The sequence below is a fragment of the Patella vulgata genome, chromosome 6 (assembly GCF_932274485.2).
Source record: "Patella vulgata chromosome 6, xgPatVulg1.2, whole genome shotgun sequence".
In the NCBI taxonomy this organism is placed as follows: Eukaryota; Metazoa; Mollusca; class Gastropoda; family Patellidae; genus Patella; species Patella vulgata.
In genome coordinates, this window is record NC_065884.2 from 59254145 (window position 1) to 59381140 (window position 126996).

At 34.6% G+C, this 126996-nt stretch overlaps 4 protein-coding genes across 8 annotated transcripts; 2 read left to right on the plus strand and 2 right to left on the minus strand.

Annotated features, from left to right (window-relative positions):
* Positions 1 to 301: 301 nt before the first annotated feature.
* Positions 302 to 13153, minus strand: LOC126823756 (DNA damage-regulated autophagy modulator protein 1). Of its 3 annotated transcripts, none has more exons than XM_050552732.1 (8): positions 13046 to 13153; positions 8952 to 9130; positions 6907 to 6960; positions 5948 to 6015; positions 5450 to 5619; positions 4291 to 4471; positions 3156 to 3226; positions 302 to 551 (listed from the first exon to the last, which is right to left on the minus strand). In XM_050552732.1, exons 2-8 carry the CDS (start codon positions 9017 to 9019, stop codon positions 396 to 398), a joined length of 768 nt encoding a protein of 255 aa, XP_050408689.1. In that variant the 5' UTR covers positions 9020 to 9130; positions 13046 to 13153; the 3' UTR covers positions 302 to 395. The 3 variants fall into 3 exon arrangements, with proteins under 3 accessions (XP_050408689.1, XP_050408688.1, XP_055958027.1); XM_050552731.1 differs by having other exon boundaries at positions 12997 to 13134; XM_056102052.1 differs by lacking the exon at positions 13046 to 13153 and having other exon boundaries at positions 8952 to 10543.
* Positions 13154 to 14240: 1087 nt separating this feature from the next.
* Positions 14241 to 38845, minus strand: LOC126823745 (ecdysone-induced protein 78C). Its single transcript, XM_050552714.2, has 9 exons — positions 38710 to 38845; positions 38261 to 38539; positions 29009 to 29133; positions 28256 to 28397; positions 27744 to 27961; positions 26029 to 26173; positions 25557 to 25720; positions 24081 to 24186; positions 14241 to 23696 (listed from the first exon to the last, which is right to left on the minus strand). The coding sequence occupies exons 2-9, from the start codon at positions 38520 to 38522 to the stop codon at positions 23419 to 23421; spliced, it is 1440 nt and encodes a 479-aa protein (XP_050408671.1). The 5' UTR covers positions 38523 to 38539; positions 38710 to 38845; the 3' UTR covers positions 14241 to 23418.
* A 517-nt stretch (positions 38846 to 39362) lies between these two features.
* Positions 39363 to 61817, plus strand: LOC126823746 (vacuole membrane protein 1). 3 transcript variants are annotated; one of them, XM_050552717.2, is made up of 12 exons: positions 39363 to 39451; positions 47676 to 47905; positions 48729 to 48819; positions 50345 to 50455; positions 50930 to 51009; positions 52694 to 52775; positions 53027 to 53167; positions 54702 to 54782; positions 55158 to 55274; positions 56051 to 56112; positions 57360 to 57462; positions 57950 to 61817. In XM_050552717.2, exons 2-12 carry the CDS (start codon positions 47703 to 47705, stop codon positions 58121 to 58123), a joined length of 1245 nt encoding a protein of 414 aa, XP_050408674.1. In that variant the 5' UTR covers positions 39363 to 39451; positions 47676 to 47702; the 3' UTR covers positions 58124 to 61817. The 3 variants fall into 3 exon arrangements, with proteins under 3 accessions (XP_050408674.1, XP_050408672.1, XP_050408673.1); XM_050552715.2 differs by lacking the exon at positions 39363 to 39451 and adding an exon at positions 39466 to 39621; XM_050552716.2 differs by lacking the exon at positions 39363 to 39451 and adding an exon at positions 46238 to 46308.
* Positions 61818 to 71770: 9953 nt separating this feature from the next.
* On the plus strand, positions 71771 to 77094 carry LOC126823754 (uncharacterized). Its single transcript, XM_050552728.2, has 2 exons — positions 71771 to 71907; positions 73436 to 77094. The coding sequence occupies exons 1-2, from the start codon at positions 71822 to 71824 to the stop codon at positions 74280 to 74282; spliced, it is 933 nt and encodes a 310-aa protein (XP_050408685.1). The 5' UTR covers positions 71771 to 71821; the 3' UTR covers positions 74283 to 77094.
* The last annotated feature ends 49902 nt before the right edge of the window (positions 77095 to 126996 follow it).

Below are 126996 nucleotides of genomic sequence, written 5' to 3' on the forward strand. Positions count from 1 at the left end.
TATCAGACATACACATCGACACAAACTATAACCATACACATGGATACAAACTATAACGATTACCACCAATTATAAACTGCTGCTTACCATGTGCATGTAAAATTTAAAGAATGTGGTTACTGGAGGTTAATATTATGTCAGTATCAACCCCTGATGAGTTTACAAAAGGTTGATCCGTGAAATAGCCACCTTAAAACATCAATAGTTGCCATTGGCGATATAGTCTGGATCTTACACACCTCCAGAGTCTGGAGGTGTGTAAGATGAGTTACCTCATAACAATATGACTTGCACTGTATTTTCAAAAATAGAATAAACAGTATGTTAGCCCGATAGCTAATCCATCTTAGTAGAATTATAAAAATATATTTTTAGCAACCTTCAATATGTTAAAATTACACAGATTCATTCATACCAACTTGGTTTTTCTGAATTACTTTTGCTTTTACTCCAATCTGTTTAAATTCTTTGTAAAATGTAGCGAAAAATAGAGACAACGCTACAACCATCAACCATTCTGTTATAGTAGCAACTAAATGTTCATCATAACCCTATAAAACATAGTATGCAACTTAATATTCATCTTAACCCTACAAAATATATTATGCAACTTAATGTTGATGATAACCCTATCAAATATAGTATGCAACTTAATGTTGATGATAATCCTATAAAATATAGTATGCAACTTAATGTTGATGATAATCCTATAAAATATAGTATGCAACTTAATGTTGATGATAACCCTATAAAATATAGCATGCAACTTAATGTTGATGATAATCCTATAAAATATAGTATGCAACTTAATGTTGATGATAACCCTATCAAATATAGTATGCAACTTAATGTTGATGATAACCCTATCAAATATATTATGCAACTTAATGTTGATGATAACCCTATCAAATATAGTATGCAACTTAATGTTGATGATAATCCTATAAAATATAGTATGCAACTTAATGTTGATGAAAATCCTATAAAATATAGTATACAACTTAATGTTGATGATAACCCTATCAAATATAGTATGCAACTAAATGTTGATAACGCTATCAAATAACCCTATCAAATATAGTATGCAACTTAATGTTGATGATTACCCTATCAAATATAGTATGCAACTTAATGTTGACGATAACCCTATCAAATATAGTATACAACTTCATGTTGATGATAACCCTATCAAATATAGTATGCAACTTAATGTTGATGATAAGCCTATCAAACATAGTATGCAACTTAATGTTGATAACACTATCAAATATAGTATACAACTTGTCTTTAATCGCTGCCCATTAATCATAAATATCAAAGCCTAAGTAAATTCTCGGATCTCCCCTGCCTATGTCTTTTCTCTGTTTTTTATCTCAGAAACTGTTGTAAGTTTAAGTCTCTCACTTTTTCATCACCATCAAGTTTATTAAAATATACATCAAGCGCTTTCTAATGCCAGGAGGTTAGACAATCTACACATGCAACCATTAGCCCTTAATCATCAGACTAACAATTAGTGACACCCTCTCATTTTTATCCATGGGTATTTTCAAGGAATCCAGTATTTTTCTAGTAAGATGGAGTGTCTCTACTTTCCATATATACTTAAAGATACATTATGGGAGATAAGATAAAGAGATGGCAGTTCTCGCTATAATAGTTAAAAACTAGATAGTGTAAAGGTAATTTGCTGAAAATTTCAGTCAAATTGATCCACTATGAGCCGAGAAGAAAAAAGGGTGAAATTTTTGCATAGTCTCGGTCATCATTACTAAAATCATTAATATAAACAGCATAGTCTCGATTATCCACTTTATTTGATTTAATTATCAATGGCCGTTAGCGGCATATAGGAATCTAATCCAGCCAACATCGAAGGCTAGCCTTGACATCGAGAGTTTATTATGGTCTGGATAAGTTAATTAATGTCTAATTGATAATTTAGATAACATTTCAGGCCTAAAGAAAGACTTGTAATAAGCAGATTTTGCTCTTGCATAATGCATGTTTAAATTGACATACTTTTATTGGAAATAACCACCCGCTAAATATTTCTGTGGGAAAGTATCTTTAAACACCTGAGAATAAGAGTCTTGTCCTTACATCAGCTATATAATGCTATTCAAACCAATTATACTGGGATATATTGAGATTACATATTTTCATTTTACATAGAAATATTTTACAGGATCCAATAAATGAATTAGTAATTTCTGAAAAGGGGAGCCATGGTAGCTCAGTGAATACGATGCTGGCTTGTTAACCAGGAGGGGGATCACGTGGCTAAGTGGGTAAGACGCTGGCTCGCTAGCCTGGAGGTCGGGTGTTCGATCCCTGCATTGGCCGAGAATGTTCATCCAAATTCAGCTATTTCTATATTCTGGTGTCTCTGTTTGCAGAGAAAATTCATTAGGATTTTCTGGTTTGGTTCCCTCTTGTCAGTGGTGCAGTTTAAAGGACCTGGCAAGGGACAACGTATATTGTTTGGATAGAACGAAAGACCGAGGTCCCGTGTGCACACTGACGTGCAAGTAAAAGAACCATTGACAGTTGGAATTGGAAATAAGAGTAGACTGTAGTGCCATGTACCACACCATGGCATATACCTGTCTTTATTAGCCCAGTCGGTGCAGAACAGGGGATCACGTGGCTAAGTGGGTAAGAAGCTGGCTCGCTAGCCTGGAGGTCGGGTGTTCGATCCCTGCATTGGCCGAGAAAGTTCATCACGATTTTCCGGCGTGGTTTCCCCTTGTCTGTGATGCAGGACGGAGGGCCTGACAAAGACAGCTGTCTAGTCGTTCGGATGGGACGGAAAACCGAGGTCCCGTGTACACATTGGCGTACACGTAAAAGATCCCTTGGCAGTTGGAATTTGATATAAGAGTAGACGGTAGCGCCGCTGCCCGGGCAAAATTTCCCTCATAGCACACTGTATGGCGTATGTCCGTCTTCATTAGCCCAGTTTAGGAGCAGAACAGTAGGACGTTAAACCTCATTTCATTTCGTTAACCAGGAGGTCTAGGGTTAACTTTCAGTTTTACCAGAGAAAGTTCCTCATTAGCCCATTTTATTTAGTCCTTGAAGGAAAACATCCTTAATGTGCTCCATAAAAATCTGGTGGATTACAAGTATAATCATGTATAAATCAAACTTACCGGATCATCAGGTTTCCATTTTTTAGGGTTTTTATGAAATAAACGCATGGATATAGTGGTGAATGTTATCACTGGTGGAAAGATAAGGATTATGACAGTTAAAGGGTGTATAGCTCTGCTAAGTCCATTCTGCATATTTTTCTTTGTTCATTACAAATGTCGGTCGAAACCATTATGCTAATAGAGTAGATCTGTGTAGCTGCTGGATCAATTGATGATGCCAGCAGAGAGAGTAGTTATAAATAGAAATATAAAAATCCCTGCACACCCCTATTTAGAAATACCTATTTAGAAGAAGAAATAAGAGATATCGAAGTCAGCACAGAAAAAAGAAACAGAAACCATGAAATTCATCAATCCACAATTCTTTTATTGAAAGATTTGATTAAAAAATCCAAAAAGATTTCTATGGCCGACGAAATGAATCCGCCTGTTCTAATCTCCAGATTTATGTACGTTTATAAATTTATAATATGAACTCTCAAGACCCGATAAAAGAAATAGATATCCGATAGAAATTTCTTACAAGATCTACAATCTTGGCTATACTGCAAAATGAAGAACATGCAGCTGCAATGAACTTTTACCACACTTAAACTATTCAATTCTAGAATTTTGTAATTCGACTAAATTTAAGAAAATCTTTAATTTTAATATCAACATTTATTTGTTATCATTTTTCATATAATTAATTCAATTTTAAAAAATTTTATTCAGTTATTCATAATCTAATCTAGAAATCGCAAACACCCTGATTACTCTAATTTTTTATTCGGTTAATTTTAATAATCTTCTGTTTTAAAAAATCATGATTATTGTCCATCTTATAAATCTAAAAATCCTATTACGTCACTACTCTTGTATATGTAAAGGTGGAATCGGATTAATTACTATTATTATTTGAAAAAGAGTTGTAAAATAAATATTATGAAAAATAAACCATTTCTACTTAAAATATGTTTGTACTACTCTTGAGCAGAGATTTTTATATTTCTAAATATTAAATTTTTAACATCTACGTTATATGTTAAGTATAAAGAGATCAGAATCTGTGTTAAAAAATATACAAATAGTTCATTATGACAAAAGCAAAATCACAAGATGTGGAAGGAAATATTAAACAGTAAAAGGATACTTAGAATAAAGAGAATTGTATATGCTGTACACAGTACAATACGGATATGGCGACAACACTTAGTTGTTCCGTTTAAAGAAGAAATACCATATGATAGAACTGATTGCATCCAAGCGTAAATTCCACCCAAACCAAAAGCCATAAAAGCACCAACAACATGTGCTTCTATCACCGCATCCTCCTGAAAATATTCCAACATGACATATTCTTTGAATGACATTTAGTAATTGGGACATAAAATGAAACGAAATGAGGTTTAACGTCCTACTGTTCTGCACCGACTGGGTTAATAAAGACAAGCATATACCATACAGTGTGCTATGAGGGCAAATTTGCCCGGACATTGGCACTACGGTCTACTCTTATATCGAATTCCAACTGTCGATGGTTCTTTACGTGCAAGCCAGTGTGTACATATTGTCTCATCCGAAGAACTATACTTTGTCCCTTGCCTAGCCCTCTGTCCTGCACCAATGACAAGGGGGAACCACACTGGAAAATCTCAAGGAACTTTCTCGGCCAATACCAGGAAGCCAACACATCGACTAACGCTGCTCCAACTAACAGACTGACTAATACAGGACAGTAGCAAGCTAAATCAAAGTGTTAAATGTATTTTGTTTGATATTATAATACATTTTACCTCCAACTGTCAATAAAAGATGTGAAACAATTTCCACTTTTGATGAAGCGGCAGCAACTAGTCATAAATAAATGTGTGACTCGATAGGATATTTCAGGCTAAATTTCCAAAGAGAGAGAGAAATGAGGTTTAATGTCCACACATCACAAGATAGGTCTTTTCAGGACTAACACATGGTTCAATTTTATTTCAATAATTGACTTGCGTGTAGGGGTCTTTAGCAGTGGGAGGAAACCGGAGAAAACCCAAGAGGTTGGACAGGCGACCCTACTCATTGTCACATACACCCGAGGAATCAAAACCATGCCATTTGACTCAATGACAGACCTTATGAGACAGCGCGCACACGCTAACCCTTCCTTCCCCCCCCCCCCACCAAATTTCAAGAAATGTTAGTGTTTTGGATGGGAACTCGGGAAGTAAGTACAATATTATTGATCAGTGTAACCTGATTTGTAGATACGGACAAAAATATTTTTTTTATTATACTCCATGTTATGACTTTATGGTACATACCTGAAAGTTACCGACCATACTCGCACCTAAATCACCCAGTAAGCCAATCACTAACGCCACTTTATTGGCTAGCAATTTTCTTTTACGAGATGGAGTTGCTCCCCCTAGTTCTTCTACAGGGCGATAATGTTCTCGTATTTGTGAATATCTTACAAACATAAAAAGTGCACCTGAAATCAAAAAATCAATTGGTTAGATGGTTAAAGGGAGATAAATCTTATAATTGTAATAACTTATTCTTAAACATGCCTTGTCATAATCATAGATCTATAAATAAACTTGGCCATGAAATATTTTCACCATGATGTGATATCCAACTACAATAAAATTAGCCATTTCATTACTGTTCTCGCCTTTAAATTTGACAAATATGGTTGTCCTTTTGCTGTGTTTTATTCATTATAATTCATCCTTGCAAATTTATCTGCCCCCCCCCCACCCCACCTCCCCCTACTATCATAAATTGATTAATTTTAACAATTTTAACATTTTACTTACCAATAACTGCATAAATATTTACAAACTGACCAAATATACAACTCTCTGGTGGGAATGAACCTGTATCACTGAAACATAAGTTATAAAAGTTTAATGGTACAGAAAATGGGTTTCAACAATGGGATTAACCTTGTGTTGAATAGATGACTGACAACCCAACATTTCAGATAAAATTATAGCATAGATTGTTGAGGTAGGGAGACGGATAGGGTTATGCTGGTGATCCTACTCCTGGTCATATAAAAGAATGGGATTGAAACCACACACTTGCATCTATGACGGATCTTGTGGTTTAAAGTGTACATAATAGACCAATCAGAGACTCACCTCACCCCACCATGACATCAAAGAAAACTAATAATAAAAGGAAAGGAGTCTTGAGAACATCTTGTAGAGTGTTCACAAGGTTCTACAAAGTGAAACAAGGACCATAACTCCAGCAGTTATTAAAGGAAATTCTTGAAATTCAATATGCTTCTTTGGTGTTCTAATTTAAATAATGCACATAAATATTATAAAGACTGAATGATCACTTTTGTCATTAGGGCATTCACAGCATTATACAACTTAAAACAAGGGCCATTACTCTACACAAAATTAACAGAAATTGTTTGAAATTACACAGACTAATGTTAACAACATATATAAATTTTGTAAACGATCAGATGATGAATGTATTCTGTAGAGTGTTTACATGAAATAGTGGGCAATGGTTAGAACTTAGATACTTGCTCATTAAATTTAAATTGCCAAAATTTGAATTGCCAAGTGATCCTTTGCTTTTGTCTGTGATATCACTTCGGTGGAAGCGGATGTTAATTAAAGCTATTTCACACACACAATGATGCTTGGCGTTGATTGGTGCTTTCCAGAGTACACTTTCCTTTTTTGCCTTGTAGTTATTACCCTGATGAGAACAAGACATAGAAAATCTTTATAAAAATATTACTTTCTCTAACCTTATATAAGGAAATGCAGCATAAACATGTCCATATTTAACTGCCACAGCATACCTGAAAGTACATAAGTAATAATCATAAATATAAAAATGGAATGATTTTTGGCAGTGATTTTCCATTGCCAATTGTTCATGTGCACCAGGTAGGGTTGGGCGATATACCAGGTTTTTCGTATATAGTGATAAAATCATCAGCGATTTTATCATATCGGACTTATTTAAAAATTAATGATAATACATATGCTATATCATCACCTTAATAGAATCAAATTCTTCAGTAAAATTAGCATTATTAGATACCAGCTTGTCTAGGGTAAATCTCCATCATGGCATCTATCGACGACGTTAGCAACAATAATTTGACATCAAGTGATGCTTTTCGACCCAAGTATTCAAAATTTGACTACTTAAAACATATCGTTTCAGGTGATATTTAATAAATTATTATCACACTAATTTTTTTTTTTTTATTATCCCCCAACCCTAATGGCAGGGGCCTCATAATTGGAATAGCCTAGGGCATCTGTTCATCTAAATACAGCACTGCCTACAATTGATACAGGTAGAATGTCTGTGGTTAATTCCACGTCATAATGTATTAATAAAAAACAAATCAGACACAAAATCAATATTTCTCATGGTTGATAAAATTACTACTCCTAATCACTGATCAAAAGTAAGACTGAAATTATGAAATTTTTTTACTATTCTAAAATGGTAAAGTACCAGAATTTCTGCCAATATTCAATCATTTATTACAGAAATGAGTGATGACTAGAGCTGGGAAAATTCATGTGGGAGTAAGCAATGATTTCAGAACCCATTACCATATCCCCGAAGAACCACACTCCTGTGACCCTGTCCCAATTAATAATCATGTGATAACATTTTTAACATACAAATCAATCAATTTCGTAAGCCCGGCCCATACAGCTACAACTACACACAAGCCGACAGGACTCAGCGTCTTGGGTAGTTGTAAAAAAAAATCGGGTCGCACCTTTATTTCACTTGCCTACGACGGTACCAGTCCACACAGGCCCGACTCTCACAGATTATGCGTCGTGAGTTACGCCACTTCCCTCTAGCGAGTGATTCCAAAAGTAAACCGGAAGCATAAAAGTGACATTATATTTTGCCATCCTCTCTCTCTTCTGTCCAAAAATCTGCCATCTTGAATTTTCCCTCAGTTAAACAAGGAGCACATTACCTGCACAGTCACATGACTAAATGCTACTTTCTGATTGGCTAAACATCAGTAAGACAATTGATCGCGTCATGTGAGTGTCCACACAAACACGATAAGTTACGACTGCAACCAACTGCATCCGACTACGATTGAACATGTTCAATCGGGCCGATGGGCCACGAAGGACGGAAATCGATTGAATCGTGGTCGTGGGACTGTCCACACTGCACTGATTATCTGAGACAAGACGTTGCGTTGGGTAGAGTCTGGGCAAGTCGTGGCGGTATGGGCCGGGCTTTAGAGAAATAGTAGCATATTGTGTCTTGTCAATAAATTTATCTTGTGTAATTGTTTGTGAGTAGTGCAGTCCCCCTGCACTTACTATTAAGGTGCACACATATCATATATTGAGCTCATTGTCAAAACACTTATTTTTGCTATATCCTTTATAAATAATTAACCATAATTGCCAAAGTGATTCCCTGGTTTTTCAGTAAAGATGTTTATTACAAATTCTTCCATTGAATATCATTTACAAGAATTCATTATCCAAGATAGGTCAGTTCAAAATGTTGATTATCGCTTGGTGCGTAGGGGGCTGGGTGGGAGGGCAGGGGTAAAGGGTGGAGACGACTTCAGGTTTGGCATTACCATACAATTTTATAAATCAGAAGTTCTGAGACAATTTTTCTCCTCATTTAGTTTGATTGTTCGATGTTATTTCAATGAATGTTGTAGAGAAAATATATCCACTGACCCTGCTCCCCCCTCTTGACACGCCTGATATCATATAATTACCAAGATAAAGTTTTTGTAATCAGTGAGTGTCATATAAATTTATTCTTCAATTTACTTACGTAATGAGAAATGTAACTGGAAGAAAAAAAGCTAACAGAAATGGTAGAATACACACTTTGTTAACCATTTTGTGTACATGGAAGGCTTGTGACCTGTCCTATAATTATACTATAATTCAAAATATTTCTCTCCTAGATTTGTAAATGTACCACGTCCATTGTCCAAGATTCAATTCAACCTTAAAAAAAAGAATTAGAATGGCATTTTAATAGTAATAAAAATTATGACAATTAGTCTATAATCAATCATTACATGATGAGTGGTCTCGATCAGCTAAAATTTGGTGTGAGGTCATCTCTAGTCGGCCTTAACATTCCCTGATAATTTCAAGTTTCTGCGATCACAGGAACTAGTAGAGGTACTGTAAATAAGGTAGCAAGATTTACTCAAATCCACCATTTTTTCAACTCATATCACAATAATTTATATCAATTATTGATAATTTACCTTTTTTTATGTCAAATTGCGATTTTCTTTTTAAACATCGTAGCATTTTTGTGTCCAAATGTGATGTTGAAATGATAGTGGCCTATATGTAGATGGACTCAGACTAGCAATTATTCGCCCATTGAGTTAAATGTTAAATGGCTATAACATCACAGACTGTAGCTTTTTGCTCAACATTACGTTTTTTCCAATCTTTATAGGCACATAGAGGACCACATTTGGCAATCCCCTCATCATAATTTTGTAGGGGGTTGCAAATCTTATCCCTTTTCTCCAGTTCTAGACCAAAAAGGCAACTAAAAAATGCAGGAAGAGGGGAGAAAAAAATTAAGGGAAAAATTGTCTATTAATAACTCGCACTACATTCATCCATCATGAAATAAGGCGAAATAATTACTAGTCTTAATCCAGATTTGTGTTACATATGTAATGACCCTTGGTTACGATATCCAAACTTCCTGGAAATCGCATATGGAGGGGCATTTTCACACAAAATTTTAAATCAAAGGAGAAAAGTTTCTAATTCAATATCATCCTCAGTCCTCGACAATGCAAACAACATGACTTATTGGTCAGTGTAAATCAACATTGATGTTGTTATCTTACAGTGAAAAGATGGGCTTCTGATCTAACATTTAAGACAAAATGAAAATTTTAAAATTGGCACACGATTCGAGTGCTAGAATGCTTTCGAGCGCTACTTGTAATGAAGCGACTTGATGAACGAGGCTAAACATACCTCACCGGAAATACTACCAGCGTCAAAGACTGCCATTCAATTTGGACTCGCATATTTCACAGAACATAACTGATGAAAATTTACAGTAAAAACAGAAATGACTGAATGTAAATCACTAAATCAGTTTATTTATAAATTATATACCGGTACATTCATATTACTTTATTTATATATGCATTGTGACCCATTTGTGTCCATTTTTAGGTGCCGAAGATTAAAGAATAGAGATTTAGCTCCTTTAAACATGACAATTTGACATAAAGAATGGCATATGATATTATCAAATATTCATATATGATATTGTAACATTAGTTGAAATAATGGTAGATTTGGGTAAATTGTGTAAAAAAAAGTGCTGGTGCTATATCGCTTAGCTCTTTACTATCAACCAGAAACTGTCAGATAATCAGATTAATAAAATGGATAATGTACAAAAAAAAGGGGTATATTAAATTAGCGATGCTAAACGCCGCTAAGAGCGCTGGCTGTACTATTTACAGACATCACAAAAAGTTGACCGAGAAAAGTATACGTCGTGTTACGCCTTGTCATGAATATTCAAAGTGTCAAACATTGACCACGTGATGTTTACCATCGAGAAAAATAGATGAACTTGCTGTCGAGTAGGATTTTGAGAAGCTGAGGTAAGATTTTCTGATATTTTTCATGAATTGAAAATTTGAAGTTGAGAGAAATTTTCGAAAAAGGCCCTCGACGCTCAAGATTTTGGTATATTTGGAAAGCCCAATTCATTAACTACTTAGTTTGACCATTTGTTAAGTCCGTATCCCCCGTAGGAATTCGTAAAATGGCTGAAATTGAACCATGTGGAATTAAAGGGAGGTAACTCGTGGTTGATCAGGGTTCAGACCATAATTACCCCCCCCCCCCCCCACACAGACTTCAGTGTAAAAAAAATGATGTTAGATTTGGACAGTTTTTTTTTATTATATTGAATGTTACTAAAGCTACCAACCAAACTTTAGCCAGACATTTCACTAACAAAGGATAAAAATTGTGAATGTTGTTGACCACCTTGGATTTTTTTTTTCAGGAACTGTAGCTGAAGAAGTAAGCTACATAATATATACTCATCCAAATCCAAACATAGCCAAAGGCGATCCCTGATATTACTTGGTACAACATAAAATAGACAAATGATGATGATATATAGGCCTACTCATACAATTTGCATGAGGACTATAAAAAGGGGGGCTTGAAACTGACTGTTTCTCAGCATTCTCAAGAAAGTCCATAATTATTATAAATTTGGTATGAATCATAGAAGTTAGTTTAATTTATTGTTTGAAATCAGTGTTAGTAATCTTATTTTTGTTATTTCAATATTTGTGATAATATTTATTTTATTTTTAACATTTTCTACCTGAAAGAAGTGGCCTGATGCGTCAAATGTTTTTGTTTATTTTGAAAAATATCGCATATGAATAATGTGATTATTTTATATTGTTATTATTGTTTGTTTTTGTAAGATACATGTATTAGAAATCTTATATTTGTTGATAAATGTGATAATGGTTTCTTTTTTTTTATCATTTATTTTAAACCGGTGGGTGAACATTTTTAATTTCATATTAAATAGTAACAGATATGAATTTTGATCTTATTGTGATTTTGTTTTTAATATTTTTATATTTTTATGACATAGATAATGTCTCGGCAAGATGTATCACCATCTGAATGTTTATATTGTTTTTATTTTCATGGGATAATGTCTCAACAAGAAAGCTAGACTTCTACCACTGATATTATAATATAGTATATCGTAATGCACATGTATCACAAATTAATTTTTTTAATACTCTTTCATGTAGATCATATCTTACTTTTTATAAGCTTACCTTTTAATTTGGACTCTTTTAAGATATTCAAATGTTTTAATTATGTCTATTAATTATGTCTGTTTTTATTTGAAATTGTAGTGATGTTGATCACAAAAATATAGCTGTTATATAAATCATAGTTTAATTGTTAATTTTCATTCCTGAAACAAACAATTTCAAATTGATGTACATGGCAGCTTCTAAACAACTAAAGCAGTTGGCGTGGCAAAGGCGGCAAATCTGCCAAAAGCTTACAGGTTTATTTCTCATTTTGCCACACACTTTCATGATTTTTAAAAATATCCACAGTATACGTTAGTATAAACGGTTTATAATTGTTGTATGACTGTGAATGGCCAGTGGTCAATGGCCTCGGAACCAGTAGGTGCCCAATTACATACATAAACTTGTTTCTCTTCGACATTGACATCATACAGTCAAAAATTGTGATTTAAGGTGTTGTCATGCAAAAAATAAATAACAGAACAGACTGAAAACACTTTTATGTGTGCTTATTCATTAAAAAATAAGCCTCTGTATTAATGTCAAAGCGCTACAATTTAAGTACACACAAATTTGAAAAAAATTTTGCTGTGATTTGTGCGAAATCGGCACGGATCCCAACTTTGAACCTCTGTAACATAAAAAGTATATACTAGAATATTATAGCGACAATTTGGCTTTATTAAGTACATCTAGATCTTTAATTAGTGCAATTTTCATAGACCTATCTTGTATAGTTACTGAGATATTGGCTTCGGTCACTTTTTTGCGGTTTTTTTAAAAAAGCCGTTTTTTAGCGCCTCTGGTTTGCCTTCTTTAAAACGCTATAACTTTTTTAATTTTCAATATTTTTTCGAAATTTTTTCAGATTATTCATTCTAGATAGTTCACAATTGCAGTATCGTTGTCATTTTTGAGTCAATGGTTGTATCTGAAAACCCGTTGGCAATGCTAATTAAATCACATAAATTCAATGAAATTGTCAAAATAAAAACAAAAGTAGAGCTAACTGACAGTTTATAAGCAGTAGATTTGTTGACAGTAAATATACTTCTGCCTTTACATGTGATTTTCACTGTATATACAAAGTCCTAGATTTTAGTCTTAGATTTTCAGTCTGTCAATGTTTATCACTTCTTTTATTTCACTTTACGAAACCAGTGTAAATAGGTCAATATACTAACTTTGTTTTTCTTCACAAGAGAGTGTCGAAACGGGATTAACTCCCATTGCTCTGTATTCATTTTTCCATCCATTTGGTAGGGTCACATTAGAGCTTCGAGTTGGCTATGTGGGACACACTATTTGGTAACCTGGAAATTACAGGCTGTGTTAATATTAATATACATTTTGGGAATAAGCCTTTACCATACATTTATTAATGTTTCAGGAAAACCTATTTCTTTTTGGGCCACACTTCAAATTAAAATTATAAGCTTCAGTCACTTCAGAAATGCCCCAACCAAACATCTGAGGTGACTAGGAGTCAGTTTAAATTGTTCAGTTTTAATCTTTCACGGTTGTAAGTAAATACAAACAGGAATATACCAAACAATTATTCTCTCGTTCCAATTGAAATGCTTGACAAACCACCCCCACCCCCTGGATTCCCCTTCTATAATTCGCTTGTGTGCAGGGGGTATTGTCTCTGAGCAATGAAAAGAGCCCATGAGGTAAGTTTTCCATATGTGCATATCTACGTGTATTTTCGCCGGATACATGGAAACGGTCCATGCATTTGACCGACCATTTCGCCCGCGGAAACCCGCACGGAAATGTAGGCTATACATGGAAAACGTGCCATACTCTTTGTTGCATATTAAGCCCATTTAAGAAACAAAGCCCAAGTGAATCGATGACAGATTGTAGCTCAGTTTGTTGGATGCACACAGCAAGTTAGGTCCTATCAGCACCGAGAGTTGCGGTGTCTTAGAAATTCGGATGGTACGAAAAACCAAGTTCCTGTGTACACGTTCACAATCAAGTAAAGGAACACTTGACATGTTTGGGCAATATTCCCTCATAGCACACTGTATGACATATGTCTGTCTCCATTAGCCTTGTCAATGCAGAAAAGTAGAATGTTAAACCCCATTTTATTTCATCACCTATTCAACCTTTATGGAAGAAACATAGGGGCCACTACTACCCCACCCACCAATCCAATGAACAATACACAACTGTATAATGTGTATTAACCCCACTTGCATCTTATTCACAGAGCCACCGCAGCTCCCCCAAAAACAATAACAACTGTATAATGTGTACAGAACTTCTACGTTTATTACACTGTTTAATATACCACATATACAGCACATACCCCAGGGTCAGAAAATACAAATACATTCTGACCCTAGGCCATATACAGAACAGAACCCAGGGTCAGAAAATACAAATAATAGCACATTATATAAAAAACCTAAAATACCCTGACCCTAGGCCAATATCATGCCCACTGTTGAAATTACATGTACTCATTTTCAAGACAAGGTTGAAAGTGCCCTCAAGTATTTGATTTTTCACTTTTTTTCAATTCCAAGTTAAAATATTTTTAAAATGAGAAAAGTGCTTTAGTAAAATTGGAATAATTCTTGGAAACTGTGCAACCTTGCCTTATCTTTCTGTATAATTTGATCAATTTGTTTTACATTTCTCGACAACTTTACAGTTAAATAAACTTAACTCAGATAAAAGTCAAATATAATCTTCACATTCACTGATTATTTTCCCTGAATAAGATTTTTATTTCCTGAAATTTTGAATGATTACCTGAATTGATTTGAAGATCTTTAATTACATGATAAATCCCATGAGAAAATTCAAATTTTCATGACATAAAAAGGGATAAAATATAACGATAAATTTTTCAATCACCAATCTGATTGAAATACAGATCTATATTTTTTTTTTTTTTTTTTTTTATACTTTCGCTGGCCTACACTATATTAAGTGTAGTGAAGACGAATAAACAAAATTTTGAACTATAAAAAATGAAACGAAATAGGATCTGTGTTTTAATCAGATTGTTCAATGACATGAAACTACATAAATTTCGTAAACTTTTAAAAACATTAAAATGACAGTTATGATAAATTTAAGAATTTAAAATGAAAATTTATAGTAAATTATTCAAAACCCTTTAGCACCTGGTATATTTAAATATTGACCAGCTGAGATCTCAAACAAACTGGAGACAAAAGATCTATTTTTTTTACATAGTTTTGTAGTTCATATTTAAAACCGCTTGAAACTGTTCCCAAAATCACCTCAAACAGCCCTTAAATAGTTCACAGCTATCCACTTGACAGTTTGAGATGTTAGAGTTAGCAGTAGTTAGAATCAAAAGGAAATACACAAAAACCTAAAAAAAAACATTTAAAATTAAACTGACTAGTGCTACTGTTTGAATTAATCCATAGTACCACTACGACATAAATTTAAATCAGATATTGGAATTGGAATTCACAGTCTGAATGGCTATATATCACGATCTTTATAAATTACAAACAGCAGCTTCACAATAATGCTGTTTGTGTGCAACTAACCTATCTCATGTGCACATGAGATGTCACAGTGTATGAACAGTGTATAACTATAATTAATACAGCTGATTTCAGTTCAATTTCAATCAGCAGCAAAATTTTTATGCAAAGCTATAGTCTATAAGCACCACCTTTCTTTAACGGAAATGGTTCTTATTGACAATAACTTAAATTTCATGTGTAGCAAGGATGAAATGACATTAATAATATAATCAAGTTTGAGGTAGTCATTTTGTTCAAACTTTGAAATAATTGTAAATCACTTAAAGGGCGTATGGCTCTATTCTTTGTAACCTTAAAATAGATGAAAATGGATCTAAAAACACATATTAATGTAATATGTTATATGAATGAAGGTATATAAAGTGATTTATTTCAATTTTTAAATTTTTTATTGTAAATTCCAATCAATATTGTTTGGTGAAATATGTGAATAGTCCAAATTGAACAGCAATCTTTTACGCCTAATTAGTCCGTTATACACGTTAATTTTTATTACGATCGAATCGTTTGTGAATCAGCCATTACTAATTACTTCGGAGTTGTCTTGTAAGCTATGCTTTTCTTTGTTCATTACAAATCGTACCCGAAACTGTAGAATACACGACTTGTGAACTGATTTTAACATGTTCTTATATCTTAAATATTGGATATTAGGATCCCACATTTTCACGGCAATATAAAAACATAAATATTGCTTGAAATGGGACTAATATTGAACTTTAATTCAGGTTTTTAATTACAAATTTTATGGAAAACATTGAGTTACAGGTTTAGCTCCTTTACGTAAAACAAATTATCAGATAGTTTTTTTAAAAGTTACATTTTATTGTAAATGACATAAATTTTAAAATACCATGCTATATGACTTATTTACAGCCAAATCCTAAAGGGGAATAACTTTTAGAAAAGAAAATTAAATTAGGCTGGCATACTGGTACATTTGCGAGAGGTGTGTCATTATTATGGATCCATCCATGCCCAACTGCATGTAATGAGCCACTGATGTGCAAAGAAAAGAGCAGATAGGACAAAAATAGTAAATATGATCAAGTTATTTTTATCAGTGAATTACTGTATGTCAAGCAATGAATTGAAAATAAAGCACAAAATGAGGTAAAAGTATAAATGGAAAAGATGAAATGTACCATATTCAACACAATAAACACTCAGTCCTTAAAAACTGTTCAAAATAAGGGGGTGTTAACTGGGGAAGAATCAAACCAAAAATAAAGCTTGAAACCCCATGGTGGTTTACTGTTCTGGGACACTTACGACTGGTCTTACAAGAAAATTAGGTAAGTAAATGTGTACGCCATGATGAGAGCTTGGCCGGTGGGTGTTTACTGATGCTGGGCAATTATCATGTTGAATATGGTAAGACACAGGTATCCTTTAATCTTGCATTTTTCTTTCACATTCAAAATCAAATCTTACTTTTAAATTTGTAAAAATCGTTTAATATCACCCCAAATCATCCAATTTGTACTTGTGTCCAATTTAAAGCTGACCATTTAATTTGTTTGATTTGGTAACAAGTGTCTAATTTACAAGGATATAATTTCCAGATCACTTTAAAAATAAACCCAAATGATTTTTGATGTATAATGATTAATTGGGATGTTATTTTTCAACAGTGGTCGGGGAAATTAAATGCTTGTAATTTGGACACTCATTATAAAAATTAAACGGTAAGCTTTAAACTGGAAGTACAAATTAGACGAATTTAGACAATTTTTCTGAAAAAGATTTGATATTGAATGAACATGAAAGAAATTAGTGCTAAATACCCAAGATTAAATGATACCCGGATTACAGTGAGAGATTTCATTTCCATAAGATATCACAAGGGATATTGACATGATGGCACATGTTTGAAAATAGATGGAAATTTCATATGTGCAGCATTTTAACATCGAGTTAATAACGAAAATACTCAAAACAGTATGAAACTTTGGAGAAACAGCAAGTCTTCTTTGAAACCACCAGGTTGAATATCTAGCTGTATGATTTTCATAAAAAGTTCACAATTATTCAAGTCTTTTTATTCTATTAACTATTAAGAATTACTTACACAGAACTGAAAGGAACATTTTAATGATTTTTTCAAGTAACTTGAGAGACATTCCATTTGGTTGAACCACATAAAAAGTATTTTCCATTTGAAGAGATTTATGTGTTTGAGGTAATCTTGTCATAGAATAATCTGAACCCAGTTCCACGTAAAACCCTAGATTGTGTCAAGCCCACGTGTTCAGCAGAGTATTTGCTTTGAAAAGTTTGTCTTTTCCAACTGAATCTGAGTATAGTGTGACTTGTAATAATAGAATATCATATTAATTATGGTTCACTCACTATAACAAACAGTACCTAATGAGCATTGCATTCGCTTCTACTGAACTCTGGCCAGGTCTGTTAGCAGATGATGTCCGCTAGAAATTTTTGGGAAATTGTCCTCAACGAGATCAAATATTAAATAAAATCCTGTCTTGTGCTCAAAAGAGTACAAACGTGGAGAAAAGATTATTCGTGGAACCGAGATCTGGTTATGCCATTTAAACAGCCCTGATTTAATTAAATAAAATATACTATAACATAACTTGGTGAAATAGAAAAAAAAAAAAAAAATGTAAATCAATTTCATTAATTTTACTTTACATGTTTACTTTTTTGTTTTATAACAGTCATACCAATATTTGACAATTTCAATATACAGTTGAACATGTAAAGTTCTAAATAAATCCAATAATACAGGGTCTCTGGGCTTCCAATTAAAAATTTTGCTACACGATTCTTATTTTGTGACTATTTCAAATTAGCAAAACATAGTTTTGAATTTGTTTCACAATTTTTTTAAATTTGGTTTTCCAGTTGGTAAAAATCCTATGACTGAAATGTGGGCCCTGCAGTACCCCTCATTCAAAAATACAGGGTCTCAGGACTCCAAATTAAAAAATTTTGTGACTATGTCAAATTAGCAAACCGGTTTGGTTTGTAGGTTATTTTTTTTTTTTTTATCAAATACCAGTAAATTTGATAATTTTTTATGTTTATTTTCGACTCAGTAAAATTCCTTTGACCGAAACATGAGCCCTGCAGTACCCCAATGCAAATATTTTTGTATTCTAGAATAACTAAAACAACATGACGATGATCATAATGATAAATCAATTTAATTGTTTCATTAACATAATGAATCATGATATACTAAAATTTACTTCAAAACGTGGTAGGCCACACCAACTTAATTTTCTGTTCTTTGGGAACACCTGGGAAATTTTTAAGTTTGAAATTTTAATTTTAGGAAACACCTGTTGAAAGTTTTTCTCCTTATTTGTTCGGGAAATTTTTAAGTTTGAAATTTTAAACTAAGCATCTCATGTGATTCAAGTCGTTATTTATTTATCTAGACCCTGGGAAGAACAGAAAATTATTTGGTGTGGTCTTAGCACCATAAACTTTCTAATGCATAATTTTAATTAATGGATCTTTTTTCCCAATTCTGGACTAATTGTTTTGTAGGTATTTTGCATTCAGAAATATAATACATATTGAGAATAGAATTTTAGAAATTTTATTTTCTATAACATATTTCACTAAATGTTTCTTAATCCATGCTAAAAATGTGTGTACAAATATTTATATACATAAACAAAAATTGACTTAATACAACATTTTTCACATAAAAAAACATACATTCTTCTTTAATATCGAACAAAAATGACGTAAAAACAATGAAAACACATTCCGACTACATATAATAGAATATAATAAAAACATCAACTACGTTATAGCACTTATAGTATGTATTTAAAAAAGATGATACATGTATATGTATGAATATATATGAAAGAAAATGCCATATATACATACATGCAAAGCTATGTTTTATAATAATATATCATAAACAGATTCTCACTTTTAGGAGATTGTTCTTCAAAACAAAAACTGTCTTTGGCTTCGACTATTTTATTTTATTAAAAAAAAAACCCAAGATATAAACGTATGAAGAATACATTGTGTATCCTACTTTGATAGTAGTCTCTAACAACTGATTTTCATTATGACACTATGACTATAACCTCTTCATAGCAAGACGTCTAGATATTTTATACAAGGGCATTTAATTACTATATTGATGTTAGGAGGAAAGGTGCATTTTACCAAGGTTGCTGCAAATCATACAAAATGAGGTCCCAAAATAATAAGATTTCTAATGAAAAATAATCATTTATGTTCAACAGTCTATTAATCATAACAGCAATATTTCAATTTAATTACAACAAACACCATTTAAAGATATATTCCCATAACATAATTAGATCATATATTGGACCCTCTAGCCCTTTTCTATCTGAAAGTCTGACAGTATATAACGTGTATTGACCTAAAAAAATCCAAGATTCAAAGTAAGCCAACAAGAAATTAAAGCCGTTGAGTATTGATTCCTGAGACTGATGTTGATAGATTTACCTGCCAATTACACTCAATGTGCACCATTAACATGAGCACTCCTACGGTCAATGTCTTCCAAAGGTATTACTGCTTTTACAGATTATAGATCAGAATATTTTTCCCCAACATTTAACTTTATGCTTTATGATAATATATTTATCCGTTGTATTGCAATTTACTACACGTTTTATGCATGCTTGTACAAGGTGTATCTTTATTGTGCGAATTATAGTTTACACCAGCTTTATGATTTATGAACAATCAAAATCACAAATGGACCCATGTTTAAAATCCACATGTTTTTAATCTCTTTAAGAGCACAGTGCATATCATATATACAAAGGATGAATTATTCAAACACTGTTAGCAATATGTGACCCATGACCACAAAATGAGTCGGGAAGTCACAAGTCATTGTTTATGATAATAAATGTTAAAACTGGTTAAAATCATGAAAGAAAATGTTGAAAAAGGATAAAAATCTAAAACCAAATTTAGTTTACTTTATTTGTCAAATCAAAAATTTTACCTTTAGTATTATATCATTAAAAATATATATTAGACTATTTTTGTTCATATCGTATCAGACATCCGACTCATTTTGCTACCACGAGTCACATAATGATAAAGCCTAAAACATATACCTATGGAAAACTAATATTTATCTCTAAAAAATTGGAGACACCTGTTTTGTTTTATAACACAAATGCGGCCTATATATAACTATACTTAAGAATTGTTTTTTTAAAATTAAGAAGTGACGCTCAATTATTGTACACATTATAACTAAACAATTTAAATGCTACCTTAAATTTACTTCATTAAAGGCCTATATAAATAAATAAAGAACAGTAGGTTTTACTTCTTTAAAAGAATTTGGAAGAGGTACTGAATAGCCAGCTTGTTTTGATGTCTGTAAGAAAATAAAAGGCAAGAATATCCTTCAATCTAAAGGCAGGCTTATGTCACCATTGCAATTCAAAACAAGATAGTTGCATTGTTCTTATGTCAATCATATCAGCAACTGAGAGCAACTGAATTCGAAGTGCTTATGTTGACTCGGAACTGATAGTGATTACACTAACATGTGACATAATTTATTCATCATGTGATCAACAAAATGGCAAATACCTTAGAAGTACCCCAAAGGCATGGTCAGTCTTGCCACAATTCTATTAATATATTATCGTCCACATCATCAACATTTGAAAAGTGGGCATCCTCGTTCGCTTCCATTTTGCTTATTTATAAAGTCACATGACACAAGTCTCTTATCATGTGATGTTATTCCCATGGAAACTAGTTGATGACAGTTGTAAGAACGTTCATGTCGCTGCAACTAGTTGCCATGAGTTGCAGAAAGTTAAACATGTGCAACTGACTGCAACTAGTTGCTTCAAGTTGTAAGAAGCGTTCAGATCAACCTTTTTCAGTCTCTTTCAGTTGCTGAAACGCCAGTTGCTTAAAGTTGCAAGGTCAACATAAGCCGCCCCCACCCCCCTTTATAGGATTTCAATATATTACTAGTGAAGTTCCCAGAAAACAATAATGATCTCTTACAATGCTACTTAAGTCATCATATTTCAAATTAGTGTAAAATGTAATACACATATTATCACATTTCGTATATGATACTATGTTACAATATGTATCAGATTTGAAATGTGATGACATAGCTAGCATGTAAAAGTGTCAGATACATGTAATCTGTAACTAACAACATGATCCAGTTACATGTACAAAAGTTTAATTAGCAACGTAGACTGTTTAATAATGGTCTATTTCTATTTTTTAAATATCAAAAGGCAGGAAGACATACAACACAGTGAAAATATTTTCATACAGTAATAATTACACATCCATTAGTAAATCTACAAACGATATCTTTATTATCAGGATTAAGCATGTACTCACTTGAGGTCCAGCTTTAAATGTGTGTTGAAATGACAAGCAAAATGTCACATTTAATGTAATCATTTGTTAAATTTGAAAAATCCAAGGTTTTTGAAATGACGTAACATTTTATTAAAAATACCTCATGTTTCTCTTCCTCTATTATGTAGCCATTTGTTTATTTTTCCTGGCCTTGCCAGATATATCTTAAAAAATATTCTTAACAACAAAATTCTATGGACTTTATAAATCGTCAATGAAGCACTATGCGATCGCTAAAAGTAAATCAGCAAGTCATTTCCTACGACTTTTGTTATATTCAATATAAATGACTATCAAATGAAAATACATATACATGGTATATGTAAATATAAATGCAAATCTTTCATAAAAATATTGGAAATAAATGTAAAAAACAAATGCACTTTTTAAAACAAAGTCTTTGATATATCAGGATTTTACAGTTCACTACAGAAGCATTTTTGCGGACGCTTAAACTACGATACCAACATCAAGAACAACATGAAGAATTTGACAAGATCAGAATTTCAAAATAAAAAAAGTCAGATCTATCCCTGAGCACTACATATAATTGTCAATTTGTTGATGGATAAGATGATGAATTTAATTTGGCAGTGGAGGTCAGTCAGTTCAAATGCATTATTTAATCACTGTTTCATACTATATTCACTCTACTCATTCTGCACCAAATAAGATGGCTGGGCAGTTTAAACTTGAGCTTATCAAGTTTTAATTCTTACAAAGATGCTTGTTGTTTAATAGCAATTAATGTCTCTGTTCTTTTTTCAATCAACATTTGCACTGCAATCCTAAACAGCTGTTCCTTTTCAGTCCACATTTGTTCTGCAACCCTAAACAGCTGTTCCTATTCAGTCCACATTTGTTCTGCAACCCTAAACAGCTGTTCCTATTCAGTCCACATTTGCACTGCAATCTGAACAGCTATTTCTTTTTAGTCTATATTTGCACTGCAATCTAGCAGCTATTCCTTTTCAGTTAACATTTTCACTGCAATCTAGCAGCTATTCCTTTTCAGTTAACATTTTCACTGCACAGCTGATTCTTTTCAGTGAACATTTGCACTACAATCTATTCATTCCTTTTCAGTCAACATTTGCACTGATACTTAAAACAGCTCATCCTTTACAAACATTCTGGCTGATGAAGTATAACACATTTCAAGGAAAATTGAATCCCACCTAACTACTTGCATGCTAAACCATAAATCATTTCAAGGAAATTCCAAGATACCTCATTTTTCACCAAACTGCTGCTTGCATGATGAATGATTTGGGTATTCTGAGCTTCTCCCCTAATTAAAGACCAAAAGCATACTTCAATTTTACATTTTGAATGCAGTCCCAACCCATATTTTAGATACAACATGTAATTCATTGCACTTGGACTATTTGATTCAATAACTCCAAATTTACAATCACTACTGACCTACTTCATTATCTTTTTAATGTTGGCAGCATTTTGGAATAAAAAATAAAATACAATCTAAAACTTCTCATTACCCTGACTAGGTTGGAACAACATGTGTAATGTCATCATGTTTTGGGATGTCGTAAATTTCTGCGAAAAGAGGAGGTAGTGTCACGCGACTCCATTGTATTCGATACCACTTTAATAGTTCATTATGCTGATGGCCGAGAGTTCGTAATTCGGGGAATTTCATTATGATTGAAGCAAACAAGCTCTCTTCTGTTGAATGGTTCCGACTGACTTGTAATTTTAATGCTTCAATCAATTTATCTTGTATTTTTTCCACGGCTTTAGAATCTGACAAACCTGATCGATCTGTAAGAGGAGGAAGAATTCATATTCAAAACAGTAAAAGAAATTATCTGGCCATCAGTGCAATTTCAAATTTTTATTTGCACTCTTTTAAAACAGTATATTTTAAACAGCTGATTGTCATATGTGATGGACTTTGAATCCCTTGAAAACTACATTATTGTAAAAGTTGAATCTCTAAAAGGTATATCCGACAAATATTTCAATTTCATTTAATATTTACAAAGAATATTTTAGGATGGATGAAGTCGTGAAAAATTAGATATTGTCCAAAAAATGTAAATGACAAATCAGTGGCTTTCATCTTTGATAAAATGATTGCAAATTGGGTAATTATAGGTAAAATTCAAAACAGATTCATGTTCCGAGATCGATGAATAAACTAACCTGCTGTGGCAAGTACTATGCCAGTAAATAAACCAACTTCTGTATCGTTGAGATTTAAATGATTAAAACTAGCTGCTACATCAAATAATGAACTCACAAATGCTGGCTGCAAAATAAAAACATTTCTATTTCAATATCTGTGTTAGAACCGGAGTTAATTTTAAATTTTGGGTGAAGGGTAACCATGGCAAATTCTACTCTTTAAATATACAAGAATAAAATAAATCTTATATCTTAAAACATCCACTTGCTACTAGCAGGACGATTTGCTCAATACTACCCAGTACCCAATGGCCAATATTACCAAATACTACCACATTATCATGAAAAACTAACAGAATACTCCAATTATATTAAAAAAATTGAGTTAATTTGTGGAAAACTTGCAAAACGTACGGCAAATGTGATAGTCAATGTTTTGTTATTCCAGTTACATGTATCTCCCTTACACATATAAACCGATACTATCAAAACTATTTATTCAATGTTTAACCATTCCATGTATCATCGATACTACAAACAGACATCTCAAATGTTTGCTGCACCTTTTATAGGAATTAACTCATTGAAGTATCTTCTTTGATTGGCATTTAGTAATTGAACATATTAACACAAGGTACAATTTTTATGGATACACAATTACTGAGTTTAATGAAATGAAAATTGAAATGAAATGAAAATTGAAATGAAATGAAATGAAAATTGAAATGAAATGAAATGAAAATTGAAATGAAATGAAATGAAATGGGGTTTAACATCCTACTGTTCTGATCCTAACCTGGGCCAATGAAGACGGGCATACGCCATACAGTGTGCTATGAGGGAAATTTTGCCCGGGCAGCGGCACTACCGTCTACTCTTGTATCAAATTCCAACTGCCAAGGGATCTTTTACGTGTACGCCAATGTGAACACGGGACCTCGGTTTTCCGTCCCATCCGAACGACTAGACGGCTGTCCTTGTCAGGCCCTCCGTCCTGCATCACAGACAAGGGGAAACCATGCCGGAAAATCGTGATGAACTTTCTCGACCAATGCAGGGTTGGAACACCCGACCTCCGGGCTAGCGAGCCAGCGTCTTACCCACTTAGCCACGTGATCCCCTACTGAGTTTAATACTAAGCGACGCTTCGACAAGGATACTCTCATTGAAGTAATTGAAAAATTCTGTCAGTTTTGGATACAAATAAGGTAGTATGTGGTTGTATTTTGTAGTATTGGGTTAGAAGATATCTGGCTAGTCTTTCAGATCCTTGAGCTACTGGGTACTGATACTATAAATAGACTTTTCCAGTTTACCATAAATATAGCCAATTCCATCATGACTTGACTCATTTTTTGGGGTATAATTTAACTACTCTTAGTTTTCACAATGGGGTAGTATGTGGTGGTGTTCTGTAGTATTTAGGTAGTATTGGGTAAATCGGCAATATACATATAAACATACACATAAAAACAAATTAGTTGTATAACTTACTGAGAAAACAACAGCCAATTCATCCCTATGTATCATACTACCATCTTCAAATGTGACTAGGTTCTCTCCCCTGTTAAACATCCTCCCCATCCTTGTCAACCAAACCTCAAAGAATCCTGCTTTAATTAATATCAACTGATCATCCTGAGTTAATTCAGAGAAACCTGGAATGGAGAAAAAAAAAAAATACATTAACAGGATTACTAAAAGGTTTATTAATTTTTGTTCTTCACTAGGTACTTTTATGAATATGAATACAATCTATTTAATGTTCAAAACAACCCTAAATATAAAAAATGTAATATTTGTCTAATTAGACCAAGACGTTTTGCATATCTGCCAATTTACTCTGCTAAATTATGTATGACTTCGACGAATCTAATTCCTTGTTTTGACATGTGTTACATTCTCTGAAGTTCATACTTTTGTGAGGGATATTTTGAAAGAGTAAGTGTATATTGTTAAAACAAACCTGGTACTCTTTTAGCAAATTCCACAACACTATGAATTGAAGGTGTAATTAATTTCGCTAGCTGACTCCACATTGATAATCTCTGACATTCCATTTGTTCATCAGTAAAGTGGGTTGTTCCTTCAGGTAGTTCTATCTTCTCAACCTGTAATATACACCAACATGAAATGAAATGAAATGAAATGGGATTTAACGTCCTACTCTTCTGAATTGACTGGGCTAATGAAGACAGGCAAATGCCATAGTGTGCTATGAGGCCTATTCTAATATCAAATTCTAACTGTCAAGGGGTTTTTATTGTCCCCTTTGAACTACATGTATATGTTGTCCTTTTGCAGGCCCTCCATCCTGCACCACTGACAAGGTGAAAACACGCTGGGAAAAACCTGAAAAATTTTCTCGTCATCATAGGGATCGAACATGTGAACTCCAGGTTAGCGAGCCAACATCTTACTCACTGAGACAACATGGCTCCAGTAATATATACCAGTACATTGTTAAATTTCTTGATTCAAAAACAATAAATAAATCTATATATATATTTCTGACTGTTGTGTATCCGTTCGCTTTTTCTTCAGCACAGATTTTGTAGTAATAATTTGAATGCTGCTGATCAGTCTCTATGAAGCATGCATGTAACTTCAGTCAATTTTTTTACAAATACGCAAAATAATTATCATCCATTAACGAATGGAGTTGAAAGATGTTTAATAATTAGGCACCGGTCACATATGACAATGGTTCGCTAGTCTGGAGGTCACGGGTTCGCTCCCGGTGTTGCTCTTTATTAGTTGTGCAGGACAGAGGGCCTAACAAGGACAGCTGTTTAGTCTTTCGGATGGAACGAAAAACCGAGGTCCCATGAACACATTGGCATGCATGTAAAAGAACCATTGGCAGTTGGTTAGGCTGTTGTACACATTGGTGTGCATGTAAAAGATCCTTTGGCAGTTGGAATTCGATATAAGGTTAGGCTGTTGCACCGCTGTCTGGGTTAAAAATTTCCCTCATAGCACACTGTATGGTGTATGCTCGTCTTTATTAGCCCAGTCAAAGCAGAACATTAAGACGTTAAACCCCATTTATTTTATTTCATTTGTTAGACATAAAAAGTTTTTAGTGTGGTACTATTCAATTACTAAATGCCACTCAAAGAAGTTCAGACACAAATTATTACACAATGGTTTTTTTTTTTTAATAATATATACATTGTGTGAAAATTTGTTTCTGACAATGCCTATGTCAGGTGCCTTATAGTGAAGGCTTGCATGTAACCTCACTGTGTTTAGATGATGAAAGGAGCTTAAGTGTTTACAAGCGATAAAGAGTTCGGGAAGGAAGAGCCTGGCTCTATTTCCGTCAGTGTTATACTAAGCACGCTTGACTATACTTTACAACCATGATATTTCAAGTTTCTTAAATTCAAGTAACAAATACTGTAAGACAACTAATTAATACTAATTGAAAGGAGTCGTGGAAGCGTGTTCGAAAAAAGCTTTTTTTTTTGTAATTTTAACACATAAAAAAACATGATTTACCTGATGACATCATAATGCAAATTGATTGAAAGACAAATTTCTAATTGAGACATTGAATTGTTCCAAGTGACAGTATTTCATTGGCTGTACGAAGGATAGCAACAAAAAGAATATGACTGAGTTTATAAAGACATTTGGCTTCGGCAATGAAATAAAATTAATATTTGGTTAACTTACCAATGTTGAATTCTTTCTGTTAAAGTTTTTCATTTTGTCTTCTGTGACAGCACAATGAGCATGATGTGCCTGAGATATGCTGAGAATGACATCATATATTGCCAACTGTTTGTTTTCGAGAGCTGACTGTTCTTGTGTAGAAATGGAGTCTGTAGAGCTCACCCGCTGATCATGGTCTTGACTCTTCGATCTTTTTGGTACTCTTCCATACCTCACAGCTTTAAATAAGTTATAAATAGAACTTAAATTGAAAGGTTCTAGTACAGACTTTTATTTTGGGTTAAAATTTGGTTTAGTCCTTTAGTTAAATTTTGTAGTCTTTAGAAGAGAGAGAGAGACAGAGAGAGAGAGAGGGAGAGAGATTGGAGTACCCGGGGCAAAACCCACAAGACAAGGTTATGCAGGTGACTCCTTGTCAAGAACAAGCCAAGGAAGAATTTGTCGACAGATTAATAATAATATAGCCTTATGTGTTAGATCGTCTTTTTATATTAAAAGGAATAGAAACTTACAATCTCGAGACATTCCAACTGCTAAACATTTCTTAAAACGACAGTACTGACATCGATTTCTGTTTAACCGTATAACCATACATTTCCCATCTCGTAAACATCTATACTCGATCTGTTTCTGTATACTTCGACGGAAAAATCCCTATAAGAATGTCAAATTGAAAATAATCAGACCGGTGGCAAAGTTATGAAACATACACCCACAGCAGCTAAAGTGGCCAAGCATTCGATAAAGGTTGTTCCGTTTTTATTTTTCTGCAGGTAACAGTAACAGACACTAAAAAAATTAATCAAGGACAACAACCCATGAATTAATTATCAGAAAGGCAAAACATGTACTGGTAGTGGTAATAAAATAACTTTACATGTTTGAGTTATCTGATATTGTTGAAAATCAGATAATTATTTTGTCTCAAGAACATAAACACTTTAGCCTCCAGAACATCACCACTTTCAGAGGAATCAGGCACCCTAAAGAGGCTCCAAAATCATTGTTAGGGAGAGCCACCACAGACAAGTTATAAATCAATGACTAGTATACAAACTGTATATTTTGTCATGCTTGCTTACTTGCATTTAACTAAAATCATGGGGAAAGTAATCCTTCACAAGCATCCCTCCACCATTTTTTTATTGTAAGGCCTGTTTCAAGTTGATATACAAAATAGGGATACGCTTTTAAAATGATCTCAAATAACTTATTGTCATCTATTGTTCTTAACCAATTACATATAATATATTTTCTAATCTTACCTTGCAACCCTCACAAGATGTTACACCATAGTGATAGCCTGATGCTCTGTCACCGCATACTTTACAAGGGACATAACTTTGTTTAGAAGTGTTGCTATCAGCTGCAGCTATCTTACTGGTCTCATCTGTAACAGCAAGATAACAAATTATAGATAACTGAGAACAGAGGAAGTATCATACTGTTGAACTATATACCAAAACTCACCATCTTTGAAAGTCTGACACATTATACATGTACATGTACTGAAAATAGACAATCATATGTAAAACTTATGTACATGTACATGCAGCTCGCTATAAAAGCTATAGGCCTACTGTACAGCTGGTTTCCACATGTCTTTCATCTTCGATAAGAAGTCAAATGATGTAATCGTTGAGGTAGGTCACACATACATGTACATGTAATATAACATTTTTTACAGGTAATGTACAGTACATGTATGTTTTTTCTTAGCTGTTTGGCCCTTTTCTTCCACGCTATGAATTGTGGTTTATTCTAAAAAATAAACCCCACACCAAACATGAGCCTTTTCTTACTGTTTGTAGTAGCAGTATGTTTACCGGTACCACAATTTACTCTTTAAGTACAGACATTATTTTTAAGAATTTTGAAATGAGTTATATTTGTAGGGCTAGACAATATTTGCAATTTTCTTTATTGCAATAGGATATAAAATTCCACAAGATACAATTTTATTGAATGGTGCTCCAAGTATATATAAAATTTAAACATTGACATTGTGATTAAATGATTTACTGAAATCGTTGTTCAATACTACATAGATCTATTGAGTGTAGAACGCTATAGATTATTTATAGTCAATTTGAATTACATGTATCTTGCTCTTGAGCAACCAGTTTGTTGGATATTCAGTGCTTTATAAATAGATTATTATTATTATTATTACAATCTGATAATGTTTTAAACTTAATTTTGGAGACTACACTATAATAATGGAGATAGGCCTACATCTTGTAATATTCAGAGACATTTTATACATGTATACGGGTAAACTGATCATTGAAAAGAGGATAATGGTTACATTGTACTGTTCAAAGGCCGATTTACATGCAGGCCTACAGGTACTGACTCTTTTTATGTTTCTTTATGTACCGTACATAATGTGATTTAAATGCATGTACCGGTATGTATTTTACAGAGGTATTTTCACTCAATTTTATAATATACAGGTATCAAAATAACTGTAAATGTGGTCTTATTTTGAAAATCCATGCACTGACCAACTTAACGCAGTAATTAGTCTAATCTATTGGTAAGCCTTTAATCATACTCTAAACCTTGAATATGTATATCTTATTAATTGAGCAATTCTAACAGTTTAAGGCATTTAAGCTCAAATAATGCCCTGTGTCACTTATTGTAAAGAAACATTATTTTGCTAGCCTACCAATTTAAACAGGTATTATAGAGCTAATTCTGCCTATTGCAGGTCTTTCTTTGGACCTTAAAATTACATAACTTATTAATTAGACATTAATCAAGATGACAAGATGATAATCACCTCTCGATGCCATCGGATGCCTCCGATTTTAAGTAGATTAGAACGGTTCAGCCATTTAATGATTTAATTAAAAAATAAAATAGGGAAGCGAGGCTAAGACTCGAATGACCAGTACAGTGGTTACGATCAATGCACACATACATGTACCGGTACATGTATTATCAAAACTACAACCATTGATAACTTTGCTCAAAATAAAGTAATTTGAATGAAATTTTCAAGATGACAAGATGATAATCACCTCTCGATGCCATCTGATGCCTCCGATTTTAAGTAGATTAGAACGGTTCAGCCATTTAATGATTTAATTTAAAAATAAAATAGGGAAGCGAGGCTAAGACTCGAATGACCAGTACAGTGGTTACGATCAATGCACACATACATGTACCGGTACATGTATTATCAAAACTACAACCATTGATAACTTTGCTCAAAATAAAGTAATTTGAATGAAATTTTCAATATATTCCTTTTGTATTATCTGTTATTAAAAAAGTAAAGTGAGAACGGCCAACTCTTTATCTAAAATCTTACAGAACGCCCCTTTAAGAATTAAGATTTTCTAAATGTTGTATTTTAGAAACGTGGTAAGTTGGCAGGTGACCATGTATATATATATAGTAGATTTTAAAGAGGTAATAAGTTTATGCAAGCCAGAATATTTTGTCATCATAAATCAGCTTAATATCATACTAACTGTTTCTAAATATTAATTTAGAAATTTTAACTCTCTGGTACATGTACATGGATTCTTCTTTAATAATTTCCATTGTTTATTTGTATAATGTTGCTTACTGTAAACCATGGAAACACTTGCAGCCTTTATGCAATCTTACCTTCTCACTCCATCCATGATTTCTTGACTTCTTGCATTTGAAAATCATTGCCTTCTCGCTGTGAGAAGTCAAGATTATAAAATGGCTGCAACAGCCTTCCATAGTACCACAGAAAACAACATTTATTTTGGTAGCCTACCAATTAAGAATTAAAGTTTTCAAATGTTTTACTTGAGAAATGTGGTGGTTTATAAGGTTTAATAAGTTTGAAGATGACCATAATATACAGGTACATGTAGTATGTTTTAACAATATTGCTTCTTTAAAGATACTTTCCAAGAAAAGTATTTATCAGGTGGGTTTTTTTTCCAACAAAAGTATGGTAATATTGGTATACAGTGTACATGTATTGGAAAGTAGAAACATGCAATCTTACTAGAAAAATACTGGATTCCATGAAAAACACCTGACGATTAGTGATGTCTGCTCGAGTAACGTCAAAGGCAGCACGCGAAGATTGCCAAATCTCCCAGTGCTAGTGAGCGCTTGATGTATATGTTGATAAAATTGATGGTGCAACAGTTTCTGAGATAAAAACCACAGAAAAAAACTTGGGCAGTGGATAATACGAGAATTTACTGGGCTTCGATATTTGTAATAAATACATGTAGTCAGCGATTAAAGACAACATCGCCTTGTAATGACCTCTCCTCCGGCTTCGCACCATTGCTAGGTAGTGACAAAGTAAGTCACATGACACAAACATGACCTCTTTTGATGATTTTTATAGCAGGGGTATTCCCTGACAAATACAATGTTTTGAGAAGGATATGAAGCAAAATATTCTGTTTAATTAGTTTGAATATGTTTTTAGTCCAAATATACATGTACATGTATCATCAAATCACCCAGTTTGTACGCAGGAATGTATCTTTAATTCATGTTATAAATTAACAATATTGCTACTTTACATGTAAGTGCGGAAGATATTTCTTGAGCTTTCATTAAATTCCTTGAAAACATTTTTGCTTATTGAAATGTATTGGTATTTAGTATTTGATTTATCGAAAAATCATGATTTTTTTTCTTTCATGACAATGATGAATCATATATTATAATTCACAATGACTTTATTTATGGAAATAATTTCTGTTTGAAATAGAGTAAAATCAATATTATTAAGACAATCAAGAACAGACCGAAAAATTCCTTTGTATAAATTGACATTTGATTGACTTGAGAGGTTCTAAAACAGTCAGTTAATACAACATTAATAATTTATTATACCGGGTAGTGGCTATATTGATTTTAATAAAAAATAATGTATGTAGTTTAAATACAGGTTATAATGGATGAACAATGAAGGACAACTTATTATGTAAAAAAATACTTACATGTACATAACAAGAGGGGGTGGGTGAGGTAGTGGTCTTACATGGTAATTACATGCATATGTATGTGTGAAAGTTTTTTACAGGTTCGGTGTCTGGTTAGTATTTTACAAAATTTGGGTGATCTACACATGTACTTGTACCTAACCTAATGTTTTTTTTGCCAGGTACTCTGGCTTCCCCCACCCACTCCAAACTTCTGTGTGAATCATTGAAATGAAAATATGGTATGTGCTAGAATAGACCATATTCCTGAAGCAATGGCCCAAGAAATCCCTCTCTGGCCATTGCTGGATTGGCTTCTGATACTTGAGCTTTTTATGGGATTGTGTCTTTTCTTCCCGTTCAATCAAATCTATCCCAAGTACAGCAACATGACAACCCTTCGTTTAATCTGGGGTCTTCCCTAAAACTTTGGACAGTGATTTAAGCTATTAAAAACGGTGATAATCTTGTTCGTCTCCAAACAGTATAGTTTACATTGTATCCGTGTTGATAACCTCGTTTGTCACGCAATAAGTTTTTCTGCAATATTCTTCTATGCACTGGTTAATTGGGCATAATAAAATCATGAGTTATGATGTAACATTATGTAAACATATTTGGTCCAATTTGGAACTCTTTTTTAAGGCGTAATGACATTGCGGGACTAACATATGGTTTAATTTTATTTCAATAATTCGCTTGCGCGTAGGGGTCTTTAGCAGTGGGAGGAAACCAGAGGACCCGGAGAAAACCCACGAGGTTGGACAGGTGACCCTACTCCTTGTCACGTACAACCGGGGATTCGAAACCACGCCAGTCGACTCAATGACAGACTTTATGATACAGCGCGCGCACGCTAACCATCAGCCATCCAACCCCCCACGCAGTTAGAGTATGAGAATAGACCTACATATAGTTACTGTTGAGTGGATGTCAAACCCCATTCCCCATCTCTCTCAATACAATGTTATCATTGGGGGAGCGGCCAAATATTAGAACTGTAAAAATGAATATGATATGAAGAACTAATTTTCAACACATTACACCCTTAAAGTAAAGGTACAATATCACTCTAATCAACTAAATAAAATGTAACTGATTCTCAATAACATATATTCTAAATAACCTTATATCAATTAACCTAATTATCAAACAACTTTATGTTTGGCATCGATCAGTTCAAAAATAATGGTTCAATTCCATTCAGTATTTACCAAGATATGATGAACTGATGAATTAAAAATTTATCAACATTAGGAATCCACACAATATAGTCAAACAAAATTGTTTGATGGTCTTCTCTTTAACTTGATTGAATTCAAGTTGGGAGATTATCTACTGAGTAACCATCAATTGATATTTGGATTTTGTTTTCTTAATTAAATATCAAAGAATCGATTTTTAGAGTGGACTAATGTTCTGTGAAAAATTAGAAATTGTCCGGAAAATACAAATTTGGATCAGCAACTTTAATAATGTACCGTAAGCTAACATATGATAAATTAAATATGTATCATTAAATTAATAACATTCAAAACCAAACAATATAACTTTCCTCCTATTTTATTTAACGCAGACACGGTAAGTCCTTTCCTACAACAAACTAGCCAAGCGTTATCATTCATACATAATATTATACGAGTACTTCCAATACTATCACAGCCGTTATCATTCTCTTCATTGACTTACCAACACAATTCACTGACCTGAACTTGAACCCTTAGAGTAAACATGTGGTCTTCAGACAATAAAACCACAATACAAAAACCTTTATGAATGATAATCTTATTCAGTATGATAAAAATAACATTTCAACTGTTATAAGTTTTAATATTTAAAAAACAGACTGATGGTCAATGTTAGATTAAATATTTTTCTTTTCCAGGTCCACGAACATGGTCTTTATTAATCATACATGTGAACCTGATGTTATATTTTATTACCCACTGTCTAGAAACACCCAAATTTATTACCACAGTGACATTTTAAAAATCATTGTCATCATCATACATGTAGTCAGAATTTTGATATTGTTCATCCTTATGATTCATTAAAAATACAAGAAAGTTTGCAACTATAAAATCTTATACATGTATGCTGTCTGTCACAATAGTTTGTACAGTAATTGTACATGTACATTGACTATTCAAAACCCTAGTCACACTAGAGGCGGAATGCCGTCTGAATGAAAATTATTTGTATATTTCTGGATATTCGAAGAGCACCCTACAAATTCTGACTGGATTCTGGGTGCATTCCAAATATACTGACCAATTCTTGTGGCCAGCCGGAATGTTTTGCTCATGCTCAAAACTTTTGAGGTGCATTTGAAGTGGAGAAATATCGAACAGCATTCTATGTGTATTCTAAATGCACTCTGCTGTATTTTTATTATTCTTATGGCATTCCAACAGTATTCAAAACATTTTGATCATGTTCGAGGGAGAAACGAAACAGAAAGCTACATTAAGTCCTAGCAGAATGTCCTGAATTCGTCTCGAGCCAGAATGCACTTTGAATGCATCACGATTGATACAAGAATCAATTTGTGTTACATGTACATTCTGAGTATAGGTACATTTGAAGTAGGCCTACTGTACATTCTAAGTATTTCAGCTGCTTTGTTTGAATTCTTGGACGTTTGAACCTTATTTGGTTAGCATTTCAGCAGTGTTCTGTCTGCATTCAAGGTGAATTCATACAGCATTTGAGGTACATGTGCCCTCCAACGAGACTTGTGGCTTGTGGCAGTATTTCGGCAGAAATCGAACTGCATTCTAAATACTCTGAGTTCTGACTGCATTGTGCATTCTAAATATTCCCACTGAGTTCCAACTACATTCGAGCTGCATTCAGCTAATACACCCAGAATGTACATGAATCATTCACAGCAGGTTCAAAGCGTATTTGAACAGCATTCTTAAATTGTTTATATCATTTTTTTAAATTTTAAATCCATCTACCTTTGTAAAACAGAATTGAACCATTAACACCTTGCTGTAGCCTATTCCATTTAGAGATTCAACTTTCACTTTGTAGTTTGCAAAGGATTACAAATTCCTCAAGTGACTTCAATGGCTTTAAGAAAACTAGATTGGTACATGTACATGCACATACATTTCTCTTTTTGTTGTAGAGCACATTTTTATGAGACATACATATACAGTGTACATGTATATGGAAAGAAGATTTAAATATTGTTTTCACAAATTAAACAAGTACATGAAAAGAATAGAAAATAGGCAGTGGCCAGACTTAATTCCTCTAGTCATGTGTACATGTACCAGTAAGTGTTTCATTTCCTTTTTATATTTTCAAATTCTATGCATCTACATGTAGCACAAAGTTAAAATTTTAAGATTATGGTTTTGATTTTCTATATTACATGTAAACATATGTACAGAAATGAAATAGGGCTACAGTTCTACTCTGAATTGGGCTAATAAAGACGGGCATGCGCCATACAGTGTGCTATGAGGGAGATTTTGCCCGGAAAGCATTACTACGACCTACTCTTATATCGAATTACAACTGTCAAGCCACCTGCTTGCCACTGTGTACGCAGGACCTCAGTTTTTCGTCCCATCCCAACAACTAGACAGCTGTCCTTGTCAGGCCCTCCGTCCTGCATCACTGACAAGGGGGAACAACACCGGAAAATCTGGATGAACTTTCTCAACCAACCTCCAGGCTAGCAAGCCAGCGCCTTTACCCACTTAGCCACTGTGACCCCAAAAAAATGTACAATGACAATGTACACTTAAGCAGATGAGCCGTACATATTCAAATCAGCTGAAGTTTGGGCGGATAAACATATAGACCTGGACCAAAAATAGTGTTTTAACAACAGATTATTTATATAATTTCTATCAAAAAACTTTTAAGAGACGGAAGTAAATCTCAATTATAATTTACTACATGTATTAATCAATAATAACCTTTTCATCACATTAGAGTTCTCCAAAAGTTGGTAAAAAAAATAATGTTGAATTTATATGTAACATGATTTAATTATACAGTAAACTTTGCAAAAGTCAGATCTACATGTAAGTGGACTGACCAATTTTATCCGATTTAAGTGAAGATCCGAGTTAGCCGAAGACCGAAATTCAATCTTAGCTCGATTAGAAATAAACTACAAGAGCCAGATAATAACTGATTCAATTCAAAGGCACATTTCAAGCTTTTGTTCGTATATGTGAGTAGACAACTTCCGTTTTGGTGTTGCGTCAAATAAGCTGATTTGAGTCAAAATCATGGGGGAAATTATTTTGGGGCTCTGTGCATGGAATACCTCAACGCATTTTTGACTATCGGGACAAAACTGACTTAGTCAAATTCTGAACATACTGCCGTTCACTTGGGAGAAGGAAAAAAGCCTGAATTAGATCAAATGGACTGAACATTTTAATCCGAGTTGAGCAAAGATCTGACTTAGGAAATCTGACTTACGCACAGAAATTTAATAAGAAAAACATGCGGGATCAAAGGGTCCAAATGATTTTATTAGAGTTGAGAGTAGATCCGACTTGTACGAATCCGACTTATGCGAGTTTTACTGTACTTACATTGTTAAATTAATATGTATTAAAAATTTGAGACAAATTTGCAGAGCCATTTATTTTACTTTTCAATTTACAACCTATGTATTTATACAAATTTTTCTTAGTCTTCAGACAGAATGTGTCAAATAACTAGGTCCATAGATTTGCCCAAAACAACATATATTTTCTTAAAACTGCCATTTATAAAATAAAAAATAAAAAAAATGTATTTTAATTAAAATGATACACGTCTTATTCAATATCATTTGCTGTAAGTAGTCATAAATGATATTAATAACTATTGTATACAAATTATCTTGTTATTTGAAGAAGAAAAAATGTAAGAAATAATATTAAAATAAAGATACAAAATAATTACCATTAATAACATTAACAATATCATTACTGAGAGGTTTCTTTATATGATTTTTATTGGAACATTAATTGATATAAAAAATGCATAATAATCACTACGACTTTCATCTTTCATTTACTACTTATTTTTCAGAACTATTAAAAAAGAAAGAGTTAAGTTCCGGGAATAATTATCTTAGTTCTATACAAAAAAAAGATAAGAAAAACCATAAAAACGTGCTGTTTTAAGCAAAATACAGGTAGTTTTGAGTAATTAAACTAAGAAAATCAAGAGTTGCAATTAAAGTAAAAATCTAGCTAACCTTGGGTAAGGCAACAAAAATTGTTGATCTGATTCTGTAAATGCTCACAAATTTTCATAAATTTTAAAAAATCCATTACCGTAATCTGACAAGTTTGTGTATAGTCGGAAAGAGTAAATCAATTTCAGGTTATTGTGAGTCACTGAGTGTGACATTTATTTTCTTGGGGTGAGTGATAATGCCTCTTTAAATATAATATGAATATTTTTTATTAGCCACCATGTAATCTTATCATTCATGACATAACAATGAATGGCACATTGTTCACGTTAATGTCAATGAACTCTTCTGGATGACGTCATCAAGGAAATACACACGCACTGACAGTGACAACTGATAATGATATTGTTGCTTACCTGCATTTTGTGTGACTGATACGTATGATGTAGAAGGCCCATCGGTTCCACTAGCTATAAGATTAATTTGGGTTTGATCTGATGTCCCCACCACTTCTGGAACCGACATACTCCGACTTAAACCCAGAGGCGGCGGCCCACATTGGATTGTTGTGGTTTCCACAATGTTGTGGAAAGCCTCTGCGGGAAGATTTTTTACCATTATCTGAACCGTTTGGGCATCCAAAATTCCAGAATTCGATGCAGTATCTTGTTCGTCCATATTTCATCAATTTTTGTCTATTAAAAAGAAAGATATAGAATATTACCGCACTTTATTAAATACCACCAGAACAAAGAAATTTTGTTGATATTTTTTTTTCACGTCAGCAGAGAAAAAAAGCAAGCGCTAGGCTAGTCAATATTCATGCAAATCGATGCGCTTTATATTGAATTTAACAGACTCTTACCTCTGACTGCAAGGTTTTTAAAAGATAATCATTATGATGCCTGCAATTACCGGGCACCTGTTAATATCGATTTTGAGTATGAAGTGTTAAAATGTATATTACGGACACTTCTCCACCACAACCGAATGCAGGTCAAAATGGCTGCCCAATCAATCGAGGTTTACTTCCCATAATGCATCCCGAATGAATTTATAAACAAAGATTTTTCTGAGCCTTTGCTGTCACTGAGTGTCAGCTAATCTCACCCGGGAGCTTCATATTTTTAAGATAGATTTGAATTTATCGAAAAATGGTTGTTTATTGTAAATCAGTTATTTCCAAACAAAATTTCACGGTTTCAGGTCTAGTCTGGTCTTGCAAGTGCACGAAAGTGAGAGGGCCAAAAAGTCAATGAACTGTTACAATCTGTACTGTCAGCACGGGCGCTTGGTGCACGTGTTCTCTCATCACAGGTCCGCCCATGTATGAACCCGATATCTATGCATGAACCTACTAATAAAAAAACAACTTTATTATCCAATCAAGGGTCCAAAAGAGAAAGTACACAGGAAATGCTAAGAGAGAAAAGCCAAAGGATAGACGAATAATAAAATAAACACAATAAATAATAGTTCTACGGGGCTCTCTTGCCTTAAAAGGGTAGCCTCCCCTTGCACACAAAAATACGAAACTAATATGGTTGCTACTTGGTCATTTTCACATCCGGTTTGTAGTGAGACACGACTCATTGTTTTGAGTAGAAGTATGTACATTTTATGATTTTAAAAGCACTATATTCACTAAATTAATTGAAACAATATGTCGAAAAGGGTATCTAGAGGAATTGGTTGTTTGTCTTGTTTAAAGGTATTTGAACTACGCTCTCTTTTGAAAGAAAAGGGACTTAGCACCAAAGGCCGAAAGGTGGACTTGGTAAGAACTAGAAGTCACTGTGACTGTCACTTACTGAGTGACAATCTCGATTTTTGAAGATCCAATTCGGTATTAGCATGGCCTCTTATTTACTAATTAATTAATCCAGTCTATCCTTTTCATTTTTGGTGTACTGTCAAATTGAATGGGTTTTGATTTTGTTCTGTTTTCATTCTTCAACATTTTCATTGTTAAGTCGTTAAGTAACAAAAATTGTCACAACACCTGAGCTGAAATGGGGTCCTCAATAAAAAGATTACATTTAATGTCATTTCGGTCCCACGTCATTTCGGACTAAAAAAAAATGTCCCTGATGTTTTAGACTCGGCAGGTAAGTTGAAAGGAAAGGTTTATTACAACCTCAACTGTTTTTGTCAAATCAGATGACCCTTTAACCCTTGGTAAAATACCACATAAAAATATTCATAAATAAAAAAGTGTTTCGTAAAAATTTAAATTTTCAAAATTTGGCGCCTAATATCTCCGAAGATTCGTCGAAAATAAAAAATCCAAAGAACCATAGCTATGTGCCTTGTCTCTGGCTATGTCAAAATATATAAAATATTACAATCTGACAATTATTGATAACATTACGGCAAAATATCGAAAAACAACAACTTTGGTGATTTCGCATTGTCGCAGAACGTTGGAAATAGCTTTAAAATTTAAGTCAAACCCTCTTTCCCAGTAAAACTGAAGACATCGAATCGATCCGACAAGTAGTTTCTGAGATATGCTGAAATGGAAAAATAATAATAATAATAATAATAAGAGGAATAATAATCCTAACAAGTGGTGTTAATCTTTTATTAGCAGTCTCAACAATCGCCGATTAATTAAATAAAACAAAAGACAACTATCAGCATCACACATAAAACAAAAACAAAAAACCCAGTTGTTACTAATGTATGACAGAATTTTTCAACAGTCAAGGACCTGCTTTTAGATTTTTTGTATGCAGCACCATCATAACATCATCTGGATTTAATATTTAGGGTCTATATGGAAAATAGTAAATACAGCATCAAAATCTCCTTGAAAATGCTTTGTGTTTAGCTAGTTTTACATTGAATATACATTGTTAACATTATTATGACTTTTTAATTTACCCTTCGAAACTTTGTGCCTGAATGTACTATAAAGATAGCTGACAATTAAAAATTGTTGGATATACATGTATTTACTAAGTTTTTATAGTAAAATATTTTACGTAATTATTACTCCACTATTCAATGTGGAAATGTCCAGCGGAATGATTAATGAGAAAATAAAATATGTTGCAAAGGGTACACTGGACAACGGAAGCCATGATGGCTTAGATTTTGACAGTTCTTGTCTCGTCAAATTTTAGAACGCTTCATATGAATAATGTTAGTATTAAAAGAAGTATAATCAAAAAATAAATACTTCATCTTTATTTATCTTTCTGTATCATTTTACCACTTCACAAAAAGTGCTGCTTTCATCAAAAAGTTCATGAATGATTTATTTTTTAATATTATCAAATCATGTAAATGACACATCATTTGTATTCTGATATGAATTAATCTTATTCTGTAGTTGTTTAAAGATATTTTCCCACAAAAGTATTTATTGCGTGATTATTTCCAATAAAAGTATGACAATTTAGGTATATATGGAAAGTAGAGACACCCCATCTTACTAGTAAAATACTGTATTCCTTGAAAAAAACCAATGGACGAAAATGAGAGGGTGTCACTAATTGGAAGCCTGATGATTGAGGGGTGTCGGCTTGAGTGATGTCAAAGGATGCACGCGTCGATTGTCTGAACTGTTGGCGTTAGGGATGTATATGTTGATATTATATGAGTCTGATGGTGAGCGTATGTTGAAAAAGTGAGAGACTTACACGTACAATAGTTTCCAAGATAAAAAAAGACATGGGCAGGGGATAATCCAAGAATTGACTTCATCATCAATATTTATGAAAAATGGACATTGATTAAAGTCAACATCGTCTTTTATATGCAACAAATTCTCCTCCGGCTTCGCACCTATTGCTAGGTGCCGCGACAGGCAAGTCACGTGACGCAAACATGACTTCTTTTAATAGATTTTTTATAGCTTGGGGTATTTCCTCATGAATACAATGTTTTGAGAGAAATTTGAAGCAAATATTTGATAGATTAATTAGTTTGAATATGTTTTTAGTCCAAATATATCATCAAATCACCCAGTTTGTATGCGGTAAGGCATCTTTAAATTAGATATGTAAAAGAAAATATTTAGAATTAACATTTTGCTCATTGCTAAACGCCTCAGATCAAGGTCCTTTGAAATTGGGCTATAAAAACTAAAAGACATGTTATGATTATTAGAACTTATTTAATATACCGATATAGGGTCAGAGTATATTAAATGATTCGTTTCATTACTTCACTGTATTGAAACATCAGCGACACCCAACAAATCAAATTCCACCTGTCAACTCAGGAACAAATATAATTAAGGGGTCCGAAAATGAAAAACATCTCATGTAAAACAGCAAAGTTAATAAATGCACCCACACAAAAGTCAACTTTCCTACATATTAAATAGACATTACTATTCCTGGCCAGAGTGTATTATAGAACAGGGTGTATGAAGACACTTGTTTTAATTAACATATCGCTCAGCTATCAATTAATATTGTAGCTAGTTGTTTGTATCAAATATTAAACTGAGAAGCAGACGATGGAAAAAACTTTGATTTCGATGTCTCCAAAACTGTTTGACAGCGACAATATTGTTAGACATTTTCAAAGCGTCTTAATTATAATACCTATATATTATTTTTGGAGATACATTTGTATATTTATATTGTTAATGTTCACAAAATTTATGCAGTCTGATTAAAACAAAACGGTATAGTTATTCCTTTAGAAATTACATTTTCAAAGATTCTTAATTATTTTTTGTTATATATTATTTTTTGTTATATATTATTTTTGAGAGATACATTTGTATACCGGTATTCATATTGTTCATTAAATTTATGGAGTCTAATAAAAACAAAATGGTATAGTTGTTCCTATGGAAATTACATGTGTACATCATTACATCAAATGTTTAGATGATAAAAGCACTTCAAAAGATTATGCTCACTATTTTTGTATCAAGGGTTTGTTAATTGGTTAATTGGTCGACAGGTCTGGAGTTAGCCAATCATATTACTGCACATTAATGAAGGAGCCCAATAGACTGAGCTGTATTGGAGTAAACAAATGTGAAATACAAAGAAATGCAATGTTGGTATGATTTTAATTAGACTGCACATTAATAGGTGTTTAAGTGAGTTATCTCCCTTTACTCAGTTTAATTTAATATCAATGACCTATGACTCTGTTGGATGCTGCTAACAATTTTGAATCAATTAGAATACTTAAACCATGGGTATATGCTATGAATTGCAAAATAATATCTTTAAAATCAAAAGCAACCTCAAGCTGGAAATTGCCTGTGCCAACCATGTGTACAATTTGAAATCATGTAACCTGCTAGATACATGTAAGTCTTCTTGATCTTTGTACGCCCACATTGAAATGTGATACAATCATAAATAGAATACAATACCATAAAAGCATGCTTTTATCCAACTTTTCATCAGTAAAAAGACTAACTTCTTCACAGATGAAATGTCGTCATATATTGTTGTATTTCATCTACAATTGCTTGTGAACGCTCTACAGAGAGAGATAAATGAGATTTAACGTCCACTCGACACAAACTAGGTCATTTCGGGACCAACATATGGTTTAATTTTATTTCAATAATTCGCTTGCGCGTAGGGGTCTTTAGCAGTGGGAGGAAAGTGGAGAAAACCCACAAGGTTGGACAGGCGACCCTACTCCTTGTCACGTTCAACCACACCAGTTGACTCAATGACAGACTTTATGATACAGCGCGCTAACCATTCGACCATCCAACCTCTGAACACTCTACAGGCTACATTTAATAACCAATTTTATACACTGTCTTTAAGGTCATGTCGCGAAGAATTCTGTAGTTATCTTTTATAGTCTTGAAGTTTATATACAGTGTTTCTATTTAAGAGAGAGAGGTTTATTTATTTTCAGTGATTTGATTCCTGATAACTTCAACAACTATTACACTACATATGTTTGTATAGGATAGCATCACAGCCAGGAAGAATTAGACGCCATACATATTCTAAAGATGTCTGATAATTATTTTATGGGATTTTACTCTTTATCAGCTTTTATTGTCTTTCAATTAATTATCGACAAAAGAAACCGTATGCAACAACCCGTGTAGCTGCTGTGAGCAACATGTATGTTACGTTACCACACAACCTTTGTTTAATTTTCAACGATGAAATACAAGACCGTACACAGGGCTCGCCAAAAGACGTGTTCAATTATTCATTCATGAATGAATGATCAAGCAGAACAGTAGATGTTAAACCCCATTTCAGAATGATCAAGCTTAGTCAACTTTTTAGGCCATATTTTGTGGATAGCTAAGTGGGCAAGACGCTGGCTCGCTAACCTGGAGGTGACGGTTCGCTCCCGGTGTTGGCTGAGAAAGTTCGTTGGGATTTTCCAGCGTGATTTCCCCTTGTCAGTGGTGCAGGACAGCTGTCTAGTCGTTTGGATGAGACGGAAAACCAAGGTCCAGTGTACACATTGGCATGCACGTAAAAAATCCTGTAGCAGTTGGATTTCAGTATAAGAGTAGGCCATATTGCCACTGTCCAAACCAAATTTCCTCATAGCACAATGTATAGCATATGTCCGTCTTCATTAGCCCAGTCGGAGTAGAACAGGAGGACGTTAAACCCCATTTCATTTCATTTCATTTTCATATTTTGTACTAAATGCATGTTAAAGTAGTTTTTATTTTTGACCGGTTTTCTTTTTCTCCTTTGTAATTTTTATCTTTGTTACTTTTATTGGGGAACCTTTAGGTTATTATTTTTGGTACTGGATATTAAATTTCTGGTAATTTTCCTGCGTTTGTATGCTGACCCCAATACTTGTATTTCAAGATTTTGTAGAGATTTCAATTGACAAAAGGAGGATCGGATTACTGAACGGTTAGCGCGTGCGCCTTGTATCATAAGGTCTGTCAATGAGTCTACTGGCGTGGCTTCGATTCCCCAGTTGTATGTGACAAGGTGTAGGGTCACCTGTCCAGCCTCGTGGGTTTTCTGCAACTGCTAAAGGCCTCTACTCCAACAAATTATTGAAATAAAATTGAACCATATATGATATGTTAGTCCAGAAATGACTTAGTTTGTGGACATTAAACCCCATTTCTCTATCACTCTCAAATGACAAAATCCACTATTGTCTTAAAACAAAGTTATTTCTAATTTACTACATGTATGTGGTATATTAATTTTGGCTACCTGTGGGGTTGGATGGCCGAATGGTTAGCACGTGCGTGCTGTATCATAAGGCCTATCATTGAGTCAACTGGCGTGGTTTCAAATCCCCGGTTGTACGTGACAAGGAGTAGGGTTGCCTGTCCAACTTCGTCGGTTTTCCCCGGGTCCTCCGGTTTCCTCCCACTGCTAAAGACCCCTACGTGCAAGCGAATTATTGAAATAAAATTAAAACCATATGTTAATCCCGAAATGACCTAGTTTGTGTCGAGTGGACGTTAAACCCCATTTCTCTCTCTCTCTCGCTAAAACATTTTTACATTTAGATAAAGTACAAATCTTCCATTTGTAATGGATCAAATATTGTGTGTGATCTTTGAAAGAAATAATTTCTGTAAGGCAAAAATACAATTTTGAGACCCTAGCAAACTATAATATTGTGAAAGTTGAATATCAGTGAAAGGAATATGTAAGGAAATTTGTTCAATCCCATTCAGTATTTACTATGGTATGCCCTGAATGAACATTTTGAAACTTTCAGCATCCCCTACAGACAAAATAAACAAGTCACTGCTGCCTGTTGCTTTTGGGTAAAAATCTTTTGATGGACCTCTTTTTAATCCATTTGAATCCAAGCTGGTAGATTTGTATTTTTTTAATTAAATACTAAATGATCAATTTGTGTATATTTTAGTCGGGATTAAATGCGGTAATAAATTGAATATTGTCCAGCATAAATCCAGTTCACAATCTGCGGCTTTTAACTGCACATTATAATCTCTGTGTTAAAAGAAATGATAATTGTTAGCTGTATGCAAGTATACACACTCCCTCCCGTCAGGTGGTTTAGTTCTACAAAATCTGCTCTTTAGGTCATTAGTGGTCTGGTTTCGATCTCATGCTTGTGTGGCAAAGAGTAGAGTCGTCTGGTCAACCTTATGGGTTTTCTCTGGTTTCTATGATTATGAACAAACAAATTATTGAAATAAACTTGAACCGTATGATGTTAGTCCCAAATTGACCCTATGTGCAGTGAACATTAACCCCCCCCCCTCTCTCTCTCTCTCTCTTTCCAATATTATACAGTGTAACTGTAAACAGCTGTTGCCAAAGTAGTTAATAAACTTTTTTTTTTACGGTGAATAGACTAGTATTGTTATGCAGCGTCAAATACTATAATTTCCATATTGGTTAGATTGATAAACACATTTCACTTGATAAATTATTGATAAATCCTTTTACTAGTAATATATCAGTGAGAATATTTTTATAATATTTAATTTCATACCACACTAGATCATATTAGTTTGAAGATGGATTGTTTAAAAAAAACAGAAATGGTAAGTTTGTTAGTACCCACACAAATATTCATATTGAAATAGTTTCTGAAAACATATTGGAACAGATTTTCATGTTTCTCGGTCCCGTTTCTCGATTATTTCATTTTTGTGTAATGGCTCCTGTTTGATTTCAGTTTTATGACTCCTATGGGGAAATATTAATTCAATTAAATCAACTAATATTCAGAAACAATTATTTTAATGTAAAGGTGTACATAAATCTGAAAACATGCCAATTTAACATAATGAATTGCATCTAATTTTTCAAATATCGACATTCGGAATTCAAATAGTATTAGAAATGGAGTTATATTGGGAGAATATCTTTTTCTAATCTGGACAAATTACCAAACACCAAATACACTTGAAGAGTCATAAATGTCAAAAATCCTAAATGTTTGTTTTATTTTTGAATTGTATAGAATTATGGAAGTTGAATTTCACAAGGCCAGTTGTAAGTAGTGTACAATTGTTAAGTTGTATGTGGCATCTAATTCCTTGTGAACTCCTTGATGTTGTAAATGGGTGAATATAAAAAAAATATGAGTTGTTAAGAGGGTCATTCATGTTGTTGTTAAGAGGGTCATTTATGTTAAACACGCTGAACTTCCACCAGCCCAGGAACTCGTACTCTAAGCAGTATGTCAACAGTTATTTCAGTTAAGTTGAGTTGAGTTTTTGAAGATCGACACACCTTTAGTGCATATAATTCCTACTATGGCATGTGTGCAATCATCGAAATATATACAGACAGAATGTCCATGCATCGAGTTTATCGTTATGCTGTCCCATAACATAAGACATAACAGAAGGTGATGACGTCCCATAACATAACACAATGACGTTATTCAGTGGACATTCCTGTCAGTATCTGTTTCCATGGTGCAATTTACTAATTCAGGGTAGTTATTTGCTCCTCATTCGGCAAATATTATTTATTTGTTAATTTATGTTAGTTAGATTTTTTTTTTGTTCTGTGCAATGGTTGTTTATCATACCTTGTTATTTTACTGACATTTTAATAAGAGCCTAGTTGAATGATTTGATATATGACACAAAATATTTACATATAAATTAAATTGTAAATGTTGAATAAATTATTTACTTGTGTGGAAATAAAAACATTGAATTGTTAAATACCTACATTTGTAGATAAATATAGTATAAATATAATATCATTCATTGCAAACCACTATAAAATAAATTATTATTTTATTTATTGCCAGAAAATTTGAATATTGCTATTTATGTATTTAGTAAACTTATAAATTACACAAGAACACATGCTGGGATATTAAACTATGCATAAAATCTATGCATAGGGAGTGAAATTTTCATTGATGTAGAATATTTTTGTTTTCTTTTAGGTATCAAGGTTAGAAAAGATCACTGTCATGGACGACAGTGTCAAAGAAGTTCGAGAAAGAAAATCTAAGAAAAATGGGTCTATGACAAAAGAAAAAAACATGGATACCATTTCACGGCGAGAGCGGGAAAAAACTGAACGCACAAATATAGTTTTATGGAAAAAACCTTTGATAACTTTTGTTTATTTTATATGTGAATGTAGCTGCTTATTTCAAACATTTATAGACAGGTGAGCACAACAGGCAGGATCTCTTGCTTCAATTTAAAACAGTAATATAGGCTGAACTAATTTAATATTCAGTTCTTCGTGGTCTTGATAAATAATAGCCACTTGAATCATGTTAATGAGGTTTAGTTTAAAATTTCAAAACTTGGAACTAGCTTAGGAACAGTGGAACCAAGTACTTTTGGTTTTAAAATTTTCCCCAAAGAAATTAAAGCAAAATTTTAACAGTTGTTCCCGAAGAACAGAAAAACAAATTAGTGTGGCCTCAGTGAAGACATGAGACAAGCGCTATTCATCTTATTGTTTTTGATGGGGGTGCCAGTCTTTGAAAAAAGCCTAACGCTCTGTCAATTCATGTACGATTGACATGGAACTTGGCATGATTGTTCCTTGGACAATTATGGATTGATTAGCAAATCCATTTTTGATATGACGTCACAATTCCTAGATGGCGGAGATGGTGGCATGATTTGCTGGTCCATATATATTTGTAGTACTTACAGTTTGCTCATATAGAATTCCAACTGCCAAGGGATCTTTTATGTGCACGCCAATGTGTACCGGAGACATTGGTTTTTTTTTTTATTCCTTCCAAACAACACTTCATTGTCCCTTGCCAGGCCTTCTGTCCTGCACCACTGATAAGGGGGAACCACCCCGGAAATCCTGATGAACTTTCTCGGCCAATATCAGGATGTAACACTGGACCTCCTGGTTAGCGAGCCACCATTGCTCCAGAACTATATGTGATTACCAAATATATACTGGTAAGTATGTGGAAAGCCTATATTTACCATGCTCTAAAAGGTTTTAATTTCAATTTCAGATTATGGCAGAGAAAAAAGAGTGTATTATTAATGTTAGTTATGATTAGTTTATTATATTTATTATATATAACTGAAGGTAAACATCAACAGGTAGGATATTTATCTATTTTAAGGCCTCAATATGCCAGAAAAGGCCAGTGTCCATTTTCCTTAAAGATGCATTATGTAAGATTTAGATAAAGAGCTGCCAGTCTTGCTGTAATGAATATATTGAAATTTTATCAAATTACATTATTCTGAGCAAAGTTAACTGTTTGAAGACGAAACTTAGATTGTTTATTATCGTAACAACGGTACTTGACAACCGAGACTTAGTTTTGATTCTCCATTTTATTGTTAAATCTCGCAGGTGTTGAATTTCATTTAATCTCGACCATCCATGTGAATAAATATCTAAATCATAATTTAGATAAGATTTAAAGCTAGAAAAACACATGCAATAGGCAGATTTAGATCTAACATAATGCATCTTTAATTAAATTTTATCAAAAAACATAGGTTTGTCCTCTAGGTTAACAACTAGAATATCTCTCAAACTTATGAATAGGTTGAGCAGAACCGTCAGGAAATTTCAAGTGTTGATGCTACATTTCAGTGTTAAAGAGTTGGACAAAAAAGTGCCTTTTTATACATCCACATTATGGATGATCCCTATTGTTTTTGAGGAATGCCCAACCCCCAGGGGCAGAGCCACACCCAATTTTTCTGATTATTGTATACAGGCCACAATTCTGAAAAGATCATCTTGGAACTTGGCATATGTATTCCTTATTATTGTTTTTAGTGCATGATCCAACCCCCTTGGGCAGTGCCACACCCACTTTTTTTTGTTAATATTTTGTCTGTAAATACTCGAAAGGTTGCAATTATTAACATATTTTGTTATTTTGTACCTGTTTATATCGGTCCATGTCCAAGACTAGCCTTCTTTGCCTTTTGTCATATTGCAGTCGTTGCAGCCATTTCATATTTCATTCTCTTCATTTTAAAAAGTACCATATCAATCAAAGCAGTAGCGATGCTCTCCTATTAAATGGTAGTCGTGTTCATTAGCCATGGAGGATGTTAAACCACATTTGATGTCATTAATTGGTAACACAATTAATCTCCTGGCTGTTAAATTTCATGCATGATTAGTGATATACACTGCTGTCTGGCACAGTTTACCACTCACATAGAATATCATTTTAACCATTGAAATAAACACATGTTAGTCTCAAAATGACCAAAGTATTTCGTTGATCACAAAATGTCACTTTCATATCCTTTCCTTTCCATTAATTTTTCAGTTCTGTTAATTATACTCCTTGGTTATTTTTATTTCTTAATTCCAGTTTCCTCCCACTTCTAAAGACCCCTTTGCGCAAGCAAATTATTGAAATAAAATTGAACCATGTTAGTCCTGAAATGACCTAGTTTGTGTCCAGTGGACTTAAAACCAATCTCTCTCTCTAGTCCCAAAATGACCTAGTTTGTGTTGAGTCAACCTTAAACCACATTTCTCTCTTTCTCTCTCTCTCCCCCTCTCTCTCTCTCTCTCTGTTTTATTTCTTGGTAATGGTGTGTGGTGATCTGTTGTATTTCAGAAACTGAAATAATTGTTGAATATTTTCAGATAGTTGATGTTATAAGAAAACATTTCCTATGGAGTGCGTACTGGGTAGGATTAGGTATTTTGTCATCTGTAGGTTTAGGTACAGGTCTTCACACATTTATTCTTTATTTGGTAAGTAGATTACTATTAACATTATCTGTTCATCAAATTTGAGCAACCCTTAAGACAAAATTTTTGGTTAAGGGTTTTTAAAACCTTCAATAACTTCAACAAATCTATGTATACTTTATGAAATATTGGAATGGGCTTCATACAGAAATTATGAAAAAAATTCTTTGTTTTTGTAGGGAATTTGGACTTTATTGGCTATACAGGACTACTTTATTTGAAAATAAATTAATATATTCTTTTAGTCATGTTTTTAACAATATCACAAACAATGTTTATGGACATTTAGTCTCTAAAATAAATTAGAAAAGAACTGGATGTGGTTTGAAGATAGTCCCAGTGACTGAGATTTGATCTATTTGTTTATCTTTTGCATTTGCACTTCAATAGGATAATGAGTTCAAAATGTTTTTCTTAAATAATTAGCCAGTTTAATTCTCTGAAGCATTAATTAATATGTGATGTGTATAATTACAGGGTCCACATATAGCATCTGTTACATTAGCGGCATTTGAATGCAAGTCTGTAGATTTTCCAGAACCACCATATCCCTCCAAGTAAGTTCATGTTTGTATCTCCTTGACGACAATGCACATGCGCACGGCGTGCGCAGGCACATTTGCTTTAAAAAAACTTTTTTGCAGGCACATTTTTAAAGATGTAGCCACGCCGGGCGGCGCCTGCGCCCGGCACTATTTTTTGCCGCCCAGCACAAACAAAAAATCGAAGAAAGCCGCCCAATCGTATTTAAACCCCTTCGTCCTTCTCTGTACACAAACTCGGCGCTCGAAATTTACCACAGCAATTAAACGGCAAAGCCATGGTAAAAGCTGACATACGCAAACCATGTCTGTCACGGCATAATTTATTTTTGTGTGCCGTAGTAGACCCTATCATCCCAAATTAGTTTTAAGAAAGGTGTATTGGTATTTTGTTTATTTATACTTAGAAGATGTGTAGGCCTAGGTCTATTCATTTTACAATTATTCTACGGTCTTTATATTTGTTTATTTGCCGTAAATAGGTCACCCAGACCAATTTACGGCACTCCAATGTTAAAGGTTTGAATGTCGTAATTGTCCAACATGTGCCTGCAAATTTTCACGATGTTTCTTATTTTATTTCTTACCTGTGTTGACCGTGGATTTGCTACGGTCCGAGAGTAGGACTAGGAGGACGATGAGAGCTTTCTCAGTTTCTGCCTGACCTGATTCTCATTCCACCGTTATAATAATAATATTCGTGAGACACGTACAACAACTTTACAAACAAGTCAAATAATACAACGTGTTTTAATTATCAATATCTACCTGTTGTCATAATGCGTTGTACTCAAATAAAACACAAACACCATTTTAAGAATCGTTTTAATTTTTAATCTCAATGTAATAAAGTAATATTTGAAAAAAAAACCCAACAAAACAACAAATACCGAAAGGTCCTCAACTTATCTATCCAGAGAAACAGAGTGGGGCGGGACAATTTTTTGCTCGGTCGGGTGGTGTCAAAAAGTTTTTAGATCCCTGTATCATTGATGAAAATTAAGTGAATTTGGTAAAATTTGAATATATAAATGGAAATTTGATTTGCACTGAACCAAATACAAAAGGCAGCAGATGCTCTGAAAAAATCACCAAGAAGGGTTTAATTTTCATAAAAGACCACGCCCCTCTCCCAAAAAAATTTTGGCCTCGATACGCTCGCCAAATAGATTTTAACACCACTCACCAAATCATGGCTACATCCCTGTGTTCCAGTATGACCCTGCAGGCACATTTTCAAGTGTGTGCACAGGCACACTCAACTTTTATAGAGCCCTGTCTCAGAGTTCTTCTGTTTCCTCCCAGGGGGTTGGATGGCCAAATGGATAGCATGTACGTGTTGTATCATAAGGTCTGTCATTGAGTCAACTGGCATGGTTTCGATTCCCCGGTCGTACGTGACAAGGAGTAGGGTGGCCTGTCCAACCTCGTGGGTTTTCTCCTTCAGTTTCCTCACACTGCTACAGACCCCTACATGCAAGTGAATTATTGAAATAAAATTGAATCATATGTTAGTCCCAAAATAACCTAGTTTGTATCAAATGGATGGTGAACCCCATCTGGAAAGTCTGTATCTTCTGAGCCACCATTCACCTCCCATTATTATGTAATATACATAGTATAGCAGTTTTGATAATTTACCATGATCTTTGTGTTTTATTTTAATTTATCACTTTATGCACAGTTATTAATATTTCAGAATTATTTGTCCGGAAACTATGGGAGATGGTATTAGTATATGGGCTATAATGGGTAAAGTACGATTAGAAGCTATTATGTGGGTAAGTACATTAGTCAGTTTGATACAGTGGATATCTGTAAGTTCACCTACCACAGAAGAAGCTTTTTGGTTTTGACAACCTCAAATTTTTTGTCAAATCTGCAAATCAGATTAATCAAATCATTACTTGAAATTTTTGCTCAAATCAAAGTGGTCTAGATATTTTAACAATGTGTAGAAAAGATGTAATTTAGTTTCACCATTATCTTTCATGCCTGTGAACATCATGCTTTATTTAAAATATTTTAACAGGGGGCAGGTACAGCTATAGGAGAATTACCACCATATTTTATGGCTAGAGCAGCAAGATTATCTGGTACTGACCCAGATGATGATGATTTTGAAGAATTAAATGAGTTAATTCATGAAACTAAAGCACATCCTAATGAACTGGTAAGACCATAAAGCGTAATTAATTAAATAATGTGAGCAAGTAATTGATACAACATATTGCTGTGGTTATATCCAATAAAAGTATGGCAATTTTGGTATATATGGAAAGTAGAAAAATCCTATCTTGTTAGAAAAATTACTGGATTGCCTGAAAATCACCGATGACAAAAATGGAAGGGTTTCCCTAACCGGCAACCCAACCATTAGGGATGTCTGTTAGAGTGACGTCAAAGGTTGCACGCAAAGATTGTTTGATCTATCAGCGTTAGTGAACGCTTGATGTATATGTTGATAACCTTGATGGTGAGTGAAACGTACAACAGTTTCTGAGATAAAAAGAACACGGAAAAAGCTGTGGGCAGTGGACAATTTGAGAATTTAATTAGGCTTTGATATTTATGATAAATGGATAGCGATTAAAGACAACATCATCTTGTATATGCAATGAATTCTCCTACTGTTTCACACTCGTTTCTAGGTAGTGCACCAGCCATGTCACGTGACACAAACATGACCTATTTTTAATAGATTTTTTAAAGAAGGGGTATTCCCACTTAAATACAATGTTTTGAGAAGGATTTGAAGCTAAATTTTGATGGATTAATTAGTTCAAATATTTCATCAAATCATCCAGTTAATACGCAGGAATGTATCTTTAATGGAGTGTAAGCAAAAGTGTTTATTAATTGTGACTTTAGATATGGGATTTAACGTCCACCCAACACATATATATATGTTATTTCAGTTATTAGCATGCACACAGGGATGTGGGTGGCTAGGTTAGTAAGGTGCTGGATCACATAGATCAGCAGTGAATATTCGCTAGGCCGCTACAATCACTTTGAGCTCGCAATATGAAGTTTTTTCTGTCTGCAAATTAAATTCTACTAAAGTATTAGAACAATACATAATGCATTAGACCACTTGGCCACCCAAACTAGCTTATTTGTCCCAAGCTCGCGTTTCAGACGACAAAGTTGAACAAGCTTACAGTGACTTGTGTTCTTAAACTAGCTTAACTGCATCTATCTGATTTGGCTAGGAGATGGCCTGAGACTCATTGTTAAATAGATTGGTCTCCCTTTAATCATGTTTTCAGTTTAAGGTTGTATTTTAGGCCATAGAAAAAAAAATATTCTGGTTTACAGATAATTCTACCTCACTTAAAAAAGGCTGCATGACTTGTTTCTATTTTAAAAAAATACAAACACTCTCATTTATTACCCTATTTAAATATTTCCCCCCCCCCCCCATGTGCTTGAAGCAGTTTGAATGGAACTAGAGGTGTAACATTGATTCATTTATGAAGGCAACCCTGATAAATGTTACTCACAATCATAAATAACACTGAATAATCATAATATTCCTATTACCATCATGATGAGATAAATGTAGTGCCTTGAAATATGATGTTTATGAGAAGCCATTTAGCCCATTAGTTTTCCTTGGATAAAAACACAATTAAAAACCTGAGAACAAAATTGTCTATTTTGTATGGCCTTATATTTCAATTTATATACTTTCTATCTTGCAGGGTTTTATGGAAAGAGCAAAACTATCAGTACATAATTTAGTACAAAGGATTGGTTTTATTGGTATTTTAGCTTGTGCCTCTGTAAGTTAATTATTGAATTTATTAATTAGCAAAGTGATTTTACAGAGATGTAGAAAAAGAAAATATTACCAAAACAAGTGCAATTATTGAGATTCCTCCATTATCTTTATTAGAGATACTACAGTCATTAGTTGTTCTACTTTCTGCCAACTATCAATATCTTAGTTTTATTAAAGTATTTGATATAAGATACAACTTTTACTGTCAAATACTGGCACAGTTTAGATCAGACTTTATACATTGTAATTTATTAATGGATCTAAAGATTTACTGAATTTCCAACCAGTATTAGATGATGATTGGGCAAAATGACATTTTAATTTCAGACTTTTTGCATGGGCATTTGATCGTAATTTAATTTTTTTTTTTTCTCAGATACCCAATCCATTGTTTGATTTAGCCGGAATAACATGTGGTCATTTTCTAGTACCATTCTGGACGTTTTTTGGAGCAACACTAATTGGTAAAGCAATAATCAAAATGCATATACAGGTAAGAAATAAAAGAGAAAGATGATTGATGAATGGGGATCACGGTGGCTAAGTGGGTAAGACTCTAGCTCGCTAGCCTGGAGGTCGGGTGTTCGATCCCTGCATTGGCCGAGAAAGTTCATCCAGATTTTCCGGCGTGGTTCTCCCTTGTCAGTGATGCAGGACGGAGGGCCTGACAAGGAAAGCTGTCTAGTTGTTCGGATGGGACGAAAAACCGAGGTCCCGTGTACATATTGGCGTGCACGTAAAAGATCCCTTGGCAGTTGGAATTCGATATAAGAGTAGGCCGTAGTGCCGCTGTCCGGGCAAAATTTCCCTCACAGCACACTGTATGGCGTATGCCCATCTTCATAGCCCAGGTTAGGAGCAGAACAGTAGGACGTTAAACTCCATTTCATTTCATTTCTGATCGATGATTGTAAGGAATATTTGAAGGGCTTTCAAATAATTGCAAGTCTTCAAAATATTGTTTTGGGGCAAAGCAAAAGTTTTGTAATTTATTTGAGATGACAACATCTCATATTGTATGAAAAGTTAATTTTAGATTGGGAATGTTCTGAAAGTCAGTTACATTTTTCTGATTATCTTTAAAAACTGTTCTCTTAAGTGGATTAAAATAACCTGATTTTGTGCATGAAAAACATGAAACCCAAGTGTAGCAATTTGCAAAGATGATTATTATCTGCATTTGAAACATTGTGGACCTTGTCAATGCGAACGAATTATCTGTTGTTGATATAAATAAATCAACTATAATTATTATTTTTCTCATTTCAGAAATTATTTGTGATATTTCTATTTAGTAAGCACCATGTAGAACTAGTCATACATCTTTTTAAGTAAGTTTATCTATTCAATGTTGCCGTTATTACCACTGATCAAATGAATAGTGAATTGAACATGTTTGATTGTGTATGAAAGTCACATAGAAACTTTTATTTCATACCTGTGATACTCTTACAAGGAAATACAAACTGTGAGATGCCTTGTGGGCTTCACTCTATAAGTGCAAGCATTATCACGCCAAAGTTTAAACGTGTTTATAGCTGTCGATGATCGAATTGTCACGATTCATAACTATATAAGCGACATTAATGTACTTTAAACAAGCAAAGCTAGATATTTGTGTAGATGGTCAAGCTAAATATTTGTGTAGATGGTCAAGCGAGATATTTGTGTAGATGGTGAAGCTAGGTATTTGTAGACAGTCAAGCGAGATATTTGTAGATGGAGAAGCTAGGTTTTTGTAGACAGTCAAGCTAGGATTTTGTAGACAGTCAAGCTAGGTTTTTGTAGACAGTCAAGCTAGGTATTTGTAGACGAAAAAAGCTAGATATTTGTAAATGGTGAAGCTAGGCATTTGTAGACAGTCAAGCTAGATATTTGTAGATGGTGAAGCTAGGTATTTGTAGACAATCAAGCTAGATATTTGTAGATGGTGAAGCTAGGTATTTGTAGACAGTTAAGCTAGTTATTTGTACAAGCTAGGTATTTGTAGACGAAAAAAGCTAGATATTTGTAAATGGTGAAGCTAGGCATTTGTAGACAGTCAAGCTAGATATTTGTAGATGGTGAAGTTAGGCATTTGTAGATAATGAAGCTAGGTATTTGTAGACAGTCAAGCTAGATATTTGTAGATAGTGAAGCTAGGTATTTGTAGATGATCAAACTAGATATTTGTACAAGCTAGGTATTTGTAGATGAACAAGCTAGATATTTGTAAATGGTGAAGCTAGGTATTTGTAGACAATCAAGCTAGATATTTGTAGATGGTGAAGCTAGATATTTGTAGATGGTCAAACTAGATATTTGTACAAGCTAGGTATTTGTAGACTAACAAACTAGATATTGGTACAAGCTAGATATTTGTAGACAGTCAAGCTAGCTATTTGTATATGTTCAAGCTAGGTATTTTGAGATTGTCAAGCTACATATTTGGAGATGGTCAAGCTACATATTTGGAGACTGTCAAGCTAGATATTTGGAGACGGTCAAGCTATGATATTTGTCGACAGTCAAACTAAATATTTGTAGTCTTGCCATCATGATATCTTCACATCCTTACTTTCTCTTCATGTTCTTATAGGTATATACCATTAGTAGGAGAAAAATTACAGATGCCTTTTAAAAATTGGTTAGAAGATCAAAGAAATAAATTACATAATAGAGATGAAGCAGACTCTGAGAAGGTAATGTTGAATCTTTTAAAAATATTGGTTGTTTTATAGATTGTCAGTGGTGGATGCAATATTTTGGCTCTCGTAAATAAAAAAGTTCTCATCTTTAATATCGGCTTGATGTACTGAATTTGACTTTTGTCATGAAAGCCTTGAAACTCGTAAAAAAACATATCTATTTAAACTTTAAAGCATCTAAAATGTTCACATCTGTAAAACAGCATGGATGAGCTATACTTGAAACTAACTAAAACTGGATTAAAAAGTCAAATATAAAGACCAGATTATCGGGATTTCTAATTTTAATGGCCTCATTAATACAAACTATTTAGCTGTCAGTTTTATGTCTTGTTAATGGGCCAGGGTATGCTAGATCTCGTACGACTTCAGTGGGCTACCATTTTGCATGCATTTTAATGGACAATAATAATTTACTTTTGTCAGCTGTCCTATAAATTTAAGCAATTTACTTTAACATTACTGACTTTTTATTTTACAGGAATCAACCAATGTATTATCATGGATATTTGAAAAAGTTATAATTATAATGGTGGCGTATTTTTTACTGTCAATTATAAACTCAATGGCACAGAGTTATCATAAAAGAATTTGTAAAGTTAAACATTCGTTGGACGCTCCAGGTCGATCGAAAGCTAAAGTTAGCCTAGAATGATTTATTGTCAAGTGAGCATTAATATAGCAAGGGTAAATGAAATTGACAAATCAGATAAAAGATGCTATGCTATGTATGTATTTATAGTATACTCTTCAAAAAAGTAGGGGATATTGAAATGCAAATAGCTATGCAGGTTGTGATATGATAAATTGTCATGGACACTTGACATGCTTTGAGAGTATGTTCACAGATGAAGAACTTATCGCCCCAACAGAACCACTAAGCTGCACATGCAACACACAATAGCGTCATACATGTGGGAGGGGTTCATTGTCAAATTTGACACTTCAAGGAAGGGTTGATGAAAACTGCCGTGTGCTGGTTTATCTATCCATGTTTGCTTTCCTATTGGTTCTTGCATAAGATTTACTGTTTAGCGTATCTTTACGTTTAATTTGATCTGGAGAAGTGTTCGTCAACGTCAACCGACCACACTGCAAGAGTTGGCCGTGGCACTGCAAGAGGAGTGGGTCAGATTGCCCCAAATCATGATTGGACGGTTGATTAGGAGCATGCCACAACGAATTGCTGAATGTCTGAGGATTGGTGGAGTAATTACTCATTATTAGGACAAAAATCAAAAACGTCCATTTTCACTTTTGACGGTGTATCTCTTTGCGATTGAAATGGGGCCGTCAGATAAGTCGCCCATATGAACTGTTTATGTTCATGTGTAGGCAATTGGCCTGTTATTAACATACACTGGTTACCTCTTATAAAAACAGCAGTGCATTCCCGCAGTTTTGTATTATTTCTGAATATCCCCTACTTTTTTTGAAGAGTATATATAATAGTCATAGTAAAAAAACACTCTTTCATAATGGTAAAAGAATTAAAATCTGGATTCAGAATTTATTATGTAATTCATAATATTACTTTGATGTTTGGCTCTGCTACTGTTTCATCAAAACTAGTTAAGATTAGGAATCAAAATTTGAGCAGGTGCCAGAACAAAGTTATAGAGATTTTATTGAAATGCTCTTTCATTCTGATATAAATACTGTATGTAATAAATCCCTTTGAAATAAAGATTGGGTATGACTGACATCATCATTTCCAATATAAACTATATCCGATAAGTCAGTCAATGCCACCTGTCACATTAATGCCACCTGTCACATTAATGCCACCTGTCCTCATAATTATAAGTTGATATTTGCTATAAAAGATGAGATATCTATCCTTTAACATCATTTTTTGACATAGAGTGTTATGTTTTTGACATTGCTGATGTGGGCTTAACTTTACCAGCTTTTAATAACCTATGATACCAAAACAAGCCGGAAGTCATAAGTCTGTAACGATATGGACAAAATTGTTAAAATAGACTAAAATATCTTTTTAATGATTTAACAGGAAAGGTAAAAGTTTAGATTTAACAAACTAAATTTGTTATATACTTTTAGCCTACTTCAATACTTTTTGTGACTTCCATCTCTTTTTCCTGTCACAGGTAAGTGTCACTCGTCTTTAGGAACAACAATTATTATTTCATGGACTTCTGATAGACACAGATTCAGCATTTAACATCTGCATAAATTGGATATAACTGTATATATGAATCCTAACAAAATATTTGACCATATCCATATTGAAGATAGTTATGTTCCTTAAAATTCATTATTTAAGCCTTTCTACTGAAAGAAAATGACATAGCAGCTAACCATAAATAACTATGCTAAATCTGACAGAAAAATGATATTTAAGATTCAGTAGTATTTGTACATGCTTTAAGTGTTATATTATTATCTAAAATGTTATTTTCATAAAAACTGTTTCAAGGCTTTTCTTAAAAACCAGAGAGTCAGTATTTTTTGATTGATGTAATTTTGATCGTTTGCCAAATCATGGAAAGAGATATCTTGAAGCGAGATGGCTTAAATGCAACCTAAAAATCCGAATATTAACACATGTTTGTGAAGAGTTAAACTTCATCATCATCATCATCCACAAATTCTAACCTTTTTCCCTCAGATTTTACACTCCATATTTGTTGACTGACCATAAAGGTTACAACACATTAGCATACATAAATCAACAAAAATGTGTAAAACCCAAAAGTAGTAAAGAAAAAAAAAACATTTCATATAATTCTTCCACTCACTTGTAGGGTATTTAAAGACCCGCCCGGGTGTGAGCCTCATAAATCCATAGATTGTAGGGTGTTTGATGACGTGAATGAAAGATTGTACAGTCCGAAATATAAATGCGAGAATAACCTCTCTTCCGTTCTTGGTTTTAAAACCCGTGCTGTCTCCATGATGTCCGATTTTAAATTCAAATATACCCGAATTTATCAAAGATTTCAAATTAAATTGCAGATTCCAGGCATGTTATGATTTTTGATTAAAGGGTGGCAACTCTTGTAAAACTGACACTGTAAAGTGGAGGTAACTTTACTATAGACAAGACTTAAGAGATTCTTCTTTATTTATATAATTAAAATATAAGCTATGCATCATTTAAAGTCAAATTAACATAACAACATGTAAATAATTGTATCATTATATATTGCTGTAACATATTACCGGTATTTGTTTAATTTAAAAAAATATATTTTGTAAGGGTCCCATATTGAGGTTGACAGAGTAGAAAAAATTCATTTTTAATAATAGCCAACATGTCACAGATGTTAGTGCATCAGATGAAAGGATGATTGGTTGGAATGTATTGGGGATGACTTGAATTGAGATGGATTTGCGTCACCCGAGAATTATTGTAAAACCTGTCAAATGCAACTCAATCTATATGTGGGCTTTTGTTTTAATAAGCTGTAATAATATATCTTTTAATGAAATCCATTATTTGCTTTAATTTCTGAAAGGAAACTTGTATTATTTCTATGTGTATGCAATTCTAAGATTTAAGATGCCCGAGTGGTTTTTCCATTTGAAATCTGATATATCATATTCAGTACAGTCTTAGGCATCGTTAATAGTAAGTTACCCCAATATAAATGCCAGTATCTCGAATTTGAATAGACGAATGGGCCTCTGACTTAGTCCAGTTTATTTTTAAAAAAAATTGTTTTTATCATATCTTGTGTATTTGCCAAAGTTGGCACGTTCGTGTCTTTATCATGAAAAGAAAATGAGCATGGTGTAAAATTCCTTCAAGATCAGCCCTCACGTTTTTTTTTTAAAAGAAATTTTATGGCCATATTCCAAAACTTATCCCTAGAATTTTATTAGTCCATAGACCATTCGCTATGTAATGCATTTCGTGCCTGTTTGCCAGATTGAATATAGAAGGATTTTACCAATTACAAAGTAAAGTATTCCTCATCGGAAGAAAATTATTTTCTGGGAGAATTAAGACACTTGTGATGAATTACCTGTATTTGTTGCATTAGTCTACTCGATCGGAACTTCTAACACATCAATCTAGTCACGAACTGATCTTTATCAATAGACCCTTTATTGACTTGCATGCCTTTATAAGGTATATGGCCGTGCGCGGTGTTGAGATTGGTACCAATGTTGACTCAAGATTATAACGCCAAAAATTAGTCGGCGTCCAGGGAAGAATTTGCAAACATCAGACGGTATTTTAAACCAGCTCAAAGAAAATATGATTGTTTAAAAAAAAAAGATTGTGTGTACCTTTCAAGAGATATTTTGTTTATTATTTATATACATTCCCCATAATTTACTTGTATTATAATTCCTGAAATAAAACCTGAGAATTGTGATTTGTTACTCCCTTTCCCTCATTTTTTAGCCCACGAAACATCTGTCTTAACTACAGTCAATGGATTTGTGTAAACCTTATCCTGGATTAGGAACTACTGTATAATGCACATGTGAGACGGGATCAATCGGGAGTGATGACTCAGTCTGTGCAGAAAAGACTCACCACCACCAAATCTAAAGGTGGTCCCGACATGTGAATTTTAAAAAAAAACTTTAAGATAAATCAAGTCTAGATCCTGGTTTCTCAACCTCGGGGTCACACCCCAACTCACATCACGTACAGGAACATGCCGTACGGACATTATTTGTTGCCTTCTCCTGAGGTTCCAATATAGCCTACATCCAATACAGGAAGCCGCGGTAGTTCAGTCAGAAAGACGCTGGCTCGCTCCCAATGTTGACTGAGAAAGTTGCTCTGGATTTTCAGGCGTGGTTCCCCCGTGTCAATGGTGCAGGACGGAGAGCAGCTTTTATGTGAATCAATTGCTCAGGCATCTTCATTTATGATCGAATTAATTCGTTTTAGAAAACTGATTTAATGAAATAGGTTTTAGAGACAATCTTTGAATCCAATGCTCAGGTATCTTCATACATGATTTTGTCTGTTAGTTTTATTATTTGATTTAATTAAATTATGTCTGTCCGTCACACCTTTTGGGACATAACTCTCGTAATTGAGCTAGAATGTTCAAACTTGGTGTAGGTGTTTATTAGCTGAATGCCTTGACGGAGTTCGAAGATGAGCATTTTTTGCTTAAGGTAAGCAGAGATAAGCAATTTGATTGGTTTATGCTTTGAAACGCGATAACTTTAGTTCTAATTATGTCAGTGATGAGTATTTTCTGCCCAAGGTAAGCAGAGCGGTAAGCAATATCATTAGTCGAGACTTAGGAACAAAATAAGTCACCTTCTAATGGAGGTAGAATGTTCAAACTTGCTGTAAGCATTTTCTGCGTAGGGTAAGCAGAGATAAGCAATTGGATTGGTTGATGCTTTGGGCCACGATAATTTTAGTTCTAATTAAGTGACTGTGATGAAACTTGGGGCAAGTTCGATAATGAGCATTTTCTGCTTAGGCCAAGTAATGATAAGCAATTTGGTCAAGCTTTTGGAACATAGTTCCTCCTATCAACTAGCCTTCCTCCATTTTCATTCATCTCTTCAATACTTTGTTTTCCCATGATTCTTTTTCTGTTTTTATTATTTTGACCAATCTTGGCACTCATATCCCCCATTACTATTTGGGGATCACGTGGCTAAGTGGGTAAGACACTGGCTCGCTAGCCTGTAGGTCGGGTGTTCGATCCCTGCATTTGCCGAGAAAGTTCTTCCAGAGTTTCTGGCGTGGTTTCCCCTTGTCAGTCATGCAGGAAGGAGGGCCTGACAAGGACAGCTGTCTAGTCGTTCGGATGGGACGAAGAACCGAGGTCCCGTGTACAAATTGGAGTGCACATAAAAGATCCATTGGCAGTTGGAATTCCATATAAGAGTAGGCCGTAGCGCCGCTGCCCGGGCAAAATTTCCCTCATAGCACACTACATGTCATATGCCCGTCTTCATTAGCCCAATTTAGGAGCAAAACAGTAGGACGTTAAACCCCATTTCATTTCATTTTCATTTCATTTCCATTACTATTTTGATGTCTCTCTTGGGGATGTTATGTGTGTTGTAGCTTTTCATAGAAACTATCACTTTCCTTATCATAAGCATCATTTGTTGGTGCATAACACTGTATGACTGTAACATTTCGTTGGTGGGCGATCAAAACCACGTATATCAATTTTGGCGCCAAAAACGTTTTTTACATGGTTAGAATCATAAATTAATGGCGCGTCGAATGCTCTATTCGCGGTAGTTGTAATCCAGTTAGAACTCAAGTTATAGGCATGTGACTAAACATCGTATTCTGATTCGTGAAATTTTCTACAAACCAAAATGTCGTATCTTATATACGCCAGTTTGTCATAAAACATCTTTCAAAGTCACATGGTTTTTAAGAATCAAAAAGTCGTATCTCCTAATTGACATCGACGCAGGTTACAGGCTAACAAGGTAAGAATTTAATTTCACATTACTAAGTCTTAAGTTTTGTCTAACACAGCCTGTCCATTTTGACATAATAGTAGTATTTTGAATCTAAATGATAGAGGAATTCACGTTAGAAAGAGTAGAAAGAGGTAAAACTGTGTCCCAAATCTAGATGAAAAAAAACAGAAAACAATAGTCTTGAAGTTTTAGACAATCGAACGAACCAGCTTACTTAAGAATTTAATTTCTCATTACTAAGTCTTAAGTTTTGTCAAACTGTTTTATTATTATTCTTACTTGTTTCAGGTGCCCATTACAATGACGTATTCGAATTCGTCTTTCTCCAGGGGCAAACGTATGCTTCAGATCTCCTTCAATTCGAATAACCTATTTACACAGATTATTTTTAGGGTAATTTACCTAGTACAGTGGCGGACGCAGGATATTTTTTTTATCGGCCATGGGGGGGGGGGGGGCGGAGCAAATCGGGAAAAATCAGGGTGTCAATGGTGGATTATGAAGCTTATCTGCACCCGAATATAACACTCAATTTCATCAGCTGTAGCTGACATAATTCAAGGCAAATAGCCCTGAGCCATAATAACCAAGACATAATTCAGGGTAAGTAATCCAAGGCTATGATATCCACGACATAATTCAAGGTAAGCTACCTAGGGTCATAGCATCTACTACACAATTCCAGGTAAGTTTTCTGGTAGGTAAATAGCCTTGGATCAGTTCTGGTAGGTAAATATAGCCTTGGATAGGGATGATACTGAATACGCAACCTAAGATCAGATATCAAGTTTCGTGATATTTACTCCATAAACAGGAGTTATAAACAAAACCCAATGTACGTTTAGCCAGGAGCATGGAATCTATTAGAGAAAAGCTATCGAATTAGACTTTTCAAAAACTGTTGTGAAGACTTGTTCTAGGTACATCTTGTCTAACGATGATCGGCAGTAATGGGACGGCAATTTAGATAAAGGGTCTAGAAATCTTTTAGCGGTTAAATATGTAGACGATTCTCTATTCTTGGATTTTTTTCTCTTTTCGGTCGAGCCAGGTGTTGTACCGTTTTTGGAACGGTCGAACCATCTGTACACCTTTTTTTCTCCAAGAGCAAACGTCGATAAAACATATTCTTGCAGACCTGTAGTCTGTCATTGTTTTTAATTAAGTGGTAATGGTAAGTAGTTTGCTTTCTGTATGCCTTTTCTTCCGTTTCGCATACGGTTCTATCCTTGACATTACATTCTTTACAAGATTTACGTACCTTGCTCCAACACCACCTCATGCAACCAGTACTTACCTTGTTTCAACATCATTTCCAGGCCCAAGAACTTACCAGTCCTCAGTGCCACCTCGTGAAACCAGTACTTACCTGCCCCAGCACCACCTCCAATAACCAATAATTACTTCGCTCCAGGACCATCACCACTAATCAGTATTCATCCCGCTCCGGCAACACATCAAGTAAATGGTACTTACATACCTTTAGCCCCCCCCCCCCCCAGTAACCAGTACTTACATGTACATTCCTTTACCACCTCTAATCACATCCCTTCAGATTCACCTCTGGTAACCAGCACTTACCTCGCTCAAGCACCACCTATAGTAACCAATACTTACATCCCTTCGGCATCACCTCTGGTAACCAATACTTACCTCGCTCAAGCACCACCTCTAGTAACCGGTACTTACATCCCTTCAGCATCACCTTCGGTAACTAGTACTTGCCTCGCTCAGGCACAAGCTCTAGTAACCGGTACTTACAACTCTACAGCATCACCTTCGGTAACTAGTACATACCTTGCTCAAACACCACCTTTAATAACCGGTACTTACAACCCCCCAGCATCACTTCCAGAAACTAGTACTTACCTCGCTCAAGCACCACCTCTAGTAACCGGCACTTACAATCCCCAGCATCACTTCCAGTAACTAGTTCTTACCTCGACCAAGCACAACCTCTAGTAACCAGTACTTATGTAAATTTAACACCATTTTCACTAACCAGTTCTTACCTCGCTCACGCACCACCTTCAGTAACCAATACCTCGCTCCAACATCAACCAAAAGAACTTACCTTGATTTCGATTCGCAGACAAATTCTAGCCCCGCTTCGTCATCGTTGGGGAGTCAGACATTTCAGCCACAGTCGAGTCGGTCGCAATTGCAATTGAAGAAAACAAAGCAATAGAATCCGCTGAAGAATCAATATCAGCTGAGATACTAAAAAGAGCTAAAACGGGTGCTCTGATCCAGCAGTTTGGCTTAAAAACAACAATCAACTATTACGCATGCATGGTAAACCATACATGGGTTTAGCTCATAATGTTGGACACTAAAAATATGCTGCTAAGAGATCAGGAAAAACACTTACACCATCGTCCTGTACATCAAAGTGTAAAGCTCCAAATCCTAGCAAATTATGTTCAAAATTTACAGAGGATGACAGGTGTAATCTATTTGAAGCATTCTGGAAGATGAGTTGGGATCAAAAAGAGGTATACATAGTAAATCTTGTAAAAAAATGTAATGTCAAGGATAGAACCGTATGCGAAACGGAAGAAAAGACATACAGAAAGCAAACTACTTACCATTACCACTTAATTAAAAACAATGACAGACTACAGGTCTGCAGGAATATGTTTTATCGACGTTTGCTCTCGGAGAAAAAATGGTGTACAGATGGTTCGACCGTTCCAAAAACGGTACAACACCTGGCTCGACCGAAAAGAGAAAAAAATCCAAGAACAGAGAATCGTCTACATATTTAACCGCTAAAAGATTTCTAGACCCTTTATCTAAATTGCCGTCCCATTACTGCCGATCATCGTCAGACAAGTCGTCACAACATTTTTTGAAAAGTCTAATTCGATAGCTTTTCTCTAATAGATTCCATGCTCCTGGCTAAACGTACATTGGGTTTTGTTTATAACTCCTGTTTATGGAGTAAATATCACGACACTTGATATCTTATCTTAGGTTGCGTATTCAGTATCATCCCTATCCAAGGCTATATTTACCTACCAGAACCGATCCAAGGCTATTTACCTACCAGACAACTTACCTGGAATTGTGTAGTAGATGCTATGACCATAGGTAAATAACCTTAAATTATGTCCTGAATATTATAGCCTTGGATTACTTACCTTGAATTATGTCTTGAATATTATGGCTCAGGGTTATTTGCCTTGAATTATGTCAGCTACAGCTGATGAAATTGAGTGTTGTACTCGGGTGCAGATAAGCTTCACAATCCACCACTGACACCCGATTTGCTCCGCACCCCCCCCCCCCCCTTCCCGGCCGATAAAAAGATATCCTGCCTCCGTCACTGTACTAGGTAAATTACCCTAAAAAATAATCTGTGTAAATAGGTTATTAAGAACAAAACGTCGTATATACTCAGAACAGGCTTATAGTTTGTGAACAGAACGTCGTATATCACATACGCCGCCATTTCACAAGACAAAATGTCGTATATAGCCACAGCACATAAACCCCTAAAATTATCCCAAAAATAACCTTCCCATATTAAATTTTCCACAATTTAGTTCATAAATTAGAAATATAATCACATTCAATAAAAAATCCGGGACCGCTGACAGTTTTTTGTTTCCCCTGAAAACTTAATAAAATCCGATATACGAGGTTTTGATCGCCCACCGACGATTTTGACATTTAGCTTTTAGTCGCACCAACATTATTCTTTCATTGACTGGTTCCCATTCCATGAGGCTGTTCTTAGCTTTCTTTGACAGCATTACATGGTAATTTTCATTCTCATTGCCAGAATAAAGAACTTCTTCGCCTGTATTTAATATTACCAGCACACTTTGGTTCCATCTTGCTTCACTAATGCCTATCTGTGCACATCTTCCAGTCTCGTACATGGTACGGACATTCCACTGTGCAGCTTTTGTGATTGATTTGTGCGAAAACAGTGGGCTTAGTTTGTTATATGTCATTCTCTGTTTCGCATGGCGGTCTTTAGTTTCGGTCTCAAGAATAGTATAAGCTCCCACCCGTGAAAGGCAAGCATGAGTTACGTCTTTAGTAGTTTCTGTAATCATAGTTTTTTTTTTATAGTACATGGTGATTAACCCAGTGTCTAATCCCCTGTCGTCAAGGTGTCCATTCTCTAGATGAGTTGCCGACCAAAGCTAATGGCTCTCATCTAGCCATGTTTTGATTTTATATCAGATTTTTGATCTCCTAGACGGGTTGCCATCCACGGCTAACGACTTTCTTCTAGCCGGCTATTTAACGTATAGTTGGGGTAAGATTAATGAGTGCTAGGGCATGTCCACACACCGGTGGGCCTACAAACTGCATCTCTGGGGCACTTGCTGCTCCGAGATCCTCTACAGTTTAGCCTAGGGTACTAGACCCTAGTTGCCGTGTGTTGTTGCTAGGAGGCACTGTAGAGATCTTCAACTGATAGAGGCTTTATACTGGCAAGAGAGACTTACGCACTCGACTTTCTGTTACACCCACAAGTAGGCTAACCAGCGGCAGTAGTAAAGTCTTTGACTTCCCCTGCACTGGACGCATATCCAATCCCAGTGGCGTGAACCACTAACCAATAACACAACTTTGGAACATAGCAACTCTGCTTTTAATTGAGGTAGAATGTGTAAACTTGATGTAGATGTTCATGATCTTTTCCCACTAAAGCTAAGCAGAGCTAAGCAGTTCCATTGGTCGATGCTTTGGGGACAGGATACCTTTGATTCTAACTAATGGAGAGTGATGAAACTTAGTTTCACTACCGGATACTTCAAAAAAGTGACTGAGTTTGATGGTTAAAATTTTCTGCTTAGACTAAGTATAGATAATTAGTTTGACTGTTCAATACTTTTGAAAAAGATAAATGTGCAATTAATCAATATGTGTCATCTATTTATTTTGGGATTTCGGCGGGGGACACCAGCCTCACTGTTGGTTTGTTGGTATTCAAATCTGAATAGTTTGTTTTTAGTTATTCATTAATATTGATAAACGAGCTAAATGTGTTTCGTTATTCGCCAATATCGAAAATTGTGCTAGGTTTACACTGCATAACTCCTCAGTCTTCTGCATTATATGTCCAGATTAATTGATTGTAGGATAATGACGACATAACCAGTGGAATGGTCCACAAAAAGTATTCGTAGCCACTCTAAATGCAGAAAATCAACTGAAACCATCTGGAAATGGATATGATGTCTCTATATGCCCTAATGGAGCACCTGTTTTCCGATCAGAAACATTTTGCTTGATACTGTACATTAATCGACTGATATAATGTTCGACATCCGAGGTCATGTTTGGCCCCCAAAACGATGTTAACACGATACCCAGATGACCAATTTCATTGCTGCTGCAGTACCAATATAGAGCAGGAGCCCAGGGGGTTAACCTAGCTGAAAAGTGTACCAATTTTCTCCTATAATCCTTGAGTGGCATTAAGCGATTGAACACATTAAAAACACAACACAGTTTATGTGGAAATACAATCACTGGTTTATAAGTATAGCACGACGTTTCGACAAGTATTCTCTTATTGTTATCAAGCTATGTTGCCATTCTATGGGAAAATATCTTACCAAGTAAGCAGAATCGTGAAGAAAGTGAATATTGGAACAACATTCACCACCTCCACAACTTTAAAACGGATCCTAAAGGCAAATGGGAAACAACTACCAACCAACCCAAGTCAACCAAAAGGAGTAGTATACAAAGTTGACTGTTTCTGCGGCAAGGCATACATAGGTGAAACGAAAAGACCACTTGACAAGCGGATTTCAGAACATAAGTCTAGAGCCAAAACTAATGTATCCGCAATAGCAGAACATATCAGCAAGAACCAGGGCCACTAACCAGACTGGAAGAATGTCCAAACCTTAGCCATGCATAAACACCAAAAGAAGAACAGGAAAACCATAGAAGCTATCCAAATCAAACGCCACAGCCCAGAAGTGAATAGAGATACAGGTTTATACATACCAAAGGCCTATGATGAACTAATTAAGATGGAGAAATAATTGTCAATTGGCCCATAGTTTTCCGATTTCGTTTCTTTTGGACATTTCTAGTTATTATATAACCTAATTTCAATCACATTGTTTTCTTCTTTTGTTTGTTCCTTTTTGTCATTTCTAGTTATTATAAAACCTAACTTCAATCATATTGCTTTCTACCCCCCCCCCCTCTCCCCCACAATTAGCTTAGAGAAGTATAATTATCTGTTATATAGCTCATATTTTGTAATTACACAATTAAGGTGTTATACTGTATACATCTATTATTATACATTTCTTATTAATAGGGCTTCACAATTGTGTTTATTTTGTCTATATTAATTTTATGATTATTGTTAACCCCTGATTATTGTTAACCCCTACCAATTAACTATTATTTAAGTTTTAATTATCCTTTTGGGGCATGTCTATTAGGGGTAACCCATCGCACAAACTGTCTGGCAGTGATCATTCATGATTCCTGTGGTGGTACTGAACAACTCCAAAGCTGTTTTAGGTGGTACAGATTTCAGCTAATCTAGCCTAGCTGTGGACTGGAAATTAGGTAACTCTTGTCAGGGATACTTTACTACTACAAATGTCTGACAATTACATAGCTCTGTCAGGGGTAACCCACCACTAGAAATGTCTGTTAGGGTGTTTTTGTAACACCTGAAGATGTACGGTTTACTGCTGTACGATTTTCATGTGGTACACTTTTGAGCTAATCTAGCCTAGTTGGGGTGCATGACATTTTGGACGTGGAATACCATACCCACCACCGGAAACCCGGCAGATTTACATTCTGATGATACCAGATATACATGCATTGATAACATAAAGGAAAAAATTGATACACTTTTCAGCTAGGTTGGCCTCCTTGGCTCCCGGTCTAATACCCGCTGAAGCTATCTATGCCCTCACCACGCTTAAACTACATGCACACGAATAGCAACAAACAAATGTAATCTGTAGCTTTATTGTCCCCGTCTGATCGATTATAATTGCTTGCGTTTTGTTACCAATGTGAATTAATTTATTGTAATATAAAGTCAATCAAAACTCAGACAAACAGTGAAGTCCCTTCCCTCGAATGCCGTTACATAATACATATACCATTAGATTCACTGATGCATTGTGTTATGTCAGCTTAATTGACAATTAATTTTGATCGAGTGTTAAGGTCCCAAGAAACTATCAAATTATTTATGTTTTGGGTTAGGTGTGTAACCAATGTTCTTATAAGCGTGTCTAATGATATCTTTATTGTAATGGATCATATGCATACGGGTTCGGTGAATGTTGGGGGGGGGGCAGAACCTGAAATGCCCCCAAAAATCTTCGGGTTTTAGACTGCGGCGCCGGTCGTGTGCGAGAGAAGAGGTGTGGACTCTTAAAGAAAATTTGCCGGTCGCAAACGCGTTTTCCCGCTTGCTATTCCAGCCTATAAATACAGCTACTTTAAAGTGCATGGTCTAGTGTTATAGTTTTCTAAAAGAAACTATCAAATTATTTATGTTTTGGGTTAGTTGTGTAACCAGTGTTCTTATAAGCGTGTCTAATGATCTCTTCCTTGTAATGGATCATAGGCGTACGGGCTCGGTGAATGTTAGGAAGGGGACAGAACCTGAAATGCCCGAACAAAACTTTGACTTATAGACGGCGGCGCCCATGGAACAGCTTTGTTTAAAGTCCGCTTCCACCGAGGTGATATTGCAGACATTATTTTTGCGTGCCCTTTATATTCCGTATCAATAGACTCGGTTATCACACATACATTAAACACTACAATTGCGACAAACACATCTATGCCCTTTTCAATAGACTCGGCTATCACATAAACATTAAACACCACATTTACAACCAACAAACACAAATAAGGAAATATTTCAGGTTTAGTTTCATGTTGCTTGCGACGTAATTGTCTTATAAATAAAATGTCGAACGATCTCCTCTACTAAATGTTAGACGTTGATATGGATAATTGTGTAAATGTGATCTTAGTTTTAATTAGTTGGTTGTTCAGAAAGCCAGAGAACGAGAAGGAGTGGGTATTAATAATGTATTCATATATTATTTAAAATATAAATAACGAAATTGTTGTTCCTTGAACAAATCATTCTACATACAGAGATTCATCTACTTCGAGAATAAATCTCTGTCTTGAATGGCCGCCATATCCAAAAATGAGTATTTTGTTTTGTAATACGGTTCTACTACGTTTCCCACTTGGCATACACACAAAGACTAAACAAAACTTTTGAATTCTATTAAATGGAAGCAGAATAAATACATTTCAAAATTATCAAGGTATACTTAGTGTTTTCGACTATAATCGTTGATTTAGGACTTAAAATGTCGTCCATCTAGCCTAGTGTCTGTTCTCATACGGAGCTAACTGTAATGTATTATGCGAACAAATATGAGGCGCCATATTTTAGTATGGCTGACAATTATTAAACCTTTGCTGCGAGTGCCACTGGTGCCAATTCCATGAAGTTTCAATCGCTAAGCGTTATGTTATTTTGTCCCCTTTCAGTTACCATAGAAATATATCCACTGATATTTGGAGGCATACACTGAAACACAACTTGTGTTGAAACAACACAAACTTGAATGAGCATTCAGAAGGCTGCTGACATTGTCGTGCTGTGAATCTGAATGTACTATTTCTCTGGATCAAAAGACAGTTGTGATCACTGTTAGATACTCTTTATTATGTCTCCAAATATCAAATGACGATTTAGCGGGATTCGAGATTTACTTGGCGTACAGAGAATTCATTATATTGGGAATCGACAGGGCCGGGTTAAGACCCATAGAGGTCCTACTAGGCACTTTAAAGAATCTGGTGCCCCCATATACATATATAAACCATAATAAATGAAATGAAATGAAATGGAGTTTAACCTCCTCTTCAAACCATAATAAACCACAAATTAAATCTGCATTTGTCAAAATTAGGTTTGCACATCATTATTAATTGAGAAAAAACAAGTAAGGAAAGACAAAAAACAACGAAAACTAATTAAAAGTTTTTAATCAATTTTTAAATTAAATATTTTGGAGAAATTATGTCCAATGATGCCCTGCACGTACTTAGTTTGCTTAATGGTTAATCCAGGCCTGAGAATCGGGTTTCAACCTATATACTTAACCGTTCGTGGCACCAATCAGGGCGTCGTCTCTGTTACCCCTTTTCATTGCTGTGATAGGGAAACGCTCCTAGTCGTTCTGATGGGATGGAAACCCGAGGACACCTCTACAGCACTGCGACATCATCAAAGTTCCTATGGGAAATTGTCTGTATATGCCCGTTGGGTGCATTTTCACTTTTCTTTATCATTGTTTCGGTAACCGTTAATCCGCAATGCATTTCCCACCTCTCTCCATTTGTCTGACTGCCCTATTTCAGTCGGTTGTCGGGATATAAGCTCAACAACATTTGACCCCTCCGCACTGTATATCACAGAAGGGATAGAAATTACAGAATAAAAGATATAAATTATATTTGAAATTTGTTCAGCCCTAAAGTTTGAATTTCTGGATGATTTTATATTTTACTTTAATTTCAGAATTATATCTAAAATACAGAAACACCGAGATGATTTCGTACGATTTGTGACACGTCGACAAAAGACCATTTTTTTTCTCTCCATATTAGCAGATGAACTTGACACAGACAAGAAAAAAATCCGAGCGAGTAAAATAGCGTCATCTGTCGGTGGATTGTTTTCAGCTGGATTAACTGTGGCTGGTGCACTCACGTTACCAACTGGCTTTGGTGCTCCATTAATAGCCGTCGGTGGTGTAGTGGGTGCTCTTTCCAGTGCGACAAGCGTTGGTGGTTCTATAGCTGACAAAGTCCTTAGCAAGAATACGAAACAGAGATGCAACAAAGCGCTTGCAGATGATGATGCAGCTGTAAAAGAATATCAAAAATCGTCCCAAGTTTTCAGAAATTTCATAGTTTTATCGGCTAAGTCTGTGTCTCCAGTTGGATCCATAGCAGCAACAGTAATAGAGATATCTAAATTCACAGATTTCACAATTGATGCAACTGGAGCAGCAGCAAAAAACGTTCCTATAATCGGTGCTGTACTCAGCGTGATCACCCTTCCCATTGACATTGCTACTTTAATATCCAACGCAGCAGACATCCATAAATGCAACCCACACCAGATATCAATTGGTATACGAAAGCAGATTGAGGAACTCCAAGATGAACTGGAAGAGTTACAAACCAAACATGATAAAGAACAGGACGAGTTGGATAATATCTTGTATAACATACAGCATCCGCCGATGACGGCTACTGAAGCGATCATTTATATTAGTTTAATAGCCATGCTGATTGTCATGAACGTGTCCACGGTTGTTTTGTTTTTTGGCCTGGACAGTCTTGGATATTATCGGGGTTGATATTTATTCCAATTACTGATAATTATGCGATATGCGACCCTACATGGATAAGTCAATTCCTAAGGCTCAGTTTCATTAAATCTGTCCAATAGATTTGTATTTTGTCTTTCACGGCAGCCACCCTACATCGTTTACAGGGTGGTTTTAGAAAGGACTGTAAATTAAAACTATGACCAAGGAAACTATTGTAGTATCATTTTATTCTTTGGGGTATAGCCTAAAGGGCAATGAGCAAAGCCAAGTTGAAGATATGACAAGCAATTATCAAATTTGGCACCCCTTGGAAAGCGTTAAACTAATTTCATTTTTAAAAACAAAACGAAAGTGATGCTTAATTACAAAAACAGGACTAATGTTCGACGAATATTCATTAAAGGGAGACAATGATTACATCGCTGGAGAGGACACATCAAATATGCACTGACTTTAATGTTAATTCGTTGTTCGGCTTTAACTTTCCAAATTTGCGTTGGCTCCTAACCACAGACGAAACAACATCTAGAAAAGTCTTGCACCAAAGATTGCATGGACATTTTGAGATACACATTATAGGATAAATGGTGGTCCAACTCATAAACCGTGTAACATTTAGCTGCTGTAAACTGGTAGCTTGATATTTTATTTGCTTAGTTTCGCTAAGGCAATCTGTAAAATAAAAATGGCAATCATACTAGGAACCAGAAACGTAAATATAATACAGAATTTGCATCTTATCACTGCAAAATACAGGATTCATTGAGAGTACAACATCGTGCGTAACACACGGCGTTCTTCAGGGGGCAATCACCTTTTTAGGGCAGACCATATTTCAGTGCCATTCCCATGCCCCGGCAACGGACCTGAAGTAAGGCCAACCTATTCAACATAATGTAACACAAAACTGTTAGTATTGGTGGTGTTATTGTCGACTTATCAACTTCAGAAATACAATCCCAGAATATCATTTTCCCTTTCAGATTAATTGCCCATCGGTGTTATTTGAGAACACTTTATTTCAGAAATACAAGAATCTGAATATTATCACGTTAAATCTTGTAATCGTGTTAATATAGATAAAGTGGTATCTAGTAAGGGCGCTAAGGCAAAAAAAAAGTTCAATTTTTGACAAGAGTATGAAAATTAGCATACCTGTAGTTGTTGATATCCTCTTTCGAATAAGACCTGGACAAACGCGATCTAACCTCGTTTTCGGTCGGCATTTTGGATTCAAAACGGCCGCCTCTGAAATATGTGTTTTTGGCTGTTTCAGTTTTACGATAAGTATGGAATCTGAGTTTTAGTGCCCCCCTTAAACGTACAAATGAAACAGCACGGGTCTTTTGCCACCACCAATGAATCAGTCATAGTGGAACACATCACCAACCACATTTAATTTTTGAACTCTTGCAATATAAAAGCACCTCTAGAGCAAAACCGATAAAGCTGATCGACCCCTAGTTAAACCGAGATGTGGGACCTAGGGCTAATGATCAACTTATACATTGCCTTTTTAAAAATATGTTTCCGTGTTTTCCTCAATTCCGGTCCACCACCATCCCATCTATATTTAAAGCAGATTGTCGTCATTAAAAAGGCATTATGCAACATTTAGATAAACACATGTCCGTACTATAAAAGATCAAAAATAGAAAATGAAAAATAAAAATAGCCTATTGAAAATGTCTTTTGAATCGCTCTTTTACTGGCCTTTTGTATGGTTATTTACAGATCAAAAGACCGCGCAGTCAGAAAGATAAGTCACGTTTTGTTTTTGTCAGTTTTCGATCCTTAAAAGGTTTCCACAAACACACTGATTGAAAATAAAATATAATAAAGTGGCATGCGCCGAATATTTGTAAATTTTTAATTGTATGAAATTATTATTGTTGTTGAATATTTTGTATATATTTGTCTACCATCCACATATTTGTATCACTTGCTTGATAAAGACGAGTGTATTTTCGTCGAAATGTTGCATAGGCCTAGGATATATCTTTAGAGTAACTGTGGGTCCATGAAATTGTACCTCGTGTTATCATAAAACAAGCGGCCACAAAACTGACGCAAAAGTGTAAAAGGGATTTTACTCCGGTGTTGAAAAGTAGATGAACTTAATATGTTGCGTGTAATTTAGTCCAAATATCTCACTCTTTCATTGGCCTTTTGTACCGTTATTTACAGATCAGAACACCATGCAGTCAGAAGGATAAGCCACGTTTTGTTTTTGTCAGTTTTCGATCCTTAAAAGGTTTCCACAAACACACTGATCGGAAATTTGATTGTTTACCTTTCAAATATATATCCCATACTTTTGTACAACTCGTATGCTGTAAGTTGTGTCAAATGCCAACCTGATTAAAACACAGATCTATATTTCGTTTCGTTTTGTTTTTTTATCCTTTCGATCGCCTTCACTATATATGAAGATCTGACCGGTTGTAGTGATAGGGCGCTCTGACCGGTTGTAGTGATAGGTCGCGTCAGAGGTCATATGAGTGGCTTTTGACCCTATGACATCAGACATTTTATTAGCCAATCAGCATTGGTGTTTCTAGTGGATTACCCACAGTTCCGTGCACCACACACCAAAAGGTCGCTGTAACAGACCGTTTCATTGCCTAAACCCTCACATCATCCAGAACACGACAATGATAACCGCTCTTCCAGATCCTGGTGTAGTAAAGACAAGTAAAACGAAATTTTGAACTATAAAAAACGAAACGAAATAGGATCTGTGTTTTAATCAGATTGGTCCAATACCACCTATCACTGTTTGTGCGAAAGTTTAAATAAAGGTTGTAATTTGGTAAATAATTCGGTATTCAGGTAAAGCATAGGCACAAGCTAGGCCATTTCCGGACTAACATATGGTTCAATTTAATTTCAACGATTCGCTAGCGCGTAGGGGTCTTTAGCAGTGGGAGGAAATCGTGGGGGGGGGGGCGCTGAGTAGTCCGACAAGGTTTGACAGGCGAAATAAAATGCCCCCCAAAGTCACGTTTAGAATCGTTTCATTGTGGGGTATTTAAACGGCTGCAAGCTCGCTTTCCAGTACACGCACTTGAAAGTGGTCTAAAATAGCCTTTATCATGGGGTTTTGTACTCGAAAATTCCACTCAATGCCAACCGGAATTTCAGATTTTGGAGGAGTGGAATATAAAGATCTCGGGCACTTTCGATATTCGCGCATATCGGACCGAAATTTCCTGGATTATGGCCCGTGATTGTACACAAAATCACGTTTTTAGATTGTGGACCATCTGTAGGTCACATTTTTAGCCGATTTAAAAAACCGCCCAAATATATCACCGTTACACCTTAATGATTTTTGAGTTAGAATTCGTGAAAATCGAACCGAAACTGCCCGAAGAATGGCTGCTCCCTGTACTCAAATTGTGTAATTAAAGTATGTGATAGTACTAAGGTTGTGGGCCCTCTAGAGGTCCCAATTTTGATCCGATTTTGCTGAAACTTAAATCATGGGTTTATATCCCAAAGATCTCGGGACATTTCGAATCGCGTGTCAGAATGCTTTCGAGCGCCATTTCTAAGGAAGTGACTCGATGAACGAGGCTAACCCTATCCCACATGAGGATACTACCAGTGTAGACTGGAATAACCAGACACCAAATATAACTGATTAGAAATTACAGTAAAAACAGAAACGATTGAATGTAAATCAGTTTATTTAAAATTCATATTTCCATTCTTAATCCATTGCGACCCATTTGTGTCTCTTTGTAGGTGCCAACGAATAGAGATTTAGCTCCTTTAATTTAAAAGAAAGTAAAACTAGTGTTGTATCACCTGCACTTTATTTTGCCGACTAGAAAGCAAAATATATATTTTTTTTACTTTATCCGTCAGCCCGAAAAATCTAACTCTCCGAAAGTTGGATCGGTCCCTGCCCAAGGAACATCTGGTAGTCTGCCAAAGCCAACCTAAAATAAATGTGTATGTGTGTAGAATAAGTAAATGGGTAAAAATTTTCCGGTATGTTTTATAGATTGTGCAGACATTGATTCCAATTCAAATTTGATTAACTTTTAAAGTCCAAGAAAACGCCAGCTTTATGGTTTCAAAGAATAATAGCTGCTAAATATGAAATACCAAACTGTGGCTAGTACAATATACATTTCCCGCCATATTTTGCAGCCGACAGACTGAGTGACAGAATGCGGTGACATTTATATAAACTTATGAAGACCACTCTAGAACTTCAAGCTAAAAGGAAAAGGAATGGGATTTTATTTCTTACTTTTCCGCACAAACTGGACTAACAAAACCGGACATAATCCATACGTAGTGTGCTTTGAGCGAATTTTTTTCTGGACATTGTCACATGGCCGCATACATGACAGCAACTTGATTAGCTGCACAATACTTGATCTTGACCGATCTGAAAATATCTTTCTAGGGTTAGGGTTAGGTTTACAATTTACATGTCAAACGTACAAATTGAAGCTGTAAAAACGGTGAATTGTGGGTAAAACTATTCCGAAGGGTTAGGGTTAGAATTCTGCGTATAAATTTGGAAAGATATTTTCCAGTTCGGCCGAGATCAAGCAGGGTTGCTAACAGTTAGAACTAACGCACACAAACTAGTAGGAAGCGCACGTTTTAGCTCTGTTTAAGCTCTGTGGTCGAAACGTCTATCTGTAATGAAATGAAATGGGCTTTAGCTTCATTCTTAATTTTTACACCAAATGTACTGGAAGACAGGGAAGGGTCAATATTACCCGGAATGAACTGCGACCGGGAAAAGTAGTTGTAAAGAGAAGAAGTTTCATCATATTAACATGTAGACCTAGCTACTAGATAGCAAAACTGTGTAAAAAATGACACACAACAGGAGATATATCTTTGTGAGGTACAAATTTTCAAAAAATGGTCAGAATTTTAGAAATCGGCCTATTCATTTTTACAACATATTCAGCAAAACCTGGTCGAATATGGCAAAGTCACTATTGGCCCTACCACATAGGTAGTGGTAATTTCAGCCTATTTTGCCGAATGTTTGCATGAGTTGTAAACTTGCTCCAGAGCGACTACACCACGTGTTCATCCTGGTAAAGTGTTCAAATGCAGTTGCGGGGCAACCTGGTCAGCTGGGTTGGTGTTCACCAAACATTTTTTATAGGTGGCATGTTTTTTGCTGTGTTCTTGAGCCGGAGCAATTTCAACCCAAAATTATGGTTTCGAATCTGTGGTTGTATGACCGATATCTATGTCATATGTTATTTTATTATTTTTTAATTCAGTTTTAAATTTCAAATCTATATCTTAATATTCATTAATGCTTGGTTAGTCATTAGGGGCAGACAGCAATTAACCTGTCAGTCAAATTATGACAGGCTGGTAATTAAAGTGGTTGATTTTTTAAGTTTTAAATGCCTTAAGTCTTAATCCTTCAATAATTATATGTTTATGTCAACACTTTCTAAGTAATTAATTTGTATAAATAGACAAATGTATGTAAGATAATTCATTAGTTGGAGAGACTTAGGGAACCTATATACTTGTTGGAGGTTTGATATATAGGAAATTATAAGTTGTTAAATTGTTGCTGTTAATTATTTGCTCCTGAAATCAAGTGTTGAAGATCCGACAACGCCGGATTAACCACGGGGCACCATGGGGCCCAGGCCCCAGGGCCCCCCACATTAGAGGGCCCCCCCACAAAAATCTCAGTTGCGCGCCTCGAGCATGGTCGACCGCGGACTCTTAACGGCCGGTGACCTAGTGACGGGGCCCCTCCGATGCATCGCCGGAATTCATGGCTAGTTACAGACGAATTGTCAAATTCTTATGAGAGTACTGCCTTGTACGTGGTTGAATTTCTGCTCTCATTTTGTTTCAATAGTTTCTTCAAATTATATGAACACAGCCAGAACCCATGTGTAACCATAGCACAGGGAGCCTGTGCTTAGATGTCACGACACAGGCTCCCTGTGTCGAGCAGCTTGTGTTGAGTACATGTCAGCACTGATTCCCAGTGTCGAGCCGAGTCGAGCGCTACAAAGAGAATAATTTTCCGTCTGAACACTTTGTCCGTGTGTAGCGTGCTACACAGGGACTGTCTCGACACATGGTCGGTGTGCAGTCGTTACATAGGACCCGTTAAACAGGATCTTCTATCGGACCGAACATCGTCTAACTCGAATTATCGTAAAACTCAATCAAATTACCCGTCCCCATCATTTCGAGTAGCGCGAATTTTGCCTCAGATTAAGGTACGATTGTATATAAGCTGTAGTTGTTGTTGTTGATATTTGTTTTGGGTATAAGCTGAATTTGATGAGATGCACATCATGATCACACGAAATATTCAGATTTCTTGATTACCATTTGGTACTTACAGTATTAGACGTTCGTCAAAAATCGAGTCCGGCTTGGTCGTAACGTTACGGCCTCCATTCATCAAATCATCGTGGGGGATATAATACGATTCCGAATCAAGTGACCCTGTTATTTATCACTGAGCGACTTCAAAATTAGGTTTGATGTAGCTCTACTCACTTACAGTCGCGGATTTAACGGGCTCAATGGGCTCCAGCCCCCTCCTCTAGAAATGCCATCATTTCATAGCACTCGCATGGATTGGTCCACTGAAATAACGCCAGAATGCGCTAATATTACGGCAGAATTTTATTTTGCTCTCGGGGAGGTACTTCAAATGGCTCCGACACAAGTGCCTCAAATTTCTGAAAATTTCCTGGGGTGAGCCCCCCCCCCCCCGGACCGCCCTTGTGGGGCTTCGGCGCTCGTGGTGGCCCGCTTTGGCGACCACAGCTCCGCGGTCGGTGATGAGGGGGCCCCACATGTTCAAGGCCCCAGGGCCCCCACCATGGTTAATACGGCGTTGCGTAGAGAACACACGTCGACGAGCTGCATGTACATTCCCTGAAAGTCGAACAGTGTTAGTTGTACGTGACAAGGAGTAGGGTTGCCTGTTCAACCTAGTGAGTTTTCTCCCACTGCTAAAGACCCCTATGCGCAAATGAATTATTAAAATAAAATTGAATCATATGTTAGTCCCGAAATGACATAGTTTGTGTCGAGTGGAAGTTAAACCCCATTTATCTCTCGCTCACAACAAATACAAGATGTTTTTTTAGAATCCTATATTGTCTACCATGTGTAACATCTGCTTTCTATAATAATAAATACATGTTATTTTAAAATCCTACAATTTCTTTCATTAAAACTACTAGATTTGTGTGAACGTTATCAATTAAATTACAATTACCTGGAGTGCGCGAATGATTACAATAACTTGCTTTGTGTGAATGTTAGTGATTACATACAATTACTTGGTTTAAGTGTGAAAGTTACGGATTCAATTCAGATTACTTGGTTTGTGATAAAATTAAAATTACTTGGTTAATAGGAGTTGTCATAAAATCACAAAATTACAATTACTTGGTTTGTATGAATATTTTTAATAAAATCAAAATTACTTTTGATTAAATTTCATTAACTTGGTTTGTATGAATATTATCAATTAAAGATGCATTATGTAATGTATAGATAAAATGCTGACATTCTTGCTATAATAGTTTAAACAATTGATTGTCATTGCTACCATTGTGACGATAATAAACAAAGCCACGAATATGCATAATAAAAATAATTCACTGGCAATCATGTTTAAATCTGTTAAAAAATCAAAGCCATCGAATGGTCTAGGAGGTTGATTATGAGCTTGGCATCATTGAATGAAAGTCGAATTAAGGATTTTTAAAATACAGATGTGACGTCATCCTTTGATGTTAGTGTACCATTATTTCAATTAATGGCACGGGCAATGTGCCAAGCGTACATTATTTATACTAGTTGAAATATTGGACCCGCGTGACGTATTTCATTGAAATGCACTTGCTAGATAGTGTCAGTAATTTAAGTTGTTTGATGGTTTGTGCACTCGAACGTTAAACCACACATAATAGAACAGATGAGGCCAAATGATAGATCTGCATTAGACATTTAGTTCTGACATAATGCATCTTTAAGCATAATTGTAAATACAGGGAATTGTATTAAATTAATTGGGATCACGTGGCTAAGTGGGTAAGACGCTGGCTCGCTAGCCTGGAGGTTGGGTGTTCGATCCCTGCATTTGCCGAGAAAGTTCATCCAGAATTTTCGGCGTGATTTCCCCTTGTCAGTGATGCAGGATCGAGGACAGCTGTCTAGTCGTTCGGATGGGACGGAAACCGAGGTCCCGTGTACACATTGGTGTGCACGTAAAAGATCCCTTGGCAGTTGGAATTCGGTATAAGAGTAGGCCATAGCGCAGATGCCTGGGCAAAATTTCCCTCATTCGCCCAGGTTAGGAGCAGAACAGTAGGACGTTAAACACCATTTCATTTCATTTCATGAAATTAATTAGAGTTCTTGTAGCAATGTCCTTGTGACAATGTTCTTGTAGCAATAACAGTTACACTAAGGCATACATACTGAAAATTTTAAAAACCTTTAAAAAAAATGTAGAAAATGACTGGAATGCACAGTAGAATTTAAATGTTCTGTGGTTCCAGCTGGTTCTGTTATTTAATCAATTGTAATGCAAATTATTTAATCATGGTGCAGGATTTTCAAGCCTAGTTTCCTCTTGTCAGGCTAGTGGTGCAGGACAGAGGGCCTGGCAAGGAACAGCACAGAGTTCTCCGGATTGGAAAAACAACAGAGGTCCTGTGTACACATTGGCATGCACGTAAAAGATCCCTTGGCAGTAGGCCTCGGCACAATATTTCCCTCATAGCACACTGTATGGCATACACCCGTCTTCATTAGCCCAATTGGAACAAGGACGTTAAACCCTGACTAGCAGTAGTAAGACGTTTTATTTTAGTCCCTTCACCTGATCAGTGAAGGCAACCAGATTTTCTAGTATGGGGTGGGGACGAAATATGCAATTTGGAGTATATACTGTGTAAGTAAGACAATCAACAGGAAAGTGGAGGAGTCTGTGACATTGTTAGTGGGACCATTTTATTTTGGATGCCCTTTTCAGTCTTGAATTTATATTGTTTCTGTTGAATTCGTAAGATTACCACATGCTAAATTTGTCCATGAATCAGAGCTCAGGGGGAGAGATCAGGCAGTCGCTCCCACCTCTTTTCACTAGAATGGGGGCTCCTCATGTGGTCAGGCACAGGGACCTTCTACCCCTCCCCCTCTCCATCCACCCTTCTGATGCTTCCACTGCTGATAACCATAAGCTACAGGCCCGGCGGAGTGGGGGGGGCTTTAGCCCCTCCCCCCCAATAATTTGCCCGCAAGTACTCTTTTCTCCAGGTCATTGCGGCCCCTGGACCCTTGCCTATAAGGACCTAGGATGGAAGCCTAAATATTTTTTTTGTACTGAACAACAGTTCTGGACCATTAACTGGGGTTTTTATTGGTTTTCTTTTGTTTTCGAATATACAGTTGGCTGATTTTAGATATTAAATTTTAATTACTTGGGAATATTAAATGCTTGGAACAAATATTTGCATGTCACAAATAATATTACATATTTTAAAGTTGATAATGATTACACTTAGCCCTTGTTCATACAAAATACAAAAATAGATATGGGGTTATGTCTGTCAAAAAGAATTGTATAGTACAGGTAATCCCAGTTAAGTCAAATTTCAATGTAATTAAATTATATGTCTGATAACAGATTACATAAGGTTATTGCCCCTGTACTTGACATGTATGTTTATAACCTGAAGAGCTTGGTTCCTTTCGATATTCGCGTATATCCAACTGTAACATTTTGGATTAACGCCCCTGATTGTATGAAAATCGCGTTTTTATCTTGTGGTCCCTCTTGAATATCGTGAAAATCGGACCGAAACTGCTGGACAAAATGGGCGCTCCCAGTACGGATTTATTGTTAAAGTATGTAATATCAAGGTTGTGGACCCTCTAGAGGTAATGTTTTTTGTCTGATTTTGATGAAACTTAAAATACATGTTTATATCCCAAGGATCTCAATTCCTTTCAATATTCGTACATTTCAAACCATAACTTAACTAGATTATGGCCCCTGATTGTACGAAAAATCACTTTTTTTTTAGCTTTTTATCAATCCTTTTCTTGCAAAATGTGGGTGTATCTTGCATGGCCACCGCTGGTTGAGATATGTAATTGCTTCCAGCTTATGAGATGAAAAACTGAGGTGCCATGAACACTTTGGCGTGCACGTAAAAGAACCCTTCATTAGCCTGGCACGCCAACATAAAAGAACCCTTCATTAGCCTATCATCTTTAGTAGCACAGGGAAAGAATTATGATATCTCATTCCCACTTGTTGTCTAAGCTGCATGTAACTGTGAGAGTTGTTCTGTACATGCATGTGTTTTATCTCCTATTGTTATACAAGGTATTTTGCTATAGGGTTATCTGTATTTACAGATGTCTTCATTTCATGGGAGTTTGAGAAAACTGATTTACTCCTGAAATTAGTTTTTAAAGTGAATGACTTCCACCTACAGAAGAGATACTGATTTATACTTCAAAACCGTGGACGAGAATCTTCATGTGATGCATCACCAATATGTGTACAAGACCCATATTGTTAGGAGAGCTGCCTTACTTACTAAAAGGGACTACATTGACCTTCACTCTGCCTATTAAACAAATGGGTATTAAAATTCCAGTAAGTTCAACTTTCTGTATTGAAAAGTATGTGATGTTATTTTAACATCTTGGTCCATCCTTGGGATTAGCTCATTGATCTACATTTCATTACCAAGAACATACTCTTGACAGGCCCAGAGTTCACAAACCATTCTTAGACTTAAGTTAAACATTTACTCAACTGTTTCTAAGAAATATCTTTGATCCAGAAACACAAAATTTTTCAAATAGTTTCTTATTGATGTATTTGATACATTAAAACAACAAAAGTTTTATAAAAGGCTATATTTTAGTTAAAATAAGGCGAACAATTTTGAGTAAAATCTGAACTAAAGTCCAACTAAGTCTTTTCTCTACAACATCAAGAATGTTGGTCCTGCGTTAAATTTATTATGCACTATCCTCCTTTAACAATTGAATAGACAGAAATAAAGGGATAAAGTGTCTTTTTGAAGGACACCCAGATTCAACACATAGTTGGAGTGTTAATTTTGCACTCGAACAACTCTACGGTTTGACCCCGATCTTTTTGGAGTAATAAGATATTAAATTGTGATAGCCCTGAAAAATCAGAACTCTGAAATTAAAATATTATAAAAACAGTATTTAGTTAATTTTACTTTTTGGTTGTAGTTAGGTCTGACAAGCCCCAGATTAAGCTATAAATTCTAGTTCATTAATTTTATTAACATATCTTTTTCAGTGTGACATCAATCTTCTGCGAATTCATGTTTTACTATCTGCAAGTTGAGTATTGCATGTCTGAATTAGAAGGTATTAAGGTGGGTAAAATGAAAAATGATATTAAACATCACACAAAGTAATTCTTGACCTTGAGTTTTCCAGATTATACCTTTTAAAAATGCTAGAAATCTGTTAATTGATGATAAAATTGGATTGTTTTGTCTTTTTGTCTATCAGTCCTTCACATGTTTTGGAGCACAATAATTTGTTGAGGTAGAGTATTTCAACTTGGTGTAGATATAAATTAGTTACATATCTTGGCTGAGTTTGATGATGAACATTTAAGTGATTGAAAGGAACCCACCTTCAGGGATTAACATTGATTTCATTCTATATTGTTATGCCCCTTTGTTACGAAATCTACGTCTATTGGTCTGTCATTTACATGTCTTGATAGTATACTAGACGCTACAGTAATCCACGTCTTTTTATCCCATGTGGAACTAAGGTAAGGGGAGAAATACTGAAATGGACTTCGTCTGCTCATTGTTCTGCCTTTCTAGAGCATGTGTCAGAAATTTTCTGTATGCTCTAGATTTTACTATATAATTGATATTCTGCAGCATGTCTCATAAACAATGTAAGATATATCTTTAGGAAACTCATATGCATGAAGTTTGTGATTTTTAAAAAAAATTATTCCATTATCTCAGACACTATTCTAGATATCTTGATGAAACTTTGTACACACCTCATTTAACCTATTATTATATATGTACCTTTTGCTAGTGTGATAATTCTCATTTGAATAATTGTTGTGTTTCCACTTTACAGAATTCAATACACACATTAATATATTATGATAGACAAATATCATTCCAATCCACATCTCTGAAACAATTAAAAAAATTGTTTATGAACCAGTGTACACATATCAACCTATCTATCGATTTTGACTCTATTTGTAATGGTAAGATAGTCATATTGAATATTAAAATATGACGCAAAATCCTTTGGTGAGATTTATTATAAATGTGCGCAAAAATCGTTGTTTTTCTTATTGTGAATGTCCAACTTCGTGGGTTTTCTCCGGGTCCACTGGTTTCCTCTCACTGCTAAAGACCCCAACGCACAAGCGAATTATTGAAATAAAATTGAACCATACATGTTTGTAAGTGCCGAAAAGATCTGGTTTGTGTCCAGTGGAGGTTAAACAAAATCTCTCTCTCTCTCTCTCTCTCTCTCTCTCTCTCTCTTATTGTGAATATTTAACAATTTTAGAGAAAATAAAACAAAAAAATCCTTCGGTGAGATTTGTTGTAAATGTGTACAAAAATCTTTAGCTTTCTTATGGTGAATATTTAAGAATTTTATGTTAACTTTTCTTTTTTTTTTCAAATTGGACTACATTAACTGTCAAAAGAAATATACTTGTTGTTCCTGAAACAAAATTAAAACAATTTGGTGATAAAAGTTTCAGTGCTGCTGCACCTTGCCTTTGGAATCAGTTAACAGTAAACTATGGTGGCTGCTAGCGGCCATTCAAATGTCATCTAAATCGTCGCCTTATAAAGAAGGCGACAAGTCGACGAAATCAACCCGCCAACACGACAAAATAACCCGACGATCGTCGCCTTCATTTCGTCGACTTGTCGGGTCAATTCTGTCGACTTGTCGCGTCAACTTATTCACAACCCGACAAGTCGACAAAATACAATTACTTTGACTTGTCGTGCGGCGACTTGTCGCCTCAGAAGTTAATCTGTGCGCATGCAAGTTATCCAATCAGCAAATGTGCAAGCTCGAGTTTGACTTCCGAGGTGACAAGTCGCTGCACGACAAGTCGAAATAATTGTATTTTGTCGACTTTTTATACGCCCACATTGAAATGTGGACGTATATTGCCGTCGGCCCCGTCCGTCTGTCGGTTCGTCCGTCCATCGTCCACAATTTCTTGTGAACGCTCTAACGCCAAAAGTTATCATCCAATTGTTTTAAAATTGATATATGTTTTTTACATTAGTGAAACGAAGAAGCCTATTGAATTTCAACAATTTCTGTTTCTTACGTCTAGAGTTATGGCCCTTGTTTCACTTAATTGAACCTTGTGAACGCTCTAACTCCAAAAGTTATCATCCAATCTTTCTGAAATTTACATGCATTATTTAGATTAGTGAAACGAAGAAGCCTATTGAATTTCAGCAATTTCCGTTTATTACGTCTAGAGTTATGGCCCTTGTTTCACTTAATTGAACCTTGTGAACGCTCTAACTCCAAAAGTTATCATCCAATCTTTCTGAAATTTACATGCATTATTTAGATTAGTGAAACAAAGAAGCCTATTGAATTTCAGCAATTTCCGTTTATTATGTCTAGAGTTATGGCCCTAATTTCACTTTATTGAACCTTGTGAACGCTCTAACGCCAAAAGTTATGATCCGATCTTTCTGAAATTGATATGCATTATTTAGATTACTGAAACGAAGAAGCCTATTGAATTTCGGCAATTTCCGTTTGTTACGTCTAGAGTTATCGCTCTTATTTCACTTTATTGATCCTTGTGAACGCTCTCACGTCAAAAGTTATCATCTGATCTTTCTGAAATTTATATGCATTATTTAGATTGCTGAAACGAAGAATCCTATTGAATGTGAGCAATTCCCGTTTATTACGTCTAAGAGTTATGGCCCTTGTTTCACTTTATTGATCCTTGTGAACGCTCTAACGTCAAAAGTTATCATCCGATCTTTCTGAAAATTGTATGCATTATTTAAATTAGTGAGATGAAGAATCCTATAGAATTTCAGCAATTTCTGTTTGTTACGTCTAGAGTTATGGCCCTTGTTTCACTTTATTGAACCTTGTGAACGCTCTAACTCCAAAAGTTATCATCCGATCTTTCTGAAATTTACATGCATTATTTAGATTAGTGAAACGGAGAAGCCTATTGAATTTCAGCAATTTCTGTTTATTACGTCTAGAGTTATGGCCCTTGTTTCACTTTACTGATCCTTGTGAACGCTCTAATGCAAAAAGTTATCACCCACCCGATCTTTGTGAAATTTATATGCATGATTTAAATTAGTGAAACGAAAAAGCCTATTGAATTTCAGCAATTTACAATAATTACTTCTAGAGTTATTGCCCTTGTTTCACTTTGTTAAACCTTGTTAATGCTCGATTGATGATAGTTATCATCTAATATGTATGAAATTTATATGCATCATTTAAATTTGTGAAACAGGTCTATTGAATTTCAGCAATTTCCGTCAATAATTTCTAGAGTTATGGAGATTGTGAACGTTTGAATGACAAAAGTGATCATGTGATCTGTATGAAATTTATATGCATTATTTAAATTAGTAAAACGAAAAAGCCTGTCAAATTTCTGTAGATTACTTCCAGAGTTGAGACCCTTGTTTCAGTTTGTAGAACCTTGTAAACCCTCAAACGACAAAATTTATAATCTGATCTGTATGGAACTGTCTTGTAAAGACCCCCAATTATCTACAAAGGAATAAATATGCGACAACCCTTGACGACCGCTCGGACGATTTAGCTGCTGTGGGCATATGTTTTGTTGCCTGGCAACCTATCTTTGGGTTGTGAATAAGTCAAAGGCGACTTGTGGACTTGTCGGGTTGTGAATAAGTCGAAGGCGACAAGTCGATAGAATTGACCCGAGAAGTCGACGAAATGAAGAAGTCGATCGTCAGGTTATTTTGTCGTGTTGGCAGGTTGATTTCATCGACTTGTCGCCTTCAACTTATTCACAACCTGACAAGTCGACAAAATACAATTATTTCGACTTGTCGTTCAGCGACTTGTCGCCTCGGAAGTTAATCTGTGCGAATGCAAGTTATCCAATCAGCAAATGCGCAAGCTCGAGTTTGACTTCCGAGGCGACAAGTCGCCGCACGACAAGTCAAAATAATTGTATTTTGTCGACTTGTGGATTGTGAAAAGTGGAAGGCGACAAGTCGACAGAATTGAACCGACAAGTCGACGAAATGAAGGCAACGATAGTTGGGTTATTTTGTCGTGTTGGCGGGTTGATTTTGTCGACTTGTCGCCTTCTTCACAAGGCGACGATTTAGATTCATTTGAATGGCCGCTAACAGCCACCATAGTAAACATTAGAGAATCTCAAACTTTCACAATCTTGAAGTCATAACTAAAAACTCATTTGTTTAAACTCTGTTATTACCCAGATTAGAAACAGATTGTTTTATGTGTGTTATTATACCCCACACTGAAATGGGGTCCAGCGTCCACAATTGCTTGTGGTCGCTCTACGGGCTAATGTTAATATCTGATTGACATTAAAGTTATGCACTGTGTTGAAGATCATGAGACAAAGAATCCTATTGATATTCAACGATTTTCGATAATTATTGCCAGAGTTATGGCCCTTTATCACTTTCACAAATCTTGTGGACGTGCTGAAGGCTAAAGTTAATATCCGATTGATTGTAAATTTTTACACAGTGTTTAAGGTCATGAGATGTAGAAATCTATTGATTTACAACAATTTTCAATAATTACTGCCAAAGTTGTGGCCCTTTATCACTCTCACAAATCCTGTGGACGTGCTGGAGGCTAAAGTTAATATCCGCTTGACTGTAAATTTATACAGTGTTTAAGGTCATGAGATGAAGAAGCATATTGATTTTCACCTATTTACGATAATTACTGCCCGAGTTATAGCCCTGGATCACTTTGTAATATCTTCTGGACACTCTAGACACTAAAGTTGATATCAGATTGACTTTAAATATATACACACTGTTTAAGGTCATGAGATGAAGAAGACTATTGATTTTCAATGATTTCCGATAATTACTGCTAGAGTTATGGCCCTTGATCACTTTGAAATATCTTGTGAACACTTTAGAGGCTAAAGATAATATCCGATTGACTTTATATTTAATGCAGTGTTTCAGGTCATGAGATGAAGAAGCCTATCAATTTCTAACGATTTCCAATGATTATGGCAATTGATATTAAATGTTTTGTATGCTAAATGTTAGAATAGGGCAGAACTAGAAGCCAAATGGGTTGTTACTCGTAATCAGATTTTAGTGTGTTGTAAATGTTTTCATTTCTGGCAAAAGAAAAAAATATGCGACAACCCTTTGTTGACTCCCCGGACAATTTAGCTTCTATGGGTATGTGTTGTGTTGCCTGGCAATCTATCTTTATTGGCGAGAGACTCCTTCAGTGTGGCACTTTGAGCATGCATATATGGATGAATTATTAAGAAGCATTACAAATATGCATTATTCATATTAATATCGGTGAGTTTTGATAACTTATGTCCCAATCCCTTTGTACTGTAATTTATGCTCTGATACAATAAAAAAAATTGAAACAAAAACCTCATTTAAAGGGACAATAACACTCTTGCTGGCTTGAAAGCTCCAGAAAATAGATAATATCTCTATCTAAGTACTAGATGTTTAAGTGTCCTACCTGTTGTGTATATTTTTAAATCGAAGTTCCATTTGAAAAGGTTTACGTTAGACGTTTCAAACCATTATGTTGAATTTTTCAAAATTTTTAAATAAGGTGTGTTAAGAAATTTGTATCATCAATTAATTGAAATATTCTAAAATAGTACAATTTGTTGACCAGAATAAAAATTGGGACATATTATTCAGTTACAACAAGAGTGGTATTGAGCCTTTAAAGAGTAATAAATATAATAACAGACACTATATGTTATATTTTTCAAACATTTTCATGGGAAACGCCATTATCGCTTCATAATTTCACAGGGAATTATATAAATAATGTATGTAATATCATAAATACTGTATGTAATATCATCACGGATGTTGTTTTCAATGTGTTGTTTCTGGCCAGGAAGACGGCAGGAAATGAACTTTCTCTACATAGATATCCCCTCTTGAAATAATAATAGATTATCAACAGGATGAGGTCTTTGTCTTGTTGTGGTTAAGAGTATATTCCTTGAAAATTATATAATAGCCTACTAATAGCTTGTGCTCCCTGTAGGAGTAATGCATGTCTGGGTATTTTGTTGTTTTAAAGCCTTGTTTCAAACTTAGTATAATATTATACTTTTTAATATCAGTATAATATAATGCTTTTCAATATGTTTTTTACTTTCTACTAGTATAATATTAGTATGATATAATACTTTTTAGTATACTTTTTACTCTCTATCTGTATAATATAAGTATAATGTAATGCTTTTTAATATACATTTTACTCTCTATTAGTATATTATTAGTATATAATATAATGCTTTTTAGTATACTTTTTGCTCTCTATCAGTATATTATTAGCATAATATAATGCTTTTTAGAATACTTTTTACTCTCAGTATAATATAATACTTTTTAGTATACTCTTTAATAATAATATTAGTATAGTATAATGCTTTTCAGTATGCCTTTAGCTGTTATATACAGTGAATATGCTTATCAAGCGCAGGTTATTCACATATAGGCTATAACCTATTTAAAAGTACACAAACAATTAGCTTTGCTCCTCAAATAATAATATAGCCTTGACATTGATGCATTGTTCACGAATTGAATAAGTTGGATCTAGTTTGAATCAAGCTATTAAATTTACTATAGGGCTCCCTTGTTTTTAAAACTGAAATGTTACTAGAGAATATGGTTTAGGCTAGAATAAGTTTAATCATAGAAATGTTTTATTGCATACAACCTTTGGTGAACTGAACATGATATCAAAATCATACCATCCAGTTATTTCCAATATTGAAAATCTTTAAAGGGGGCTTAGGTCGATTTTGCAACTCAAAGCAACTAGTTCCAGTGGCATGTGTGCTTATGTTGATCACATCAGTAACTGATAGCAACTGAATTCGGAGCGCTCATGTCGACTTGGAACTGATAGCAATCAAGGGCGTGGATTTGTCATAACTTTTGTGAGGGACGAGCCCTGGAACATTTCATTTCCAAACCAAAGTAATAGTTACGAACAGTTTACTGTACCGGTTTTATTTTGATGAAAGCTGTAACTAGGGGTAATATGATGACGATATGAAAACTGCACAAATATTAATTGTTCATGAAGTTAAGTGAATCATGCTTTTTTTCAGTTTAACTTGATTTCTGTTTACCTGTTCAGTTTCTTTTTCATATTTTTTAAACTGTACTTTTGTATAGATTTATACAAATTTAACTGCTAATATTCGTAGATCATGAAATATAGCGGGCTCGTGCAGACGGGAAGGTGTTTTTTTGATTGGTCAGGGTCTATTTTAACGTGCCTACAGGCACGGACGTGCCTCGGGATGAAAAATCTGTGCTTTGAAAATCTAAAATCCGTGCTCTGAAAAAAGGTGTGTATATCTTTGTGAATCTGAGTGTGTACTTGTAAAATGTGCGATCATGCAATGAGCATGTGCGCCATCAGCAGTCATTGTGATCATCGATCACGTCATTTGACTTGGTATCCAATCTCATTATTACTCCATAACATTGGCCAGAATTATAGCTGCAAAACCGCATTCGTGCGATGTAGAAAGACTTGTCAGTTCCTATAATCTGGTCAAAGATGACGACAGATGCAGTCTAAACAGCGAAACTGTAGATGCATATTTGAATGTACGTGTAAACATGCCAGTTCTTGCAAATTTTGATGTTCGACCGGCTGTGCGAGCGTGGATGAATGCGAAGGACCGCCGCGAAAGACCCACAGGTAAAGCTACTAACCAAGCATGGTTCACTGGTTGTTTCAAGGACGCAAGCCAGGTTACCGCCCATTTCCATTATGCGATATAACAGTGTGTTTTTATCCCTATCAGAAGAGAAGTTACAGACCCTTCATTTCTTGAAAATCGCATCGAAAATACGGGCCCAAGGCTGATTCTTTGAATCGACTTTGGACTTTTCTTTGAACATCCGATGCCCTGACAAGCGGTCGGATATACATAAATCTGTCAGTCAATTCTTTGGTATTAAAAGTGTAAGTAGTGTGATAATAATTCTGGAAGTTATTAGTTTACTTCTGGTGAGTTTTATCCGATTGTTTTGTTCATAGTTCATGATCTGTTTGGTCACAATTTCTGAAAGCTAAGGAGCTACATTGAACTGATCACTTTCTACTTGGAAATGGTGTTTCCGGCGTTCTCTGGCGGTCGAATTTTGAAAATTTTCTCGGAGCCGGGAGGAGCGAACCCAGCCAGACCCCCCCCCCAAAATAAGCATTGACACGGAGACCGTGCTTCGTCAAATAATCCTTAAAATAGGCCCTGTGATTGGTTGATTTATTATTTTGATTGACAATTAAGGAGGAATATAACGTGAAGATTAGTAACTGTGGCGAGGCAGTGGTTAGATAGCCTTCAGAACGGGATATACATGGGTAACTGGCTTCAACTGACTGGAACTATTTGCTTAGTGTTGTAACCGCTCAGATCAACCTTCAGTTGAAGCCAGTTAGTGGGTGTGTAGGAAAAAGAAATAGTCGGTTTCAAAATAAGTTCAGTCAGCAACTAAGGTAAACAAACAATGACAAAATAGAAGGGATAAATCCCAAATACTTAAAGATACCTTATGTAAGATTTAGATAAAAAAAACTAACCATTCTTGCTATAATAGTTCGAAAGTAGATGATGTAAAATGAATAATTTGAAAATTTCATTCAAATTACTCTATTGCAAGCAAAGATATTAGCCTTTGAAGGTTTGACAGGCGTGTGCAATAATTTCAACCACCGTACTGGTTGATCGAAGCTAAGTCTCGGTCCTCCATATTTGATTAAATCAAAGTATCGCTGAACCATTCTAATCTATTTAATATCAGAGAAATCTGATGCCATTGAGAGTTGATTAAGGCCTGGATCAGTTAATTATTGTCTAATTAATACTTTAGAAAACATTTTAGGCCTAAAGAAAGACCTGCAATAGGCAGATTTAGTTCTTGCATAATGCATGTTTAATATATGTATGAATATATTTGTGTATAGGTATGATTGCTTTGATTGGATATCAATACATGTCAAAAGTTTACATAGTTTCCATGTATGGGGAGGTTTTAGGATGTTGTGATTAATTAGGCTATATTATATAGATTAGCAAAAACTGTTTTGCGTTCAGTAATGAAACAGGAACAGCATGTCTCATTGAACTATTGACTCTTGCGTGTGGGCGTGACCTGACAATCCCAATTGATTTTAACGAAATTGCTAATTGGTGGTTAAACTTGTCTAAGCGCAGACGTGTTTTGAAAATATGAGGACATTAACATGTCTTTGCTAATTGATGTATATTCACCACAACAATATATCAAAGATATAGCTCCATGTAAATGATGTAATTATCACTTTCATAAGTTGTCACAGATACACAGTACGTTCTTGAAAAATTCTTAATAAATTACATGAATTCCCATGCGTAGTACTCAATTTTACTCATGTTATAAGCATTTCCTGAGTGACCATCAGAATTCTTTGAAATCTTCCACCTTAGTCCAGAAAATTGCATTTCAGAGATTCTAGATTGAAAAATATCTCACGGAGCATGCCCCTAGAACCCTACAAATCCCTAGACCTCATCATAGATTGCACTTGCGGTGCTCAACCCATGACTGCATCACTCTTTTTAATCGTTTCCCCATACAAATCCCTAGACCCCCCATCATAGCTCGCACTTGCAGTGCTCAATCCATGAATGCATCACTCTTTTTAATTGTTTTCGTGGGTTACGGTGGCTAAGTGGGTAAGGCGCTGGCTCGCGTGCCTGGAGGTCGGGTGTTCGATCCCTGCATTGGCCGAGAAAGTTCACCCAGGTTTTCCGGCGTGGTTCCCCTTGTCAGTGATGCAGGACGGAGGGCCTGACAAGGACAGCTGTCTAGTCATTCGGATGAGATGAAAAACCGAGGTCCCATGTACACATTGGCGTGCACGTAAAAGATCCCTTGACAGTTGAAATTCGATATAAGAGTAGGCCGTAAATCCGCTGTCCGGACAAAATTTCCCTCATAGCACACTGTATGGCGTATGCCCGTCTTCATTAGTCCAGTTCGGAGCAAAACAGTAGGACGATAAACCCCATTTCATTTCATTTCATTTTAATCGTTTTCATTAATGCTACCTCGCAAACAAAATTGATATGTATGCCCCTGAAGCCAAACACTCCCAGTCATAACTTTCCTCAGAATAAAGTAATTTAAATGGAATTTTCAATATACTCTTTTTTCATTATCAATTTTTGAACTTTTATAGCAAGAATGGTCTACTCTTTATCTAAATCCTGCATAAGGAAGTAATTTAATATGAGAGCGAGGGGGCAAGAGTCAAATAAGTGATATATAAGGAAGTATTTTAATATGTATGACTGTGCATATAGAATTCATTTTAAAGAAAATTTAATCAGTGTCATATAGCTTTTAAGGTGATCATTTACTTCATAGGCATCCATGCAGCAAAATTGAGTTTTATAGATTTCCTGAAAGCCACAACTGTAGGCTTTAAAATGCAACAAATATACTTGAGCTGAAATAGACCCCTAATTTTGATTGTTTTAGGGAGAATCTTGATCATGTATGTATGATTCAGCATCCTTTATTAAAATCAACTTTTGAGTCATTTAGAGTTTGAATGATTAAAAATGATTTAGAATTCTGAAAGAAAACATTTCAAACTATTGTTTGGTGATGATAACTAAAACACTATAACTTTGCCACTGACAGCTGGATAAAGCCCATGGCACAAAATGAATGAATGTCAATTCTGACTGATATTGGTGGCACCAGTCACATATTTATAAGTTTGGAATACTTGGTATTACATTTCCCATGGTGATTTTATAACGAGAAGACAAAATGGTGGATATATTGTAATGACAATAATTAGAAGTCTTTCTTCATCTTCCAACCTCATGGGATGTCTCGGGGTCCTCCGGGTTCTGCTCACTGCTAAAAGACCCCTACGCACAAACAAATGAATGAAATAAAATTGAACTATTATATGTTAGTCCCAAAATGACCTAGTTGTGTTGAGTGGACATTAAACACCATTTCTCTCTTTCTTCAGCTAGCCTTGATTGTTGTTAATATCGTTGTTACAATAATTATACAGTAACCGCATCCAGCACAAAATCTATTTGAGTCCTCTAAATATTGCAGGCATCAGATGGCATTGAGAGTTGATTATGTCTAATTAATAATTTAGATAACATTTCAAGCCTAAAGAAAGACCTGCAATAGGCAGATTTAGCTCTTGCATAATGTATGTTTAAAGTAGCTAAGTCTCTAACTCAATATCATCCAAAATTATTTGTCAATTTAAATCAACATTGATGCTGTGATCTTACCGGAAAGATGAGCTTCTGATATCCAATATTTAAGACAAAATAAAGATTTTACCATTGGTACACGAATCGTGTACCATAATGCGTTTCAGCCCCAGTTCTAGCAAGAGACTCGAGGAACGAGGCTAGACATATTGCACCAAACCAAACGGAGTATGTAGACTGGAATAACCAGGTGCTAGAAATTTGCATTCGATTGAGACTGCTGGCTTATTTCATGGAACATAACTGATTTGAAATTAGAGTAAAAACGGAAACCATTGAATGTATATCAGTTTATATACATTCATATTACAGTATTATATGAGTTGCGACCCACTTGTGTCAATTTCTAGGTCCCAAATGTTAGCGATTTAGCTCCTTTAATATGGTATGTACTTGAGGATATTGGGCTTTGTTTGATTTAGCCTACCAAAAACAAATTTTATGTAAATACAATCTTTATCAATTGAGATGCATTCATTGAAATTAGACGGTATACCTCTAACCAAGAAAAGGATTTTTGCCAATTAGCTAATGCACGCTCAATGTCACCACTATGATATCACAGAGACCAAATGTTTATTAGAAGTGAGTAATGCTCTATGATATGTCACATCCATTTTAGAGCATGCTCAAAGTGGTCCAATGTCAATACATTGCATAGGGTATACATTGTAATATAGTCTAAACAGATATGTTTTAAGTTATGATCTGACTTAAGTATGATATTGTTGAGTTTATAAGATGGTCTTGATGTTAGTTCGATTTGATAGGAGTTGCTGCCTAGAATGATTGTTCGCCAATAGTTGAAGTTAAGTGACCAGAACCATTAATGTATTTAGATACATAATTTGGAGCAAGATTATACTGACACTGAGAGGTTAGGGTTGAGATTTAAAATTTTACATGTTGAGCACTTAGGTAATATGCAAATATTTAGATGTTCTTGTAACATTAACTGCAGCTATATTTTGAACTTTTTTTTAAAATCTGTTAATGAGATACTTGGACAATACAAGTGACTGTACTAAAATGTTCTCAGTGTCTGCAGGGATGTTACTTCTAATATTGTCATTATTTCAAAGATGAAAATAGCAATTACAACATAGATAATCTAATTGCCTTTCAATGGACAGAGAGAGATAAATGAGGATAAAAAAACCTATTGTAAAGTGTTTAGCATTTGTCTGATCATTATTGAGCCTAAGCGTATTTGCAGCCATGCATGTTTTTACTGATTGGGAGCACACTGTGATTGGGTCAAAGTCTATACATCAGTATATGAGTGATTTTCAATATCATGACTGTGACAGGTAGTATACAGTACAAACAACAAAGGGCCCAATATTGATCCCAGAGGACCACCATTAGAGAGATACCTGACTTGAGCGCCAACAGGAGTAGAGGCATTCCAACCATGTTAAATCAGTTGATAATTGAATGCAGCTGAGTGGATAAGTAGTAGCAGTATATGAATATTCAGTATATGAATAATGCTTAATGTTGTGATTTTCAATATCATGACTGTGACAGGTAGTATGTAGTACAAACAACAAAGGGCCCAACATTGATCCCAGGGGGACACCATAAGAGAGATACCTGACTTGAGCGCCAACAGAGTAGAGGCATTCCAACCATGTTAAATCAGTTGATGATTGAATGCAGCTGAGTGGATAAGTAGTAGCAGCGAGTGTAGCTTCAATATTGTCTTTTGGCATCTTCATTAAACCTCATTTCATTTCACTGTGTTTTGGGAAATAAACTGACTTAATGTCTGGAAGGTCATTGGTAGAAAATTATTAATAATGAATGATCTCTGCTCTTTCAATAATTTCAGAAAAAAAAAGAATTTCATGACGTCTGGATCAAAAGTTTGTTCTTTAGTAGTGACATCACAATAAACAGCATCTTTAAAGCTACTTGGAAACAATACCTCTGTTTTATAAGTAGCTACTTTATTATGGTTGGTATTACTAGAAGATTTTTTATAATGATTTCATGTCAAGATGACTAGAGACTAGTGATACAGGAAATGAAAATGGTTCTGATAAAAGGATTATATAACAAACTAATTCAATTTTATTGACCAAAAAGTGAGGAAAAAGGTTTCTATAAACTTTTGCATTATATAAACTAACTGGAGGAATTGTGCACTCATTCAGGTCTGACACATTGTTGATGCACATGAGCATGATAAAATATGAAACTTAAGTAGACTACCCTATAGTGTGAATTATTATAAGAGGTAAGCATATATTGTTTATTGAAACACCCGATACTTGTTTATTTGGCCCCTTTTATTGCTAAGTTTTGTACTAAAAAAAATCCCACGAATTTGTAATTATAGACATGGTTTTGATTTAGGATTGATAATATTATATTTCATTCCTGTGGCCTGGTCAGAAAAATTATAATGGGTGTGGTATTATAAATGACGCACATAATATAAACACTGTTATATATTATCATTGAATCATCAGATGTCTTCTCGACCATGCAATATCATAATATTATATGAATAAATTTATAGGTAGAGATGATATGTAAATAAAGTTAACCTGGAGATCTCTGCTTCGCTCCAGATGTTGGTCGAAAAAGTTCCTCAGAATTTCCCAGCGTAGTTTCACTGTGATAGTGGTATAAATTTCCAGAAAGCCACAACTGTAGGCTTTAAAATGCAACAAAAATTACTTGCTGTTGGTCGAAAAAGTTCCTTAGAATTTTCCAGCATGGTTTCACCTTGTCAGTGGCACAGAAATGAGGGCCTGGAAAGAACTGTCTATTCAGTTGGATGGGACAAAAAACTGGTTTCTCAAGCACACACTGTCAATGATGTACAAGAATTGTCCTTGACAGTTGAAATTTGAAATATTTTCACTGTAAGATTACAAGACCAGTAGTGGTTGAAATGGACCAGTATTGAATTCTCATTTGCGTTTTCAGTTTCAAATGTTTTCTTTGTTCATTACAAATGGAGCTTGGAACCATTGTCTCCATGGTGTCTTAAATATTGGATATTAATATCACATATTTTCACAGTAAGATTACAACACCAGTATTGGTTGAAATAGATCAGTATTGAATTCTAATTCTTGTTTTTAATTTCAAATAATATAAATAATGCTAGAGGTTTAACTCTTTTAAATCAATATCTACTGAGTTTTGATATCACAACTGGCCTTATGACTCAGACAACAATATGTATCAGATGTTTCAGGTAAAAAGAATTTAGTCAGTATTTTAGCTGATATTGTTTGAATGAATTTTTTTTTCAACTGATTTTTAATATCGCAACTGATCTTATGACTCACACAGCATGGTTTGTGTTCACTTATCTGAAAAATGAAATGAAATGAAATGAAATGAAATGAAATGATAAGCAAATGAAATGAAATGATAAGCATTCTCAAAACCCATAATTGTTTTTAGTTCCACTGAGCAGTCTGATAAGTTAACATAGAACAAATAGTAGCTGTATCAGTAGGTGGATTTGCATTGGTGTTTAACAACTAGAAACAAAGTTGTCAAGGATAGTATTGATTTCTGGGACAATGCTTAATGACTGACTATTTATTGAAGACTTCAACTTGCTAATACTTAATTTCCTGATGCATGTAACATTATTTTATTATTATGGATTTACTGGCTGGTGATTATATAATTTCTCATCTTGTTAGTATTGGATCCTGCTATTGCTTATTATTTCTTTCTACTCGCCTGCCCAAGGTTGTTGGATTTATCTCTAGGTCCTAAGGTTTCCTGCCACGGTGGCACTGCTACAAACCACAACACACAATGGAATGTTGAGATAAAATTGTTCCATCTGTTTATCCCAAAATGACCTGGTTTGAGTTGAGTGGATGTTAAACCCTATTTCTCTCTCTGTGTCATTCTGTAATTTGCCCTATGTTGCTTCCGATTCAATTCTTATAATCAGAAAGTAGGAATATTCTGCCGTCATCCCTATACATCCATCCATCTTGAATATTTTCAAACATTTTGGACAGCTATTGCTTCTCAATCCCAACTCTTGTGGACTGGCTTTGTAATATTTATATGTTGTAGTCTAAAATCTACACACATACATATATTCAAAAATATTAGCACAACCGTAAAGCTGCACTACTTTGTTTCACGGTAAACGTTGAAAAGATAAAAGGTATGCCGACACAAACAGATTTCAACATTGGTTTAATAACATTTTAACATTTTAAAGTACTTTTTGTCGGTCTTGGGACTATTCATAAATAATGTCATTGCATAGAGATAGACACTATAGTATAATTTTACATATTTACATAGTAAAACTGTGGTTTTAATTGGTTATAGTTACCATTGTCTATGGTTTACATAGTATATTGGTAACTAACAGAAAACATGTATACAGTGTGTTAATCTGTTGTATATGGGTACAATTTAGGAACAATTAGTGCAAGATAATCCTGGGATAGATTTAAGAAAATTAATGAAGTTATTGCCAATTGTTACTTATTGACTATTAAGTCGAGGAACATATTTTTTAATAAAATGGTTTCCCATTAATTTTCTTTTCGTGATGTCATCGGCTTTCATTTTATGAAAAGGGAAAATATGAAATTTTACTTGTGGGTATTGTGCACATCTGAATATATGTCTGTTTACGAATAAGGGCCCATCTATCTATATATATATTTGTGACTATCGTTTGTCTGTCTGTCTGTCTGTTCGGGGTTGGCGGCTACACTAGGTCTGCCCCGAGTCTGAAATTTGGGGTATAGGGGTAGCTCGGACCAGGGAGTAACATAGGCCAGGTGGCGTTAGTCTACCACTTCCAGTTTCGGAGTAATGACCCCCGAGCGAAGCCAGTCTGTTCGGGGTTGGCGGCTACACTAGGTCTGCCTGAGTCTTAAATTTGGGGTATAGGGGTAGCTCGGACCAGGGAGTAACATAAGCCAGGTGGTGTTAGTCTACCACTTCCGGTTTCGGAGTTATGACCCCCGAGCGAAGCCAGGTATCCTACTAGTATTCAATATTACAATCCCGTTGATGGTTGCATACTCTATCCTGTAGATGTGTGCCCGTCTCCCCAGTGCAAAGATTTTGACCACCATTGCAAGTATATATACTGTACATCGATGTCCTATCTTCATTAGACCAGTTGGTATAGAAAAGTAGGATTTTAAACCCCATTTTTATCTTGTTGACTCATTGTCATCCATCCACAGTGTGTTATAAACACACCTACAGATCTGAGGTCTTAACTGTTTATAATGTAGGCTAATATGTCCCTGTCATTCATTTCACTTTTTGTTAGCACGCTAGTGACCAATTTTAGAAAAAATTAAAAATAGTTTGTCTATATGTTATTAGAAGGAAAAAACCTTTCAGGTATTGATTTTCAGTGATTGCAGAGTTATACCCCTTTGTTATAGAATTTTGTTACCATGCTAGAGGCCTCAATTGTTATTTGATGTGTCTAAAAAATTACATGTGTATATGAAAAGAATAGGCCTTTTTTGCTTTCTTTCTCCAGTTCCAGAGTTAAGCTCCTTTGCTAAAAAATCTTGTTAGCACACTATTTTCAGATCAAATTGAAATGGTTCATCTTTTTATTATAATAATGAAGTATTCTATGGATTTTCCACACGTTTCGATTATCAAACCCATTTGTTTCAAAATCCTTTCAGACCTGCAGAGGCTGCATTATCAGCCCCATCTCTTTAAATATGATACTGGTGGTAGTCTACCTTATTTGAAATTAGACGCCTATTGATTTTTCACAATGATTATCATCATATCGAGGGTTAGGTTTTAAACATTCCATCAAGATGATGAGAATATACAGAATATTTTTGACAACCATGTAGTATTCACATGACTAGCAAGACATCATTTATTACAAATAAACGAATATAAATGGCAAGATATTGTTGAATATTATGGTTTCTGTATTTGTAACCACAATAAGCTTTTAATTTTTGGGCTGTGTATTGCAGCCCATAATAATATGCAGCAAATTGTAAAATCCATTTTCTGAAGAAGCACTTATTTTTATTAGATTTTGCATATGAACATTTTGGAATTAGAATACAGGAAAAAAATAATTTGTCTAAAATCATTCAGATATTTATCACCTGATCTTGATGTTGTGATGACATATTGCAACTGAAATAATAGTTAACTTTATAAAAAAAAACTAGTAGCAGTAGTTTATTTAATATTTAAATCTTCAGAACCAGTCTTCTAGAAGCATGCATATGAAACAAGTTATTACCATACAATATACTTATATCTAAAAAAAATACATTCTTTAGCAACATAATTATGTTGTTCAGTAACTGTGAGATTTGCAACTCTAAATTAGAAATACTGACTTATATAATTTTATTAGAAATCTTAAAGATACATTATGGAAGATTTAGATAAAGAGCTAGCCATTCTTGCTATAAGAGTTCGAAAATAGATAATGTAAAATGAATAATTTGAAAATTTTATTCAAATTACTCTATTGTGAGCGAAGATATTAGCCTTTGAAGGATTGACAAGATGTGTGCAATGATTTCAACCACTGTACTGGTTGTTCGAAGTCTCGCTTCTCCATTTTTAGCTTAAATCAAAATATGACTGAACTGTTCTAATCTATTTAATATCGGAGAAATCCGATGCCATCGAGAGTTGATTATGGCCCGGATAAGTTAATTAATGTCTAATAAATAATTTAGAAAACATTTCAGGCCTAAAGAAAAACCTGCAATAGGCATATTTAGGTCTTGCATAATGTATGTTTAACAATAGGCTTTTTTACCTCTGTTGTTGAGAAGATCTATTCATATCCTTGTAAAACTTTTCAACCAATAAATACACTGATATCAGATTCCGATAAGATATGAATTTTTTGGGGTGACAAACCGATAACATAGTTCAAAGATTGCTGTATGGTTTGTATATAGATTCTAGCTAATTAACATATTCATTTATGACTCAATATGGTTAAGAGATACATTTCCTTTCAAATATGACAAACACTCATTGAATAGATTCAATACTTGTTGACTACTTACACTGTTTATGTGCTGATTGCGTCCAAAGGCTTATGAAAATGTTAAGAAATATTATGTTGAATTCAATTTGTATGAAGCAAGGTGGTTTGCTTAGCTACGAACACTGCAAGCGTTGATATGAATATGGCTGCTTTTATACCCCTTGTCAAGATGTATTGTTGATAATGTTGGCAAGTTGCCAGAGATTTGTATAGTGACACTGTAGATATTATATGCTAAATATGTATTGAGTATCATAAGGCTTTATAGCTACATATGCAAGCTCGATCGCCTCAGCCTGTTGAAAGTTACATGTTGTAGATTTTATTGTTTGCTTGATAGCAGACTATAAGAATCAATATCTCTAACAATTTAGCCAATGAAAGTCTTTGACGTGTAGTACCTGTTTTCAATGTGATCTGATGATAAAAGAAGAGTTATCTTATTTATAGGTTTTAACTATATATCGGTATGAATTGAAAATGGACGATGAACTTGTAACAGTTATTGTTTTTAGAGAACGATTGTAATAGATCACTGAACGTGCTATATAAGGCTGTGAAACTGTGAATATAGAAAAAAAAAACTGAATAGGTGTGTACTATATACTGGTAGACATTATCTATTAGAGCTTACCTGGACTTAGTATAAATATAGTACAATTAATACCTACATAATAATATTGCACACCTGTAATTTTTATACCTGTTTTATATCAGATACCAGACATCAGTCATTCATATTATAGGTAAGTTATTGTTAATACAATAGTGATTTATGTACTTGTATATAAATATAAAATATCCATAAATGAATATTAATGCATGCAATGATTGACATGTTTACTTTCATTGGGATTTATGATAATTGATGTCTGTAATACCTTGTCTGGGTAAATTATTAGTATGTGTGCATGTAGAAATATAAAGTGCTAGCGATATTATTTATGAAAATGATTATTACTGAAGATCTCGCAGGAAGATAATAAATGTCATGTGGTTAATATGTGTTTTGATTAACAGGATTTTATATTGGTGTCATAAGTGTTTAGAACAAATTGTCCCTGGGTGTTCTGAAAGACAAAATTATTTATGGGTGTATTTGAATGATTTGCCTATGGGTTGTTTGAGAAAATTATCTATGGGTGTTTTGAATGACAAAATTTTCTGTGGGTGTATGAATGGGATTTGAATGTCAAAATTGTCTGTGGGTGTTTTGAATGTGTTTTGATTGGCAAAATTGTCTATGGGTGTTTTGAATACAAATTTGTCTATGGTTGTTTTAAATATGTTTTGAATGACAAAATTGTCTTTAGGTGTTTTGATTGACAAAATTGTCGATGAGTGTTTTGAATCTGTTTTGAATGACAAAATTGTAAGTGGGAGTTTTGAATATATATTGAAAGACAAAATGGGCGTTTTGAATGACAAGATTGTCTATAAAGTGTTTTGAATTTGCTTTGAATGTTGGGGGTCACGGTGGCTAAGTGGGTAAGATGCTGGCTCGCTAGCCTGGAGGCAGGTGTTCGATCCCAGCATTTGCCGAGAAAGTTCACCCAGATTTTCCGGCGTGGTTCCCCTTTGTGAGTGATGCAGGACGGAGGGCTGACAAGCACAGCTGTCTAGTCATTCGGATGAGACGAAAAACCGAGGCCCCGTGTACACATTGGCGTACACATAAAAGATCCCTTGACAGTTGGAATTCGATATAAGAGTAGGCCGTAGTGCCGCTGTCCGGGCAAAATTTCCCTCATAGCACACTGTATGGCGTATGCCCGTCTTCATTAGCCCAGTTCTGAGCAAAACAGTAGGACGTTAAACCCTGTTTCATTTCATTTCAATGCTTTGAATGTCAAGATTGTCTATGGCTGTTTTGAATGACAAAATTGTCTGAACGTTTTGAATATGCTTTGAATTATAAGATTGTCTATGGGTGTTTTGAATGTGTTTTTAGTGACAATTGTCTGTGGGTGTTTTGAATGACAAAATTATCAATGGGTGTTTTGAATGTGTTTTGAATGACAAAATTATCTATGGGTGTTTTGAATGACAAAATTATCTATGGGTGTTTTGAATGACAATTGTCTATGGGTGTTTTGAATGTGTGTTGAATGACAAAATTATCTATGGGTGTTTTGAATGTGTGTTGAATGACAAAATTATCTATGGGTGTTTTGAATGTGTGTTAAATGACGTATTGTTGATGGATTTTTTGAATGACAAAATTGTCTATGGATGTTTTGAATAACAAAATTGTTTATAGCTGAACTGAATGCAGAGTCAGTTGTGTTTGTATATGTTTTGTGGTGGTCTGAATATTTATGATTGAATTCTCTCTAAGTGTTTTGAATGATTGAATTGTTTCTTAAGTGTTTTGAATAGTTGAATTGTTTCTTAAGTGTCTAGTGGTGTTTTGAATAACAAAATTGTTTATAGCTGATCTGAATGCAGAGTCAGTTGTGTTTGTATATGTTTTGTGGTGGTCTGAATATTTATGGTTGAATTCTCTCTAAGTGTTTTGAATGATTGAATTGTTCCTTAACTCTTTTGAATAGTTGAAATGTCTCTTAAGTGTTTTGAACGGTTGAATGTTACAAATGATTGAATTATTTCTAGTTGTTTTAAATGATTGAATTGTCTCTAGGGGTTTCAAATGATTGAATTGTTTCTAGTTGTTTTAAATGATTGGATTGTCTCTAGTGGTGTCAAATGATTGAATTGTTTCTAGTTGTTTTAAATGATTGAATTGTCTCTAGGTGTTTTGACTGACTGAAGTGACTATAGTCTGTGTTTTTATTTGATTAAATGTTCTTTACTGAAGATGTATCTAAGGTTTGTTTGGGTTTATTTTGTTTTGACTGTAACAAATATTATTTGTGTTCCCCATTAACTACCAAAAACACTTATAACATCTAAATTAATGTCATTTATCAAATTAATATTAATGGCTTAAAACCATAAACACATATACACATGAATTTACAATAACATTAAAATGTATAATAAAATAATTCTTGGGTAAATAATCTGCCTAACAGAGACCAGTCTGGAATACAATGCAGTCTGGAATGCAATAACAGTCTGAAATATCTGACCCAACAGAAAATATCAAACAGTATTAATGGGCAGGCTCTATTCAATTTATGTTTTTTTATGTTAAACAATATACAGGTAAATATTGGGAGAGGCATCATTATGGGTTTATAGTTATACATTTCTCTAATTCTGTTAACACACTGTTCATATATTGATTTTATTAAAAAAACCCAAACAACTTTATAATTGGGTCAACACATGGGTTAGTGTTATGTTTATAATATAATATTGCTACCTACACTGACACTATGATAATGATAAAAACCACCCTTGTATGTAGTTGTTGAAATTATTTGGGTCATCAAGAAATTGTTCATAATATAAGATATCTGTGTCTTCTATGATTACAGATTTATTTCACCAACACTGGTGTAGCTGTATTTATCCACTTACATGTTATTATTAAAGTGGCAGATATTGGCCCATAAGGCATGGTGTAGGCTGACTCTTTTCAAAACACCTGATGATATATGCTTTGGCATGTTAAAGTCTCTAATTGTCATTTGAGGGAGGGAGTTAGAATCCTTGAAAAACTACAATATTGGGATAGTTGAATCTTCAACAGGAACATCTGTATAAAAAATCTGTTGGTGAGCATTATGGTATGATTAATTTAACGATAAAAAGCAGCCAGCGCCACCTATGATTTTCACTGAAATCTTTTGATGTTCTGTTTTCAATCTGATTGAATTCAAGTCAGGATATTGTCTTATTTTCTTAATTAGATGTGAAATAATCTATGCAAGTAGGCCTACATATTATGGGGGATTAACCTGTGAAAAAATTAGATATTTTCTGCCAAATGCAAATAACTATCAGAAACTGTAGGCACTAACACTAGGGACAAGGTATCATTCAGATTTGATGAAAAAAGGAAAGAAACTGAGCTTACCATCTAGAATCTGAGCTTACCATCTAGAATCTAATACTCGTATCCAGTTAATAGATTGCCATCCAGAAAGTGTTAAATGCTGTTGTCAAGATTCATCAAAAAACGTCCAGTTTGTGCTACATGTAGTTTAAGAAACACTGTTTAGTTTTGACATCATTCGTCTAGTTTATGAAACTAAATGGTCATAAACCAGACGACCAATATCAAAACTAAACTAAATGGTCATAAACTAGACAACTAATGTCAAATCTATTGGATACATGTATTAGATTCTAGATGGTAAGCTCAGTTTCTTTCCTTTTTTCATCAAATCTGAATGATACCTGGTCCCTAGTGTAATTTATATACTTGATATTTTATAGTGTGTTTGGATCAGTTATACCTTTGTTGTTTTTTGTATTAATTCTATTTAGTTTTTACCTGTGTAAAAGATTCAATTTGTCATGGTTTATGCCACTAGGAAATAAAGATAATATCTAGGTTGAATGCTAATAAAATATTAAAGCCATGTGTTTCCTAATAACATTTCTTATCTGTATCATCTCTTTATATAAATTGACATATATTGATCTATGATTTGTTCATGTTCACCAGTAATTATATTGTTCACAATATCTGTCAACAGGAAATACTGATAGCAATAGGTTAAACACTAAACTGACAGGTCAAATATTTTTACAGTATGTAAAACCCATTCTATTTATTTCCTTTTTGCCAATACATGTATATCTGGGGAGCCGCGGTAGCTAAGTGAGTAAGAAGATGGCTTGCTAACCAGTAGTTCTCAAGTTTGCTCCTGGTGTTGGCCAAGTCAGGGGTGTGGGACGAAGGGCTTGGCAAGGACAGTGTCTAGTTGTTCATGATGGACTAAAACCTAAGGTTGCGTGTACACATTGGTGTGTACGTAAATAGACCTTCGACTATTGGAATTCGTAAACAATGTCGATTGTAGTGCTGAGAAAAATTACATTACCATCATAGGAAAGAGTACAGTCGGTGGTGGGGGAAGGGGTTCCAAGGTGAACACAATTTTAAACTGTTGAAATTAAATCAATTAATATAAACTTATATTACATTGATATGTGCTTTTAGATCCACTTTCAGGTTCCAAAGATTAGAGCTATACACCTTTTAATATAATATATATATATTCAATCTCTATTCCATTTATTTTCTTTTTTTTCTATCTTTAGATTTTAACGCAACAAGGAAATAAAAGTAAATATGTGACGTCAATATGGAATGGTAATAGGATCTATTCAAAACTATTCAATTTCTTTCCTTATTTCCTTTCTATATATTTGAACATGATATTGTCATAGATTATAGGTCTATATCATACGTCCAATTTTTTTCACAAAAGTTTAAATAAGGTATTGAATTGAGTTGATTAGATGTTTTATTTCAATTAGAGGTGGGATTGGATGGCCAAATGGTTAGCGTGTGCGCTTTGTATCATAATGTCTGTCATTAAGTCAATTGGTTGTATGTGACAAAGAATAGGGTTACGCTTCTCCAACCTCGTGGTTTTTTTTCCCGGGTCCTCTGGTTTCCTCCCACCGCTAAATGACCCCTACGTGCAAACGAATTATTGGAATAAAACCGAACCATATATTTAGTCCCGAAATGACCTAGTTTGTGTCTAGTGGACGTAAACCCCATTTCTCTCTCCCTATTTCGGGCAAGGTTTATACGATTACAGCTTTGTTTTGAAAGATTAAGTGAAATTCTGCTTGTTTGCTAATTTTATTTTTATTTTGTCATACAAAAAATTGGTTATTTACAAAAAAAAATTACGAAGACAGATTGTCATCAGGCCTGGAAGTACCGATTGTAATTGTTGCTGGCAAAATGTCAGCTATACTGAATTAGAACTGACATTAAATGATACTAAATTAAAACACTGAAAAAGAAAAATCCATGCCAGTAGAAGTGACAGGCACCAGGTTAAATGTGTGCCTGATATTTGTTTGTGACATCTTCCTAAATTCCAAGTTTGCAACCTATAGGCCAATATATAATCCAAGTTGTTGAATTGTTGCACTATTTGAATTAAGATGCTAGTGATTGTTATCCATAAAGTTGTGTTTGTATTATTTCAGTGTTTTCCTATCACTACTGGTAAATGCCTTACAAACAATAATCCACAGTAATTGACAATTTTTTGTTTTTTTCCCAAATCAAAGAGATTTGACATTTAAAGGGTGCCCATGAGGTAAAGAGATAATGTGACATGAAAGTAAAATATTTTGTTCATGCCCCCCTTGTGCAGGACAGAGGATCTGGCAAGAAACAAGGTATTAAGTCATTTGGGTGGGATGGAAAACTGAGGTCTCATGTACACATTGGTGTGCGCATAAAAGACCCCTTGGCAGTTGGAATTCAATATAAGAGTAGGTCATAGCACAGCAGTCAGGATAAAATTTCACTCATAGCACATTGTAGAGCATATGCCCATCTTCATTAGCCCAGTTGGAGTAGGGAATTAAACCCCATTTCATTTTGTTTTCTGTTTAAGTTTGTATTGACATATGCTGCTGTGTTTGCGTGATTTGCCTTGAGAAATGGAATGCATGAATTTATATCAACATTATAGCCATGTAGTATTTTATTTCAAAATTTGCATACATACCTAATGAAATGTATGTGTACACAAATAATCTGTTTTATTGTTTGATTCCCATATATAGCTATTGAACAATGCTAATAACCGAGTATGATAATGATTTTCAACATAAATTGAAGCTGCACTGTTACCACAGTTTATCCATGTTGCTTTAATCCTACTTTTTTTTCTTGATATCTGTCTGATGACTTAAGTATATTGTTCGTAATTATAAACCTAACCTCAGTCTACAGTTTTAATTATACCACTTTTGATTATAATTATCAACCATTCTCTGTAAGTTGAGATGTCTAGGCCTACCTGAATATTTATTGATTTATTTCAAGACCCAGATACCACTGGCAAATCCAAATCCAAAACGAAAAACTTAAATCAAGCGTAACCAAGACGATGAGAATGTTACATTTCGACTCAGTACCCTTTTTACTTCTGCACCTTGCTCTTTATAGGTACAAAATAATCAACACTAATTTGAATTTTTATATGCCTACATTTTCATGTGGGCGTATATTGTTATCGTCCCTGTCTGTCTGTATCTCCGTCTATCTGTTTACATTTGTTTGTGGAATTCTACAGGTCACAATTTTAATCCGACTTTGATGAAACCTGATTGTTAAAAAAACCCATGTTTTTAGCTTGTGGACTCGCTAGAAGTCACAATTTGTATCCAATTTTAACAACCATTTAAATAAATCACCGTTACACCCTAAAAATAGTTGAATTGGAATTTATTGAAATCGGAGCAAAACTGCGTGACAAGATGTCCGCTCCTGGTACTCAAATAGTGTGAAAGTATGTAACAAGGTTGTGTACCCTCTAGTAGTCGCAGTTTTGATCTGATTTTGATGAAACTTAAAATAAAGTAATCAACACAAATACTATTATATATCATAATATTCATGTTTATATTCAAAAGATCTTGGTTTCTTTTGATATTCGCAAATATCGGACAGCAACGTCCTGGATTTATGAAAAAATTGCGTTTTTACTTTTTACCTTGTGGACCCTCTAGAGGTCACAACTTTTAGCCGCTTTTAATGAAACTTAAAATACATGTTTATCCCAAAGACCTTGGTTACTTTTATTCCTTTTAATATTGTTGCTTGTTGGACTGTTGCATCCTGGATTATGGCACCTGTATGTACGCAAAATCGCTTTTTTTAGCTTGTTCTCTGTCCATCCCTTGCAAAATGTGGGCGTATTTTGCATGGCAACCGCTTGCTTCGGGAACACCTATTAAAAATTCTGCCTCCAATTTGTTCTGCACCCCCCCCCCCCCCAAAAAAAAACCAAGTTGCTCTTCTCAAAAGCTTTTAATTAAAAGTATTTTAGTTTAGAAATATAACAAAAGATTGCTCACAAGAATTGTGTGGGTTTTTTTATTGATCAAGACCAAGAAGCACTAAATATTAATATTGGTTTGGTCTAACCTTGTTATTTTTTAAAAATATAATGAATAGGCCTACAAAATATACAATACAATATATGGCCTACATGAAATATATCGGTAACAGCAGCAGATTTCTACTACTTGTGGTAAATATTATTCTTGATTGTGATGTTGTTTTCAAAATAAACATCATAAATTGTATTTCATTGTGCAGAATATGTAAGCGCTCAGATAAGAATATTTGTCTGAGAGACTCCAGGGATTGACTTGAAGAATATTAATTTCTGCGAAGCGAGCATAACACCAAAAATCACAATAGTTGTAATGCGCATAATTCTCATTTTTTAAATATTTGCTTAACTGCATTGGTTGTTTGTATGGTCTGCTTATATCAGGTTATTAACTATTGCAGTATTCAGCCAACCGCAATATCATTGTGAGTTGTCACCATCAATATGAAGCCTTGAATACCACACCCAGTGAAGCATATTGTGATAGATTCATGCTATGCTGCATAGGCAACTATATTTTAAAGTATACCATGTGTTAGCTATGTGAAATCCTCAAATGTCAGATGTTATAAAAGGTCCATGCCATTAGCCAGTGTTATATATTAGGTTCCTGTTATATCACATGCTATAATAAGTTCCTGTTATATCACATGTTACAATAGGTTCCAGCTATAGCACATGTTATGATAGGTCCCTTTTATATCACATGATATAATAGGTCCCTTTTATATCACATGATATAATAGGTTCCTTTTATATCACATGTTATAATAGGTTTCTTTTATATCACATGATATAATAGGTTCCTTTTATATCACATGTTATAATAGATTCCTCTTATATCACATGTGATAACATGCTCTGTTGTTAAAATTTACTTTTAAGATAGTTGCGATTCATGTAGAAATATGAATTTTGACATCACTTTGTAAAATCATTTCTTTAACAGTTTAACACACACACTTCAACATTTAATCAATTTTAAATGGATTATATGCTGATCATTTGAACAAAATATTAGAATAATATCTCCTGACCTACTAAAATAGCTGATAAAAATCAAGAGGGGTCATGTGACAGAAATCATAGATTTTCTTTTATCAAATTCAGAGTAAAAGATTGTTAAGTTATAATTTCAAGGTGTATATCTCCATATCATAGCCTGTAAATCAATCATGTTTGCACAGCATTCATGTAATAACTTCCTATCCCTCTTAGAGAAGATTTATATGAAGTAAACAAGTTTTTGTCTAATTTGAAAATGTGAGCATGCTTGAGAAATAGGCCTGTTGTCACGTCAAATGTTATTTGATATACCCCGATTAAGATAGATGCTATCATGTTCAAGGTGAAGGCCTACACATGGTTATTGAAAGCAAGTTTTATATCATGGACTTTGTAGGCCTGTTATTTAAGATTACAAAATTGTGGGCTTGGTTGCTACATGCAATATTGGGATTACAAAATGAGGTATGCATACAATACTTTGTACACTAAATTATGATTATGTTTAGATTTGGTATGAAATATTCCAAATCTCCACTGAAGTTTTGTAGTGACAACCAGCCCACAAAAAATTTTAAGAAAAAAAAGATGCTGTAAATGCCATTTCTTAATCCCCAGGGGCCTAGACCCCCCCCCCCCCCCCCATGCTGTTTATTTTAGTAATATGGATTTCAGTAATATTATGCTAATGGTAAAAATAGGATTGGTGTCTTGGTGAAATGTTTTTGATACGTTTGCTTCAAATATATAATTGAATTTGGATTAGGCTTCTCCTAAAGATACTTTATTCACTCCACTTTTTGCGCAAAGGAGTTGTTATCAATAGCCTAGAAAAAAAACCCGTCTTTGGAGATTGTATTATGTTGGTCAAAAGCTATTATAAATGTTAAGTCATCCATTGAATGCTCGTAGTATTGTATGTCTCTATTATGCAGTATTTTGACAATAACATATACATAATATAACACATATTGTAAAAGATAGTTTTCAACTTATATTGTTTCCTGAACCTTAAAAAGCATGAGAATATTCTCGAATAATTTAATACAAGGTCAACTTGGCAAATTTTCTTGTGTGCTTGGTTTCAATGTGTATAGGACAATTGCATGTGTGTCTTATTGACTGTAAGTATGGAGACCGATAAATCTACACTATTCGAGGCTGCCTAGTCATTTGGATGGGGCAAACAACTGAGGTCTGCCATTGTCCATATTGGTATGTATGTTGACATTCAAGTTTATCTTGGCCCTGGTTTAAAATTGTCTGTGTAGTTCTGTTTTTCTGTTAGTGTATATTAGACCTACAGTAGCTAGATAATTTTCAATAATAAATTCACTTCGATTATATGCGACATGTGACAGCAAGATGAGTTGACAATCGCAAGACATTGTTAACAATATGAACAAAAATATTGAAATAGGCTAAAATAAAATTTAAAAATTATTATTTGTTTTAATTGTCAAATATTACCTTTTGTGTTATATTATTAAAAAGATATTTTAGCCTATATTTTAACATTTTTATAAGCCCACATGGGAATGTAGTCGTATATTGCCATCGTCCCCATCCGTCCGTCCTTCCATCATCAACAATTTTTTGTGAACTCTCTACAGATTGTTATCATCTGATTGTTATGAAATTGATATATGTTGCTTACATTGGTGAGATGAAAAAAAAGCCCATTTAGTTTCAATAATTACTTTTAATTTCTTCTGGAGTTATGGCCCTTGTTCCTTTTGTTGCACCTTGTGAAGACTCTAAACAACAAAAGTTATCATCCGACCGGATGAAATTTATAAGCATCATTTAGATTAGTGAAACAAAGACGCTTATTGAATTTCAGCAATTTCCGTTAATAACATCTAGAGTTATGGCCCTTGTTTCACTTTGTTGAACCATGTGAACACTTTAGCGACAAAAGTTATAATCTGATCTGTACTAAATTTATATGCATCATTTAAATTAGTAAAATGAAGATGCCTATATGCCTATTGAATTTCAGCAATTTCTGTTTTTATGTCTAGAGTTATGGCCCTTGTTTCACTTTGTTTGACCTTGTGAAGGCTCTAACGACAAAAGTTATCATCCAATCTATATGAAATTTATATGCATCATTTAAATTAGTGAAACAAATAAACCTATTGAATTTCAGCAATTTTTGGTAATTACTGCTAGAGTTATGGCCCATGTTTCACTTTGTTGAACCTTGTGAATGTTGGAACGACAAAAGTTACCATCCGATCTGTATGACATTTATATGCATCATTTGAATTAGTCAAACAAATAAGCCTATTGAATTTCAACAATTTCTGTTAGTTACTTCCAAAGTTAAGGCCCTTGTTTCATTTTGTAAAACCTTGTAAACCCTCAAACAATGAAAATTATAATGTAATCTGTATGAAATGTGTCTTATAAAAGCCCCTATTACCTACAAAAGAATGGATATGCGACAAGGCTGTGGAAATCTGATTAAAACACAGATGCTATTTCGTTTCGTTTTTATAGTGTGAGAGATTAACTAATGAAACGATCTGTTACGGTGAGCTTTAGGCGTGTTTTGCAAGGAACTGTGGGTAATCCACTAGTAACACCAATGCTGATTGGTTAATCAAATGTCTGACAACATAGTGTCAAAAGCCACTCGTATGACCTGTGACGCGACCTATCGCTACAACCGATCATATCTTCATGTAGTGTAGGCCATCGAAAGTATAAAAAAAAAATGAATCGAAATGTAGATCTGTATTTCAATCAGATTGGTGCTGTAGGCATATGTTTTGATGCCTGGCAACCTATCTTTGTTCATATTGTAAAAGTTTTGCGACTTCCGACTCAATTTGGTATCAAGGGGTCACATATTATGCCTATATTGTGATATAGATCTTTAGGTATAATTTATGTTTGTATCCTCTACATGAGCGGACACAACAGATTTTAATAAGAAGATGAAATAATTACAAACAAAAGAAGTCATAAACTACCGATACTCTAATTCATAATTTATGGCTGTATTTTATAACAATCTGAAAATAAGAATAGTTTCATGAGAACAATGGGGATAAAAATCAATGATTAAATTCTAAAACCCATCAATAAAATAACAATATTAGAATTGTACACCAGGTATGGTGTGATTGTTAGTTCTTTGTCTGTAGTTATTCTATAGGCAGCGTATTGTCAGTGCTATCATGAATAAATCAGTCATTCTATATTTACATTCAATTTGTAATTGGGCTGTGATATATAATATATGTGTAGCCTACTATTACCATTTGTCATTTCTGTAGCCTACTATTATCAATTGTCATTTACACATTAAGTTATTTCTAATAATGGTTCAAGGTATATTGTGAGGTGTAATATTGAATTCTGTATTTCATTTTAGGTTTTCACATCATTTTTTAACCATTTTTTGCGCTTAAAGTTGCATTATGTAAGATTTAGGTAAAGAGTGAAGTTATGACTGAATATGTGTGGTAGATCGTTTATTATCGTAGCAACGATACTTGAAAATCGCGCCTGTCTTGATTATCCATTTTATTGTTAAATATTTATATCTTGCACAATCTGATTAAAATACAGATCTATATTTCGTTTCGTTTTTTTTATACTTTCGATGGCCTACACTACATGAAGATCTGACCGGTTGTAGTGATAGGTCGCATCAGAGGTCATACGAAGAATTGAGCTTTTATGGGCTTTTCATAAAATTTAGTTGCTATGAACATATATTTTATTGCCTTTCAACTTTTTAAATTGAATTCCTCATAATAGTCTTAAATTGTTATAATGTCTGTGTTCTATAGTTATAATAAATCACTTAGACCTATTGATTTTTTTGTAAAAATTATGCAAACATAATAGACTATTGTAGAAAGCACAGCTGGTTAAAATGTCATTGAGATTTCCCGGTGTTGAAACATATGTGGTTGTTTCATCTTTATTGCTTTCCTTTTGAACTAATTTCGATCAAATTGATTATAAACAGACACGTTCATAATGTCTATTGATATTTAATTTAAAGCTTCATAAATTTTCAAATATATGTTTTATTTATTGAATTTGTGTTAGGCAGAAGCTAATTCTATGATGTGTGGCCTAGTTACCTGTAGATTTTAAGTTTGTCTTCAGTAGTGTTCTGGCTTCATTCCATGATCGTATATACATAGAGCAGGATTGTATACCAGACGATATAACTTAAAGCATATCATATGTGTATTCCAAAATGACCAAGTCGTTTGAATGCACATTTAGCAATATTTATTTCTGGTGGGGTTCCCGCTAATCTGTGTTGTAGGACATATGGTCTGACAAGGGACAAAGAATAGTCGTTCAGATGGTACAAAAAAACATGGTCCTGTGAATCCTACACATTTGGAATGCGAAATAAGAGTAGGCTGTACTGCCGCTGCTGGGAAAAATTTCCCTCATAGCACACTGTGTGGTGTATGCCCGTTTTCCTTAACCCAGTTGGAACAAAAAAGTAAAAAACGTGTAAAATGCACTAAGCATGCTTAAATGTGTCGTTCAATTTGAACTGTTCAGGTATTTCACCAAACAAAATTGATTAGAAATTACAATATTTTTTTTCTCAAAAATTGAATAATATGAATCACTTATAATACATTCATATTACATAAATATTGCTTTTAGAACCATTTTTGGTCTATTTCAAGGTTCCAAAAATAGAACCAACGCCCTTTAAGATGAAAGTTTGTTTAAAATATTTTGAATTATTACAATTTAATTTTAAGAAATAGCCACTATGTTATATATGGTATGGTTGCATAAACAGGATGGATATACATGTATAGAAATAAATGGTTTGTAATTGCTTGTAATTAAAGGTCTATCTATTTTTATGGACAGGAAGGAAAATCATAAACTTGACTTCTATGAACAAATGCCTAAAACTAGTTCCTGTTACACACTGTCTTAACAATACATTTCTAAAAATTAACAGCTATGGTATTCATTGATGATGGTAATTTTAACTACATACACAGAGACAAGATTTATCCATCTGAACTAATAAATAAAATTGTGGCACTCAAAAAGTGACTGCCCTAGATACTGAATATGATAAAATAGATTCCTTCCAGTTTGAAGTTGTTAAACAAATGAGTGACTTTGTATAATAAACGTTCAGCTTCAGAATATTTACATTTGAATATATAAACACAATTTATTTTATTACAGAAATTAGAGCCTAAACAACCATGGGTATCAATTTATTGGTGGCATCCGATGAAAAAGTGAAATTAATATGAATTTTTTGTTAATTTGATATTATCACTGTTCATCATTGCACAAGTTGTCCTGTAGTCCCACACGCTGTTTGAAGGTGGAACTATGGTTTAATGTGTTAATATTTAATTTGAATAAAAGTTGATTTCATCTGTTTTTACATATTTAGAATGTCTTCCTTTCTCAGGATCTGGTCCCATACTGGAGTCTTGAGGCCATACAGTGGTAGTAGTAGTATCCTGGTGTTTTAACGTCTGCTTCCACATAAGTGATATCGCAGACTAGAAATAGGAGAGCCAAAGCTGGTTCCTGTTTTTAGAATATGATTTTGCAATCTTTCCATTTTCGGCCTTAGGCCATGGATTGGGTTTTGTGGGAAGTTCTTCCCTTTATTTAGTAAAAAACATATCGTTTGGTAGATGTTTTCTTCTGCTTCTGGATTGGTAGATGTCTTCATTGTGGGATAAGTGTTTAGGTACCAGGCCCGTCTTATCGTGACCTCCCCTTACTCCACAATCCCACTCTATGGGTTTGGTATCTGTTTCTTTTGCGGAATAGTGTTTAGGTCTTGAGTCCGTCTTATCGTGACCTCCCCTTACTCCCCTATCCCACTCTGTAGGTTCGATGTCTATTTTTTGCCGGAATAGTGTTTAGATGCCGAGTCCGTCTGATCGTGACTCTCCCTTACTCCACTATCCTGCCAGTTTGGTATAAATCCCCTATGTAGTTTAGTGTTTAGATGCCATACAATGAAGGTGTTGGCCCTTAAATACTGGTAGTTCACAGCAGTTCACATGATATCTTAAATAGTTCACACCTGTTGGCATGGCATCTTTAACAGTTCGCAGCTGTTCATATAACTCCTTAAATAGTTTGCAGCTGTTCACACAGCTCCTTAAATAGTTCACACAACTCCTTAAATAGTTTGCAGCTGTTCATGTGACTTCTTAAATAGTTTGCAGCTGTTCATTTGACTCCATAAGACGCTTTAGGGAGTAGTAGTTAATATATATTGAATCCAAGTATAAAATACAATTATATCTCTGTTGTACAGTTAAGTTTGATTCTTTTGTTAGATGCATTACAGACACATTAATTTAGGTGGGCTATTGATATGCACACTGTATACAATTATATGGTTTTAAAAGATAGGGTTACAGTTACACTGATGTTAGGGTTTGTTTGGTGTCTTATTACCCAAATTTTGATCATATTTTAGTCACATGAGTGAATGAATTAGTTCACGTTAGTGAAGCAGTTAGATCAAGATGACATATAATAAAAATTGTCAAGCTTGGATAGTTAAAATAGTAGCCAATTAAAAGTGTTTCCATTTAATTGTTGAATGTTGATAATGTGCTTCTAATCAATGTCGATGATGTCTTATACTCAATGTAAATAATCTTCTACATGATTGATGTATTATACTTAATGTGAATAATGTAATAAGATCTGCACGATTCATGTAATATAATGAATGTGGTGATATAGTATAATCATTGTAAATATTATAGCATAATCTACATGATCGATGTAGTACACTCAATATGAATAATGTAATAAAATCTACAGGATTCATGTAATGTACATGAATCATAGATTATATTCTACTTGAATGATCTGCCATAATGTACATAGATGTTTGAATATAAAAAAACCCATACTAAATGTAAGTATAATCAACATGAATGATGGAATATAACCAACAAAAGTAATGGAATATGAATGAGATAAAAGATAGAATATGAAGTAAATGAATGGCAGAATATAATCAACAAAAGTAATGGAATACAAATTACATGAATGATGGAATATAAATTAGATGAAAGATAGAATATAAATTACATGAATGATGGAATATAAATTACATGAATAATGGGTTATGAGTAATGGAATATAAATTATATGGCATATGAATTATGTGAAATATGGAATAGAAATTACATGAATGATGGAATATATGAGAGATGGAATATAGATTATATGAATTATGGAATATAAATTACTTGAATAATGGAGTATAGCTTATATGAATGATAGGATGTATTGTATGTGGATGATGGAATATAAATTACACAAAAGATGAAAAGCAATTTACACAAAAGCTTTTCAATATTTTCCTGATGACGAGACAATCAACCCCATTTGCATCCATTGTTTATTTTATAGCCAATATTAAAATAGCATTATTACAGTTTTATTGTTCCGTATAGCAACAGCTGTCTTATAACATACCCATCCCAAGAATTTGTACTGGAGGCAAAGGGACAGGATTAGGTGGCCAACTGCTCCGTCATGTATGCTTTAGAACACAGAACCTGTCACTGAGGGTGTAAGGGGGGGGGGGATAGATGGCTGAATGGTTAGTGCATGTTGTATCATAAGGTCTGTCATTGAGTCAACTGGCGTGGTTTCGACAAGGAGTAGGATCCTCCGGCTTCCTCCCACTGCTAAAGACACCTATGCGCAAGCGAATTATTGAAATAAAATCGAACCATGCTTTAGTCCCAAAATGACCTAGTTTGTGTTGAGTGCACGTTAATCCCAATTACTCTCTTTCTGTTATGGGAAAACACTCATATTTATAACTGCAAAAAAAGAAAGAAAAAAAAATTCCACAGGGAATGTTTTATGATTAATTACTTCTAGATTCAATGATTATGTAGGTTTTATGTATCCTCTATCCCATAAATTGTTAAAAATAAAATGTATCTAAAACTGTTCATATTCAATGTTAGCATACAAGTCACTTTTTCTTCAGTTAAACCACTGTGCTAGAACGATTATGTTTTATGAGTAATTTTTGAGTAAATAACACGTTTTTTGAATTTTTTAGTAGATGTAAAATCTAAATTTACCTCCAAATGATTTTGTGCAGAATGTACAGTTTATCACATTTAATATCTTTATGAAGTAGCCGGAGGTCAATTAACACTCCTTAATATATCTAAATGTTATCTTATTTATAAACTGGTCAGAGAATCAGATGATTAGTAAACAATATACTATAAACATGTGGATAAATCTTTCAAAACACCCAGCAGCCCAGTTGGTACTGAACAGTAGGACGTTAAACTCCATTTCATACAATTCATTCAAAACACCCACAACTGTTATCTTATTATTGTTTTGCATCGACATTTGATTTTGAGGAAGATAGTGACCATTAAGACGGTCTGCCTACCCTCCAATCTTCTGACATTTGTATTGATTATCTATTCTATTTTACTTGTTAATCTTCAACTGTAGCATATAGTCATTCAGTTACGATAAACCAAGGTTCCGTATACATATATGGCATTCACGTTAATAGAACCCTTGAGAGTTTAAATTTTGATATAAGAGTAGGCCGTATAGTGCCTCTGTCTGGGCAAAATTTCCTCCACACCCCAGTCTTTGCAGAAAATTAAGATGTTAAATCCAATTTTATTTCATCATCAACCTCTATATAATTTGCATGTCAGAAAAGAATGAAATGGGATGTAATTTTGAGTACATAATACATGACTATCTGTTTCTGAATTTAATTACATATTACATTGTATCTGTTTGATCTTTGTTATATGCTGACATTTGTGTCACATGGTGATAGTAACAATTATTAAACTTTGCTTCCTGTTTCCTATTTCTCCTCTTATGTTGCGGGCATCAGTCACTTGTTTATAGTGGATTTGCATCCTGAATCCAAACTGATATATTTTATACTGGTATATGTAATCTTAACTTAGTCATAAACACAGTTTAATCAGGATTTCCTGACAGACACTCTGCCTTGAAGGTCCACACCATTAATATTTGATAGAATAAAGTGACACATAATTTCATTGTCTATGAGTATGTTGTGTATGAGTTTGCTTCTTACCAACTGTGAGAGTTTGCCTCTTACCAACTGTGAGAGTTTGCATCTTACCAACTTTGATCTGAGATCACAATTCTTGTGGATAATTTACGTATATTGTGGTCAGTAGCTATATAGAGTTGTGGCTAGTTCTAATTCTTAGTAAGTTTGATTCATTTTGTGACCTCTATTCTCTTTATTTTTCTGTTCCTCGGGTTATGTAGTATGTCGTGATCAGTCTCAGAGCTTTTATATTGTAATATAACCTCTTGGCAAGAGCCAAATTATTGTCAGTACTAACATTAAGAGAGAGAAAACAAGTGGGTTTGTCTTCCGACCAAACTTTGACACTGCAATGTGCCAGAAGAATGCTAATAGAACATGAAATCAGAAGCTCTGAAATAATATTTCTACTCATTTAGGTGCATATACATGTATAGAAGAGCTGCACTGGCTCAGTAAGTAAGATGTTGGCTAGTTAATTACCTGGAGGTCCCGTATTCCATCCTGTGAAAGTTCATCATAATTTTCCAGCGTGTTTCTCCTCCTTTATCATTGATGCAGGAGAGTGTATAGTCATTCTGATGGGAACAAAAACCAAGGTCCCGTGTTCACATTGGCTTCCTCGTAAAAGAACCCCTGGCAGTTGGAATTTGATATAGGAGTAGGGCGTAGCACTGCTGTCTTGGCAAAATTTCCCTCATAGTAAGACATTAAACCCCATTTCATTTCATTTCATTTCAGAAACAATTTTGAAATGAGTTTTGTGTTTATTTTTGTTAACCTAGATGAAATTACCTGTAGCTGATCCAATTAACACCTTACATAGCTAAATTAGGCACTTAGACCACACCAATTTGAGTTTTTGTTCTATGGGACCAGCTGCAAAAGTTTTCCTTCTTATTTCTTCGGGAAAATACTTTTTTAAAATCGAAAAGCACTTGGATGCATTGTTCAAAGGATTCACACATGATTTAATCATTCTGATTAAAACACAGATTCTATTTCCTTTCATTTTTCATAGTTCAGAATTTCTTTTTTTACTTGTCTTTACTACACTAGGATCTGGAAGAGTTGTTATGTGACCTGTGTTCTGGTTGATGTAAGGGATTAGCCAATCAAATGGTCTGTTGCAGTGAGTTCTTGGTGTGTGACACACAGATCTATGGGTATCCTACTAGAAGCATCAACACTGATTGGTTAATCAAATGCCTGACATCATAGGGTCCAAAGCCGCTAGTATGACCCCTGACACGACCTCCCACTACAACTGGTCAAATCTTCATGTAGTAGAGGCCATCGAAAGTATAAAAAATGAAACGAAATTGGCTATTTATTTCTCAAGACCCTGAAGAACAGAAAATTAAATTGGTTTAATTGGCCAAAACAATGGATGATATCTATCTATACATTTATAATACTATAATTATGATAATATTTGTTAATTAAAGATTAAACTAAAAGTTCGACCCAATTAGCGTGACCGCACCTACCAATATTGTTATTTATTATAAACAATTTAAATCTGTGCTATTTGGTGTATGTAATTACTGAATAACTTTAATGTCATGTATAGATTTATTTTTAATGAGACTTGTACTACACATTGTCTAACATTTACACTTAAAGATGCATTGTGTAAGAGCTAAATCTGCCTATTCTGGCTTCAGATCTTACAAAAATTATTATTTAGACATTTATTCACATAAAATGACAAGCCTTTAATCAGCTTTCTAGACTATCGGATGGCCGAGATTTTAATGAATTTGAACACCTTCCAGATTTAAAAATTTAATGATAAAATGGATAATTGAGACTGAGACTTAGTCTCTGTTGTCAAGTACCGTTGCTACAATGATAAATGATCTACGCTGCATCTTGAAACAGTCAAATCTATTCACTGACTGTTCAATATCTACTTTTGAACTATAGCAACAATGGCAAGCGGAATACTGATTTAGGAGGGATTATGTAGCGTTTTGAATACTGATTTAGGGGGGATTATGTTTCGTTTGAATACTGATTTAGGAGAGGTTATGTTTTGTATTGAATACTGATTTAGGAGGGATTATGATTCATTTTATGTGGATCAGATATATATATGTGTATTATTTGTTTGGTTTCCTAGGTCACTGACACAGGGTTTTTGCTTATCTTGTAAGAGAAGGAAATTACTGTGTAATATTCTAGCATCGTTTTCTTGCTACACTAAGAAAGATAAAAACTCTGAATGTGATTGTGAAATCCCAGTATTGGATCATTTTCCAAAGTAAATATTATGTTGACATTTTATTGTATAACTTACTTACCATGCCTTTTTTTATACATTCCAGGTTATCGACTGAAGTTTGATCTATGACCTATGGCTGCATTGCTGGACCACGCTATAACATGAAGAGAAGAAGATGCATGATAACCAGTATTGTATCGGTAGTAATCCGGCTATGTACCATTGTTGGAACGAATTGCCCGGAATCCAGCCAGCTTATATCACCAGCAAAGATAAACCAGGGCCACAACAATCTGATCAATGGAACGAGCATGCTTATCACAAAACAGAATCGTTTGCTAAAAAAACAGTGCCGTCGAAGACAGCTATTAAGACGTTCGAAATATCAGCACCAGAAACCAAAACTTCAAATCCATACAAGAGTTCAGTTTTGTACAGTAGGAATATCAACCCATCTGGAAATCTCTATGGAAGTAAAGAGCTACCCAAAGAGCAAAGACCCAAGGAAACAAATGTATCTGTGTCCAAGAGCGTTGGACCACTTGACAATTGGAGCACAATGATGTCTCTTCATGGTAACCGGGATCGTTATAAGGACAGAATTAGACAGGATGATTTTGATAAAAAGGACAGCAAATCTGCCAGACGTTCAGATCCAAGACTCACTATAGGTACCCTACATTACCAGGACAGGTCCAAAGATGTCCAGAAAACTTCTTCCAGTTTTCAAGGTTATGGTGCTCAAAGTGCTGCTGATTTTCCATTAAGAAATAAACATGATAATAATCCTGTCTTTAAGGTATCAAACACTAAAGGAACTGTGACAACATATCCAAGGTCTTATGCTTCCTGGAAATCCATGACAAAAGATCAAGATAAAAATGTTGATATGAAACAAAAAACAAATCCAAAGGGAGATCCAGCGAGACAGTTTCCCAATTATATTCAGAAATATGCTAAAAATATTAAAAAAAATAAATCTGATACCAGTCCTGATGTGGAACATTTGGAAGACATTTTAAAATCAAAGTATTCAAAACATAAACCAAAATGGGGTTCTGTGGATAAGTGTGAAGTGATGATAGACTGTGAGAATAGATTTGTAGAAAAGGTGGATGAATCTAGAACACAGGCTCGAAACATTCAGTATTATCATGAAAGTTCGGATAAATCAAAACAAGATTCTACAATTCTTGGACAGGACACCTCAAAGAGATTATCCAAGCAAACGGAATTTTCAAAGACTATTTGTGAGGTTTCAGAAAGTCAAAAAATCCCCTCAGAAAAATCTGCAAAGATTAATTTGCAAGCCACTTCTGTTGCTGATTCAGTGGTTGTCAACCCCCCATTATCAAAAGTGGATTGTGACAAAATTTGGAAAAGTAAAATTGTGGTGGAATTAAAGACACTCACTCTAAATCAGATAAACAAGTACAATTTAACTATTCCGAAGAAACAGGAGCTATATGAGGAGTTCAAAAAGTGTGATCAAAATCCTCAGACTGAAAAGGATATATCAAAAATTAAACAGAAAAAAGTTTCCAATAAAAAACTTCAAACAAGTATGTCCGATACACAATCAGACATCAAGTGTGAAAAAAATTCATTCGTGGAAAAAGTGGACATTACATCAAGTGAATTTGAATCAGAATCCAATATAAATCAAATTGTAAGCAGCACAGATTCAAAGAGCTCAGATGTCACTGTAAAATGTGGAACTTTTGTACCAAATGTCATAACTTCTGAGCCCAAACAAAATATTATGGTTACAAAAGAGGGGATGGTTTCTAGTAGGAAGGTTGCTGAAAATCCAATTACCAAAAGTTTTGATACAAGGAAGTCTGACAGGGAAAATTTCTTAAGTAGCATAGAAAAACAACTACATGATACAAAGCAACGTCTAGCAAATCCAACTAAATTTCTGGAGTCGTCTCTCTTTGTTGATCCAAAAGTGATGTCAATGTCAAAAACTCTACAAAAAGCTTGTAACACCAATTCGGAAGGTAGTTCACTGGCCTTTAAAGATGTTCAGGTCAGAGGATTGAATAATGTAAGATACAAAAACATGCTAGGGCAAGATCAGAAGTTTGATCTGGATAAATTAAGATCTAGATTCAAAGGAACACCAATTTCCAAATCATTATCCAAGGAGAAACATACTGGTGATGGTTTAAGGGCATGTTATACAGTGAGTACAGATAACCAAAAGCATGAGGACAAACAAAAGCATAAAAGCCAGTCCAAAATAGGCAGAAGAAATCATGTTAAAGTGTCATCAAAACTACTGGACTCAAGAAGTAAAAAAGCATTATGGTCAACTGCTATGAAGAGAAAAATAGCTATTGAAAGTGGAAGACCATTAAATAAGACATTGCCAATAACCAGGAGCATCAATTCTCCCCAAATGAAGGAGAGAGCATCTTTACAAATAAGAGATGAAAAGAAATCAGAGTATAACTCTGAACTTGCAGAAACTTTGGGAAACAGAGATGTGAAGTTGAAGACTCTGGAGGTGACTCTTGGAACAAAAATATCTTGCACAGAATATGAAAGAAAATTAGTCACACCAAAAATAGTTCAAGCTAATTCATTTACAGTATTCCCAAATACCTATAACTTGGAATCCAAATGCAGCCATGGAAATACTGAAAGCCAATATTTTAAATCATTACCAGAAACAAGTTTGGACACAATGGAAAACTCAGTACAGGAAAAAGCAACTCAAGGAAATAAAACAGACATGCCATTAAACTCAAAAGAAAAACAAGGAATA

Excerpts from the sequence above, each read along its gene's own strand:
- LOC126823756 (XM_050552732.1), bottom strand. The coding sequence starts at position 9,019 with ATGGTTAACAAAGTGTGTATTCTACCATTTCTGTTAGCTTTTTTTCTT. Across the intron at positions 6,961-8,951 it reads CCAGTTACATTTCTCATTAC|GTATGCTGTGGCAGTTAAAT; the intron begins GTAAGTAAATTG and ends ATGTACTTTCAG. Across the intron at positions 5,620-5,947 it reads AAATATTTATGCAGTTATTG|GTGCACTTTTTATGTTTGTA; the intron begins GTAAGTAAAATG and ends TTTTGATTTCAG.
- LOC126823745 (XM_050552714.2), bottom strand. The coding sequence starts at position 38,522 with ATGGACGAACAAGATACTGCATCGAATTCTGGAATTTTGGATGCCCAA. Across the intron at positions 29,134-38,260 it reads ATCAGTCACACAAAATGCAG|ATGAGACCAGTAAGATAGCT; the intron begins GTAAGCAACAAT and ends TTGCTGTTACAG. Across the intron at positions 24,187-25,556 it reads AATTGGCTGTTGTTTTCTCA|CCAGCATTTGTGAGTTCATT; the intron begins GTAAGTTATACA and ends TTTATTTTGCAG.
- LOC126823746 (XM_050552715.2), top strand. The coding sequence starts at position 39,508 with ATGTCGAAAAGGGTATCTAGAGGAATTGGTTGTTTGTCTTGTTTAAAG. Across the intron at positions 48,820-50,344 it reads CTGAAGGTAAACATCAACAG|ATAGTTGATGTTATAAGAAA; the intron begins GTAGGATATTTA and ends GAATATTTTCAG. Across the intron at positions 56,113-57,359 it reads CTAGTCATACATCTTTTTAA|GTATATACCATTAGTAGGAG; the intron begins GTAAGTTTATCT and ends ATGTTCTTATAG.
- LOC126823754 (XM_050552728.2), top strand. The coding sequence starts at position 71,822 with ATGTTAGACGTTGATATGGATAATTGTGTAAATGTGATCTTAGTTTTA. Across the intron at positions 71,908-73,435 it reads AAGCCAGAGAACGAGAAGGA|AATTATATCTAAAATACAGA; the intron begins GTGGGTATTAAT and ends CTTTAATTTCAG.